Source organism: Lepeophtheirus salmonis, chromosome 10 (assembly GCF_016086655.4).
Source record: "Lepeophtheirus salmonis chromosome 10, UVic_Lsal_1.4, whole genome shotgun sequence".
NCBI classification, from domain to species: domain Eukaryota; kingdom Metazoa; phylum Arthropoda; class Copepoda; order Siphonostomatoida; family Caligidae; genus Lepeophtheirus; species Lepeophtheirus salmonis.
In genome coordinates, this window is record NC_052140.2 from 1,180,042 (window position 1) to 1,324,220 (window position 144,179).

General features: G+C 32.3%; 3 protein-coding genes, 1 long non-coding RNA gene and 2 other non-coding genes across 6 annotated transcripts; 2 read left to right on the forward strand and 4 right to left on the reverse strand.

The window, feature by feature from the left end:
• Positions 1-716: 716 nt before the first annotated feature.
• LOC121125680 (lachesin) lies at positions 717-62,101 on the forward strand. Its single transcript, XM_040720882.2, has 11 exons — positions 717-852; positions 15,568-16,129; positions 50,089-50,198; positions 50,258-50,462; positions 52,115-52,324; positions 52,383-52,511; positions 54,799-54,943; positions 55,007-55,167; positions 56,540-56,590; positions 57,547-57,720; positions 61,803-62,101. Exons 2-11 carry the CDS (start codon positions 16,045-16,047, stop codon positions 61,928-61,930), a joined length of 1,398 nt encoding a protein of 465 aa, XP_040576816.1. The 5' UTR covers positions 717-852; positions 15,568-16,044; the 3' UTR covers positions 61,931-62,101.
• Positions 62,102-65,087: 2,986 nt separating this feature from the next.
• Positions 65,088-71,211, reverse strand: LOC121125524 (uncharacterized). Its single transcript, XM_040720724.2, has 4 exons — positions 71,179-71,211; positions 69,809-71,110; positions 66,946-69,735; positions 65,088-66,187 (listed from the first exon to the last, which is right to left on the reverse strand). Exons 1-4 carry the CDS (start codon positions 71,209-71,211, stop codon positions 65,285-65,287), a joined length of 5,028 nt encoding a protein of 1,675 aa, XP_040576658.1. The 3' UTR covers positions 65,088-65,284.
• On the reverse strand, positions 70,596-85,729 carry LOC121125409 (uncharacterized). The gene is made up of 4 exons (XM_040720606.2): positions 85,549-85,729; positions 75,555-75,666; positions 74,565-75,265; positions 70,596-74,505 (listed from the first exon to the last, which is right to left on the reverse strand). The coding sequence occupies exon 4, from the start codon at positions 74,398-74,400 to the stop codon at positions 71,317-71,319; it is 3,084 nt and encodes a 1,027-aa protein (XP_040576540.1). The 5' UTR covers positions 74,401-74,505; positions 74,565-75,265; positions 75,555-75,666; positions 85,549-85,729; the 3' UTR covers positions 70,596-71,316.
• Positions 85,730-116,727: 30,998 nt separating this feature from the next.
• Positions 116,728-119,265, reverse strand: LOC139906488 (uncharacterized). The gene is made up of 3 exons (XR_011782044.1): positions 119,171-119,265; positions 117,143-118,639; positions 116,728-117,088 (listed from the first exon to the last, which is right to left on the reverse strand). It is a non-coding gene; the product is annotated as an uncharacterized lncRNA (long non-coding RNA).
• A 5,675-nt stretch (positions 119,266-124,940) lies between these two features.
• On the forward strand, positions 124,941-126,378 carry LOC121125244 (uncharacterized). The gene is made up of 4 exons (XR_011782073.1): positions 124,941-124,955; positions 125,022-125,786; positions 125,838-125,930; positions 126,006-126,378. It is a non-coding gene; the product is annotated as an uncharacterized protein (transcript).
• A 5,920-nt stretch (positions 126,379-132,298) lies between these two features.
• On the reverse strand, positions 132,299-133,033 carry LOC121125268 (uncharacterized). Its single transcript, XR_011782008.1, has 3 exons — positions 132,874-133,033; positions 132,729-132,821; positions 132,299-132,652 (listed from the first exon to the last, which is right to left on the reverse strand). It is a non-coding gene; the product is annotated as an uncharacterized protein (transcript).
• Positions 133,034-144,179: the final 11,146 nt, after the last annotated feature.

Here is a 144,179-nt window from a genome sequence, read left to right on the forward strand (position 1 = left end):
ATCTATCAGCTCTATAAATTCCTATAAAATATCTGTTTACAACCAAAGAAGTTGCTTCATTAATAATGAAGGAGTAAAAAAAAAAAAATATTGTAGGTAAAATTAAGTTTTCATAATGTAAATATTTCATAAATCTCCCATTTTCTTGCATTCTTTATTAATTCATTTACTAATTTATATGATTTCATTAAGGATAAAAATCTTTTGTTTATTCAAAGAAGTCCTTCCCCCCCCCCTCTTTTCTTTCTTTCCTTTTTCAGATTTAAGAAAGCAAAGTATGTGCATGGAAAACAAAAAAAACTGTCCAAATCCTAGCGCCCATATAATTTCCGCAAAGATTCCGCCAAATTTTGAGCGGCAATTGGAAAAAAAAGGGCCTTTAGATAAATCAAGGCATTGATTAGTAGGTGAGTGGTCAAGTAAGAGGCATTTCATTGCTCCTATGCTCTCCAAAAAAGAGAAAAAACCATTGCAATTATGAAGGCAAACATATGGAAATTCAATTTTATTTTTAGATATATTGTATAAATTTTATTATAAATAAAATGCGGGAAATGGGAGGGCGCTCGCCTTTTGAATAAGATAGAAAGGAAGAAAATCGTCGTGCAGACCGAAAAACTCTCCAGTTTCACTGCTTTTTCTTTTTTTTTTTGCGAGGAAGAGAAGAACGCAAGTAAAATAAAAATGCGTGGGTAACTGGGGGTAAAAAAAAAGGCAAAAGGACAACGAACGAGGAGTGAGAATTTAGTATATGTCGTCTTGTACGAATTAAAGAATAAATATTTATTTATACTATATTTTTTTCTGGAAAATGTATTAAGTAAGGATCAACAATCAAATTGCTTTTTTGGGGTAAGTGAGATTTGTTAATCCATAAGGTGGCTCTTTTTTACAAATGATCATTCCATTCCATTCTTAATTCTAATAGTACTTGACAAGCTGATCATTAACCTATAACTAGTTTTTTTTTGTATCAAATCTTTTTTATAGAATTTTTAATTTGGAATTTTTGAGTATTTTTACCTTAATTATAGGTTTGAGGCAACTTTTGAGTATGTAAAAAATCAGTACTCCATACAAAATGTAATTATTTTTTTGCGAAATTTTATGCAAAGTTCAAATATGTGCCAATATTTGATATGGAATCATCCAATCTTGAGATATTGCAATTTAAAGGTTAAAAAACCACCCTGTTTTAAGGTTTTTGTTTGTTATAACTCGGTTTTTCGACACTTTTTACGCCAAAGGAACTTAATTGACACGTAATTACTAAGGGTTTTATTTTGGAAGGAGTATTTGTGTTTAAAAGGTCTAGTTTACCACAAGCAATATTAATTTAATTTCAAGTGTATTTAGGAATAATCAATTATCAGAGGTTGATTACATCATATATACAACTCAATTCCTTACCTATTAATATTTATATATATTTGTTTATTTTTTATTACGATATAATTCATTATAACGGAATTTTAAAAATTTAAACTTAAATCAATATTGTAGCACTAATAAACATTCTATTAACCAAATACTCTTTTGTAAATCAAAACCTAAATATTTCCGCATCAAATAAGTCCTTTAGGCTTAAAATGAGTTGAAAAATCAAGTCATGATACTTTTTGAAACAAAACCTATGAAATATCATGTTTTTTTAACCTCTCAACCACATATTATAAAATTGATATTTGTATGTCAAATATAATCACATATTTGAATTCTGCATAAAATTTTAAAAGTTATTGAATTTTGTTCTTGCTTAAAAATTGGTTGAAACGTGTAAAAATCCTCAAAAAATTATATCAAAAACTCTTTAACACTGTATTTGATATGCAAAAACTAATTGTAGATTCGTAATCAACGGATCAAGGACCAATATAATTAAATATGAAATTAACTAGATTATTTTTTCTTTGACTCGTGTTAATAATATATTTAAAAAATGGTAATTAATTGACATTTTCCCCTAATAAGTGAAGGCAATTTCAATCATTGTCGAATATGATCTTATTTAAAAAAAAAAACCATAAGCAAATAACAGATAGCAAAACAAAAAGGCAATCCCTGAGGCAGTTTTTTTCTCCTTTCCTCCTAACTTTGAAAATATATGTAGATAAACATTCAAGCAATCCAGGGGTTTTGTGTGTGTGTTTGAATGGTTTCTGAATTACTATCAATATTTACAAGCAATATATTTTTTATGTTTTGTAAGCGATTTAAAAGTTAGGGAATTAAAGTGTTTTTTTTTTTTACTTTTTGACATTTCCATGAGGGACTGTCAAAACAAAGTTCATCATATTAAAAAAATGGATGCTTTCATCAGCTGATAAAAAATATAAAACATTTTATTATTAATCACACATGTAAGCTGCTAGAACGATTTCCCCTAAAGTTGTCTTGTTTAACAAATAGAACAGTAAACCAAATTCACTAAAATTTGACTTAAAATCTACGAAGCCATTATCCAGGTAAATAATGAATTGTATATAGTAAGATTTAGTGTTCCAAGAGCATATTTAAAAGTATTGATGATAAATGTAGATTTAAATGAATTAGAAGCATTTTCATCAATCTTGGGGTGTATAACATCCCAATTAACTAACAGAGGGGTAAAAGAGAATATATCAGGCCCAGTATAAGAATTTTAAATCAAATATAGGTTAAAAAATATAGCTAAAATAAAAAATCATATCAAATCTGGGGTTTGAGTATTTATTTCGTTAATATGGACTTGAATTGTTTTTATTTCGGGCTTAAATTTCTCAAGGTTAAGAGCTGAAATTTCTCAAATTCCTTGATATATTGTATAAACAAAGAAAATAATATTACATATCATAACCAAATATTAATGGATACACAGTGGAGTTTTATATATTAAGCTCACACCGTGATTCATTTCCACAGAGGAATGGATTTGACTTAATTTTTATATGTGGTATTATTGACGGAAAGGAAGTTTTGGAACGGTAACTCCATCCAACTTTGAGTTATGAGGCCTTAAATACCGTATAAATTAGCATTTGTATAAATATTTGACTAGTCACAAACCGATGCAAGGATATGCAAGTACAGGATTGATCATATCTAATGGGTACACATATATTATTTTCAATTATTCAAGAATAAAATTTAAGCAAAAGGTTTTGTGAGGATATTTTTTTGACAAAATCATCTTAAAATAGTGCTCCGCACAACTTTTATTCATTATGTGTGCCTTCAGCTCAAATTGCTTCAATACGAGGCCTAAATCCCTTACAGGCCTTGACTATGTAGTCAGCCTCGAGCTTGGTCCACTCCTTCTTCACTCTTGTGGTCTGCATCTAGATACAGCCACATATTAATGTCCCAAAAGTCTGGAAAGCCGTCTCTCAGGAAGGTTTGGGTCTTAGAGGTGCGATGATATGGAGCTTGAGCGAAAACTAAGTTGTCCACAAACTGTTCTCCTGCACTTTCTTATTCAGAAGTTCAATGTTAGCATTTGTATAGATCCGCTCCTTCCTCTATACAAAAATGAGGCGGCAGTCTTGACCTGTGCTGGCCAATGAATTTTTTGTTCTGAAGACATGTTTCACTGAAGCTGACATAAGCTCCTTGGATATGCCCATGGGGGGGGGCATGCCGCGTGAAGGGACCTTCAAAATTCCAATGTTTTGTTCGGTTTCTTTGTTTTTAATTGAGTCGAAACTTTAAAAATGAATCTTGATTAACAAAAATCTTTCTTTCACTGAGTTTGATGACAATCGACGAATAAATTTCCGATTTATTTACATTTAAATTAACTGTACCACTGGATTAGATCAACCCTGTATAATATTTCATTGAAAAGCAATCAGTTGGCTAAACAAAACTGATGTCATAAATTATATTTTATTCTTATTATGAAAAAAAAAGAAAAGTACAGCATGACCTTAGTTTTTGACATTAGATTGGTCATTGATTCTTAGACAGTTCAAGGTAGAACAATTATTATTTAAAAAAAAAAACAGCTGTATTGTAGAAAATTTATGGAATCAGGAATAATGGTGTGACTTATACCAAGTGACATTTTGATGGTTCTGAGTTATTGAAGGAAAAACATTTGAGAGTGCTTAAAGATGTCATTATCTTGTTAGGTGCTTTGAGTAAGTCTATTATTAATTTTATCTAGTAGAAGAATATAAGCAATTGGGTCCTTTTGTCATAATTTTTGTCATTGTCCATGGATTTGATTCCTGATGACATGCTACACAGTAAAACTACTTTTCAGCCAAAAATGTTAGTTGGGCTCTTTTGTCGGGGTGGGGTAGTATATAAATCAAAACGTCATTTATATACTCGTTGAATTTTTGTAAAGTAATTACATTTCCCCATAGAAATGTTTCTATGAAGCTATATTTTCTGATTTTACAATCTAAATAAAGTTGATTTATTTATGTAGATTATTCATTTTTTTACCAAGCCAAAAGTTGACTCTCATTTATAGAAAATAACTAAAAATACTCTAAAATTTCAATTCGAAAATTCTCATAATCCAAATTTGATACCAAAAAAACTAAATACAGATTCGTGATTAGTCTGTCAAGTACTCCCATAATTGAATATGGAATTTAAAAGAATTATTTTTCTTGACTTTTGTGATTAATTTGTTGGTCTGTTATAGATGCTTCATTTGGCATCAATATTTGTAATTGATGCATTGTTTATACTCTGTAGTATCTATCCTCAAAAACTTTATCTCAAGTGAATCTAAAAGAATATTTTTTCAACTTTGCATTTAATGAATTGAATAAAGGAATAAGCTTACATAATATATACTCGTGGACAATGACGAAATTGTTCAATTCATGATGTCTCAGACATTTCTTGTAGGTGTAAAAGCCGGATAAATACCGGGGAAATAAGATCCCAAGATCCTAGAAAAGCAACCCATAGTCTCTTTATCCCAATTTGGACGCATTATTAAGACTTAGGACGGGACAGGGGCTCATGAACTATCCTTGATTGTCAAGGAAATAATTTTGTGTTGGGAATGTCTGTTAGTTGTCAAATCTTGATAAATCCCGGGTAAACGAGATCCTGGGAAATAAATCCTTGTACCTACTCAGAGTGGTTCTGTATACATCTATATTAATAAAGAAAAGCTTATTTGATTGTCTCGAGAGAACTGGAACAATGTTTTTTATTTTCTACAGCTGTTGTTATCATTATTCTTTTATAACCGAGAAGAGACCATCTAAGTATTGAGTAGCTACGTGTGAGGATCCTCATAAAAAGAGAAAATGTTTTCTGGGGAAGTTATCTTTTATATTAATAAAGAAAATATATACACTAGCGTGGTCTGAAAAGTTTCCGACCTCAACATGAAGATGGCAGCATTTGTAAATAAAAACTAGTCACGTTCATCTAGTATCTGTTGTCAATTACTCACCAAAGTTTCGCGCATTTTGGACGCGCAGCTGTTATGTAAAAATGTCGTTTGAGTGAGTTGATGTGAGGGTTTTAGTGAAAATGTAAAAAATGTTGCTATGGCGAAAATCCCGGAATCGCTGGTTGAACGCCTTGACCATCCGCCTTACTCACCAAATATAGCCCCAAGTATATATTTTTGTCCCCTCATCTAAAAATTGACCTTGGAGGACTAAGATTCTTACTTTGCAACAATTATTTTGCAGAGTAAAGTCCTAAGTAATATTTGGAAGAGTTATAGAGATGGAAGCATCGCTGGAAGAATTCTACAAGGAGACTATATTGAAAAATCAGAAATGAAAAAAATATAATTTATCTTTGTTAGGTCGGAAACTTTTCAGACCACTCTCCTATATTTATATGTATAGAACCGTTTTCAGTAACGGCATTAATTTCACTATAATTGAAGGAAACACAATCTTGAGGGCTCAAAGTTGACATTTTCACTTCGATAATTGAACAAATTTCAAATAAATCCTGATAAAACTCAATCAAATGGCTGTAAGAATAAAAAAGACTAATTACCTTCATTGAATACTGCATGATGTCAATGATGCAGAGTGATATTATAATAAATCCAAGTAGTGTGTAGTGAAAAGCCTCAATTTTTGCATCCACATGTTCACTATTTTCCTAAATATTAATAAAAAATGGCTGTCCTTGCTATAAATCTTGGTTATTTATGGTCCCCAAATGAAAACGTTCTATTAACCCCATTCAATGCCGTGTACTATTTTGCAGTCAGCTGGCGATTTTTCTGCTTCTTTTCTTCAAATCAGTCTAACCAAGGTTGATTGGTTGAATTAGAATAACTTCCTTGTTAAGGATTGGCTAAATACGAATGGATTTAAGGGTTTTAATTCTTAAGCAAGGTTGTGTGATACAATAAAGGTAACAACGTGACATCTGGCATGAGTCTCCATGAACTAGACACACAAAACTAATGACTAATAGTTTTTATGTCTCATCCATTACTTACTTACTTAGAATGGATCCAATATCCCTTCTCATTTATCAATCTATTATTATTGGAGTTCAATATACGCACATAAATATCTATGTATGTACCTTGTATAAATAAAAACCGTCTTTGACAAAATATTATTACAATTATTGATTTATTCATGAAATGAATCTTTAACCCAGATTTTTTCCCTTCTATTTCGTCTTCTGATTTATTTATGTACGTATTTACTTTTTTCGACTTCATCATAAATAGTCAAAAGAGTTGTTTAGCTAGGGTTGCAAGTCCTAAGTATTTTTAGGTTGGGATTTTGGTCACCTGGACAGTGTTTTTTAAATTTTTAAAGCTGTTGTCATTATTAAGGAGAGATAATCTAATTATGGGGATATTCTGATAATTTGTTGGAGGAGTTATAAGTAGGGATGCCCAAATAATGCAGAAAAATGCAGAAAAAAACCACCGATAATGCAAAAATGCAAATAATTCCAATAAAATAGGGTTGATATTGGTTTTAAATACTTCTATCAAATTATAATTTTTAATTCCAGAAAGCCCTAATTCTACTGAATAATCATCTGTTTCCTCAGGTGGTCTTCCGTTTGCTTGTTCCCCTGATTGGTGAGAAGGTCCCTGAAAATGGATGTCATGGGGGCGCAGTTGAAGCCGGCTATGATGCAGGGATTCTCCTTCACGCCTATCACAATCTCCCGTGATAGCACTGCAAAAATATTATTCATATTCTCAAATGCTGGTTTCTTCTTCAGAATATCTTACAGCCTTTGTGCAAACTTGAGTATGGTCCGGCTCTCAAGTACCTTTTTAATGATAGACAAGTGGACATCTTTCCTCTAGCTGAGTGATGCTCTCCTTTAGGAAGTTTGACTTTATTAAGGGGAGGCAAAAGAGGCAAAATAATTGTAAAAACCTCAATAGATTTAGGGGTAGGCTTGATAGGATAAACGGGTTGAGGAACCTAAGAGATTTAATTATAAGTGTAAGTCCTTGTTGAGATCAGAGTAGAATTAAGGGTTGAAAACGTAGTGATTACTCCTTGCTTGATACGGAGGGGGCCTTGTTTTTTTTATTATCTCTTAGAGCTACTGTGGGTAGCTAATCTTATGGAACGTCATGACTAGAGTTGAGTAGTTTGTAATGAAAAAAAGAGCGCGAGGAGTAGGGTGTGGAATGCATATGGTGTAGCTGAATGAAGACCCTTGATAATATCAGTGTGCTGTTAAATGCTTTTGAGGAGAAAAAATGAATTAGTGCTATAAGACGGAGAACTTTCTAGATTTTAAATAGATTGAGTGCAGGGAAAATATTGTAATTGTATTTAAATTCAAATATGTTTATTTTATTCTGCATTTATAAATCAATTTATACGAAAGATGGGCAATAATTCTTACTTCAGAGGTAGAAGTCAACACCAGGACAACCCATTAAATAATGAACAAAAGAGAAAAACAGGTTCTTAATAACCTCGAAGGCCCAAAAAATATCAAAGGAACATGTTTGGTTATTTTATTGTGTTTATTTGCTAAATTTCAGACTGATCTGCTCTACTATTTTAGATTTTCTATGTGATAACACTAAAAACAGACTCATAAATACCTACAAATCAGGTTGGAGAAAAAGTGTTTTCCTATTTTTCGCTTTATTACAATGCTTTATATGAAAAGTTAGTAGTCATTTGATGCCGGTTCCGGACCGGAGCTTCTGGCGCCTCATCAAATATTTGTAAGGCCTGACGTTGTCTTGATAAAACATGATTCCCCTCCTATTCGAGTAAATTTTTGTATCTTGCCTTCTGCAAATGGTTCAAAACGGTTTTATGATCAATGTTCAGCTCCAGGGCGATACTACGACTACTAGCCTGACGGTCTATCTCGCTATTATCCATGATTTTATCCACATTTTCGACAACAGATCCGCCAGTGTGTCGTGTATCATTCACAACCACTACACCAGAACGAAATTACTCGTACCAATGTTGTGCAACTCAAAGCAAAAGTGAATCGGCCCTGTATACAATGAAAATTTTCCTGGTAGCTTTCGACGCGTTTTTACCTTTCAGGTAGTAAAAATGTAAAATATGGCAATTCTCCTTTGAGACCTCCGTACTCGACGCAAGATAATTAACGACTGAACTTGCAAAGCGCAATACTGTCACAAAAGCGTTTGTAGTATACACTCACACAACGCTTTATCACATGATCCGATGTGAACAATAATGAACAAGATATACTTAGTGCAAAGAAACAAGTAGGGGGGGGGAGAATACAAAATTGCTTTTTTCCCAACCTATTATAAGATATGATAAAAATTTAGGGAGGCTATAGACGCCACTGCGATACTAAACTAATTTTTTCAGCTGATACCTTTGCTCAATTATTGATGCAATCAAATCACCTCTATGTACTTATTTCTCTAAAGATATTTTCTACGCATTTCTCTGACCAGGAATTACTCAACTGCGTAAAATCTTACGATTTGAATATATTAATATAGCAACCTTATTTACAATTTTGAAATATGTAAAGTATTTAATATGTTGGAATTAGAGTGTTTTTTTTTGTGTGTGTGTGTGGGGTGAGAGACAGAGTGTGAAAAAGGACGAGTGACACATTTAACTATTTTTTTTTAAAGAAAAAGGCTTCTTCTTGACCACTACTCCTCTCATACAACACCATGATTTAAAATTCGGATTTCATTTTACTTTTGTTTATATCATATGATTTTGTTCTTCATTTCTTTGGTTTCTATGTGTCATACATATATTATACATACATTCATAAGTACAGTTGATTATTATAATTTAGAAATTACGAAATGATTAATTATTCTGAAATGTAAGAGAGTCCATCCATTAATAATCCCTTTGACTAGTAAGAAAACCTTTCTTAAAGCTAATTTGAAAGATATACTAAAAAACACGTTCTAACTTGATTATTTCATCTTTTCCTCAACAAAAGTAACATCCCTAATAAGGATATGTGAGGAAGTTATAAACTGTTTAAGTTCTGAATAGATTTGGAGTAGGATTGATCATCAACATAGGAGTATTGTTGTATCGGTCTTTATTAATCCTTCACGCAAGACACATTTACAACAGAGAGCACTAAACTAATAATACTCATATTCTCAAGCGCTGGGTTCTTCTTGAGAATCTCCTCCAGCTTGTGGGCAAACTTGTGGATGGCCAGACAATCTTTCCTCGAGCTGAGTGATGCTTCCATTTAGGACCGTGAAGTTTGTCATTATAATGGCGAGGTCTTGGGCAAGAAAGGGGCAAATGGATTGTAAAAACATCAATAGATTTGGCGGCAAGATGGATAGGATAAACAGGAGCTGGGAATCTAAGATACAGAGCTCTATTCTTTTGGAGGGAAATACTTAGAGAGAGAGAGTGTAATCAGGGATATTACTGTGGAACGATTGCACTAATACACATTTTCTGCTTAAAAATGCAAAATTGCAAAAAAATGCAAATCAAGGTCGAAAATGCAAATAAATCTTATTTAGATAGTTTGGACATCTTTAGTCATTCCAGCCTCTAAACAATTTTCAAATTGTCATATTTACCTTTTTTTTATTCATCCAAATGTTTCAGCTTTTTTTATTCAAAAAAAATATATTGAAATAGTATAACAAAAACAAACGATATCTAATTAATAGGACATAGGATAGCTTTAAATAATAAAAGAGGCGTTCACACTTCCGCGTTGGGATGATTCTGGACTTCGTCTGGAATTCTTTGAACCAAATTATTGGTCTTTTAAGAAGCTTTCTTAAATTGGGTTGTCAAGTAGGAACCATATCCCTTCATTAAAATATCCAATTGATATGAGTTAAAAATCCAGGCTACATTTCAGCGTCTCCAAGGGTCTCGTGCATCCATCCATTTTATTAATCATGATTGATTTTTTAAATGAAAACTAATAAATTTCTTGTTGCTATGGCCACCTCCCTGTCTCCTTCCATAGGCCCGAAAAGGAGAGTCCATGCCCTTTCCCTTCATTTTAATTTTGCAAGGATCTTGGATTCAAGATGCCTGAAGTATTTCGTCATTTCACACGACGTATAAAGTTGAAGTTGCGTGTCCATTTCACCACATTTAAAAACTCCTTGGTTTTTCGAATAAAACTGTTGCATTAAAGCGTCTTGAGTTTTTTTATGAGCTTGTAGGTTTCTACTTACTATGTCTTGAACACTTTTGCTTTCCGTCTTTCTCCTCCAGGCCTGTGCAGTGCATTCTAAATAACGAACATATTTCATAGTTACCTTGTCATGTTTTGTATTTTTTTTTTTTTTTTTGCATACTATAATAGGTCATATTTTCTACCAATCTAGGTATACAACATGCTTTTCAAGTCAGCTTAATATTCAATATTATTGTACATTTTTGGACTATAGCAAAATTTGAGTTTCAATCAATTTACTATGATGACGTCATTAAACTGTAAAATTGGTTGTACAATTTGAATGATCCCTTGTTAGGCAGAAAAATTCTCTACTACTCTCAAATTGGGAATGGTCTAATAGTTGGAAGAAAAGGTTGAGAGAGTGAATAAATATAACATCTGAACATGTTAATCCTTGCCTTCCTTGTTGACAAGCTTATTTTTGAATAGGGCGACAACCGTTGTTTCCATTCAATTTGCAAATATCTAATACATGATTCTACAACTAGTGCTGTGTCGGTCCTTATTGGGAACCGGTGACTACAGATCAGTCCAGTCCAACTTGTTGTTTCTTAAAGAATGTAAAATAGATCCCTCGTGACGTCCTTCTGACTTTTTTTAAATTATGCCGTTATAAAGTAGTTGACTTAGATATGCTCTGATTATATTGCATTATAATGATTTTTGCAAAAAATGTACAATGCTCTTAATACATATATATCTAATTTAGCTTAATAAACAATCGGCAGTCTTAGAAAAAATTCAAAAGACCGACAATTAAGCACTAAAAAATATTAACACCCAGATCAAAAAAGCTTACGTAACATAATTTTCATATACTTAGCAAAAAATCATTAATTATTTGCTTACAATTCACTGGCAAACATAAAAAAAATTGAGTGCAAATAAAAGTCAACTAATAGCTTCATAATACTGGTTTATAGTAGCAAAAAATCCCTTTACAAACTAAAGCTATAGATCAAGTGTCGAAACACATCTGTTAGTTTGAGTAGATTCCTACGCAAGATGGCCGTTTTTAATGATTCCAAAGATGACGTCACTTTATCATTTTTTGTAAACTTTCTCTTCACTTAGCAGAATTCACCTTGCTAATTCAGTGAAATGGTAAATTCGTGGAGATTACATAGTTAACTATAAAGTAATATTCGACATCAAAAAAGTTGTGACATAGGGAATTATATTTAGACATTTGCTTTAAAGCTTTGTTGCACACAGCGATGCCATCTACAGTGTGCGAGGTCAAATCGTGTACTTTACTTTAAATCAATCTGGACTACATAAGGATGAGTATGTTAAAATACTAGGATGTATTATGAAATGTAGTAATTACTTCGGTTACTAGTCAATAAAAACAAACAGTTTTCAGCATTGAGGCTAAAGGTAAAGAGTCTCTGATTTGCTGCAAGGCCAAGTGAGTGTGGAGGAGACATGATAGTCATAGGGTACTCCTGGAGTATTGTTTTTTACTAGATTAAAAGTATGGTGGCTTCAGGTCAGAGCCTTGTGAGGTCCCTTGGCAGCAGTAGACACCGAAAAATCGAGATCATGAAGGACGTGGACACTGCAGTCATCAGATGAGGCATCATGCCAAGGCTCTCCATGCCAGTGATTAGATCTATGAGGATGTATGTGAAGGATTATGTACCATTACGACATGGGCTACTGTTTTTAACAGCAACCAAGGCCAACTGGGTAACGAGAGGCCAGAAATCGTTGACTAAGTTAAATAATTTAGCCATCCTCCTTCCCAAACTGTTTCCCTTTGGACTATGTCATTTGGGATGTATTCGAGAAGAGAGCCTCTGCTACCCCTCAACGCAAATTGGATGACCTCAAGCCCTTTGTCGAGCATCAGTGGGTGGCCATGTCCGACGCCCTCATCAAAAAAGGTGTTGCAGCACGTTTAGGCCCAGGTTGAAGATCATGGTAGAGGACAAGGGGAAGTCATTTTGTAAAATAGAAGGATACATCTATGAAGAAGTCTCTGATAAAGCCTCTACTCCTTTTCTTAGTTGGTACAGTTTACCCCATTTTTTAATTATAGAAAGTCTATAATTTTACATCTCACACTATACTTGCAAATAAAGAATGTTTCTTTGGGATTCTTCTTAGGAATCCATATTATTTAGACCCTCCAACACATCCCAGCACGTACCTCTGTCTACAAAAGTCCTTTGAATATGTGCACACAACTTTTAGGGAAAGCCATGTGCATATGGGACTACATTGATGTTAAATCATCTTCCCTTTGCACCCTCCAAACCTGTCTGCAGTATATATGAATACTACAGACAGACATATATCAAAATCCACAAATAAACATAAAATTAAAGAGTGACAACCGATTTCCAAAAGGAAGGAAGACATTTCCTACTAAACCCCGAACACTTTTAATTCTACAATCCACTCAAATCTGTCAGGGGTTTTGATATGTACAATGTACATATCAAAACAGATTGTCCATTGCATTTTAAAACTTATCATATCTATGTAGACATCCACATAATCTTTAAATATGATACTTTTTAAAATTCAAGACAAAAAAAAATGCATGGGGAAAAGAAGTTCTTTTCAAATAAGATTTGCTGAAGAAACAAAAATATATGTACAATATTGTACAAACTTATTATTCGGTCAGGAATCTACATATACATATATCCCTCCCTCAACAGAAACCATTTTATATTAAAAGGATTGGGATTATTCTTAAGCCTAAAAATTTCATATTTTGGTAGACATAAATATAAATATGACTATATGTTTTCATATAGTCATATATATATGTTTTTTTTTAAATACATAACACCCAGTAGTATGTAGTGCTGTGTGGGGCCCTAGTTTCCTAGGTCAGTCTAGTCTAAAACGTTCCTTAAATATAACTGAATTATATATTGTCTTCGTAAGCTAATCATACCCACCCAAATTGAAGCTCCATAAATTCCATTATTACTTGCAATCGATGTTGGATTATTAAAAAAAAAAAAAACTCTTTCAAAAAGGATCAGCTTTAATACACAGATCTATTATCAATTGTGATACGTCAACAAACAATGGCATTGGAGTAAAAAAAAACAACGGATTGAATATCTTCTCTTAGGCCATCACTTTGTAAAGGGCTTCACGGACATTGTAAATTGTCCTGCGAGCTTGTCCGTAAGGTCATGAGTAGTGTTGTGTTGGGCTTTATTCATTTGGTCTGGTCCAGTCTTAGACCGGTCCTATCGGTCCTTAGGACCGTCAGCTCTTGGTACAGGTCCTTGTAATTTTTTATATAAATATCGATGGTTTATTAAGCCAAATAAGATATATGAAATATGTATTAAGATTATTGCGCATATCTTGCAAACAATATAATATTAAAAAGTACATACAACACGAACCTATCTAATTATTATTTAGTTATATAATTTATTATATTAATAAATAATGGAATAATAAAAAGAGGAAAAAACCCCTCATTGACGTCACGAGGGATCGATTTTACCTTCTTTAAGGACTGACAAGTAGGACTGGACTGGACCGCAGTCCTCGGTCCTAAATAAGAACCGACACAACACTAGGACTCATGAGGATCATTAACAGCGGTGAGAGGCTCTCCAAGAAGTGGAAGATACAACAAGATTGTCAATTAAGACTTCTTTGACTCAGTGTGGGGCCCAATGAGTACCAGGAAGAAGTTGTGAAGCCCTGATTTGATGCCAATTACCCATAAAGGGATTGCTGTTGACAACAAGAGAGAGTACAAAATCTTTGAGATGTTTTCCGAGTACGAATACCGTTCGGCCATCTTTGTGTGCCTCCAAGTACATACATAATTCCATTTATAATTATGATTGAGAGCTTAAATTGATTGATGTTAACATTTTCACTGTCATGCTACATACATACTATTTGTACGAATCGGTTAATTTGAACTGGATTCATTCTGAAAAACTCAACATTTTTAAGACCTTCAGATTTTGGTCAAAGAAAATATAGCCTCCTAATGTCCCAGATATGAGCCCCTCGGACAACTCTGTGTGTTGCATCTTGGTGAAAGAGTCCAATAAACATGCACATAGCACTGTTGACTTTCTAGATATTGGCCAACATGGACAAGGAGTTCCTCATCAAGGACAGATTAGAGGTGTTTGGTTTAAGTGATTGCTTTACAATTTGTAAATCCCTGATTTAATTTAGGAACATAAATTGTAATATACATTATCCTTCAATTTTCCCTACCCTGTATAAACATATTCATACTCGATGAAGGCCGACTTGTCTGAGCCTGCAGGGATCTGTTTCAGATTGTATGAGTTTATTTAACAGCTAACAAGAGAAACTCAGGAAAAGAATGATTACTTAACATGAATGCCATGAGGAAGATAGAGTCAAGAATAATGATCATAATTATTGAAGTAAATTTTTTAGTTGCCCCGTTTTTTTAAATTGATACTCTGAAGAATGAATTTTCTTTTCCTTAGCAGTGTCATTATTATTTAATTCCTGAGTAGTGAACTTCTTTTCCTAAATGTATTCAATTATATTCAAAAATAGTGTAAGGCCTGATTGGAATCAGAGTAGAATTGAGGATAGATATCGGAGACATTCTTGCCAATGTCTTTGTTTATTTCTCTCTCCCTTCCTCCCTCATCACAGCTGCTTGTAGCTTATTTAATGAAGCGTCATGACAGCTAAGCTGCTCTCCTCCAAAACTTTCTTTTAATTATCAGGAATAGTATTATAATTTTCAGTCTACTTTTCTTTTAACATGCCCAAAATATACACGATTTTCATCATGAATAATGATTAAAAAAGAAGTATTTCAAGCTCTGAATTGGCTGTATTGGTGGGCAAGGCTAAGCAATCAGTTCGAAATGTAGTCTTTTTGTTTGCATAACTTGCTAAATGATCCATTATTACTTTTTTATTCCCTATGATTTTTTGATATATATAAAATGCATTCTTTTTTTTTTTTAGGGTTCAAAAAGAAACCTTCAATCAACTCACGTAGACAAATTCTATCAAGAAAGTAAATAAAACTATTTTTACGTCATAGACATGCTCAATCATTCAAGAAATAAGGACTCACGTACCTTGATCTCCCTCTATCTGTCTTAATCATTATGAAAAACTACGAGGATAATTATTGATGAATTTCCTTCTTGGATAAAAATCAGACAGAACATATCACAAACGAAGGAGAGGGGGAAAAAAATACAATATGTGAATCATACACAAGGAATTGAAAAAAAAAAAAAATCAATTGCAAAAGTTTTCTTAATTGTTATTTGTTTGCTACCTTCATTACATCCAATTGAAGAAAAAACACATAGAAGGAAAGAAAGAGAGAGAGAAACAGAAAAAAAAGCAAGGGAAAAAACTTTTATTTTTAAAAAAAATAACCTCCCCCAAAAAACCAACTGATTAAAAATAACACAAAAAGACAAACAGAAAATGTTTTTAAGAAATTGGATCCCAATATCAATCCTCCTATTCTCCATCTTCAATTATTGCATTTCTTCAACAACCAGAATAAAAGGTACGTATCTTCTCATCCTAAAAGTTTGTCTGTGTGTATATTTGTATGTTTTCCGTAAAGCCATTTTTGAGTGTATCTTAGAGTGAAGCATAGACCCGGTATTTACAAATGAATAGCATCTGTCAGGCGTTTAAATAAGTAAGTGTGCTCATGAAAAACATATAGTTCAACATAAGATTTATTGAGGAGTCATCTTCCATATTGTTAAAGCAAAGTTTGACTTTTCGTCGACGCCGGATACTACTGCTAATCAGTATTAATAAAGTAAAGTTTGTCCTCCAGGATATTTGAAAATGCATCATTTTTTAGCGTTACTACTAGATCTAAGAAATGTCAATGTAGCAACGCGCGTGTGTAGCTATAGCTCAGCACGTAGCATAAAAAAAGAAGAAAAAATAGAGTATAAATTTAGGCTTACTAATTGCAAACATTTTTTAGTGGATGTTTTTTTTTGTTGGCAATCTAAACAGTGCTTTTTTACTTTCTCAAGCAACTATTACTATTTCATTCTTGAAAAGAGAGAATTTAAGTATTACGGCTGAGTTTGCAAATGAAAAAGGGAGAGTCATATTGAAAATTTGTCGGTGAATTATCTTGTATATTATAAAAAAAATGGTCTCTTCATCGACGCCTAATAACTCCAAACAATGCCGGATACTCCCGCCATTATATCTATAAAAAAAGGCCCCTAAATTGTCCGCACCAAGTTACTTAGAGTGAAGGTATGTGATTTGTTACCACAGTCATACATTTTGCGAGAGGGGGCTTTTTGTTCCAGCTCACACTGCAAATGAAATGCAGGAATGGGGAAAAAACAATTTTGAACACATTTGCCATAAAAAGTTTTGTAATGTATAGGCTAGAATTCAGTGTATTGATTAGAATAAGGGTAATTGTAGTTGATATATCGGATGGAAATCGTAAAACCGATATATGGAACAAAATATTCAATATCTGTATCGTATCGGTGTTGTAGAAAATTCTTTTTTAACGTGTCTGTTGGTCAAGTGGTCATTTGGGAATGTGTTTGTTCCACAAAGGGGTCAATCGACGCAGTCTCTGCGTACGGAATGAATGAATCTGTTATTACTTAATACTTATATATTTACTTCTAAAAAGAAGTGCAATATAAAGTGTCCCTCCCTGTTAGATACATTAGGCAAAAAATCCAAGGCTTATCAAGGCTCGTCAATTTTGTCTACCATAAAAATTGCATCTCTTTTTTTCACCGGTCATCTTGGTAACATTAATAAACGGGGTTTTAATATATATATATATATATAAAATAAATTTTTCAAATAAACCTTTTCGATAGTAAACATTACCCAGCAGAGCAAAAACAAAATGAAAAAGTACAATTTTCTTCAATCTAAGATCTTAAAAATGTGCTTTCTTTCTCTGAAAATCGCTCCCAAAACTTTTAAAGACTCTTTAAACTACACGGATATTTTAGTTAGATACAGCTCTGATACAAACCATAGTCTTTGAGTTTTAGGTATGGAAAACCCTGTATATATATATATCTTTAAAGAAAAAAAAAACTGTTTTAGAAAGCATCTATCTGATGATGATCCCCTACAATTTCTTGATTTCTTAGCCAATTATTTAATTAGTATGAAAACAAGTACCTAATATAAAGTTATGAGAGGTCTTTTGGGGTTTTTTGAGTATCATAATAATTACACTTTTCTTTTTAAAATTTGTCATCGTAATTCTTCATTTAACCACAAGAATTCTCTTGAAACTGTTCATTTCTTATAAATACATACATATGTATGTATATTAGAGAAAGCATGAATAAATATGAGTATTAGGCTGTTGTTTTTACAACCTTTGAATAAAGAAGAGAAGAAGAAGAAGAAAAAAAAGATGCCTCAGGGACTAATAAGGAGAGAGATTTCCACGGATGCCTTGAGTCCTACCTTGTAGACCGTACTACAGAGATCTATTAAATGAGACAATATTATATATTCATGGCAATTCTCTTTTCTTCCGACTCCTTTTCTTTTCCGTCTTCCTTCTTTTACAGGATATTATTATTTAAGGACACCCAAAGGGAAGTAAGTAACAGATACATATTTTATGTCTGGTGTGTCAACATAAAAAAAAATCTGTCACAAAAATCAGAAAAATAAGAAAATCCCAATCATGCGTTTTTTTAATTCATATATGTATTGCAACAGCCCAATATTTCATAGACATATTTGAATCAATTATAGGTTTATTATTCAAATTACGAGGATGAATTAAGATACCCAAGAATTAGGGCTAAAGTTCAATCTCTTTATTCGCTTTAAAATACTTTTTGATTGAAATGAACGAGTATAAGAATACAAATGTAAGTTTTGTATTCAAATTACGAGGATGGAGTTAGGAAATACCAAAGAATTAAAAGATCCGATTTGACCCCTTTCGAATTCAATAAACCCATAAGTTGATCATTCATATATTATGAGGATCCATTTTGTCTACTCTAAGTATCGCAATTAGCGGCACACCCACAGAGTCAACAAGAATAATTTGTTGATAGGAATGCAAAAGTAATGCACACTTAATTTTGAGAAAAATTATTCTAGCTTGGTTTTGTGTTGACTGGGGACCAATGTTCCAATATATGTGACCTGTCAACACAAAAACAATTTTGGGGGAGACTTTATTATTTAGAAAATAAGAAATTACAAATAATAACACTATTTAAAACAAAATATACTTAATAGCAATCGACAAGGACTTACATGGCCGTCCATAGGATTTTTGTTTGGGCTAGCTCGAAAATTGGCTGACTTTTTTTGACATTTCAGAAATTTGAGGAGTTACTTCATCTATAGGTAATTTATGTTGGTTACATAATGGTACTCCAAAAACTGGTTACCATTTTTAGACGCGTTTATATCCTTACATATAATTCCTTGTAAATACGACAAATTTTCAAACTTCTTTAATTTCCCTTTAATAAATATTTCTTTAAAAAAAAACCCTTAAAAACTATACCACCTGTCATGCAATTGTGACGCATTTCATGCGTCAATAAAACTTTTTCTAACATTCTTACATTTGTAGGTATATATGAATCTAAAAATAAAAGACACTTGTATTTGAATTTTGCTTTCATAGGAGTACATATTTTTGTACCCACATACTTTATGGACCCCCCCTCCCCTCTCCTAATGAATATTTTTTTATTGTTCAGTAGAAACGGGAGAACAATTTAAGAAAGAGAAATAAGAAGCAGGAAACAAGATTTATACTATTCATACCGCTATTTACGTGGTTGGTTAATAAAACACACTGGATTTATGCATTACTCACCACACCAAAATATTCTGTACTTTAGGGTGAAGCTGTTGTCTAACAAATTGTTAAATTTTGAATTTGTTATACGTGTTAATACATCTATCATAACAAAACAATCAATGAAGGCCCTTACTTGTTTTTAAATTGAATAATAAAATGAAAACTCGTTAATGAGCCTTCTGCAGGTACACTTAGGAATTTTACTTTCTCAAAGCGCTTCGGTTTGGGAGTCTTATTGAACTGCACTGAGAGGTTGCCATCCAGTGGTTCTATACAAATACTTCACTAAAATGTTCAATTAGTATGTAGTAGCGACGACAAAAGGTAGGGACGTAATCAACGTAAGCTTATGACTTACGCTTACTGGGAATAATTGCAAGCCCCAATCTTTACCACGAAGGGGTTCAACGGATTAACATACTGGCCCCTTCAGTGTAGCGCACGTGCAGCCACGAAAATCTAAGGGTATCACAGACCTGCCATTGCTTAATTAGGCTGACTAGACGTTGATACTATTTAGCAGGACAGAAGCCCTTTCTTAAATTTCAGCTTGGCAATCATAATTTCCTCGGAACCCAAAAAGCTTTGGTTTCCCGGAAGCTTCCCGCAGAGTCGTAAAAATAAACAACTGCGGATCGCTAGTTGACATCGTTCATGATTAGAACTAGGGCGGTATCTGATCCCATCTATGTGTATAGACAATGTATTATTAATAACTTTGCAAATTATAATCTTCCAAACCTCAACAACTACCCCTATCCAAATAAAGAGGTTCCGTCCTTTAAAATGTGCCTTGTTTGATGGAGAGAAATGCCGCGTTATTCATTTTCGTACTTCTAAAATTTAATTAGTCATGATATTTTCCCGCGTACACACAAAGCACATTAATCCGCCTTAAAGTGAGTTTCCACTTCTATCGTACACGTTTAGACAATTTATTTCCATGAACTTTGCTTTTTATGATCATTAAACCTCAACCACTCTTCCTTTCAAAATAAAATAACATTTTTTATTTATTCAACTTTCATTTGAAATTGGACGTTTAGTTTAGGTGAAAATGGGTTTAAAAATAAATCGTTTTGGTTGTCAAATAGAGGTCGCAGCCTATATACTATAATTGCGAGTTATTTTCCATTGATGACAATTTTATACTGAGGGCAATCTTCCTAAAACTGTACTAAAAAGAGGTTAAGCTTGTTGAAACAAAGTTGGGACATCATCCTCACCCTAACCAATATATTTATGTAGGCTGTTGATACATTCATACTTATATCTATATATAAATATTGCGTTGAATGTAAAAATGAAAAAAAAGCAGGAACAGAAGTTGATAGTATGTGTTTCTTTTGTGACAGGTTCTCAAAAATACATACTTACATACGTCAAGTATGTGATGATGTTTTTTTCTTCGCTTTTCCCCTTCATTTATTAACCCCCTTCCCCCTCCCCACATACCTTATCTAAGGGGGGGAGTGATGCCCGAAAAACTTCTAAATTTTGAGACGCTTAACCCTTTTCAGTTGGTACTACTTTGTATCAGAGGTCATATATAGTGATTAAAATCGTGTGTATAATGACATGTTGGAAAAATAAATCGAAATCGAAATGGTAATCCTAACAATTTGAAGAAGGTTTTGGAAGAGACCAACTACAATCAGCTGGGACAAGGGAGAAGAAAATAAACTAGGACATAGGCAAGAATGATTCCCATGTCAATCCCCAATTCACCTCTGATTCCTACAAGGATTTACAATTATAACTCCACAAAAAAAAAAACCATCAGTATTACTCTCCGTCTTTTATGAGCACACACGAAGGTTCAATCAGGTTTTGAATATAATTGAATCTACAGGGAACGGGGATCAAATTGTCGCCAAAATATTTTTCTACAAAAAACAACACAAAATAAACATTTTTGTAACTTTTTTATTGAAAATCAAAACTATGACGAGCATATAGGTATAGAGTAGCCATTCATTCGATATAATCACCGTTGGCATCAATAATGGCCTCAATACGGCCACTGAACCGGCCGCAGGCTCTTCTGACCATCTCATTGTCCATGTTGCCGAATACCTCCTTGATGGAGTCCATCAGGCTGGCCTTGGTGCTATGGGGATGTCTGTTGGTATGTCTCTCGACATAATCCTTTGGACTATTTTGTGTGGGGCTAAGGTCGGGAGAGTTAGGAGGCCACAAATCCTTGGTTACGACATCATAATAGTTCTCGGTTAACCACTGCATGGATATTTTGGACACATGGCAGGGTGCTGAGTCCTGTTACCACACCCAAGGCAGTCCAGATCCCTCACCATGGCCTTCATGGACCTGGTTGGGTCATCCTCAACCATCTTCTTCACCTTGTCGACAAAGTCGGTGTCCCTGACCTTCCTGTCGGCGCCCTCCTCCTTGGGTGCCCTCTTTATGGTGGTATCAACATCCCAGGTATTCTCTAGCTTCTTACAGATACGCTGAACAGTCCGTAAATTCACTCCTAAGATTGAAGCAATCGTTGAATTGGAGATTTCCCCTCCATTATTAACCAATGCCATGACTACGGCGGACCTCGAAAGCTCCTCGTTCCACTTTTAGCACTTTATTTCCTCATATGATGACGACAGGATGCTAACAGAACTATTTATCGTCAGCTGACGAGAATAGCTTTCCTATTTGGTAACTGGTTTTTTATTTGATAATGTCGTCTTCAAGTTATCAAGGCTTAAAGTAGGCGAAAATTTGATCCCCGCTCCCTGTATTTAGGAATGGATGTTCACTACTCAGGAATTAAATAATAATGACAACTGCTATGGAAAGAAAATTCCTTTTATATATTACCAATTATAAATTAACAGGCCTGCTAAAAAAACACACCAGATTTACGTCACTTACCATATATACAGCTATTCAAAATACACCCGGCCGGTATGTTAATAAAAATAAACGTAAAGAAATGTAGTTACCCTAAGTATTTGAATAATTTTTAAGAGGAGAGTAGCTTATCTGTCATGACGTTTCATTGGGTTAGTTGCAATCCGCCGTGAAAGGGAGGAAATAAAAACAAATCAAACTCCGTATCTATCTACATTATACTGCATTGGCTTATTCGTTAGACTCGCCAGTTGTACTGTCATATCGTTCGACCTACAAGTGTGCAAGTCTACATATTAATAGTGATGATAACCATGAGCATTTTAGGCATGTTTAAAAAGAGAAACCAGAAATCAACATGAATACCTTCACAACTTTGAAGAACCTTTAGAAGGAGGGAGCAGCTTAGGGGTTAAGACGTTTCATTAGTCCTCAATTCTACTCTTAGTCCCAAAAATACTTACAACTTATAAGATATATCTCTCCAACATATCTTCAGTGTAAAACTCTCTCATTCATGAGTACACGCACTAATGATTATTCAATACTCAGATGTTCTCTCTTTATGAAATATATGATAATGATAACAGCGTTGGAAAATAAGAACTACTCTTCAAATTTACAAGTATATAATTCCCTGTGGGATTTGTATTTAGTTCCTTCATTTCATAGCTGAACATCCACGACATGACAGCTATACTGCTCTTCTTCTAAACATTTTTTTCCAAATATCAGGGTGAACATGTTATTTTTAGATCATATTCATTTCAACTATGTTCATTAGATTGGCTACACGCATCAGCTATGAGTGAGAGGGGAGAATTAATCAAATCACAATCCGTATATAGCAAAAAATTAGGGAGGAATTATTAGGATGTTGATACTCAATACTTAGATATTTTCTCTTCAAGAATAAAAGAATAATGAAGGCATGCTACAAAAGAGGGAGTGTTCTAATCTTTTATCTCCCCCATTTATATTGTAATACTTGAACAGCTGATCGATAAGAAGGTTCGTGACGCATAAAGCGCCATAAATATGGTCATCTTTTAAGTCATAAATTTGATGACTTTTTCTTAAAGACATTACAAAAAATTTACCCTAACTTTGTTCTAGAGGGTTTAAACTATATTGGCATTGCCAAAATTAAAGAAAAAGTCACAATATACAGCTTTATTTAATAACTTAAAATGACCTCCGATTTGGCTACGCCTTTTTGGACCAATAATGACCCTTCTAATTACTAGTGAATCTTTTTTAAACTTAAGGAAGCTTGAACATTTTTCTATTCATAATTTGGTGAGATAATAGTAACAAACTCCCTGCGTTATATTCTATACACCAGTCTTAAGAAACCAGTTCTTAGTACGTGCAATTCAAGGAGAAGACTGAGTAAATTTTCGATCACGAATCCCCGGATTTCTCAGTGTATTATTGTCAATTGATTTTAATAATTGAGGTATTTATCGAAATCCATACACAACGTATAAGTCCCTTCTTAAATTCATATTTTGACTTTTTTCATTCTAAATAATGATGACAGCTCTGGAAAGTTTAAAAAACAGTGATCAAAAAGTCTCGCCCTCGTCCAAGGTCATATTTTTATAACTACACTATTCATATATTATTATACAATTATGGTTTTTTTCTTCTTCATTAATTTACCAACACCTTTCCCCCCTCCCACATACTTTGTCTAAGGGTCCAAAAATTCCTAAATTTCGACGAATGACGCTTACTTTTATTTTATATTTGGTACTCTTGTTGATTATCTTGAAGACAAATCACTTTGAAAAATAATTTATAGAACAGTCTCTTTAATAGTGGCTGAAGAACTAATCATATTTTAATCTCTGGTCTTGAAAGACATTTCTGTATTTGATTAATCATTCGTTTACTACAGTTATTCTAATATAAAGTTAACCGACGTCGATTAATAGAGATGGGATTATTCTCGAGTGCGAGTAAAAATGGGTAGTAAGACTTATGGTGTTACAAAATTAAGACTTTTGTTGCTGCCTTTTATATGATTTTAGGAGGATAAAAGGAATTACTCCTTTAATGAGAATATCCTTCTTCATACATTTAAAATAGCATTAGTTTAGGAAAATATATTTTAATACATATATATTTACTTGATTTTTCATTATCAAAACAATTTGCACCAAAGTTAGGCGATAATTTTTCGTGCAGAAGCAGATGTTAAAACCAGGACAATCCATTAAAAATGAACAAAAAAAAAAAAAAAAGCACACCACCAATCATTTTTCTAATTCAAATATCTCTAAAATGTATTTTTCTCTACAAAAATCCCATTATTAAATGCATTAAAGGCAATTTATTAAAAAAATGAAAATAAAATTAATGGTCAGTTATACGTTAGATGCTATAGTATACTAAAAATGAATAGGGGAGTCCATATATTCTATATTAATAAAGCAAAGTTTGTCTGTCTGTCGACGCCTAATAACTCATACTAGTTCAATATAAATCAAATTTTATGTAATATGTATTGGAACTATTAATAGTGTAATAATAAGCGGAGTATTGCGTGACATGTCACATAAGCGGGAAAACCATACATGTTTCTACAATTCTGGATATTTGAAAAAAAAAACAAAAAAAACCAACTGTCCAGTAATGTCAAATATGAGATAAATAGTGTTTGAATGAAAACGTATTACTTATTGAGAGGGAAAGAAAATAAGTTTGACAAATTCTGTCAAATAATTTTATTTTTGTTTGATCGTTAAATACGTTTTAAATGGAGTAGTTTCTTTGTACCTTTTTTTACACACTTGGACTTGACTTACAAGATTTTGTAGATATTTGAATCAGACTATTTAATCTAACAGTATGCTACATAGAGACGACAAAGGGATTTTTTTGATTGGCAGTGTGCCATAGTAAGACTATAAGTAGATTAAAATCTTCGGTCTGTAGAAATAAACTTCAGCAATGGCAATGGGTAGATACGAGTTGCTTCAGAGTTAGCGAACAAACGTGAGACCCACTTCAAAGTTAATTTTTTTAGTCATTTCTTTACGGATAAATTACTTTGACTTACGAACTCCGTTTGAATTAAACTCATATGCAAGGTATTATGATAAATTAATTATTTTATGTCTGGGTATAAAGGTAGTACTACTGTGTTGGTCCTGATTTAGGAATGAAGACTCAAGTTCCATCTGCGTTTTGCTAATTCATTTGTGGATCGTGGTGTGTCCTTATGTAATTCTTTCTCCATGGTCTTTAGATTAATGAGTGGTTTTCAGTTTCAAAAATTTAGAAAACTTGTTCATTTCTCAGAACTAAAAGGTTTTATGTTTTTTGGGAAAATTGGTCAAATTCAAGGGCTCCCAAGTTTTGAAATCAGTTTTACATAAGATTAGTAATCTCATTACGTGACGTCATTAGTTTAATTGTCTCACTTGATACGTCATGGCTATTTCATAGTTTATTCTTCTTGATAAATAACCCAGGTATTAATTAATCATTAAAGAAGGGATCTGTGTAAAGAAAAAACAGAGTTTACGGGTTAGAAAAGGAAAAGCAGTTAAATTGTTTGCTCTTTCTTCTTTGTTGTTCATTATGTAATTGGGAAGGTGGGGGGAGGGGTAGAGTTAACATCTCTCTCTGAAAGAAGAATTCTCGCCTATCTTTGTTATAAATATATTTAAAATTGTATAATAAATTACATATATATGAATTTTAAAATTTTTTATAATGTTTTCAGAGCACTATTTCTATTTTAAATGTAGAAAGTTCTCCTCTTTGTAGTAGTAGGTCATTTTCTGCGCCAAAAACAGCTGATATTAATGATAGTATTAATTCAGATTTATAAAATGTTTCTCTCACGCTCTCATACAAAAGTATTCTCTGTTTCCAAAAGGACTGGAATAATATTTTTGTTGGTTTCTCGTGGGTTACTCGTAAGTAAGTCTCGAATCCAAATCCACACCACTATCTTTTAGGCAATCTCTTTTTAGTATTCACATACTATTGTTGTGTTCGTCCTTATTTAGGACTGAAGACTGCAGTCCCGTCTAGTTCAGTCTTGGTCCGGTCCAGTTCAGTCTTGGCTCGGTCCAGTACAGTTCAGTCCTTCATATCAGTACTAAAATTTATGTAGTTCAGTCCTTCATGACGTCACTCAACTATATTTTTTAACCGTTCTTGTACTGACATCCCGAAGGATTGTCCCAAGGACTGGTAGGATCGGTCCTAAGACTGGCCTGGAAGGAATAAATAAGGAACGACACAACAATATGTACCACCTACGAGTTGGTTGTATATGAGAATTCAGGAAATCCAATCAAAAGCAAAGGATATTCTAATATTAAATGATTTATATCACATTAAATTTAATAATGGCTTATACTAAATCCATGTAGTAATGAAAAACTTTACAAACAAATACTTTACCTTCTAAGCAATGAATACCTACCTACCTACATAAATATGTAAGCCTAAATTAGGGGACTTTGTTATTTTTTGTATTAACCGCAAAATACTGCTTCCATGAAGTACACCATGGTTTTGAGGTTGTATTCATGTTAAATAGTTGACATCTTTGGAATCTATTTATGTATTATGTTTATAAAGGATTTTATTAAGGAGTAGTGTTGGATTCTATTCAAATTTTCAGAGTTCTATGGAATTCAAATTTATGATAATTTCCTTCTAAATGTATTATAATCTTTTTTTTTTTTCCTTTTTAAAACTTCATGTCTTCTTTTAATAAGAAAGTAGTAACGTTTGTAGGGTATTTTAATTATATTTAAAGAAATGCAATATACCCATGGTTGAATTATGTGAAAAAATATTTAAAAATGCCAAGTATGCAGTTAACAAGATATGGTTCTTTTTAAAATCTTCAACCAATAGGAGGCGCTCACATATTTAAAAACTTTAATAACTGATTTTAGTGGTCATACTTATGATAGAAGTTTGATTTTGGTATCAAATTATATGTTTTTTTTTGTGGAAGGAGCATGAATTTGATAGTATAATCAGTGTAAAACTAAGGAAAAACAATAATTTTTAATATTTATGTTAAAATATTACTTAAATTTACATGGTTGAATTAAAGTTGAAGGAAGTAACTAAATAAAATAATTTTTTAATGGAATATGGAACTCTTGACACAATCAAGAATATTTATTTTTTCTTTTCCTTCAGTTAAATTTTCATCGTGGTGGGTATAAAATTGTTTGAAAATTTGTTGAAATATAATGGAACTACCCTGTACGTTCTGATTTGAAAAAAAAATACAAAATTCCCCAAAACATATGTCAGGAGAGTTCATTTCCGAAAGAAATTGTTTTGAAATCCCAAGGAACCATTTTTTAAATGTTAGGACCCCGGGAAATTTCCGGAATCGATGGTAAATAATAAATACTGTTAGATTTAAATAATTTATTTTAAATTTTATAAAGAGAACAAAAATTATAACCAACATTATGAACAAGCTCTCAGTCAGCCACCAGAATGCCATGAGGACCAAAAAACAGGGTTATCTCTCGGGATCCCCTTTTCCTAGGATTTATGAAGGCTTTTATATCAATCATCTTGTCTGTAAATAACATGATCAACAGTGAATGTTCTTTTATCGCTGAAGAAAATGACACTGTTTCTATCATATCTAAGATCATTCAAGATGCCTTTACAACGCTGAAGACCATTGCTCTTTTAGACCTGACTAACTAAAGGTACCTTTTTGAAGCCTTAGGGACTTAGAACTAGTAACTAATAGGTCTTTTGACTTGTCTCAGTGATTTTCATTCTTGGATTGGCTTTAAAGACCTCACGGGCAGCTTCTGGAGTTATTTTGTTTGATCGACCACTTCTAAGTTTCTTTTAATATTATTTCAAGCTACAAGTCGTTTCCTGACTCTTCAGACCGTCTGATTGCTAACTGAGATCATGTTAATGATATTGTTTTGACGAGCACAGACTAGATAGCCACCTTCCTTCTCTTGGCTTCAATTTACCTCATAGGAGTATTTAATTTGACCTAAGCAGTTGACCTTGCTTATTAAACTATTGCATCAATAAGTTCGAACCAGAAAAAAAGAATGCGTACGAAACCTCTCAAATTTGCATTTTAATAACATTCCAAGACTTTTAGGTCAGTCAGTATTCGTAAAAGATACAAACTAATTAGATATTTTCTATATATGTACATAGAAGGTAAATCTATTATTAAATATGCATTTTTAAGTTTTGGGAAAATTGTTTTGTAAATGAACATATTTCATGACTTGCACCGTATCATAAATCGTTAAAATCTTTATCTCAAGTAAATCTACAATATACATTCAACCTTTCATTTGTTGAAATACTTAAAGAAAGCTGAAATTATGATATTACATTTATGGAAGGGTATTAAAACTCTAAAAGATCCCAAGAGAAAACCCCTTAGTAAAATGAGTAGTCAATCCTTCTTGCTCCTAAAAAATAATTTATAATCATTTCATGGCAATTACGAATTGATTGTTTAAAGTTATAAGAATCTGAATGGTTTTACATGAGGATCTAGAAAGTAAAATGTCATTTTGTAAGAGTGACTGAAGCAAGAAAGACAGATGCAAATAAAGATGTAGGACTAACTAGGGTAACATGGGACGCTTTTTCAAAATCACACCTCCACGAACCAAGTTGACTCGTGCGACACATCACTCATAAAAAGAAGATGAATATAAATACCCTCACTAAATATGATCATTACAGAGCTCGAATAGAAGAGTTACGACAACAGGGAAGCCGTCAGAGGTCTGGTAATTTGTCTGCTGTTCTTAATTGTGCCCCAAAACATTCACTACTTATAAAGTTTTTTTGTAATGAATGCTTACATATTCAAAATTATACAATTTTGAATAGGAACTCAATTACTATTCATATTATATGGAGGTGGAGATATTCGCGATTCAGAACCACTATCTAAAAAAAAAAATGATACGGAACCACACGAACGCTTGATACGAAGGTGCAGCCTACGGAATTTTTTAAATTCCGTATGCTGCTAATCTTTGAATAACAGTAAAAAAAAACAATCGGTATAGCAGAATCGGAAATAACACCTTCTATCAAATGTCAATTCCCAAAAAAAACCACCCGATGGACCAATTCCGATTGCCCCATCACTACTAAATACTATATCATTAGTAAAAATGATGCTTTTTGAGAGGGCATTTTCAAATTAGGAAAGATTTTCAAGGACTGATAACAGAGAGGAAATGAATTGTAAGTCCCACGGACTGAACATACAGGACGGGACTGCAGTCTTGAGTCCTAAAAAAGGGTCAACGCAACACTAACTCTACCCATAAATAAGAGACATCCCATGTGATTATACGCATTTTGAGTAAGGTCTAATCTGAATGTGTAGGCAACATTTTAAAACCTTTTATGTATGTTTTCCATTTACATTCTAAGAAATGTAGGGGGGAAAAGCATCAAGAAAAATAACAGACAAGGTTGTTTTTTTTCCTACCCCGGAATCAACAAACAAAACCAACATGATGATCAAATAAGAAGGAAGTACACATCAAGGTACACTCTGATTTACATACAAACATTACAAATCCATCAGAGTTTAGGGATTGACATTTTTTGTATTTGTTAAAGATTGAAGAAAATCATTCAATTTTTAATGTAGGATGTACAGAGGGAGAGAGAAAAAAACATGGAAGACACAGAATAAATAAATCTTAATAATTAATAACTTTACTTTTATCAAAAGAGATAGATGTGTATCTAATACGCTAATGTAAGTTTGCTTCCAACATACCTTCCCTCAACCCCAACTAAGTAAATAATGGTTGTCGACTTTCATCTGCATAATACTCTTTATACGAGCTGTATTCAAAAAGTAAGGTGACTTTTCAAATTTCGCGGGATTTTTGTTTCTTATTACACTCGCCACAAACATATATTTACTGTTTCAGCTATTGAAATATGTTTAGTTTGCTTGTGAGAGGCATAAAAGTCAGAAGTATCTTGTCTGTTTGTCGATTTTTACTATTCAAAACATGGATTAAAGAATTTGCATCAAATTTTGTGCAAAAAATGAAATTAAGTGCTCCAAAACACTTGAAATATTGACGGTGGCATACGATAAAATGTGATAGGATACATCAAATTGAAAATTCTAGTGATAGTGACGTCATTGTGGTTGGGTGTTTTGGTCAAAATCAGTCTTTCTTGCCCACCAGTTTGCACAATTTTAGGTTTCTATTTTTAGTATACGGAAGATGCTTAGAATTTACAGCCTTATGAATTGATGTATAAAAATAATCCAATTTAATTTAACTATAAATAATAATAGTCTTGATATCGATTCTACCTTTTTTCTAAAAAAATATATTGTCAAAACATGAACATATCAATAAATTATTAAGAAAGGATTTAATTTTAAATTTTTAAAAGACATGATATCCAATTACTCATGTATATATGTATATTGTAAATGTAATTTTATATTATGTATTTACATCTCAATGAATCGTACCTACTAATATCTACATTCTGGTTTCTTCATGTCCGAAGAAATTGGCCTTTAACAAGATCCTGGGAATTCCGGAATGAGATACTAAATTATGATTTTTGTGAATTTTATAACAAGAAAACACACATTTCAAACTAGACTTATCTAAAGAGACTCTAAGGCAGTGGTTCTCAAAACTGTGCGCCCACAGCTTCGTCTGCTGAGCTCTGTAGCAGGCCTCAAATATATATTCTCTCCAGTCCAGTAATGAAAAGCACGCAATTATGGGAAGTTGTATAGCGGCCTCTGACTCACACTTAAGTAACGTAAGTCATGGCCTAATAGCCAATGATCACAGATATAATGGTTTCCGTTTTGAATTAGGTCATTGCTAAAATCAGCTTTAAGATATTAAATTGCTGTTTTGTATACAGTGCGCCAGCAAGTATCTGTAGTAGAGTCAGTGCACTTAGACTGTTTGATGTTTGAGACATATCAATGGAGAAAAAAAAATCACCTAGAAGGGGTAAAATTTTCAAAGTTTGCGCAAAGTTCATCTTTTGACTCGTTTCTTTGTTAGGGATCGGATTTTTGTAAACAAACAGTGCAGTTTTATTATTTTCGCGCTCAACAAAATCTCATCCCTACACAATGTTTTCATAGAAGGTGTGTCAATGAGTGAACATAATTAACATACATTTTTTTCGTTTCATCATTCATTCAACTGTTTTGTCTCCTCTTTACATATAGTCTCTTTAGTCTTATCCAGGCATTTGGGAAAGATCCCAAGTTAGTTCATGATTCATAGGTTAGATGATGAAGTCTTGATTAAATATTCATTTGTTGGATTGTTATAAATGCTTCGTTGTAAATCATTTTTGCTGATCACATCCTCTGTGCTGTACGATATTTCCTGGAAATTTTTCATAGGTGTAAAATCCCATTTAATTTGAGAAAACGGGAGATAATTTCCTTTCCATTCGGGTTCAACGTTTTGTCCATTGAAGAGATTGAAATTATTTCATATTTCGATGTTCAAAAGCATAAACAATTAGTTGCAAAGCAAAACAAATCCCTGCTCTCTTTCATACATTTAATTTGAGAAAACGACAATTGAACGTGATCAACAAATTTCCATTCACGCATTCCAAGTAGTTAAGCGTCTTCAAGACCACTGCCTACGGCGTTTTCAAGTCCGAAACGTTAAAGAAAACAGCTCAGGCCAGTCCTTTCAAGTCCATGAGGTCCCATGTAAGAGATCTCGGGGTTTCACAACAGACTGTCAATAGAGCCTTAAAAAAAGTATTTAGAAAGAACCTTGTGAGGATGGAGAGACCACTTTTGTCGACACCAGAAATGAAAGAAACCCGTCTCCTCCATATTGTATAAAAGTTGTGCCAAGCACTATTGTCAGATGATTTTGTTAAATAAATGTCCTCACAAAACCTCATGTTTCAGTCTTTTACACTTGAGAGATCAAATGTGTATCCCCAGATAAGATCAACCCTGTAAAACGAACATATTGATGCTATCTTCTTACCGACAAATGGGACTCTACTGGACCGCGAACCTACATAAGGACCGACACAACACTACTTTCTGTCAATGGCCCATTCTTTTATTGTGACAATCAATTTTGGCTAGTGCTTTAATTGCAATTTGTGTATTCTTCAAAGAATATTAATGATCTCCAGACTCAATTTCGAAAAAAAATCATTCCTACTTGCTTTTGTGTTGACGGGCCACATATATCCTATTTTTTTCCATATGGGGGAGGGGAAGCCGTACAATTCATTACCATAAGTAAATGACTGTGAGAAAAGTAACGGAAATCCCTACAAAAATATCAAATAATGCCTCTTCCACCTCAACTCAGAACGGAATCTATAAACCCTTCTGATAATAGTGTAAATCAAATAAGACATAGAATGTCCATTTTTTTAATAATATTACAACTATTATTCTTCATCTTAAACCCTTCTTTTGTGTCTCATGAAGAAGAAAAGGGATCCATCTCTCTTTATTCTCATCAATAGCCCCGATACAACACAACGCAACGCCATTCCTCAACTGAATCCCCTCATTTCCATAAAACAACGATTATAATATATAATAAAAATGGATATAGATATCTTATTAGTGAGTAAACATTGTCGCTTTTCATACATATATACAAACACATGTAGGGAAGACGAGGGAAAGTTCCGACTGTCCCTTTTTTTAAACACCAATCAAGCAAGGGAGAATATCAAATTTACATCGCAATGGTATGACACATATAATTATAATGCAGATGATTACATAAAAAAATATTATTGTCAATCTTTCTTCAAAATATTTCAATGGGTTAAACAATGGTTCTCAAACTTTGCCAAAGGTTGATGATTCAACAGTTTCCTACACTTTTTATTCAATATGCACTCCTCCATTCTGAATGACGGCTTCAATACGGGGTGGAACAGAAGCACAGCTAGCCTTGATGAAGTCCAAGGACAAGTTGTTTCACTCCTCCGTGATCACGGCCTTCAGGAGATCGACGTTCGGTTCAGAAGTCTTATTTGTCTTGCCTTCCAAGATGCACCAAAACAGCAAAGTTCAGGGGGTTAACGTAGGGTGAGAAAGAAGGCCAGAAGTCTGCCGGCCAGAAAGCAACCACGTTCTTCCTACGGAAATGCTGCACCTTATTGGAAATGTACTCCGGGGCAGTCTTATTTAAACACATGGTTGTCCCTGGGGAACGTGCTTTTCAACTTTTGAAAGATATGGTACCTGAGGACCTTGTAGTAGATGTCCGTGTTGACTTTCTACTTGGCCTTGAAAAGTAGGGAGATGCCACGACGCCGATGACCATGATCTGAGTTGGATATTTGCCCATGAAGGTTCCCTCGAACTGAGCTCTTTCAAATGTCAAAATCCGCAGCTGTTCACCACAAATTTCAGTTTAAATGTAATTTTTTTTTGAAGAATTATAAAAATCTATAGCTATTCATAGAAAATTAAATTAAATTTCAAATATTACAGTTTTTAGCAAAAAGCAACAATTTCTTAATTATTATTAATTTTTTGAGGGGAGCTAGAGCCCTTTCAGCACCCCCCTGTGGACATCCTTGTTCTTTGGTGAAGAAATATGATACACCATAACTTTTAATACAAAGGGCATAGCTTCAAAAGGGTCTCCAATTTTCTTTGCATAATTTTATTTAATTACACTTCCCATTCAGCATGTTTTTTTTTTAGCCAAAACAGAGCTCTGAAAAGGTTTTTGGGAGTGCATTCCTCGAACCTATAATAACGATCAGTGATTCCTAATGTAAATCTTATTACTATTTTAATCTACTATAAATTGAAATTTAATAATTAAACATCATGAAAAGTCTATTTATTTATTTATTCATCAAAAATATTATTAGAAATTAACTTTTTAAATTTCCGACTCAAATTCGATATTGCAACTGTTCTTTGTTACGGAGAAGACAGATGCAACAATTCAGGAGTAACATTCAAATGTCATTTGTGGGAAAAGTATTGATTGGTATAAACTTTATATAGATTCAAACAATAGTAAACATAAGTGTCTCGTCAACAAAAAATCAATCTAGAATGATTTTTTTTCAAAATAGAGTAAGGATTTGTATTCTTCGACGAATGATCATCAATTTATAGCAACAAATTATTCGTATGAACCTTTGGAGGTACCGCAAATTGCACTTATGAATGATAAATTGATACATTTTATGGTTGAAAGGACCCATATTTGGGTCAATATAGGTCTCTTATAGGTATAAAATAAAGGGTTACAACTATAGCTAAAATCCTCGATAACTTAACTCAGCCCACAAGTTTTACTACAATGCCATTAATTTGTCTATGAAATATTGGACTATATGTATAGGGACTAACGGTAGAGATGACGTCATTTTATTATTGTATGTCACTTCTCTTCATGACGTATGTAACTTTTTCTTCCCTTTGCAGAATTGACCTTGTCAGTGTTTCTAGTTTAGCTGATTTCCAGCTAGATTGAGCTGAAGTTTTACTTGTCTAGGTGGAAAAAATATCATCTAGTTGATGTCTGGAATTCTACCTAATTTTTGCAATATTTTAACCGATTTTCGGTCTACAAATAACCAAAAGAAGACGTTCCTGCATTAATGCATATTCGCTCTGTATGTCATTCAGTACAGCTGACTACTTCGCACACAAGTTCTGATACAATGACCAGGAATGTGGAATTCCTGGTGAGCAAACCTATTACTGGTTTGCTAGATCTTCCCAAAGAAAGCAGGGCCAAAATTAATTTATAGCTAGCCAGACAAGATGGCCACCTATAGCTTCTTTTTAGAATGAATGTGTGACCAATGGTTGGAGGTAAAAACTCATTTTAGTAATACCAACTCTATTGAAAGGTGTAACACATCGGAAATGCTCCACTGGTTCCGACTGTGATAACTACCATCACGGTTATTTGTTATTTTTGAAATCTGCGCTGAATGATTTTCAAAGAGTCAACAAGATTGTCACATCATAGTGATCCTATCAAATTGCTTGAAGACTTTACTCTTTTGGTTGAAAATTTGGTAAATAAAGTTATACTTCCTACCAATCAGCATCGGGTTGATCTTTTCACCTGTAATCTGGAAGAATACCTTGTTTCTAAAATGTCCTTGGGATATGAAGCTTAAAATTTCCTCTCTATTATGACCCATCAGTTGTAGGAGGATCGAGATAAGAACCTCAAAGATCGATGTTCTCAATTTTTGATGAAGTTTATTAAAGAACTTAGAAATAGGCTTTCCGACAATGTGAAAGTATCAAAAACAATGCCCATGTTTAGTGTTGGAAATACTTTGTGTCTGTTGAAAAAGTCCAGAGTACCCTTAGTAAAATAATTGGATTTTCAGACTTCAGAGGACATAAGAAAAATAGAAATTCCATGGTCTCATATAACCCTTATCAAATGGATAGAAACAAAAGACACAGTAACATTTGGGTCGTCTAATCTATTTTATTTTGCTCACTTTAAGTCTGTTGCTTTAACGATACTGAATTTGCCTACTTCCAATGTTGTAGTTGAAAGGGTATTCAGGCAAATGAATGGAATAAAAACCAATTTAAGGAATAAAATAGATCCTGAAACAGTACTTCAAATGCACTACTTCCAGTTATAAGATATGATTTTTCAGCTGTTTTTATTATTATTGAAACCAGCTGATTTTTAGCCAATTGACAATTACATCTAGCTGATTTTGCTTAAATCCACTCGGCAACACTGCACCTTGTATATTCAGTTAAAAGGGTGACTTTATTAAGGTTGTACAATGTATGTACATATAGCTATTTATGGAGTAATATTCAAGTACAATATGAGTCATATTTAAGTTTAAATTGAAAATTGTCTTTCATACTCTATTTCAATCTAGCTCGTGAAGACAGTAAGAACAAAATTAAGTTGATTAAATTATAACTGAAATCTCTCTCAGCCTCAATGATAGTCTCCTCCACCCTCTTCCTGAAGGCCTCATAAACCTTAGTAGTCTTCGGACAATTATAACGCATGCCGCCTTAATCGTGAATCCAACAAAGATCTCACTGACGAGTTGAAGGCAACTTCTTTGACCCTTGTCTAGATGGAATAATGCAAAGGATCAGGTGTGAGGTTGGAGGCGACATCTTCTTGGATAAATTAAAAAGAAGCTTGCCTCTAGACAATCTCTTCCCCTTTGTGGCCATCGTAATGAGATGTTTCTTCCTTCATACTCTTTATTTTGCTCCCAAGTCATCTTTAACGAGCGTAACCTCGCTCACATTCATCTTCTTTGCCATACTGCGAATTTTTCTCACAGGATTTCTAGCAAGGCGGTTTTTGACACACCTAACCATGGCCTTTGCTCTTACTGTTCGTTTCCAGCAATCTTGGAATGGGTCTTTTGGCGTTCGATCATTTCCAGCACAAGAATTCTTTTTCTTCCATTTTGTCGTCTTTGAAGTTACAGACAATAGTTAAAATAAAAATAATTGCAAATGATTATTTAAATATAACGCAACCTCACTTTTGTAGAAATTCCTATCAAAACTTGAGCTGTGAGCATTTAAGTTTTTATAAGTAAACTTAAATATGGCTCATGGACGTATACTCGATGCGCCTTGTGGTTAAAAAATAGTATTGCTTGGAGCACTGCTTTGTACAAATATTGATCACGTGGTCTTTGTTTTAAAACTATGAGTGATTAAGTCAAAAACAAAAAGTGTTGCAACTTCCCGTGTCTCCCTTACATATTCTACATAATATATGTGATGTGACAAGTCATCCTTATCCTCTCTCTGTACTGTCATCAATTAAAAAGCCCTTTTTGATGTACACAATAGCTGAAAGAACATAATGGAAACATTTTGATTATACAAATATATATTTATGTACATAAATAATTTCATTCTTTAGGGAGATACTTTATATTGTATTAAATTAAATTCCTTTTCAACAGGTAAAAGAAATAATAGTAGAAGGGACAGAGAAGGCTATAAAAATAATATAATAAATAATTTTCTTTACTTTGAAAAGATTTAAAAAAATATATTAAATATTTTTTGAGAATCCCTTATTATGAAAAAGCAATAAAATAATATCCAGACACCACTTACAGAGTGCAGCAACTTACATCATGTCGTTATCTTTATTTTATTCCACCATCTTTCATACGAAAATAAACAAAAAAGGGCCCAAAATCCGTTGTGTTTGGGCCTCCCTATGAGTTGGAAAATGGACACATACATTAATAGCTAAAATACAGGATTCCTGGTCTATGATCCGACTCAAGTTCCACCAATTTTGAAGTTCTAGAATTCGGGGGGGGGGGACTCATGGTTTTGGAGCTGTGGTCATTGATGGCTTCATCAAGCCACCACATTTGATGAAGGTAGGATTTAAGATCAACACAACTGCGTACCTTAAGATCAAGTAGGAATTTTGACCTGAACAATGTGGTATATGTGCAAGACTCTGCCCTGTGCTATCTATCCAAGGCAACTCAGGCATTCCTATGTGAAAGAGGTGGAGGATTAAATCTGTCCTAGCAATAATCCAGCTTTGGATATTCTCGATGATCCCAGCTGATAACATAATCAAGGCTGCAACACGATTCAGGCCAAGGATAATAAGGGTTATTGAAGTTGGATGAGGTCACATTAAACTAATCAAAACACAAGATCACTAGCAACAACTTCACATATTTTCATGAGCCTTCTCTGGGGGGAATAAATAATGATAAAAAGTTTACACTGCAGTTACAAATATCCACAGATTGTATTAAATATATAATGCCATGCAGGAACTGTGAAAAAATCAATAATAACAGACTTCATTTGTTCATGGACCGCCCTGCCATCTACAGCCTTATATATTTTCTATCCAAGTGTATGTACATTATCCTTTACGTAATTTTTGTTTATATTTTATAGCCGAAAAAGTATCGAAATATCGATGCTAATTTGGGTACCGGAAACTATTAGTAATTAAACAACCCTAGGACCAAGGTTTTCCAAGACCAGCTATTGTGCGGTGTTGTCCCAGCAGCCTAATCTATACCGCCTTGGCAGTATTTGCTTTTTTGACCGGCACACTGGTCGGCACTCTAAAAATAATAAGGGGAAAAAAAAGGAAGAGAGAAGAAGATTAAACATTAAAAGTTTGAGATGTAATTAAAATGGTCAAGGTCACCGTTAAAAACTCTTAATTGATCATAATTTTAGAACACATTGGAATAAATAGCTCATAAAAGTGTCATTTTGTAGGTATAATGAAGGCACTAAATGCTTATTTTAAAAGACACTGGATCAATGTCATACTATTGACATATTGCAGAAATGAATGCTAGTTTTGAGGGAAAGGTGTGAGTTCTCTACTCAGGGCTCATTCTAGTTATTTGAGGCTTTCTAAAAATATTCAATAAATAAGAAATTAGTAATATAAATAAATCATTTATAAAAAAACTTTTAAAATGGTGTTTTGTGCTTTGAATTTATAATCATTTATTTGTGGTTTTTTATTATTTTTTTTTGGATGTGCAATTCTTTTCTATTCTTATTGCAAATGTTCTTAAAAGTGGTGCATTAATGGAGAAGAAGATAAGAATAGAAAGCTGTCCAGTACTAGTTGTGTATTTTGCATCAAGATTTAATATAAAATACCCTCCTTCAAGTAGTAACATATCTGATATCTCTTCTAGGATTTCCTCTACTTCATATCTGGTTACAATAATGATTTTAATTTATTAATATACATAATGTATTATGATGATATATTCATATCATTACCAAACAAACAAACAAAAACAACAACACAGTCCCATAGTTTTTTTTCAGTTAAAAGAAAGCAAGGAAATACAAGCCCTTACAAATAAAATGCAACAATATTTTAAATTGTGCGTCCTTACTTTATGGAGAAGGGGGAATTTTTCACTCCAGGTTATTTTCCGTGAACAGTTTTCCCTCTTGGAGATTTTGTTACATTACAAACTCGTCCACATTTTGTGTATTTGTTAGTAGACGACCATTAAAAATAGGATCACTAAATAAATACAAAATCAAACAAAAATCCTTGATGTCCATATTTTTTTAATTGATCTTCTAAGCTATGATATTTCTTATCATTATGGATGATGAAAAATTTATAAGTAGAGTTAGGATTTTGGAGCAATTTTTGGGGAAAAATGAGACAAAAAAGATCACTAAAATTTCTAAAAATCTGCACACAAAATATTAAAATTGAGCAACTGGATTTGAAGAAAAATAGAGTTTTATAAGAATAATTTAAAGTAATTAGAGTTGCTTTATATTTATTAATATATTTTGTTTATTATATCGATCAATCCCGATTTCGCTATTTGATGTAAATGTATCTCTCCTTTGTTACAAAATACAAGAGGGATTATTCAACAGTCAGAATCAGGTTCCCTCGCATACCTTATAATTTAATCATAACCTTGAATGCATCATATACATAGTTTTACGCAAAAAAAAAAAAAAAAATAAGCCTAATGAATGAAATTTTTCCCAGCTGAATTTCTCCTCGAAAAAAATTATCCGAGAATCATCAAAAGCTATTGTGTTATTTAACTAAAATCCAAAAAAAAATCTATTTATTTCATACCAACTTAGAAAAATGAGCAATTTTCACACAAAAAAGTTGTTAATGAAAACAATTTGATGAGCGATTGAGCAATCACTGATAAATTCCAAGTCTAGTTATAAGGGTCTAAGGGAGAGTCTCGTTTTTCAGCTTAAAAAAGAAATATCTTGAGTTCAGAACAAGATACAGAATCAATAAAAACACTATTATAATCATAAAAAACCTTGTACATTATTTTTTATTAACGTACTTATAATTTGGTGATTTATTTTGACAAACCAGCGTTTATACTTTATTCAAATCTTAACATATATGCACCTTTTCAACAAACGGTTCACTTGCACAAACCATCGACTAGGGTGTATTATAGGATATTGAAAGGGGTCCTTGATGCTCAAGAAAGCGGTGGCGATAGATTTTGATCAGCCTGCGAAACCTGATGACCGACTTATATTTTGCACATTGCCCACTCTGACGGGCATTTTGCAAAATACACGATTTTCCACATTGCCTGTAAAATATATACACACAAAAAAAATTGTATTTTTTGAAAATAGATATGTCAAAAAATAATCAAACCTTCGGTTTTCCCTAATTTAAAAAGCAATTTACATAGTTTTTATATTTAAAAAAGTAAATAACTAACTGATTTTCGCCTCCAGATATAAATGAATATACATTATACATGTTATAATAGAACTACAGGATATTTGCAATATTTTAATTTAAGAAATGTCTTATTCCTTGCAAAGAAGAAAAAGAAGTAATCAGACTGTGAATAATGTAGGTATATATAATTATAAATGTATAAATCTCACCCTTTTTTTATAAAAGGTATAGGGAGGGGGTTACCAACCAACGAACCATTCCCCCTCTTTCATATAGGTATATGTATTTTTGAGTAAAGATGAATTGGAACAAGGTATTTCAAATATGCGTTTATAATACATTCATAAATTATGATGTGTAAATAAGCTTACTGTTTTTACGTACATTTTTTTACACGAGGGGGCTTGTTCGATATTTAACTATTAGGGGTCTGACTCAGTACAAGAGTGTTTTTTTTTCGGTTCGGTCTGAAGGGATTTTGTCTGTACCGATTTAGACACAATTTTTGGTCTGTAATGCAATCTCAGATTGAAGTACGTCTATTGTTTTTATATCCTGGACCAATGTTTTCGGTCTCAAAAAAAAAACAAAAAAAAAAACGTGGACTCAAGAACATAAAATATTCCCCGTGGAACCATTGTTCTCGATCCATGTGAGAACTTTCTTGCACCTCTCAAGGCCTTCACAGATTCTGTCAGAAGGTGGAAGGGACTCCTCTTGTATGAAGAACATCCCAATTTGTCCATCGTGGCCCTCCTGATGGTACCCTTAGCCATAGAGAACTCGCAGGAGAGGTGAATAATGGATTTCCTGGGGTCTTCTTGTTTTTAGTAAGGATCGGAGTCACTTTTTTTTTTTTTTTTTTTTTTGACTTTGCTACAACTATATTTCCACTTATTATTTTATAAAAGTATTAATTTTTGATCTTATTAAATACAATATTCTGTAATATTATAATCAAATCCTTAGGCAAAAGTGTTCTTGTGCACCTAAATTCATAAATCATAAATTGTACTTTCTCTTCCAATATTTTACCATATAAACTACTCAAAGTTAGGAAGCTGGTGACCACTCTATACTCTTCACCCAAGATAAGGAAGAGACTACCATCCTATAAAGCCCACTGACTATTTGGCCAACTGGTGCTTTAAAGTCAACCCTATCTTTCTTCTTCTTTATCTGATCTAAAAAATGATTTCATTTTGATTTACCCACTAAAAGTGTTCTCAGTCATTTGTTACCATCATTTTAATACAATTTAAAAAACTATCCCAAGGGTAATTTTTATTTTATTTTTGCATTCTTTTATAAATGATAATTTTGTTTGAGATTGTAGGGAGTCAGAAATAAGAGGGGTTAACTAAGGAACGGAAAAATCTCGACTGTCATAAGGGAAAAATAGAGAAAATATATGGTATCTATTCTTCTGCATTTTCATTGTTGACAACTGTTATTTATTATTTAGAGAACTTTTATATATGTACATTGAATTGATAATTTTATCAAAATAAATATATCAATGACAAAGTATGAAATGACCCGAATTCTATACGAGGGCCTTTGATTGAAATTATTTATATAAAAGTCTAAATCTGAAATAAAAATACACTACATCAGTGTTTATTTCAAAAAGACAGCCCCAGTAACTAGTCTTGTGTTATTCTTCATTTATTAAGTCAATTCCAGTCTTAGGACCGATCTTATCAGTCCTTTGGACAATCAGTACTAGAACTGATTATAAAAAGAAGGAATAAAGTTGGGTGACGTCATCAAGGACTGCATTTTATAAGTTTTTAGGATTAATATCCAGGACTAAACTGGATCGGACTGAACTGCAGTCTTCAGTCCTAAATAAGGACTGACATAACAACAGTGGTACCCTGCCTTTAGGGTGGAGGTGGATTTGGTTTAAGCCGGAATCCGAAAGCCCACCGTTCAAACCTCATTTTCCAAGCCCGTAGCTTGAACCTTCCCGCTCGATATTTATTTATAATGTAAAATAATTCCCTTACCACTAATCAATGACGTCATCCTCGAATTGACACCTTATGAAAAATAAATTGAGGATGACTTTATTGGTTATTTATAAGTATTTTACTAACAAATTGGAAGAGATTAATATTTTGGTTATTTCAACCATCATTGACCCAAGGTTTAATGACAGAGAATTCTGGGAGTGAGTGAGCTAACGAAGAGCTATGGAAAAATTAGGATCATAATGGATCAAACTGTATGAAAATGAAGATACAAGAGTCCAAATTACAAATTAAATCCATGCTTAAAATACTTTACATGAATTTTTGAGTTTTTGTGCTATTTTTGATAGAGAAATAGACTCCACGGAGAGAGAGCTTATTTTTAGAATCCTCTTATACCAGAATTGATACCAAAAATTCCTTCTATACTCCACTGCAGTGAAACCTCTACGAAGGGTCAACAAGATTTCCTATTATCTTTCGACTTGCTACAAAATATTTGTCAATATCAGCAACGTTTCTCCCCTCAAAAAGGTTTTTTTTTTTTCAGCTGCATCATATTTTTATAATTGATTTCGATCCGGCATACATTAAACATCTAAAATGTCTACTCAACCAAACTCCAATATTAGAAATTGAAAAAATAGACACCTATTTTTTAGAAATAGAAATTGGAAATTTAATCAAGATGTAATGCTTCAAAATGAATGTAGTTTTATTAAAGTGATTGTGGGGTATTTGACTTCATGAATTAGTGATTGGATGCTGATGTTTCAAATATATTTACTTCTCATGAGTATATATTGAATTATCTTTATTGTATAGATTCTCATATTTTGGCCAGAAAGCTCACGGATTAGCCGAAACGCGATATCTTGTTGCACGACTAAGCCCGAAGCCCTATATTTTCTTCCCTGATTTACCTCTACTTTAGGGGGAAAAAATGAAGAAGATCCAAGGGAAAGTAAAGTTCGATTTCGGACCCGAGTATCACCTCTAATAGTTATATTTATATACATATATTTGCGTATATTGTATAAAACAATAACAAAATTCCAACCACGAAGGATTTTTTTGATCGATGACAAAAGGCTTTCATAATTGTATATTCTATTAAGTAACAATATGTGTTTTATGTAGTGTTGTTAAAGAGATCGTTATTTTTGTATTTAATGTTTGTAGCATATTATCTGCAAGGGTATTATGGATATACATACACCGTATGGAGGAACAAGTCATTGAAATTCACACTTCATATGACGGCCTCCTAGCTGGAATCCCTTCATCTATATTACATATTTATAAAAACATCACACGATTGCATTGCTTTCACTCAATGATGTAATATTTTTTTCTTCTTTTTTGAGGCAAGGATCATCATTCTCCATGTATTAATTATTATGCAGTGTTCATCCCTCACAATTAGACAAGATCTTTCCCATCGATAATTTATACTGTTCTTCTTTCTCCATCTTCTGGAAACACATGTCTCAGTTCCATAAAATAAATATGTATAAGCCTTTAAAGGGATGTTTTAATCATCAATAATCGATGATACGTCATCCACAAGGGACATAACTTCCTTTTTAAATCTATGTAGCCATCTATCTATGTTAGAGTGATCACAATTTTTGAAATGAAATAGTACACACACATTGTCTATATAATCCAAATGAACCACTTTAAAAAGAATATATATATTGTTAATAACTGAGTCAAAATGACCCACAAGACAATCATTGTAACAAAGTCATTTTTTAGGAAATATTATTTGATAGTCCATGCACATTGGCCAGTGAAATTAAAATATGGAGAAACTATATTAGACGAACCATCCACACATTTGCTGAGTGCCCCTGACCAAAAAAACTTCGACTATTTGTATCTCTAAATATGAAAGGTCTCATAAATACAAAGTCAAGTTACTTATTGGCCATTATTCTTTTTTAATTACGTGTGAGAAAGAATTCCCCTCCAAAAACCGAGGCACCTTACTATGTATTTTTAAATTCCAAGGCCTATATTGTCAAAAAACTCACTTTGAGAGGGTCAATCAGAGTAGAAGATCTTAGAGCCATTTTAATAGATGCCACAGGAGAGTTGCTTTTAGTATCAAAATACCGAGAGTCTACGCACAGTAGACAGGACTTTGCCTTTGACATACTGAGGTTCATACCCTCTGAATCAGAACGTCATCTAATGATATTTGAATATATGTTAGGTCATATGTACTAAAAATCCATAAAAATGGGTATATTTGAAATCTAAAACGTATTGTACACACATTATTACATTTTTATTTAAAATGTCCTTTTTACATAAACAAACTATACTAATCATTCAGTGATTTTATCATCATAAACGAGCAACAAACAAAAAGGCATCAGATCTCAGATCTGTTGGAGTTGATGCGATGAAGATTACTGACCTTGTTAAGTTTTCTAGGAGCCTGGTTTTAAAGTTAGTCAAGATGAATAAAAATTAAAATAGAGAAGACCTCTTCAGGATATCAGGAAGTGGAGGGCATAATTCAAAGAGGGATACGCAGTTCTTTTGAAGAATATAAAGAAAGATACACATTAGTCGATGAATCGCCTCGCCAACGACTTCTCTGTGGCTCCTAGGACCATCAAGAGGGCTATAAAGCACAACTTGGGATTAGTTTCTTTCACAAGGTCCTCACACCACCTTCTGACAGAGGGCATGAAAGCCAGGAGGCTGGAGAGGTGCAAGAAAATCCTCACAATGGAGCAAGGCAAATGGGTCAATTGTGATCAAAAGTTGATCAATTCCAAAACCTCTGGAACGACCAGTGGCCTTCAGAAACAAAAAAAGATGTCCAAGGAGTTTACGACACCAAATATCCTACACAAACAGTGGTCCTCGGCGTTGTGGCCTCTGATGGAAAGAAGATGTCTCCGTTCTTTTTCAAGGCTGGACAGAAAATCGGCCAGGAGGCCTACTATGAGGTGCTTAGGAACACCATCTTGCCATAACTGCATACAATTTACACGGAGTGTGGCCTCAGGACGGCACCCCTCTCACACGTCCGCCAAGTGACAAAAGTTCTGTGCAGATAACATGGTTCGATTCTAGTCCAAAGAGATATGGTCCCCTTCCTTACCAGATTTGAACCCACTGTACTTTTCTAAATGGGGTACTTTGAAAATGGAAATCAACAGAACCTCACACCCAAATATAGACTTACTATAATAATAAAGTAATTAGTAATAAATTACTCCATAATGAGGTGGTAGTTATCTTATTCTTTCCAACCATCGAATTATTATTCAATAATTATTGGTAAGTGTTTATAGCGAGCCCTGTACTTTTGCTATAAACCATTTTGCCTAAAGAAATTTTACTTCAAGGATATTTTACCTTAATATATAATACATGAGGTTTATACGTCGTTGTTGTTTTTTTTGGTTGAAATAGATGTTCCTTTTGAATTTTTTAATCAAAATATGTTATTTGTATTTCTATAAAACGCATTAATTGGTTTTCTTCTGTTTGAATAATGAAGGAATTATGATCCTGCCTCATATTATGATTGTTCGTCAATCCATGAGTATTTTCCAATATAAATAATCCATCATGTCTAATGATAATTGATAATAAAAAAGGGATCTGCACTTTTTCCATCCTTGCCGTGTTTGTTTATTTTCTTATTATACTAATTTCAATACGTAATTTGTCCCTGGATCGAGCTCATTAGATAGTGAAATTTCAATAGTAGTTATGATTGAACATTTTGGGGCACAATGCCATAATTATTCCGACAGAAAACAAACATTTAAATGATTTAAAAAGTAAATAACATAACATATTTTGATAAAAAAATCAAAAGGAACCTCAATTAGAAACTAGTGATGGGACAATTAAAAAAAAACCCAATACCGATGCGATTCTAGTAAAAATTCCAAATTCCTATTCTGATTCCAATTTTTTACTATTGTAAATAATAGTTATAAAAAATACAATTTTGCTATCTGGGCGTCCACAGAATTATATATATATATATATTTTTAAAATTTGAAATACAAAATTTGATATTTAAAAATTTTTTGAAATCCACAGCTATCGGCAAAAAATTTATTTTTTTTGCACAAAATTTACAAAAACTACAGATATTCAGGAAAAAATAATTGTTTTGAACAAAAATTTACAAAAACCACAGATGATCACAAAAAAAATAAAAATTTTAGGAAAAAATGTCGCAAATCCTTAGATGTTCTCAAAAAATTTCAAAAATTAAATTTTAATATAAAACTTTTTGAGAAAAATAAAATAAAACACATATCTAACAGTTATTGAAAGAAAAATAATTTTTTTTGGAAAAAATTGGAAAAATTAAATTAAATTAATATTATTATTTTTTTTTTTTTGGGAAGGGGGGGGTTATTTTTTTTTCTTCATAGCTTACAAAAGTAATAAATAAGAATTGGAATCGTAAATTAAACATAATTTTCCTAATGCCGATTCCAGATAAAAACACCCGATTTATCGATTCCGATTAATCGTCCCATCACAAGCAGAAAAATTGACTACTGAGAATAAAACTGTTTTTTTTTGGGGGGGGGGAATAAGAAAAAATTTATATTACATTCACACATTTTAAAAAGGATTTTTTATGATTCATTAAATATCTTCTTTCCACTTCATTGATAGCTGTTTAAAGTATTTTATGTATTTAAATAGTGCTCTTCTATATATATATATATAATGTTCATGTATATTGATTCAAGAGCCTCGTTTGTTTCCTTGCTCTTTCCCCAACGATTCTAAAGACTCCTTGAAAATCTCCTTCCTACCTTCTTCCCTTCAACGCATAAATTATTCATGTCTTAGAAAGATGATGAACCTACTACCTTCATAAATACAAACGTAACCAACAGCAAACATATATGTACTATATGTGTGTAATATTTTGAGAACTTTTTGACTGATGACTCTGTTGTGACAGGCTTCTCGTATTTTTTATTTTTTGTTGTATTTTATCATGGTTCGTAATTGATTTACACCATGATGGGGATAAATACAAAACATATGAATGGACATGTAAATCATATGACCTGCCAGTAATTAAAAAATAAAGATATCCAAAATTGCCTGACAATTTAAAGATTGTTGGGGATGAGAGGAGCCTAGTTGCCATTTAAACAAAATCTTCTTCGTATACGTAGATATAGCAATGACATATGTAGGCCGTAAATACACCAATGCCGAGTCTAACCAGGGCGACCACTTATACCTCTCCAGATAATAATTAGTAGAGTTGTAAAACTAGGACCTGCAGGGATGTAAAAACAAAGATACCAAAAAAAGAACATGAAAGTCATGATAATTGATGATTGTTGGATTTGAGAGCCGTGGATACATTGCATAAGTTTGCCTGCACGTTCTACTTTCCCTTTCTATCTTAAAATTGGAGTTAGCCACAGCGGATAGTTGAAATTCAAATATCACAAACCTTTTAATAAGAAGGAAATACATTTAGAATGCAAAGAATATATTAAATAGGAATAGGAGGAGATAGATCTCGAATTTTTTTGAGATATTGGGACAATTGGACCTGTGGAGGACCATGAAAGTCTATAGAAGATCTCACTATGCGGATGCCGTTGTGAGTTTGTCTCTTATGATGTATTCTCGAGGAAAAGGGAGAGACTGAGAGTCGATCCGTGGACAGAGGGATGAGGCCAGAGGTGTGCACATCTCCTTAAGTAAAGTACTCCGACTTTTTCTTGTATCTACTATGAACCATTACAGTATAATTATAGGATGAACGTGTAAGTATCATGGAGAGGAACTTCTATAACATCATGAAACATTAACTACTGAAACAGAAAATTACTATAAACACAATTAAATAGAAACATACTGTACATGCTCAAATAATATTTTAATCCTACGTGGATCATTTTCGAGCAATTGTGATCGATTCTGTCGAGATCTCTTTCCTCCTATTTGCAAAGTTTTTCCCTTATAATTAAAAGATTGCAATAATTGAATTCCAACATTCCACCATCTCCAATTTCGAAATAGAAAGAGAAAGTATGACATGGGGGTCACACTTATAAAATAGTACCTGAGAGTAGCTTAGCTATCAGTACGTTTTAATAGATTCCTTTCTAGTATAAATGAGAGTAAAAACATAAAAACAAATCTTTTTCCGTGTCCAATAAGTACATATTTGGGCAGGAAACACTCGAATGTAGATCCTAAGTTCTAATACGAGTCTAATAAAATTTGACACTACCAAACCAATATTTAGTAGAGTTGTAAAAATAGGACCTACTCTAGGTTAACAACCGAACCCGAAAATTGTCATAGTAACCCTAACAATTTGAAGGTTGTTGAGGATGAAAGTAGCTTAGCTGTCATGACGTTTAATTAGATTAGCTGAAATCAGCCGTGAGAGTAAGTAAATAAGCCTTCATCCCACTCCTTATCCAGCAAGGATATATGAAGGAATGTTTCTTTAATTCTACTCTCAGTCAAACAAGTACTTATTATTATAACTCCAAAACAAATCGACACTGTAACTATTTTCCATTCATGTGCAAAAACACAGTTTGTACTTAAAAGTTCTCTCCTCAAGAATGAAAGCATAATGATAGCAGCCTTGGGAAATTAAAAAAAAAACACTCTTGAGATGTCCAACCCCAAAATGTGCACCCTAGTTTAAAGGTCATATTTTTTAAAAGTCTAGTTCATGAATATGCTCATGATTGGTAATATTTAAAATTCCGTCTTGATGACGTTATGTGCATTTTCAAATTGTGGATGGAGTGTTTCATATGGTGACAACTCGTATTTGTCCAAAGACTGAGATCCAAAAATAAGGATACACGATTTGAAAACGGTTATATTCATACGGTATTTATTTTTATACGGTCTAAATCAGGGGGTCCCAACGTTTATCCTACCATGTATCCCTTTACCATTTCGTTTTAAATTTTCAAAGCTAAAAAAAAGCCAAGTAAAATAACAAAAATCCAATCAATTTAAATTTTGTTTTTGGGAATTATAACCATACATTCGGTTTTTACCGAATGTAAATCATTTTTCTCCATAATAAACATAACGAGTGGCTTCATGATATTGCTTACTCAATCTTGGTGGTAATCACTTTAGATTTGATGAAAAAAAACCTATGATATATACTATTTCGCCATCACCAAGAGTAGGGAAAAAACCTTGCAGTTCGTCTGCCAATTTTTTCAGGTAGTTTATTATTAATGTTTTAGATGTAACAAATTATATGACTGTGCTGAGCAGTGCACCCCTGAGATAGGAAAATGCACTCCCAATTTTATATGTACCCCAGGTTGGGAAACAATGGTCTAGATTTAAATATAAGTTCAAATCGGTCTAGTAAAAATAACTTAAGACCCAATCGAAAAAAAAAAAAAAAACCCAACTTCCAACAATTTATTCAAATTATATTTTAGAACATCTAATTATTTTCCATTTATGAGCTTTAATTTTTTCTCAGACCTCTACTCAAGGTTTTTATATCTATTACTTGCAGAGATGCATATTTGTATTAATCATAATTATGAAGAATCAAAATACCTCATTATTTCTCTTGTAGATGAAGAAAAGACTCCAGTACTCATTGGAGATGCCCTCCAAAACTTTACAGCTCGCGTGGGGAATGATGTTACCTTTGGATGTTCAGTCAAACATTTAGGATCATATCGGGTATGCAGTTTATTTTTATGAATAATAAAAATGTCAATTCATTATTTTTTTTTAAATAGGTGGCTTGGCTCCATTCTGTGAAGGGCACACTTGCCGTTCATCCTCACGTCATTACTCATAATAATCGCATATCTGTGAGTCATGACAATCGTGAAACATATTTCCTCCAATTGAAGAACGTCAAGGAGTCGGATGCTGGAAATTACATTTGTCAATTAAACACTGGGCCGCCCATATCGATTCGGGGAGCTTTACACGTCGTAGGTATGGTGTAAAATTAATTGTACCTGTAGAGGTGATACCTTGACCCACTCATAGGACTATCATAACTATGTACTCTAAGGTTATTACACTTAAATTGCTTTCATTTTGATAGCTTGTCACTCTACTTGCCAAATTGTTGAAGAATTTGATTTTGATCTACTTGCAGTACAATACGTACAGGTCGTTTAATTCAGTATACATTTTAATTTAGAACTGATACATATTATCATATATAGATGAAAATGATATTATCTGTCGGTGTGTAAAAAAAAAAAAAAAATGAAACCTTAAATTAATGTTGACACTCTCGCAGTTAGATTTTTTTTTGGAGGACAACAGCATAGCTGTAATGAAGTTTCATTAAATTAACTGCGATCAGCTTCAAGAATAAGGAAATAAGCACAAATCGAACTCTGTATCTAGCAATGATAAATGAAGGAATTATTTCATTGTCGATCCTCAATTCTACTTCAAGCTCAACAATGACTTGGGCTTATAACTCAAAACAAATTATCCGTGTTACTTTTTGTCTTTTACGCAGTACTGAACACTTTATACTACTTATGTGGTCTTCCTATAAAAATAACGATAACAGTTTTGGAAATCGGTAGCATTTTTAAAACCACCGGTTTTTTTTTTGGTTTTTTTTTAGTTGACAAACTAAAGTTTTTATTCTTTTATTCAATTTTTATCTCATTCTTGAGGACTGAACTGCCTTTTTTGCTACGTACAACTATATTAAAAAACTGAATTCAACTTATAAAAGACCTGAGTTGTGGAGTTGTAATTGTAAATCTTTGTTGGACTCGGATTACAATTGAGGATCGACATTTTTGCTTATATCTTTATTCATTTCCTTCTTCCGTCCCTCCTCGTCACAAATAATTTTAGCTGACGGTGTGATTAGAGTTTTTGGCCGTCCTTTACGTGTGTCATCCTCTAGGGAGGTACGACCACGTTTAAATTCAGCTGTTCACTTTTTAAAAGTTGACATGGAAGGAGGAGAGTCCCCGTAAACTTTTGACAAATTTGAATGAATTTCCTTAGGGGTTAATCCATCTAAAACGAAGAATGTTATAACAGTACGATATTAAATTGTATCAATTTTAACAAAAAACAACAACACCGATATGGGTTTACTGAAACAGTTTGTGTAAACAAACTATTTATGGAAACCATTTGAATGTAGTCATAAAAAGCTATGTCCCTTGTACCTAAAAGGAAGCATTATACTTTGCCGATTTCAGCACCATCTATGTGTCAGAAAGGTAACTTTTCACCTTACCCTTGTATAGGGAATAGTTTTGAATTATACAACATATGCATAGATTTAGGCACTACAATCGTTTGAAGATAACAGGGTCAGTTAAGAAATACAAGTATGCTGCCGTACAATAACTACTTACATTGTCATGATAATTCAAAAATTGTAGCAATCATCATTCTAGGAACACATTTTCCGCACGAATGATTTCTTAATAAATATCCACTGCTTCGCCCTATGTATGATTACCATGCTATGTTTTAATACGTTCTTCTTAAAAAAAGGAACTACATTAATTTTTATTTACTTGACTACCCATAAGTCAAAAAGACTTGATTTCCCCTCCCTCATGACCCTGATTAACAATCTCTTGATATATCCTCCACAGTTCCACCAGACATTGTAGACGATGAATCCAGCTCTGAGATCATTGCAACAGAGGGAACACGCGTGGAACTCATTTGCAAGGCAAAGGGTAATCCAGCTCCACTCATTTCATGGAAGCGAGAGGACCAAAAGAAAATCATTCTCTGCAATGATAAGCTCTTTCTGGGAGAGCAAAGGCGGAACCTGAACTGGAATAAAAAGTGTCGGGAAAGTAAGTTGACTCAATATATATCATATTCTATCATAAACCATTTGGGATTCTTTTTCAGTTGATTTTTACAAGGGATCCACTCTAGTTTTGCCAGAGGTGAGTCGCTTTGACTCAGGGAATTACTTGTGCCTTGCCTCAAATGGAGTTCCACCCATTGTCAGCAAACGAGTCAAAGTCCATGTGGAATGTACGTATTATATCATATACATCTTAATAAAAATCCTTTACACTTGCTTGCTTGCGTTCGTGGTAAGATAAGGGATCTTGCGGTTCCTATGTACAAGAAACGAATATATATATTCAGAATCGAATTACATTTCCTTATTTTTTTGATAAATCTTTTCCCTATTTTCAAATATATATTTGCTTGATTGTATGTATGTATGTAGAATATGTAGGAACGTTTCGGCTCTTCTTAGTAAATAGGACTCTTTCAAATAACGCTTAATTACTCCTAAAGAAAATAAAGACCTTTCCGTGAAGGAGAAAGGAATTGGAATAAGAAAAAAATAAAAAAAAAAAAAGCAAACGAAGAAAAACTTGATTAACTTCTTGTAAATAATAGAACTAAAAAAGTTAAATAAGTGTAAATAATCCCAAAGTTTGACCAAAAATGTTTGTCTTCTACTACATCAAGGTTTTTTTTAATTAAGTAGAGTAGTGGATGTACGTACCGTCTACCAACTATTTATTAGTGTTGGATCGGTCCCAGGACCGTGCTTCTAATCAGTCTTTTCTCTCACCCACTTTTCAGTATTTATTTCTAGTATGTTCAATCTTTTTCTCAAATTCAACCGTCATAGGACCAATTAGTCGATACTTTGGCCCTTGTTAGCACGGAAGTCTTACCCGACTAACACAAAAATATACAATCAATTTTGTTGTCAACTGTGGATGTGTCTCCTTATTTTCGCCTAATCAGTATTTTGAACGTTGATTGGTTGAAATGAAATAAGTTTTTTTATGCTGTGAGCACTTCTTAACAAGTATTGAATTGCACATAATTGGTCAACTACCAACTGATTTTGTCCTTTACCAGGTTTTTTTTCTTCCTGTGAATGGTTGCGTGACACAATAAAGATTACAACTTGCTAGATCCTTTCATACTAGAGTATTATGTGGCTAAATAGACGAAATTAATTCAAGAACTTTTTATAAATCAATATCCTGCAGGCCTGTGACTACCATAGGGAGGGTATATGGAAGGTTGCTAGACACTAGACTAAAATCTTGTGAACAAGTTTTGTCAAAAAGGTAACGTGTATACTGTCAAAGTTTCAAATTATCACTATTCATTGCTTTCATTTTTCTTTAAGTGTGTCTTTTTAAAAAAAAATATTATGTCAAAGTTTAGTCAAAATTACCCTCCCCCCTCAAAGAGAAAGTCTAGTTAGGACCCCTGTCTTTGTTATTTAGTTATCACAGTTATTGAGGAAATTTAAACAGCTGAAATGTCTGAAATACCGATAAAGATACCTTCTAGTACCTATAAGTTAATCAGGACTGGACTGTAGTCTTCATAGTTTTTTTTAATGACTAACACTACTAATTATTTAAATGAAGAACACTGCCTTTTCCTAGCTGTAGATGTTATAATAGTGAATAGTTGGCTCTTTACCAACTGAATTTGGGCCTTTTTTCTGATTTCTTTTTGCAAGAAAAGATACGTGACACAATAATGGTAACCACGTGACAATCATTTGAAAATTTCCTTATTAAAAAATTGGCGTAAGGGATAAAAACTGTTTTTGTGGTAAGATAATTTCAATTAATATAATGAATTCAGTACAAAATCAGACTCACATGGCCGTGATTACATGGAGGATTACAAGATCATATCTTTATATATATTTTTTTTGTAGATGACATTTTTGTTTATTTTTATTTTTCTATGAAAAATTATGAATGAAATTTTTTGGTTTTAGATTAAATTAAATTTGACACTTTTTTATAAAATGTATATTTGTCTTTTTTTATTTGTCAAAATTTTGTTAAGTTATTCTGGATGCCTGAATATAGTTTTGAATTTTTTAAGCCTCTCAACCTCATACAACTTTGTCAACAGGTACAAACTGGTTCTAGGCCTTTTCTTATTATTCTTTTGGAAAACGGATAGGGTGAGTGATACCAGGTGTGTCGTTAGCCTCTCAAGCCCTCCCAAAAAAAAAAAAAAAAAAAAGATCATATATATAATAAACCAATTTACATAAGCGATTGTGTTAAGGTTTTGATATTTATTGAAGTTTAGCAATACCCCTGAGTGATAAAATTAAAATGGCTCTAGTCTTCATTTCTTATTTCTTCCTCCTTCAATATTTAAATAAATATTTAGATTCCCTCAAATGGAGCCTTTCCCATAAAAGAGTCAAGTGTCATTTACTTAGTTAAATTGATGTCTTTTTTTGGAAGGAGATCACATCCTGATAACGAATAAGGGAATCAATATTATCTTTTTTATTTATTTATTCCTATAGTTCCTCCAAATATGTGGATAAGTCATCAACTTATTGGTGTAGAAGTGGGTGGAACGGCAGTTTTAGAGTGCCTCACGGCCGCACATCCCAGTTCTATCAACTACTGGAAAAAAGAGTCTGCCGAAGGGAAGGACTTTATAGCAAAGTATGTCATTAAATATATTGTTTGTCCGCCTAACAAATGAAGGAAACTCTTTTTAACATATAGTAAGGATCGCTACGTGTTGCAAAATGTGGAGGGGAAGCCCTCTTACTACAATGTTCAAATGAAAATGATGATTTTCAATGTGACAAAAAAGGACTTTGGAAACTACACGTGTCATGCAAGAAACCCACAAGGAGAAACGAGTGGTAAAATAGTTCTTTATGGTAAGGGTACATTCCTATGTGGAGTGAGGGTTGAGAGTCTTTTATTATTATTATGCATATCTAAAATATTCAAGCGGTTAAACCCTTTTCAATCAAATGGTTGTTATTTTTTCTTTTTCCTCATGACAAATTAAGGATAGAGTCCCCTTTCTCTTCCTTTTGCTCCGTTTTTCTCCCTCCTTTTGCATAGACTGAGGGATAAGGAATGGTTATAACATTAATTTCATATTTTACAAGAAGATTTTCTCCACTTAGAATACAGGGAGCATACATTCGTTTGTATGTATGTATCTGAGGGAATTCAATTAAATGATCACCCCCTCCTTTCCTTCCTTCCCAAGTGACTTCTATTCATGTGTAGGAACGGATAAATGATTTGGGATCCATTTAACAAAAACAGAACAATATTGCCTCATAGCCAATCCAACCTTTTCCCTAAGTTATTTACTTTAAAAAAAAAAAAATTGTCCAGATGTAATTAGATTTGCCGTAAAGTCATTTGTTAGTATATTCACTGCCTGACAATTTGATCTAAGAAATAACAACGAAAAAATGAAGGATATCTCATTTTTTACTGGGTGGTCCATTGAAATTTGAACAACAACTACTTCAATAAATAATGAAGATACGTTACAAAACAAAACAAATCTGAGCTCTTTAGCTTATGATCTAGTCCAAAAAATGACACTTGAACAGGATCGACGAATTTTCATTCTTCAAGCAGTTGGGTGTCTTCAGGACCACTGACTACGCCGTCAATTTAGTCCTATACGTTATAAAGGATGAAGAGTTCTCTCAAAAAAGCTAAACTTGACCGGAGGAGTTAAAAAAGAGCCCAGACCAATCCCCTCAAGTCCAAGAGGGTCATGCAAGAGATCTTGGGGTTTAGTGTAAGACTCTCCAGAGAGCTATTTGCTACACAGAAAAATAATTAATAAGAATATATTTATGATAGAAATTGACGAATATTCGTTCAATTTGTAGAAACATCATTCTAGCTTGCTTATGTGTTGACAGGCCACATATATCAAATATCAATTGATAGACAAACTGTAAAATTAATTGTGGAATTAAACGTCATTTATAATCTTTTTGGATGTATACTTTCAAAATCCGCCAAAGTATGTAATTATTATAAAAAGTTGGGGTACTTTAATTTCAACTTTCTGTGTTCGCTCTTTCCAATTTAAAGATAGAAAAAAAAATTAAAGTGTGGGCAAAAGGATAAACCATACCCATCTAGTCTCCTCTTATGTCGATACAATTTACATATATCAAATACTCTAAATCATGGGTGATTCCTCAACTCTTTTTATCGCTACACATTCCAAATTATTGGTTGTAAACTATTTATATTTTTTTTGTATTCCAGAGATTCAATCGACGACTGTGCCAACAACGACGTTATATAGTTCGGCTCAAGGTATGCATGTACAATACATTTTTCTTCAAAAAATTTAATATTTGAAATTAAATTATTAAATTTTTTTTTCAAAAATTTAGCTATAAATTTTTGAAATTTTTCTCGAAAAAATTATTATTTTAAAAAAGAAATTTTGAATTTTTTTCCATTTTTTTTGAACAAGTGTGGATTTTTGATTTTTTTTATTAAATTTAATTTTTTGTGAATAACTATTTTCCAAAAATATGATATTTGAAATGTAATTTTAAAAAAAAATTTCACCATAAGTTTAACCCCCTCTCTCCCTTAAAAAAAAAGTTATATATATATAATCCATCAGACGCCCCTGATACCTTAAAAAAAAGTATAAACAACTATAAACGTAAATTTAAGAACTTCTTCATTGATATTACGTTACTAGATAGTGCCATCTATGTTCATTTTGTGAAAATATTGAAAATAATTATTTAATGCCTTTTAAAAAATGGGGATTTTACTTTGTATTTGAGGTATTATATGGTTCGTAAAGTCCACGGCTTAACGCAGAAAACATGTTTTTTTTTCGTTCAAAACTCTTGTTTTTTTAAACTATTTTTATTATTATTTTTTAATTCACCTTATGGAGCGGAGCCCCCATAATCCTTTTCAAGGCATTGATTAGTTTAAATGGTATTTTTCCCATTAAGGAGCAGTGTAACAGTAAAACACAAAACCTCTTTTTGATCCATTCTAAATAATAGAAGTAGCATCAGACATAGCAGAATAATTCAAAAACTAAATGACAAACTATCCTGAAATTTTGACAGCTGTCTTTTCAACGTTGATACTAATTGAAAATGAGCTGAATTAAAAAAACACCGCCATCTATGTGTAAAGTCCGGGACTTCTAAACCCAATGTGTTATTTAAGACTTTATCCCTGAGATGAACAGATGGTCCTATTTAAAATATTTATATATGTATTTATGACTTTTTCAGGACTTGATGCCTCCATGAACTATGAAGATCAATCAGTAGACTATATCAGTAATTTAGAGATACCTGAAATGAGGAAAAACGGAAAAGATTCGAGACGCAAGGAGGGACTATCCGGAGAGGAACGAAATGAGAGGATATCAGAGTACAATTTTAATACTATTCATAATAAAAATGGTAAGTTGTAATTCTAAAGATAAGTTTCCACATCTATCCTACGTGTAGTCTACACGTAAACAACGTGTTTGGAATTGAGCAACTTATACCTATGGACTTTATGAATTATAATCTTAAAACCTCAAAAATAAATTATTTCTGTGATTTTAAATCTTGATTGTTTGTAAATATGGCAGACAAATTTCCATTTTTTTTTTTACTGTAAGACTCTCAAAAAATTTCCCGCTCAAAATAAAGAGGTTCTGTGATTAAAAAGATTTCTTGTTTGAAGGAGAAAAAATGCCACACCATTAAACATGATTAAATTTTGGATGTACATTATTTTGTGACTTTTCCTCTATCCAAAGTCATTTGTCATTGTTAGGGGTTGGATTATCGTAGAGAAAAATTACAGTTTTATTATCCACGTACTCTACAAAATTTGCATCCCTCGTCTTTTTTATTTTAACGAGGGATTGTGAATGTTGGGGGCATACTTTTTTATTTTATTATTATTTCACCCACCTTCCACGTCGAGCTTTTTTGTTCACTTGCAACTTCGACTATAAGCAAAATTGGAAAAAAAAAACAGCAAAAAAAAACAAACATAACGTGCGGTTAGTGCAAAAATGTTTTTTTAATGTGTATTGAATCAGTTTTGACGGCTGTTGTTTTATTCTCATGAGCCTCAACATCTGGGAATGAATAGTTTCCCTAACACAAAAATTCAAAATGCTAATTAATTTGGAAAACAATTAATTATGACGTTTTTACACAGTACATTTTATCGTTAGATACTGATACGTCGATTTTGTACGTACTTTTTCTATTTTATGGGTTTTGCAATATAGCTGGTGCAAAATTGACCGAGCTGTCAATTTTGCAATGGCAATTTTTGAGGCACTGACCGTTAAGTCACTGTGCACTGTTAGAATCAACCTTAAAACATGGCACTCATAAAATTGTATTTATAAAAATTTGTTTTGTATGACTTATAAGATCAGAAAAAACTATAAAATAAAAAAATATGGTTTGGATATTTACGTCACTTTTTGGCAACAATTAATTATTGCGAGTTGATTTATTGTTTACATATTGCCATAAAGAAAGAAATATTACTTTATCAATGGATATTGTATACAGAATACATTCAAGTGAAGTATGTGATTAATAAAAATTAATATTATCTTTAGAAGTTCATATTACGTAGAGTCAGCTGCTCTAAATAATACAAGAGGTAACTTATCAATTTATGGGAAAGAATAAAACATAGGATGTTTGTTTATCTAAAAATAAACCTAGCCGTTTTCTTTAGAGTTTCTTTTATCATAAGACAATATTAAACCGCATAACCTCTTCGTTTTGAAAGAGAAAGTTGCTGAGATTTGAAACCCATTCTATCATGCGTAAATACACAATTTATTTCCAAGAACTTTGCATATTATAATCTTCAAGCCTCCCCAACTCTCCCTTTCTAAAGGAAAAAGTTATGTGATCTATACATAGAGACAAAAAAAGAAGTTGACGCTATCCTAGTTGACCAAAACATTCAAATTGTTGTAGTAATAAATATATTTATTGACAATATAGAGGGCGCTTTATATATATGCTTGCATAATTTTATATTTAATTGTATTTTGTTAATGGAACTCTTCAGGAATCAATCAATATATGATTGATTGATTCCATACAAGATCTAGAGTGATTGAAGTGTAAATAACTATATTTTCCATTGTTTTGGTCAACAAACTTTCGGCTTCAAATATAATCTCTTACTTTTGCACAGGGTACAGTGGCAACCACAGTATTCTGTTTAGGGAAGGACTTGGTTTTTGCAATTTTTTTCGAAGAAAAATAAAAAAATTAAATTTTTTGGAAAGAAAATTTCAAAAACCACAAAAAATTTAATTTTTAGAAAAGGAATTTCAAAAATCCATAGCTAATGACAGAAAATTTAATTTTTAGAAAAGGAATTTCAAAAATCCATAGCTAATGACAGAAATTTAAATTTTTGGGAAAAAAATTTGAAAAAATAATTTTTTGAGATGTTTTCTATTAGAGGGCAAAAATTCCTTAATTTGGAAGGAGGCTATAGCCCCTCTAGTCCATCCTCTTTAGACGTCCCTGGAGTAAGCACTCTATGTATTTTAACTCCATCAATCTAAACCGTTTCTATTTTTTTTTTTTTGGGGGAAATCTCATGTTAGTAATTTTCGTACTTCTAGGATTGAATTTACCATGGCATTGTCTCTCCCCCAAACAAAGCATATTTTAAATCACAGAACCTCTTTATTTGCTGAGTAATTTGGAGGTAAACACATGATAGATGTGATAACTTGCCTTAAAGGTGAGTTTCTACTTCCATCGTAATATAACACATTGATCAATAAGTTCCTGGCCTAGATACCTTATGACGCCACTAACAAAATATTTTTCGGAAGTACAAACATTAAAAAGGTTACTGTCAAAATTTCGTGCCGTTTGGTTTATTATTTATCGAGTTACAGTGGTTTAAGTGACGCTATTTTTGTGATTCTTAAAAATGATGGATTCAAAGCAATTTCCTGTGTTGATTTATCATTGCTTTTTGATGGGAAAAACACCGTTCACGCCCAAGCTTGGCTTGAAAAATGTTATCCGGACTCTGCTCCATCGAAAACAACGATGGTTTGCCGATTTCAAACGTGGTTATACGGACACAGATGATGCTGAATGCCCTGGTCGTTCAAATGAGGCGGTTCTTCCGGAAAACATTGGGGAAGAAACCGTTGAAAATCATCATGGGCAATCGCAAAGTGAAGTTGCCAGAAATAGCTAACACTCTGAAGTTATCAAAAGGTAGTGTTCACACCATCATACACGAAAATTTGTGTATGAAAAGCTGTTTTCCAAATGGATGCCGCGTTTGCTCACACCAGAGCAAAAACCACAACGAGAAGATGATTCAATGAGCTGTTTGGAGATGTTCACACGAAATAAGAAGGATTTTTTGCGTCGATACATCCCAATGGATGAAACATTGACTCGCCACTTCACTCCAGAATCAAAACGGCAGTCTTCTGAGGGGTGTGCAAACGGAGAAAGCCGTCCAAAGACTCAAACATTGGCTGGGAAGTCCATGGCCTCTGTATTTTGGGATTCAGATGGAATTTTATTCATTGACTACTTGGAGCATGGAAAAACAATCAATAGCGACTATTATATCGGTTTGTTGGATCGTTTAAAGACCCAAATTACCCAGAAAAAACCTCATTTGAAGAAGAAAAAGGTCCTCTTTCACCAAGACACTAGACCGTGTCAACAGTCAATAAAAACAGCAACAAAATTGATCGAATTGCTACTGCACTCACCATATTCTCCAGATCTGGCCGTACAGCGACTATTGGCTCTTCGCAGAACTCAAAGAGATGCTCCGATGAGGAAGTGATTGTCGAAACTGAATCATATTTTGAAGGTATCGATAAATCGTTCAATCAAAAAGCTAGAGAAACGTTGGAATGATTGTATTGTTCTAAAAGAAGATCATATTGATGCATAAAAATGAATAATTTTGGTAAAAAAAAGTTGTTTTCCTATCTAGGGCCGGGACTTATTGACCAATGTGTTATATTAGAATCTTCAAGCCTCAAAATTCTCCTTATCAAAATGTAGACGTTTGGTGGTTACGAAAAATGTTATTTTCATGTGTGTGTCAATTTTTTTCAAAAAAAAGCTTATTTAGGGGAGAGAAAAGGCCACTTAAGTAATTTTCATGTTTCCAAAACTAGAAACAAATATTTTAAATCATAGAACCTCGCTATTTTGACAAGGAGAGTTGTGTATTATAATTTATTTGTATTAATTTTGCATTTATGCAACAATTCTCCCTTTCAAAATAAAAGAGTTCCGTGATTAGAAATACGTTTATTTTGGGGGATAGAAAATCCCCTGAAGGGCGAAACTAAACAATGTTGAATTTCCTCCCCATCCAAAAACAACAACCATAAAATCACGGAACCTCTTTACTTTGAAAAGGAAAAATTGTAGAGTTTTGAAGATAGAAGTGGAAACTTATATTTACTCCCTATTTTTAGTATATATATATATCTCTCTCTTCATTCTAGATCACAAACTTTATTCATCCGCGTCATCCGACGTTCTTTTTGGTGATAGGACTTTTTCAATGGTTATAGTTCATATGAATGCATTTTTCATTACGTGTAGAAGTTATCAGTTAATAGGCCTTGGATAGGAGACAGAAAATCTCCTTCCCTATTTCGAATACATACATATTTTTTCCTCTCCTTTTGTTATGTTCTTTATATTGCTGTATTCCATACTTTCTTTAAGAACGTCATGTTCAATACACTTTGAATCTTTTTACATTATGAGATAGTTGAAGAAATATACAATAATTTACTAACAGTCTGATTTATTTCCGGATTTATTCATACCAAGGATGAGTACTGGGCAAGAAAAACAGATCTTCCTTGTATTTCCAAATGACCTTGGTCTCGACGACTGGGTGAACTTAGGAGTGGGCTGTCTGAGGCAAAATTTTATTTTAATTGAGGATGTTTTTTTTTAGATTTCAAATATTTTATATAGACATATTGTGAAAAATATTATGTAATTGCCTCATAACCAAGGTGAGTAAGACCCTTTTATGCGGCCTTTTTTTATTCGTGATACAATATTATCTACATATATTCCCTCTACTATAATGGATAGATACACTATCTACAAACTCTGGTAAAAATATAATTTTATAGCTGATGCGTCCATTATTTTGGCAGATTCTAGAAAAATTAGAATAGTATATTCAATGAACATAATTTTTTGATAAATTCGATCTACTTTTAGAGGAGAAAACGATTCACAAGTCGTTCAGCCTCTACATAGAAAAGCAATTCACTTAACTTGGTTACTAGTCTAATATGTATATGGACTGCCTTTCATATTTCAAAGATCTCTTAGCGAAGTCACCTCTTTCATATTCAAGATTGCAATGCCATTTCTTAACTGTGTTGAAATTTCAAATAAGTAAGTACTGTGTAAAAAGTTTTTAGATAGTTTAGCTACCGATTATACAAGTTGAGATATAGATGATATTGTCTCACGAGTAACAAAGGGATGCAGTCGCATAAAATAGGCTTTCTCACCTTGGTTATGAGGCCCATGCTATTTTTTGTTTTTTTGTCATCATATTTGGAAGCTTAAAAAAAAAATGCCAAAATTACAATCTATAAAATGACCCTTTATACTCGTAAAATATACAAAAAAGTATATATGTACATATAGTGATGAAAATCCTGTGAACATGTGGAATTTTAAAAAAGAAAAAGAAAATTAAGATGGTATCCCTGACAATTTGAAGAATGTTTTGAAGGAGAGCACCTTAGTTGTCACGACCTTTCATTATATCTGCCTTAATTAGCTATGACAAGGGATGAATGAGAGAAGGAAATAAACCAGGACATTGGCAAGAATTACTCCGATGTCGATCTTCCACTCTACTCTGAGTCTAACAAGTACTTACAATTATAACTCTGCAACAAATCCTCAGGGTTACACTCTGTCTTTTATGAGGAAACACGAACGTTCAATCAGGTTTTGAATATAATTAAATATATTTAGAAGCTGATGTTCATTACTCAGGAATTAAATAACAATGACCACTGCTAAGGAACAGAAAATTCATACTTGGGATTACCAATTCCAAAAACATGGGCTAACTAAAAAATTCACAGGATTTATATAACTGATAATGATCAGAATCCAGTTTTGGATTAAATGAATACAACACACCTTGAATTTAAAAATAAAAATAAAAATCTACAAAGAAGCTTCACTTTTTATTCATATAGTCAAACCTCGAACTAAGAGAAAAATGTATGTAATATTATTCGACATTTTTAGTCATGGGGGGTTCTTGTATCAATGAGCGCTTAGTTGATTGACCTTTTTTGACTGGAAAACTAACTTTCAGTTCCAGATAGCTCTCATCTTCAATTCCTACAAAATAATAGGGGCTAAAAACCATATTTTTATAGTAATTTCAATACAAAATAATTTGTACTTTTACAATTTTCATTTTTTTATTTTTTTTTATTTTTTCAATACCTATTTGTCTTTTATGAAAAAAATGTTATTTGTTTAAATTACTCTAATAATTTTCAAAAAAGTTTTTTTCCTTAAATTTGGAATTTCTAAAATAATTTTTTTTTGTCCATATCGTCAAAAAAAAAGAAGCCATCATTCATCATTATATAACTTACCCCCAGCTAATACATTCTGTCGACAGTGCTAATTATCCAAAATGATCTTTAAATTACTTATTAACTAAAGCTCCCATAAACTGAACACATAAAGGGGGTTTTGTATAAGTTAATTGAGTTTTAGTTGCACATAAGTTTAATGAAAATGCTTCACCATACTTAAAGCTTATAGCTTTAAACTCGAATTCAAAGACTCAAAAACTGATTTGGAGATATAAAAAATGACTTATCAGCAGGGCAGAGATTGAGATTTTACTTGCTGCTCGGGTCAGACTGGGATTTTCTTAGATGGTGACTAATGTTGTATTTGGGTCTCAAGATTCAAGACCTTTATCAATTTTAGTGGAACGAACTAATGCGGTTCTTTAATGTTGTACTACTACCTTGACTGTTCTTTGAAGAAAAATTCGGTCCAAATTGGTCCCCGAACTAAAAATCAGTTTATCTCAGTCTTAAAGAAATTGATCATATTGAAAACTCGGTATAGACAAACTATATAAATGAATTATTGATGACGTCATACGTGTTTTAAAATTGTAAAAAACGCGACAGTAACGTCATATTAAGTTTAATGTGTTAAACAAATCAGAATGAAAATCTTTCTATCGATGTAAACCGAAAAAAATTGGTTCACAATTTGAAAAGGATTTCATTTTAGTCTAGGGTCTAATTGATCTATAAAAAAACTTATACAAGACCAAACTGTAACAAAAAATCGGTTATTCACCGAGTATCAAACCGAATTGTTACTTCAGACTCGAATTAAACTTGAAGTGATCAGACTCAAGATTTGACTCGGATTCGTAAAAAATATTCGTCAACAGTTCTACTTAAAAACTTACTGTAGGAAAAACCGAATGAACATTACGAACATATATTTATGTACAAATGGCTTATTAGACCTATGTTATAATTAATGATGTTGTCATTTTATGATATTATATGACTTTGAATCCTCAATAGCGTTACAAGTTAATTATCCTTAACTTGTAATTTTGGAGCGTATAAAATTATAAATTCATTAAAGTAATATAATTTTTGAATTTTCAAACCAAAATAAATTTGAAATTATGCAATTTATATATAATGCACTTACATATTTGTAGAGGGAAAAAAATATTAACTGTCAAATGTCAGAGCCTGTCGTTTATTTAAGTCGAAAAATAAAATTATATTTGACAAATATATGAATGTTATTTTTTTCAATTTGTAACATCGCATTCAGCCGCAATTTATTCAGACTCAATTAAAATTATAGTTTAATCTAACCTATGAATAATTATAACTAATTAAAAATATAATATACATATTTCACTATTCTTGAAAATCTAGGATTCAGAGGGATCAAAAGGCCTCCACCCATCGTCGGATGCTTGTAGATCTAATGTCTTATCATTAATATGACTCTTATTAAGGTTTTTGAATAGAAGAGAGGCTGAGTTTTCCAAAACTGGAGTCCATTCCGGATCCTCTTGGCTACTATTACTTGCCAGATAAAATTGATTTATAGGTTTTTGATGTGGAAATGTGTCTTTTTGAAGAGGAGGTGGACCTCCAATCATTTTTGGCGATCTTTCCTCCTCTGGTAAATATTCAGAATGGGATACATTTATACTAAAATTTGAGGGCGGAGGTTTAACTTTGACCTCTGAGGATGAGGATGCAGAAGCAAAAGGAAAAAGAATGGAGTCATTCAGCTCTCCACATAGTCCTAGTAGTTCGCAAAGGTCTAATTCTGCCCCACTATCGGCACCTTTAGGTCTTTTCCCAGTGTTTTTTCGTTTTTGTTGACCTTTGTTACGTCTATGCTGTTTCTTCCGACGTCTCTGGTTTTTCCGAGGTCTTTTTAGTGCTCCCCGTTTCTTACCAGATTTATTTGCATTCCGGATCTCATTACTAAGTTCTTCTAGATCAGCAAATCCGTTCAAGCTCAAAAGTTCGTCCATTAGACTTTCAATCCCATCGTCCCCCTTCTTATCATTCGATGAGGATAAAAATTTATTGAGGGCATTGAGTTGAAGGGGGTCCACAGGGGGTGGAACATCCGGGAGGTCTGCTTTGCTCTTCCCCTCTAATAAAAGCAGATCTAGATTTAAGTCATAGAACTCTGTTGAATCCTCGCATTTCACGTTATACCACCAATCACAGACTCGATGCTTTTGATTAAATATAGTTCCTTTCGGGCAAAGGAAGGATGACTGTCGTCTTCCGGATTCACACACATGAAACACCTAGGAGATAAAAGAACAAATTGATTGTCAATTAGGTATTTTTAAAACATCAAAAACGAAGAAGATTTTCAAGATTTCAAGAAAACAGATATCTTTTTTAAAAAAAAGTTACAAGTTCTGTTCTGGTCGTGTGGTATTCTAACCCAGAGCAAAACTATGAAACAAGTAGCAAAACACGCCTGTTAGCTTAAGGAAACTCACAGTCTAAGTTCAATCTTTTTTTTTTTCTTGCAAGATGTTGAATTCATTGAGTTTTATATTGTGTCCGTCATTATTTATTGGCTCCAGTCTAATTTAGTCTTAGGAACAGTCCTTCGGAATGTCTGTACTAGAGCTGATAAAAGAAAAAAGACATAAAGTGGAGTTGCGTCATCAAGGACGGAACGTTATATGTTTTTAGGACTAACATTCAGGACTGAACTGGACCGGTCCGAGAGGGAACTGAACAGGACTCCAGTTTTCAGTTCCTAATAAGGATCAGCAAAACAGAAATTGAGGTTAAATTGTTTGTTATAGATTTATATTCAAATTTACTCCACGTCACTTTTGCCAGCTATATTTGTGCAAATATTGATTATCGTTTCGCCACTTGCCTTAAAGTTTTGCCCTACCCTAAGTTATAAGCTTTTTTCATAACTTGATGATTATGGGTGCTGTTTAAAAAAATAATTTCATTTTTTTCCCTATAGGCCGAGTAATTTAATCTCATTAATTAATAAGGGACTAAAAGAAATATAATCTTAAACAATATGATTTACCTGACAAGATGTAAAAGTGTCTGCATAGAAGCCTTCTAATACGAAATTTTGACACGAAAAGTCCGTATTTGGAATGGTTTTAAAATCGGGATAATCCCTACCAGCCTCTCCCGGAATTTTCTTAGTACTTTTTCTTTTTCCATTCCTAGGTCCTGTAACTTCCTCGTTTAATTCTCGTAGTACATCAGGGCTAAGATTTTTGAGAAGGGGTAGGAAGGAATCTGGCTGGGGTGGCAAGGTTGGTATTGGTGGTAAAATTGGTGCTACTGAGCCATTTTCTGATTCTAACAAATTTGTTTCTAAGAGTGTTAACCTCTCTGACTTTTGACCGTCTTTGTCTTCTTCAGCCTCAATTGTCGTTAAACGCAAACGAGGCTCTTCATCAGCTTGATCATCATCCTTACTACTTTTCTCTGGTAGCGTCACTTCTTCAATATCCTTTTTCGGGTTTTTAGCCTCTTCCTTTTCATCCTCATCTTCATCCATGGATGATTCGACCTCAGATACATCATTTGGACTTAAATAATTCTTTGGTAACTCATAGTCTTTTTTGGGTGGAATATATATGTCTTCACTCTTGGTTGGTGCTTCGAGTTGATTATTAACGACTATTCTTGGAGGAGGATCCACGTATTCCATTTTTTTATCCATATATTGTGGTCCTCTTGAGGGTGCTGCGACGTATTTGGGTAATATTGTTGATCCAACAGCTGAAGGGGAGATAAATTTGGATGAAACTGATTGAGATTGATATGATGGTAGGAAAGGATTCCTAGGACTTGAGGAATATTGATCCAAGTCGTCATCTGAATTATCCGGAGGTAAATAGCCATCCTTGTGTGGATTAGTGGAAATATAATCACCCTGAGGTGGGAGGTAGCCATTATGATTTTGTCTTTGTGATTTAAAATCATCTTGAGGTGGTAGGTAGGCATTATGATTTGATCTTTGAGAGTTATAATCATTTTGAGGGGGCAGGTATCCATTAGGATTCGGCCTTGAATGCTTATTATTGTATGAGGAGATAAATGGATTTCCTTTTTCATCATATGGAGGTAAGTACCCATCCTTTGATGGAATAAATGAATTACTGGAGGATGAAGAGTATGATTCATCCCGTGGAGGTAAATATCCATTCTTTGCTGCTTTAGAATGTTTAGTGTTCGGGGACAAATATCCCCCAATTGGAGGACTCAGACCAGCCTTGTTATCCTTGAAGAAACTATTTTCCACATCTATGTTTTTTTGTTTTTCATAACCATAATTTGGCGGTAAGTATCCATCCGATGATTCCGTATATTTTGGACTTCCGTGGTTTGACGATTCGCGATGAGGAAGTTTATAATTTCCAGGATTTTGAGATGGATAATTATAAGACTCTTTGGGTACCTTGAGACCACTATCATAGTTGGGAGACAAATAACCCTTATCTGGAGGCGAAATACCTTCTGTAAATTGAGGGCTTAAGTAACCAGAGACTGGAAGTTTTAATCCTTTTTTATACGTTGGTTCTCCATATTCTTGATTTGGAGGATGAATTCCTTTTTTATAATGGGGTCCTTCATATTCTTTTCCTGGTGGACGAATTCCTTTTTCGTACTGTGGGGCACCATACTCTTCACTAGGTAGATGAGTTCCTTCTTCATAATGTGGTGCCCCATATTCTTTCCCTGGTGGAAGGATACCTTTTTTAAAGTGTGGAGCTTCGAAACCTTCATGAGGAGGATGAATTCCTTGTTCATAATGAGGTGCTCCGTACTCTTTGATAGGCGGATGAATTCCCTTTTCATAGTGGGGCGCTCCATATTCCTGATTAGGTGGGTGAATTCCTTTTTCATAGTGAGGACCATCATATTCCTCATTCGGCAGGTGGATTCCCTTTTCATAGTGTGGTACTCCATATTCTTTATTAGGGGGATGAATTCCCCTTTCATAATGAGGAGCACCATATTCCTCACTTGGGAGAGGAATTCCTTTTTGATGATTAGGAGCACCATATTCTTCACTCGGTGGTCTGATTCCCTTTCCATAGTGTGGTGCTCCATATCCTTCGTTAGGGGGGTGAATTCCCTTTTCATAATGAGGAGCATCAAACTCCTCACTTGGTAAATTAATTCCTTTTTGATGGTTAGGAGGACCATATTCCTCGTTCGGTGGGTGAATTCCCTTTCCAAAGTTTGGAGCACCATATTCCTCACTTGGTGGACGAATTCCCTTTTTATAGTGAGGAGTACCATATTCCTCACTTGGGAGATGAATTCCCTTCTCATATTGAGGAGCAACATATTCCCCACTTGGGAGATGAATTCCTTTCTGATAATTTGGAGCACCATATTCCTCATTCGGAGGATGGATTCCCTTTCCAAAGTTTGGAGCACCATATTCCTCACTTGGTGGACGAATTCCCTTTTTATAGTGAGGAGTACCATATTCCTCACTTGGGAGATGAATTCCCTTCTCATATTGAGGAGCAACATATTCCCCACTTGGGAGATGAATTCCTTTCTGATAATTTGGAGCACCATATTCCACATTCGGAGGATGGATTCCCTTTCCAAAGTTTGGAGCGCCATATTCCTGACTTGGTGGACGAATTCCCTTTTCATATTGAGGAGCACCATATTCCTCATTCGGTGGACGGATTCCGTTTTTATAGTGAGGAGTACCATATTCCTCACTCGGTGGGTGGATTCCCTTCTCATATTGAGGAGCAACATATTCCCCACTTGGGAGATGAATTCCTTTCTGATAATTTGGAGCACCATATTCCTCATTCGGCGGATGGATTCCCTTTCCAAAGTTTGGAGCGCCATATTCCTGACTCGGGGGGCGAATTCCCTTTTCATTGAGGATTGAGGGGCACCATAGCACCCTCATTCGGCGGGCGGATTCCGTTTTTATAGTTAGGAGCACCATATTCTTCACTTGGTGGACGAATTCCCTTTTCATAATTTGGAGCTCCATACTCTTTATTTGGTACTTTATAACCAGATTTAAAATTGGGAGAGTTATAATCCTTTGTTGGAGGAACATATCCTTTTTTGTAATTTGGTGAATCATAGTCCTTTGCTGGAGGCACATATCCATTTTTTATACTAGGAGATCTATAGTCAGAACTTGGCGTCTCATAACCTTTCTTGTAATGAGGAGAGTCATAGCCCTTTGATGGAAGTTTATACCCTTGTATAAAATCTGGAGAATTGTAATCTTTGTTCGGTGTGGCATACCCCTTTTCATAGTGTGGAGGTAAGTATTCTTTGTTTGGAATCCCGAAACCCGATTTGTAGTTTGGAGAATTATAACCTTCAGTTGGAGCTTTAAATCCCTTTGAGTACTTTGGTGGTAAATAATCCTTCAAGGGTAAATTAATTTTTGCCCTATCCTTAGGAGGTAGATAGTCTTTATTTGGAAGATTAAAGCCTTTATTATAATTGGGAACGCCATATTCTTCTTTAGGTGGATTATATCCGGTCTCATAGGCAGGAGGCAAATACTTTTTATCCGGAGGTTCAAATCCTTCACTAAACTTGGGAGGAAGATACTCTTCATTTGGTAGATCATATCCTCTTCCATATTCTGGTTTGGCATAATTCTTAGTTGGTGTTTTATAACCGTTTCCATATTTTGGAGGGAGGTAGTCTTTATTGGGTGGATTGTATCCTTTTCCGTATTGAGGGGGAAGATATTCTTTATCTGGAGTTGTTAATCCTTTATCGTATTTTGGAGGAAGATATTGACTACTTGGAAGGTTGTATCCAGACTCATACTTTGGTGGTATATAGTCCTCTTTTGGCAATTCGTAGCCCTTGTCATATTTTGGAGGCAAGTAATCTTTCGTTGGAGTTTCAAATCCAGACTCAAACTCAGGAGGTAAATACTCCCTTTCTGGAGGTTTCATGGTGTCACCATATTCTTCGGACGAGTAGGGGTATTCTTTCTCCGATGCTCCATAACCTTTAGGAGGTAAATACTCAGAGCTAGGAGGTTTTATCCCACTTGAGTACCCCGGGGGGAAATAATCTTTCGATGGAAGGCCAATACCAGCGTTGTATTTTGGCCCTTGATATTCTTTATCAGGTGTCCCATAGCCATGTTTATGGCTTGGAAGTAAATACTCGGAATTGGGTGGTTTAATATTATCTTTTAAAATAGGTGAATCATACTCCTGATTTGGAGGTCGGATTCCTTTTTTATAATTGGGTGATGCATAATCATTTTCAGGAAGTTTGTAGCCCAATTCATTTCTTGGAGGCAAATATTCTCCATCAGGTACACTCAATCCTTTTTCATATTTTGGCGGAAGGTAATTCTTATCAGGTGCCGTATTTAACTTAGTATACTTTGCTAGGAGATATTTGTTACCTGGGAGTTTTATACCTCCAGATGAGTTATCTTCCTGAGGTAGCGAGAATTTCTCCATTGGATCTTTAGAAGGATTATCATGTAACAAATTAGGAGGAACTTTTTATTTCTTTCATGTGGAGGAAGGTAATTTGGAAATGATTTCTGAGTTTCATTGGATGAACCATATTTATTTAATGAGGGGCTCTCAAGAGTTGAAATTAAACGAGGTACTTTCAATTCTTTGACCAAAGGAGGCTTTAGTCTCGAAACTACGGGATCTAAATGTAAAGGAATTTTTGACTCCGTTGGATCAGAGATGTGACTTTCAATATTATGAGCGTGGAGATTTCTTTTAGGCCCTCTATCATAAGTTACAGGTGGATATTCACCCTTGTAGTCTTCATCTTTTTGTTTTATCGGTAACAAATGGGGTCTATAGACAATGGCCCTGGATGTTGGAAACATGTCTCCAATTTTTCTCTTTACATGAAACTTTTCATCTCCATTGAGTAAGTTGATTTCATCATTGCTCGGAATGTTGATTTCAATATTAATTGAATGAGGGGAATGCTTTAGTTCATTGGTTTTTTCATTGCCTGATGACACAATCGTAACTTTATGTTGTTCCTTATCATTATTAGAATTAACTTTAATGTTGAGTGAGCTATCATTTACTTGCTGACCAGATTTACTTGGCACTTTGTAATATTTCTGATCTTTAAGATGCAAGATATTACTAGGATTACTTTTGTTGAGTGCTGCCGTATCCTGGGTGGGATAGACTAATCGTTTCATATTCTTGGGAGGAGGTAAATAGCCATGCTCTTTGGAAGGAACAGTGTACGAACGGAATTTAGCCATATCTTCTTTAGTAGGAAGTATAAATTTTGCATGGGGATGTGATTCCGTTCTGGGAGGAGGAGGTAAATATTTAATGGATGGGGTTTTGTCAATTCTAGACGAAGCTGGATGAATATATTCAATATGAGGAGGGAGATAGCTTTGCATCATGTCGATTTCATTTTGTTCCATCTCTTCATCATCGATGAGAAGTAAGTTTCGATCCATTTTGGAGTTGAAGAACTCGTGAGAAAATGAACGATCAACATGGAAAGGAGGGATGTATTGAGTATCTGGAGGATGCTCATGATCCCCTTTAATTATTACAGATCCTTTTCCAGGGCCGTTCGAAATAGGGGATTTATAACCATCGATTGGAAGCCTTACATTATGATAGTCATCATTTAAATATTCATCATGAGCTGAAGATTCGTACTCAGGATTGTCCTTGTAATGAAATTTTTTGTGAGAAGGAGGATGTAATGAAGGCCTATACTCTGTATCAGGAGGATATTCTGATCCTCTATTTCCTGCTGGAATCCGCCCTTTGGGAACTCTTTTAGGAGGATCTTGAAACAACTGTCTTTCTCGTTGTTGTTTTTGTTTTTTAAAACGATCATTACTCAAGGGCATGAAATGCTGAAACGTAGATTTGAAGTCGGTGGAAAACCCCAAGAGGGAAAAGAGATTTTGATAGGCAGTAATTAATTCTGTTTGAGTGGAGCCATCCATTTGTTTATCTCTTTCATCTTTCGGAGAACTATGCTCCACATACTTGTCATAGATATTATTAATCTTTTTAAGATATTTATAGCCTTGAGTTATTGGAGATTCGATTCCTTGTGGTATCCTTGTTGTTTTGTGCCCATAATTCTCAGGGTGTTGAGTTGATGAGCGATACTCTTGGTAGCTCTTGGTAACTGCAGAAACAGGGTGTAAATATTCTTTTGTTGGAGTTTTCATCGTAGTGGATAAGACATTTCTCAGCACTTGTGGAGAATGAGAATCATATTGTGGTAGTTTATATTCACTGGTAGTTGACTCAATAGAAAAGCTTGATGGTGTAAATGAAATTGTAGGTGGTTTCATGGTTGTATATTTGGGTGACGGAGGGTTTGGAGTAGTTGAATGAACTCCACTCAAAAATTGTAAACTCTTTGGAAAATAATTATCTCTAGGATCGGGAAGAGAAATAATTTCTGATTTTTCTGGTGAAGAAACTCCATAGCTTTTAACAGTAGTTCCTGTGTGTGGTACATTTTTGGGCGTGACTGCAATGGCTAACTCCCCAAAATCTTTAAATTTTAAACTGGGCTCTTTATAATTATAACTTGGCATGGGATATTGTGTTCCTGATGTCGGATGATCGACATGGCTGTCAAAGAGTTTTTTGGACTTTTTCTCTTGGTTAGAGCGATAAGAGTTGGAAGAGACATACTTGGGCATTGTAGCTTTCTTTTTGTCGTAGCTTGTTTTTGGCTTTTTTGTTGGATCAAAATTTGAGGGCGTTATAGGGTAGTATAAAGTTGTTGGAATTTTGGTTGTCTGTGGAGGCGTGTGATGCATTTGAGAAGGAAAAGATGGTGGATTGATTCTCATCGGAGGAACATATGGTGGCATAGGAGGAGAATGTACTGCTTCTTGCCTTACATATGGCCTCGCCGATGGAAAGTGATATGGGGGAAGTTCTTTGGTGTCTGGAAAAGGATCAGAGGATATAAGTGGTGCTGGTTTTTGAAGGGGCAATTCCTTTGTAATAGGATTTTCATCAAATCCTACTGTATGAACCTTTGGACCTGGTGTGTGCTGATACAAGGGTAAAGACCTTACATTTGATTTGCTCATAGTTCTAGGCCAAGGTGAAGTCTGATATCGATCAATGAGCGGAAGACTTCTATAAGCAACTGCTCTAGGATTAACTTTGTCTTGAATGGGTTTTATTTGTTTTTTTAAATTCATAGAGGGCCTATGAACAATGGATGTTTGTGGTCTTTTATGGGTCAGCTTTGGATGTAGTCTTGGAGCTTGTCTTTTGGAGGCATGTGGAGGTGGAATGGGATCTTCGAGTCGCTTATTGTTGCTTAACTTTAACTCCGATTCTAATATATCTTCAAGATCAACTCTGTGAATCCCTGAATTCAAGTTCCGGAGCTTTGATCCTAAAATATTTTCAAAGGTTCTTCTTTGTGCAGAGTAGGATGAAGATTCATTTAAATCATTCTTCCCAGAGTTTTCTAACTTTGCTCGCAGATTCTCAATCATTACCTTCATTTTTTTTTTATCTTTTCTTTTTCTTCACTGTTAGAGTCGGAGGAGGAGATACTCTCCTCGTGGAAAGAATTATCGTCCAGTCTCTTCTTGTACTTGTCTGATAGCCTTTAATATGTGTAAAAGAAATTATTTCAATTCAAAATTAAGTATAGGGTGAGACTTACCTATTTAACATGTTTTTCATAGTGTTCTCCCGTTGTTCAAATATATTGTCTTTTGGGTAATCAGTTGAGCTTCCTTCCTCCTCAGTACTCTCGAATCCATCTTTAAGAAACTTTTGATAAGGTTTCAGACTTTCTCGAATATTTGAAACCCCTTGGTCGATTTCTTGGGAGGAAGGTCTCACGTTTTTTGACTCCTCTTGAGTCTCTAATAGAACATTATTCTCTTTCAGCTCCTCAACAACATCCTCTCCGACCAAACTGGACAAAAACGACACTTCTTCTGGAGTAAATATATTGAAGAGCATAACAGTCGTTCCCCTCACTCATTAGATCGTCCTCCTCTAATAAATGAGAAGGCAAATGATCTTCAATGTCATCAACACTTCCAAATGACTCAGTTTGAGAGTCAATCACAGCAAAGTCTGAGGACTTTACAAGACTCTCCATTTCAGCGTCGTTCCCTTGACTTAAATTATCCTCTTCAAAGGATGCAAATTTTTTGGCATATTTTGGAAAAACTTTCTCTAATTCGGGAGATATTTTATTATCATTGTTTATTTCTATCGTAGAGCTGTTTATATTAGTCTCTATGGCACTAAAGTCTATTAAGGGATTGGTGTAAGGTGTAAATTCTTGTCCATTGCTAGTCTGGGTACAGCTTCCAAGCAACGTGGATAAAACTAGGCCGGGAATGATCCATCCTGAAAAAAAAAAAAACACAAGGCCTTGATTTTAAGAGTATATTATGTATGTATAAGGATTGTATCCTATTTATTTATTTATTAAGGCAAGGAAAAGAGGGATTCTACTCTGAGGGAAGGAATTATGGAAAGTAAAAGGTTTTTTAATACATGCGTTAGTTTGATATTACTAAGACATCAGTCCAGTCATTATACTGCATATAATTAAAATAAGACATGAAAGAAAACTGTCTGTAAACGTGACAATACGATAAATGACATAGGGTTGAAGATTATTTACAGATCTTACCTCTGAAAGGACTATTCTGGATACATCTTTTTCTTTTGGTCATTATGGTTGTGATATGGATTGAAAGAAAAAGTTCCCTTAGTGATGCGAATCGTCTTTTGTTTATCTATAACTAAAAGAAATAGCAAATATTAGACCAATCAATAATCAAATTTATTTTACTTTTAATATTATAAATAGTTAACTAATAGCATGAAATTATGAGACACCATTTGATTTAATAAATGAATGGCTTTGATACTATAAGCCACTTCGCGATTTCGCTTCTTAAACTTCTAGAACCCGGACTGACAACCTTGAACCAATATATTGCTTATTGCCTTGGGTTCAATGAGCTGCGAGATTCCCATTTTGAGATGCAATCTTAAATGTACACGTATTAATCAATTATGACGTATACTAGCGGCTGTATTCAAGCCATGTCATTTGTTACATTGGTATTCTTCTTTGCTGTAACGGCAGGCTCCACTCAAAGTTTTTGGTAGTGAGGAGGCAAATAAATATAATTTTAAAAATAGCACATTTTTTTCTGCTTCATCAATTACTCCTATATATATTTTTGTAAGCTGTTAATTTTTTTACTCATACTCCTTATGAATAATCTCAACGTTCATTTGTCGAGTTATTATTAAGCTGTGAACTATCTTCCAGAACCAAATAGAGGTTGCCCGTCAAGACAAAAGAAAGTTAGAATGGTTTTAGAATTACATTTGTATTCTTCTATGAATTATCATCAATTTATAACAAAAAATTATTCTTTTTGACCCTTTGGGTGTGTCAGATATTGCGCTTAAAGTAAAAATTGATTGTCACAATAAAGAATGAGAAATTGATATATTTCAGGGTTAGGAAACCATCTCAAAGACAACATAAGTCTCTGAAATGAATTAAAAGATCGAAACTATAGCTAAAATTCTTGGGTATCTTAACTTATACGACAAATTTGAATATCAAGCCTATAATTGACTTAAATATTGCTATGAAATATTGGAATGTAGTAAAACACTAAATTCGAGAAAAACAATTCTAGGTTGGATTTGTGTTGAGAGCCACATCTCCTATAAATTAAAATGTATAGCTATTAACCACACCCGAATATTTGTACGATATAATATTAATATGTATGCTAATCTTTAAGTAACAAAGCACTGAAAGATATCGAATGACGTCTACGATTAATTAACTAATTACAGCTTTGGAACATTTAAAATAATGTTCAAGCTGCAACAGCAAAAATTCTTGCACGCGTTCTAAGTTATATTTTATACAACTTTACGTATATATGTACATCCTTAAGAATAGTTTTAGATAATTTATTCAAATATTTGGCATTATGATACTTCCACACATACATAAATCCTCATATTTTGATTCAAAAACCATGACTTGTCCAATAAGAGACGTTCATGACCTCAAACCTCAGATAAAAATCCTTCATTTCTTGGCAAGGAGATGCCAAGGAAGACATTTGTATAAAAAATTAAAAATAGCTACATCATTTAGTGATGTATAAAGGTTGTGAAATATGTCATTTTAGATATATGGTGCAAGTTTTTTTTGTAACTTCATTTTTCATTCAAAGCCAAAAAAATAAAACATTATTGGTTGACCACAAAAAAGGAAGAAAAAAAAAGGAGGGATATCCGCGTTTTCCCTTCCATTGCATATTGATTTTCCACGACCACCTGTTAGTTGTACATACTTATTTTGAGAACTATGTACTAATGACTATAGTTGTTCAAAATATAACGTGCCGGTATGTTAAAAAAAAATAAACCGAAGATGTACCCTGAACAAATCCCATTCTCTATCTACCAAGGATCTAAACAAAGTTGATGTAGCAAGGACTTACCTCATCCATGTTACTCTCAATTATCCATGAGTCAACTGCTCAATCATTTTATACTTAAAAGTGTGGCGTGTCAACACAAAAGTAAGCTAGAATGATTTTTCACAAAATTAAGTCTCGTATTCTTGTACGAAAGATGTTCAATTTATATCAACAAATTATTCTTATTTCCCCTTTGATTGAGTCGCATATTGCACTTAAAGTATCGTAGATTGATTGTCAAAATAAAATAATGAGAAATTGATATATTTCATGCATTTAAAAGGCCATATCATGGCCAATATAAGCCTTTTAAATCAAATAAAGGATCTAAATTATTGCTAAAAAATTGAGATACCTTCACTGATTCTGTATATTTGACTATAAGCCTGTAATTGACACAAATATGTCATTAAAATATGTTTTTGTGTGTATATATAAAGTAACTAAATCAATTGGGATTTTTTCTTTTTATTCATTTTTGGTTTAAAATTGTTTTTATGGTGACACGCTATGAATTCTTTTTATTTTCCCCTTAAAGTAAGATTTGACGAAGCCTTATCAAGTTTTGAGTTAAGATATGAGGATTTGTGTGAACAAAATCATGAGCAGATCAGGTCATATATGCAGAGGCTTGTATATGTGTACATTCATAGAGTTGTGTTCTATTGACTCTTGGAAGGAGGTAAGGATGAAACCATCTGTCATTGTTCCCACAGATTGTAATTACAACAACTACATAATATATGTACTAAATTGTAACTCACAGATTTGAAACTATTATGAAATTTCTTGATTATATTAATTATACTGCAACGTTAGGAGATAGTGAAGGATATTTATATTTATTAGGGATATATCCGTCACAAAATGACTATATCCCACATCATAATTGAACGCAAAATGACGTCATAATTGAATATTCTCCCATTTGTAAATGAATCTAGTAAATACCATAGGTAACTAGGGAAAAGTCTGCAAGTCAATGTCGAGTCGCAAGACTTTGCTAATAGCGCAATATCGAACCCAAGTCCTTTATCGAGTCCAGCTCAAGTCTTTAGAATATAAAAGATACATTAAAGACTACAGGATGAAGACTCAAAACTTGTAATGGCATTTCATAATGACATGAAACATTTCAAATCACAGAAGCTCTTAATTTTACCGGTATAATTGTTGAGGTTTGAATATTATAATATACAAAGTTAATTGAAATAAATGATAAGTGCACACGTGATAGATGAGATAACACACCTTAAGTCAAGTTTCGAGTCTTTGATTGTGTAATTAATTTGAGTCGCAAGTCGTTAGTCCAAGTACTAACGGCAGGGAACCATTTGCCCTTAGGGATCTTGCAGTACTAGCACTTGAACCGGAACCGACAAATTCGAACCAAGACCACAATATACTGCCTATCGGTCTCGGTTCTTGTACTTTGTTCCTACCTCAAGGAAATAAAATATATATTTAAAAAAAAATAGATTAGCTTTAATCAATAAGCCGCTTTCCAATGATTTTTTTTACGTAACCAGGGTGATCCAGTTGTATCTAAGTTCCAAATAGCTAAGGGCTTCTTATGGATCTGGAAAAGGGGTTTTAGAAACAAGGGAGTGTAAATACAAGAGGGAAGGGATGAGGTAGATTATGGATCCAGCTTGTCGGGGCCCTATAATACGATAACTATAATATTTCTTAAGCCCGGATTTCCCGAACTTTACTATTTCAAGCTCCCTCCACATTAATACATTTTAAACTGAGGCTCCCTTTATATAAGTTTTCAGGGCCCTGTTGGAGCTTTGGGTACTACGGCCTCTGTGTATAAGGTAGAGAGATAAGTGCCTGTTGCTAAGCTGATCAATTATTAAAAAGAACTGAGACCAAAGACCGGAACCAACAGCATTAAAGCTGAACTGATACCGAAACCGTTGAAATGGAAGAACCTTGTAGGGATGTCATTATCCTCCAATCTTTAATTAGGTATAAGTTATTGTTTTTAATAGCAACTATTCTTGAGTTTGAAAAACACTTAAAGTATTACAAACTTATAATGAAGTGGATAAACTGAGGTACTTTACTAGTATAATATAAGTCAAAATGAGACCTTGTAAAGGGTTTTGTTGGAACGAGAACTAGGACGGCATAGGAGTGATTTTTAGTTCCATATTAAGGGGCTAATATTTATGCTAAAAATCATTTGTAAGGAAAATAATTATTTTTACACTCCAAAATCTTACTTTGTTTGGAAAAAGAAAAAGTGTTCAAAGTACTTTTTTAATTACTTGTATTGTCCATATTGCCTTTTTTCTTCTTTTTCTTTTCTTTATTAGCCTAGCTACTTATTTTTATGATTGAATGACAGATGACGTCTTATAATATATGTAAATTAATAATACTGATGAGGGTATTCCACTAGTAATTATCTATGTAAAAGTGAAAAGAGACTATGGAGAAATACATACTAAAACTTTTTCTGTCTTTGTAAAAAAAATAAAAATAGAAATTCCTTATGGACTTAAGAAACTTTATCCATGCAGAATAAGTGCTATCAATGATAGAGATTGACCCTGTAATTACCTTGATATTACGTTATTTGATCAAATTTATCCACGTATTAAAAATATATATTCATCAAAAAAGATAACTGTTATATGATAGATAAAAAATCTACATAGAATCTCTCAACCTTTCTTTCGAAAAGAGAGGGGAAAATAAATCCTCAAAACTATACATATATATGGCAAATCGTCAATATAAAAACAATTTTTAACAAAATTCCAATAAATATAAAATACCAATTAATTTTTTTACTTCACATATACATATAGGCCAATATTTCAACTACATATTTGACTGAATCATAGGCACATTATTCAAATTACTGGGATGAGTTGAGATTCTTAAGAAATTTAGCCATAGTTTAAAACCTTTATTTGATTTAAGGTACGTATATTGGCACCGATATAGCCTTTCAAAAAAGTTATAACAATTTCTAATTTTTATACTTAAAATGCAATTTTTGGTGCCTTTTTGAAGGGTTAATCAAAATAATTTTTTGATTGACAATCATACAATTTTTGAGAAAAATTATTCAAACTTGATTTTGTGTTGACGGGGCACTTCTATATCATAACTTAACAATAAATCAAATGGGCATACTGTCAACTGTTGTTCAGCTTTTTGGCTTCACACGAAGAAAGTTTGAGAGATACAATAAAGTTCAGATGTTGTTAAATGTATTTCGTTATTTCACCCGTCTATGTTTGTTTCTTCCATTTTGATTTCTTCAAATAGGAGCCATGAACTTGAAATAAATCATCATCAATGACATTTCATTTTTTTTCTCTCTCATCTTCTTCTTCAAATGAGAGTGTTATTTACAGAATGTTTACTCCAAAATATCGATGTTAAATCAATGACAAGTCAAATTTAATTTAATTGATAGAGCTGATTAACATTTTATTAAGAGATACAAAGGGAGGTATATAGGAAATGTATTTTGGATATGCCCACAGGAAAACTGCAGTAATTATATGTTCATCTAACTATCCGTTTCATCTTCAGATGGATCTGACCCATCTAAGAATCCATTGATAGATGGGAGATAATCAAATATCCTTCCTATTTCCACCAAATTGCACCCCAGGCACACAGGATATCTGTAGGATAAACATGGAACATCGAAACAAGTTAGAAACTACCACCTCCGCGTCAAAGAGCCCCTATAGAATTGCTCCAGTTCAACTGTTTGTGCAGTATACATTTGGGGCTTTAAGGCAGATAAAAAAACATCCATCCCTGCTTCAAGAACCATAAAGATCTATGTTCAATGGTTTGTTTGCAGATGGGAAAACTATCTACGCATTCTTAAATGAATCAGTCCCATCTGTTGATGGTACACTTAGGTACACCAAAACTTGGAGTAGTGAAAAACGTCATGGAATCAACAAAAGACAAATAAAGAAAAATTGTTATATGTTTATTACGATATTTAAGTATATTTTAAATTCAATATATCCTTTTTCTAATGCCATAACAGCCTCGATACAGCAGCAAATAGATTGGCAATTATTACGATGAAGGCATACTACTCTATCATGATGGGAGCTCTGAGCAAATCCAAATTTGGGTGAGAAGTGTGGCAGACATTCGTTTCTTTAGCTACAAAGTCTAGTCGGTTGGGATCAAGGCTGGAGAAGGGTCACATAGGGGTAGGAGAGAATTCAGCCATCTTGTTGCTTACATAAGTGTAAGATAATTAGATTCAAAATACAAATAACATTCACTGATGGAGATGCCAACGGTTTTTTGTCACATTTTCGTACATGCGTTATCTTTTTTGTTATTACTTCGACATTTTTACACTTAGAGACATGGGATAAAGTCAAAACTTGTTTACTTTTGTTTCAGGTATTGTTTGGTTGCGTAATACAACTTAGTAATGAAAAATAAGGGGTATAAGAGCGTAATTATACACTCTATAATTGGGGGGAATTCTTCTCAGATGGCAATATTTCGCCAGGCAAGGTTTTTAGAACCGCTTAGAACACTAGTAGGTTCTACCTAAGAGTTATTAGCTAACTTTTAATATAGTAATTTGATAAAATGACTATATTATATGCTTAACCAAATGTTTATTTATATAATCTCTGACAGAGCCCTTGACGATTCACTAGGGGGGACACGGGCTTCAAGGAGCCCTGCTCTCGAACAACTAGACTAGTATTGTGTCTGATCCTATTAATGACTGAAAACTGCAGTGCCTTCTAGCTCAGTACAATCCGTTCCAGTTAACTCCTTCTTAACCGTCCTGGAAACTTATGAAGTTCTATCCTTGATGACGTTACTCTAATTTGTTTAATCAGTTCTAGTGCTGACATTCCTAAGGATAGGCAGTCTTAAGGATCAGTTCTAATACTGGATTGAACTGGAGCGAATAAATAAGGAAGGTCACAACACGACACAGGACTAATTACTGAGTTTTCCATCTATTTTTTGTAGTTGAAGAAGGCCCATTAAAAAGTTTACAATCACGATTCCTACCTCGAAGATGCTTCATTGGTTAACATCAGATACTTAATAATGATTATGAGATTTTGTCACTTTATGAGTACCTTTAATGAATTCACATCTCCATTAGAACGATCACTTTCCACGATCTACTTTTGTTTAAAATGTATGTATTAATTATTCAATATGGCGACATATAACATTTTGTTGTACACACTAGCAAGGAAAAAAGCCTTGACGAGGGAAACAAATCATTATCTAATCCTTGACTTATCATGATTATAAATATCAATTGAATTTCGAAGCAAATTGTGTAAAATGTACATAAAATACATCATCAATGGTTCAAACTTTCAAGTCAATTATTGCAGTTTATATTATTATGTGGTGCTGCAGAACAAAACCATTCCTTCACAAAATTCAAGATAAGTCTATATTAGGTGAGAGACGTCATCAAAGACCGAACTTAATAAGTTTTACGACTGGTTAGAGTCCCTACAGTCTTTTATCTTACATAAAAACTGACACAATACTAATCATAGGCTTAGTATTCACTTTTGTAAGATGATTGAAGGTATTGAAAAATTTGGACTATAGCTTAAGAACCCTTTATTTGATTTAAGAGACTTATATATTGGCATTTTTTCAGAATTACAAAAAAAACTTATAGCATAAGTTGCTTTTAACAGACTAATAGCTTTACAATGATATATTTTACTTGCCTATCCTTGCTTTGGTTTACGTCACATCACTAATCAAAAAATTATCAAAATGCTAACTTATTTATCTTTGAGACCTCAGAACATAGAATTGTATTGAGCTAAAGATACATTATTTAATTTTGGAGTGGGTTAATTTGAATGATACAACATACCAAACTTGAGATAAATCCGTTTTCTAGTGGAATTACCTATATGCCATAAAATTATTGCTATAATAGTATTGGTCGTTCAAACAAATCTAATGTGTTATTAGTGAAGTAATGTTTCAAATACTTTCAACACTTGGTATCAATAGTCTTTGGATCAAGTCTTTAAAAGTCTTATTGGAAACTAGGACAAAACGTTGAAAGACGAAACATAGAATGGACAAAACGTAAACAGACAAAACATTTTAGATTGCACTTTTTTAGGAAACAAAATATTTTAAGGAAATTTTAGAAAAACGAATCTCTTAGTTTTTTTACAAGTGATCTTTTTTTAATAGAAAAACGCATTTATAATTTTTTTCTTATTATTTTTAAATTCAATTATTCATAATTCTAAATGCCAAATAGTTATGACGTCAGAGACAGTCTCGCCAGTGTATCAAAAAGGGCTCTAGGACACCAAAAAGATTATATTAGAGCACAAGAATATATTATTGTGATCCCCTTGTTTGATTTTAATGGACTGATAAACTTGTAATATGCAACCAATGGCAAAACAGTTAAAACTAACTATTATATTGGAGTCTTGGCAAAATTATTAAAAGCTCTTAAGATCTGGAAGCACCTCAAAGGGACTAATAAGTGGGCCTTGCATATGGATAATGCAAGGCCCTCACACTGCAAATTGGACTAGCAACCTCATTAAAGTCAAGAAAACTAATTTAATTTAATTTAATTCTAATTTTGAATAACTATCCAACGCTTTGTACCTTCGATGTTTTGTCCGTTCTTTTGATGTTATTTCCAAGCACCGTCTTATTGATAAATAATGTTTATAAATATCTTTTATTTCAGTATTTTGATATATAAACTGTTCACAGAGATTTCTTAACATTTGTCGTGAGTCAACACAAAAACAATACGGATAAGAAATTAAAAGAGAAAACCCCAATTTATTTATTTTTCATCATTTGTAAATACAGTCCAATATTTCATAGACATATTTAGATCACTTACAGGCTTTGTATTCAATTGAAATGAGATACCCATGAGTGTTAACTGCTGTAAAAAACTTTTATTTGATTCATGAGACCTTATTTGACCCTGATATAATCTTTCAAATTGAATTTATCAATTTATAATTTTTGTTATTGCGACGATAAATTTTTGATACTTTAAGTGCATTTTTACTGCACCTCCAAAGGATTAATCAAAAATTAACAAATGTTTGTCGAAAAATACAAATATAATAATGCCAACTCAATTTTGAGAATAGTCCTTTTAAGCTAGATTTTGGATTGACGACCATATGTTTGTATATAAATTAACCAAAAAACCATCTTCAAATTATATTTGATTTTTCTTCTCTCTTGTTATCAAATTTATGGTAATAATTTGGATTAAGAACATCCTGTGCGTTATTGCAGTTCACTAAGTCATTTTTTGACTGAGATCTTGCATAAATCTTACATACTAAAATTTTATAGCAATTATCTAGTCAGAGACTACAAGTGACTTAATTAACGTAAGTAGTTTGTAACACAAGACATTATTCATTATCCAAATTGAGGAGGGTTAGTCCCAAAATAATGCAATCCGAGTACTTATTACGGACTAGTACTGTGTCAGTCTTATTTTTGACTAAAAACTACAGATCCGTCTAGTTCAGCTTACGTCCGGTTCAGCTCAGTCCTGCATATAATTCCTAAAACTTATGAAGTTTGGTCCTGGATGACGTGACACAACTTTATTTACTTTTTTTAATCAGTTCTAGTACTGACAGTTTTGAAGGATCAACAGTCTTAAGGACCATTCACAAGGACTGATATGACCAGTTCTAAGACTGGACTGGTCCGTATAAATAAAGACTGACACAACACGACTATAGACCAATTCAACAATATTCAAATATCACTATATGAATCCTTATTTAGTAAGGATTTGATATAACATACATTCAAAATGCTAGGATAAACTAGTCAAACAATAAATAAAAAACATAGTTACTGCAAACTACTATAAAAATACTATACAGTATTATCCGGACAAACGAGTTTAATCCGTTCCTGGACCGAGCTCGTAAGTCAAATTAAGTCATTCATAAGAAATAATTGTGCATCGAATGTGGTTGTTTCGTACCATTGAGGTTAACTCTGGACCAGCTAATCTGGATATGCATTATTATGGAAATGCATTCCATTCATATCTCAAAAAACGCGTATGTTAGGGCGAATGGTATAGTTTAGCAACCTTTACTAAAATATAAAACTTAAAAAATATACAAATCTTACTTGAACAAAATTCCCTATTTGAGTCCGCGATATCGAGCCATATTGCGTATGTAACTAAATTTTGATATATTAAAGTAAACAAATCTTCTATCACATTTTGTTAAATTGTTTTATTTGTAAGTCAAAAATGGATGAAAACAGAGTAATTCAAAGTTCTTTCTAAAGCCAACTGATAACCAATGGTGTGCATTAGTTATTTCTAATTTTTCTTTTCTTTATGTGAAAGAGGGGCCGTTTAACCATGTACGTATTTATGTAATTTTTTAAAGTGAAATATTCAATATCTCACATACTACGTTTCATGGATCATTTTATAACATATAGATTATAATGATTCTATCAGGACTTTTTTTTTTTTAGAAAGAAAAGAAATTATTACCAACTAATGCATATTTTTTTTTAAATACAGGGTTGATCATAAATTTTGAACACCTTTAATTAACATTAACTCAGTGACAGGTTGATCATAGAGTAAAACCTCAAAGTAAATATACCAGGTAATTTATTGATCTGTAATCGAAGTATAGAAAATTGTTGAATAACTAACTTTTGCATCAAAACATTGCCATAAAAATGGCACAAAATAAAAATTTGTGAAAGTGAAAAAGGCTACATAAATTTCTAATTTTTGAGTCATCCTGTATATTGATAACTGCTTTACTTAAAAGTTTTTCAATGTCAGGACTAAGGCTTACAACTACAGCTACAAAATTAATAGATTGTACCTACTATTTGATGTAATAAACGCAACTTTTTCAAAAACTGATGTGTACTAATTTGTTTATTCTCGATGTCTTCATATTCATACAAGTATTTATAGAGATTTAATAGAGTCGATGATTGATTATATACATGTCCGATTAATCGATCCATTCAAATAGAAATATGATTTATTTATGTTACATCTACAAAACATTACACACTACCTTGTAGCAAAGTTAATAGAAATACCCGGTTAAACCATCATGTAATCAGGCTTGCTAGAATTTTCAATCTGATGTATTGTACCGACTGCTGGGCAAGACAGGCAGATTTTGACGAAACACGCATCGACTCATAGTCTATGATATCCCTATTGCTAGAATTGTCAATTTAATGTATCATAGCGACTGTTGGGCAAGAAAAACAGATTTTGACAAAACACGCAACCACTCATTTCCTATGACGTCAATATTAAAAGCGTGGTGGAGGTCAAACATCCGTCCTACATACTTTATGGTACAACCTTGTATTTCTATTAACCTATCAAAATTATGAAGAGACAAAAAAGTTCCAATACAAGGCCCCCCATAATATATATATATATATTGTTTTTTTGACTGAGAGTAAAATATAAGCTCCATTAAATTATATATAATTCATTAAATCAAACGGTAAATACGTATTGAAGAATAACTCGGTTTAAAAGGTTTTAGGTTTAATAATTTAGAAACGATGCAGTATATCCATTGAAAAAAAAATATATGCCCACGGAAGTAGCAAAATGTTTTGATCGATGAAATTTTAACTAGAACAATTTTGTATGTTCCGTCTCATTTTTTTCCTTATACCCATATAAACAGCAAGATATATTCAAGAAATACACGTTTGATACTTAAAAAACTCACGGTTTAAGGTAGAATGTTTCACAAACTCCAACTACAGCCAAATTTTAGCTCGTTCATCATTTATTATATAAGTCGAATACGATTACCACTAAACATGGGCTGATATCAAACATTTCCAATATTTTCACAAATGATTAGATGTACTCCTATCCCTAATAGCACGGTTGTGTCCGGTTCAGGTTCAGTGGTTCTACCAGTCTCGACTCAGCTTTATCAGTCTCTGTTCTCTTTTATACAGGCTCAGTTTAGTAACAGGGACTTAAAATAAGGAGCGTCGCTCGAAAATTCGGGCCCAGGAAATAATATTAAATACAAACGGAACTGCAGCTACTTTATACGCAAAAACTAAGATTACTTAATACAATGGTTTTCAAAGTTGGGCCGTAAATGAAGGCTTGGGGGTGGGGGGGGGGTCGTACAAAGGGCCCTCACTTAAAAATGTATTTAGTGTAGAGGGGCCAAATCATAGTAAAGTTTGGGAAGGCCTGGCTTAAGAAATATTACATGGATCCATAATCTACCTCACCCATTCCCTCTTTTGTTTACACCGTCTGATGCCTAAAACCACGTTTCCAGATCCATAAGAAACAACTGTATCAACCTGGCGAAGTAAAAAATATTGGAAAACACTGCAATTGCAGGAAAAAAAACAACTCAGAAAATTGACTTATTGATTAAAGCTAATTTATTTTTTATCTATTTGTTATATATTCATTATCATACATGTAAATCCGGTGTATTTTTTAGCTGGTCCGTTAATTTGTAGTTGGTAGTATAAAGAACGATTTTTTTTTCCCTTAGAAGTTGTTATTAATATTTAATTCCTGAGTAGTGAACAACATGCTTTCCAAAATAGATTCAATTATATTCAAAACCTGTTTGAACGTTCGTGTGTGGTCATAAAAGACGGAGCGTAACACTGAGGATTTGTTGCGGAGTTTTAATTGTCAGTCCTTGTTGAGAATTTGGGATCGACATTTGAGTAATTCTAGAAAATGTCCTTGTTTATGTCCTTTTTTTCCTTCCTCTCTTGTCACAGCTGATTGTAGCTGATGTAATAAAACGTCAGAAGCATCATTTTTTCTCTCCTTAAAAACATTCTTCAAATTGTCAGGGTTAACATGTTAATTTTTGGTTTCTTTTTTTGAACATGCCAATTCTACACTAGATGTTCAATTGAAACCTGGTTTCAGTATATGTTTGGGCACAACCTTGTTTAATAGTATTACTTTTGTTATGTCACCAAGTGTTTCAAAACTACTGGATCTTACCATTCTAAATGATTATATTTAACAAGTTGTTCGTAGGGATAAATGTATCTATGATTAAATTATTCTTAGAAATTAAACGTGTGTACATTTAGGATATAGAATTCGGGGGAGGGGGGTGGGATAGAAAATAGGTCCATAGATTGAGACCAAAAAAACGTTCCTCGATTTGAAAATGATTAAATTTCTGTATATGGTGTGAGATCGCGGCTGGACCGAAATATGGTCGAAATACGTCTAATCAAACTGGGGGAAAAAAATGGGTCTTGGACCGAGTCTTAACTTTAGTTCCTACGGATTTAAATGATTATGTAACAAGTTATTCGTATGGATATATTTATCTATGTTTCATTTATTCTAAGAACTTAAACGTATGTTCGTTTAAGATTTATTTGTGAACGGAGTAAATCCCATATATAAATAAATATGAAATCTTCAAACAATAACTTATCGTATATACATAGATATATGCTTGATTAGCATCCTGTGAGATACTTTCTTTTTTGTTTTCTTTATGGATGTAAAATAAAAGTGAAATTTAAAATGCAAATTGATTTTCTTAGAGCACTATAATAGGAATATCTATGTACAAAATATACAAAAAGAAAAATCCAAATGAAAGTGAGAGTTAACCATCACTTTTATTCAAGAGATATAAATTAAAATAACGTGATGTATGGACAATAAGAAATTGGTTCTTCCTTCTAAGATGATGGGTGTCTGCAGATTGATAATTTATATATCCGTTGCGTGATATTCCCAAAAAAATATTATGAGCCCAGACGGGCGTGTTTGGATATTTTTCGTTATCGTCATATAGAATTTTTGTTCTGTCTAAAAAATACATTATTTGCCAGATGTTTCATGATAATTATTTGTCAAATATTGTCTTTTGTTACAATTTTATTTACCAACTTTTGGTATTTATAAAAATAATAGCAACTACGCAACCTTCATAAATTCAGATAGTGAATTCTACAAAGAGAAGAAAAATAGCATGGGTCACGAGAAAAAAGGATAAAGGTGCGTCCCCTCTGGTACCTCAAAAAATTATTGACAGAAAAAGTCTGAACGGGTCCATCCCTGTTTGTACCGAAATTGCTGAATATACCGGCTCACAGCTCGGACTCAAGTTTAATTAAGCTTCAACTTCAGATTAATCTCGGATTCCACTCTTCAAAATCAGCACAAAAATGGCATTTGATGAACTTAATAGTTTGATCCCTTGATTCCACCCCTTATTATTTCTCTATTAGGCGTATGGCCATCAGAAAACCCCAATAAAGTTTTTGTTACATTTAAAATGCAAAACTTTTTTTAAGTGCTCTCTGTTGAAGATGTGGATAAATTATGTGTAAATATTTCAAAGACTAATGTTAAAAGATTCCAAACCTCATTTCAAAATGTATCTATCATGTCTATTATGCGAGTCATCCTTGTTTAAATTAGAAAATGGGTACTATTTATTCAAAGGCTCATGGGTTTAAGAAGAGTATATTCAGAAAGTTTAAAAATATATCATTTGCTAGTTGAAAGTTTAAACTTTAGTTTATAAGAAAGACCCTTCACAAAAACCTTCTATATCGTTGTAAATTTGAAATAAGGTCACTACAATATTTGAAGGATAAAACTCATTTTTGAATTGATCTTATAAGAAAAGTCCATATATTTGCAAGCCATAGATAGGAAGAAAAGAGGAATTCACATAATGTATCCCTCTTTTCAACACCAAGCACTTAAAAAAGCTATGCCTGTTAAATATAACAAAAACTCTATGCCCATTTTCCGAATGACATTAGGCTAATAGAAAGATCAATAAGGGTCAAATTTGGAATCAAGAGATCAAATTCTACTTGTTTGTTATTTTTCTTAGTGAAAAGATACAAAATGCTACCTTAAATACTCGAAACATGGCTTTGACTCGTAAGAAATGAATTGTGAATAGTTATTTACTTAATCTGGATTGGTAAGACATAAAGATTGTGAATAAGTAGATTCACATATTTTGTTACTAGCAACCAATAGTTTAAAATCTCGTCTGCTGTTTCATATCAATGTCATTTTAGACATTATAAAGTTTCCCTTCGTGAAAAAATATATAATACATAATCTTTAAATTTTCAAGGTTGATGATTAATTAATTATCAAGCACACATGTTGTTGAATAAAGTGAGACATAAGAACGATCACTTTAAAAAAAAAAAGCTATAAAATTAATTTTATTTTAGTATTTAGCTCATTATCTGTAATTATGAGAAAAACAGCTGATAAGTACATATAGAAAAATCGTCGACATCATTATTCAAACAGTATCAGTAATTAAATAATATCTAGGTTGTATTGGTCCTTAACTGATTCGATCTCTGTTATCAATCATTGAAAAAGTCCAAAATTGTAAAGGACCCTCTATAAAAGGCATCATTTTCACGAAGGTGTTATAGTAAAGTATCTGAGTGAATCATTTGAATCAGTTTTTGTAAAACTAAGACTAATTTATGATGACGTCACTGGTATATATATGATGACGTATTGATTGAACATATTTTTATAGACGAGAATAGATTATCTTTATTCGTTGTTTAGGCCAGTTCAATGATTTCATTATTCTAATGAAATCAGTGACACGTCGTTACATTTATTGCATCTCCCAACCTTTTCTTCTAAAAGAAACCGGAAGGGAAATACTCACAATCACTTGATAGATGACCCAACTCCTACCCAACTATAGAATATTTAATAGTAATTGCTGGGAATTATTCACAGCTTAACAGAAACTAGCTCAAATTCCATTAATCAACATTTAGAGCAATGATTAGTGGAGAGGAAACATTAACAATGTACGTTTTTGTATAAGTGAGGTAACGTCGTATTGATGATTGAGATTTATTTATGATGATGTCACTAACTTATATATATACCATGTACTCCATTGAAATCTGAATACTTAATAATTAAATAATTAATGAAGGTTGTCTTATTGAAATTAATAGATATTTCGATATATTAAAGCATAAACAATTAATTACAAGACAAAAGAATCCTGAGCTCTCTATTTCCATTCGTGCACCCTCCAAGCAGTTGGGTATCTCCAGGACCACCGTCTACGCCGTCAACAAGTCCGAAACGTTGGAGAGAAAGAAGGGATCTATCAAAAAGGCCAAACTGGACCGTAGGAGTTAAAGAAACAGCCCAGGCCAATCCCCTCGAGTTCTTGAGGGTCCATAGAAAAGATCTCGGGATTTCACAACAGACTATCCAAAAAGCTACCAAAAAAGTGGGCGGAGAGGCCCCTTTGGACACAAGCAATGAAAGAAATCCATCTCTTCCGTTGCAAGACTTTATGAATGAGTTTTGAATATTAGTCTTTTGAGTTTTCGAACTCTTCTACGACACTTTTGGTCCACCTACAGCCCTGATACCGATCCCCTCGTCTACCTCTTTTGGGTGTATGTCGAAAGGAAGACCCACAGTGTCCTTCATCCAAACACCAAGGCCCTCAAACCTACTGTCACCCAGCATTGGGATGCCAAAACAGAGGACTACATCCGCAGCGGGTGTCATGCCCTCTGCCACCTTCTGGAACCCATCATTTCGAGTTAGGGCGGCTACATTCATGATTAAGAAAGCTCAGACACACATCCCTTTATAGTATTAATTAAGTTTAAATTCAATTTTTAACTAATAAATGATATATCTTTTTGAAGTTTAAGATTCAAAGTGTTCAGATTTTAATGGACCATTCTGTATAAATTAGTGTTGAAAATCGCCATAAAAAAGTAGTCGTTTAGGTTGTTGTATTTAGGTGTCTTAGAGCCGAAAAAATAGAAATAAAACCTTTGCATGCAATTAAAGGAAGAATTCATTGAGGTTGCGTCCTTATTTATCCTCAGCGCCTCATAATGGACAAAATTTATTCTCGTTGACAACTAAATCTGAGAAAAACTTAATCATGTGGCATTGCTTTCACCACTTGGTTTATAGCTTTGGTTAACATTAGCTACTTATAGCTAACTATAGGTAGGGTTGGGATTTTTGTAGAGTGGGAGGAGAAGGCGGGTACGATACTTATAGTATTACAGAATTAATATCTATGTTAATATCATCTGCCTCTTGTATGATTTTCTGGTGGAAAAAATTATTACTGCTATAAATTGGAGAACTCTCTACAGTTACAATAGCGCTAGTGCTCTGAATATATTATAATTATATTAAAATTCCTATATAAAAGTATTATGATGCCTTTTTTAAAGCAATTTACACCATAGATAGGCAATAATGATTATTTCAAAGGGATATGTTACACCAAGACAACTTATAAAATAATGAACAAAAAAACGAGAAAAAATCAGCAGTACTCTAATTAAGCTGTCTCCAATTTTGAGATGGAAAAGGAATAAAAAGACATGCAGACAAAATTGTTAGCCATGTCCTTAATCAATTCGAATGTAATATGTATTATGTTTATATATTTCAAGGATTTTTATAAAAGAGATTTTACTGAGTGAGTCTAAAAGAGGTAAATCATGGGAAAAGGTACGATCTACATATTTGCAATAAAAATATATTTCCAAAGAAATCTGGATTTAAAAAATAGTTTCATAATAGTTTATGGTTATTGCAGAAGGCCATAACTTCCTTTCAGGTTAATTAATTTATATGGGAATGTCATGAGCCAGAAGCCAATATATAAATTCAAGGTGGTCGGGAAGGAGAAATCTAAATATGTTTGAGCCGCCTTTCGACTAATCTAATTTGAAAATTTAAAAGAAATTCCATAAAGGATATGAAATATTTTCTAAAGCATCAAAACTACTCTTTTTTTTTTTTTTTTTTTTTTTTAATAGCTAATTTATTAAGGCCTTTTTCCTTTCATACTTCATTTTATCATTGTACCTGATTCAATGAGTAGTGATGAAAATCGCTTGTGTTTTAGGGCATGTTAAAAAAAAAACACAAATTCAAAAAAATATTATTTTCTTCAAAATAATGGATATTCCAGCAAATTATCCATCAGAACAAAAAATTTATTTTTTTGTCAGTAGCTACTGATTTTTGAATTTTTTCCCCTACAAATTTAAAATTTAATGTTTGAAATTTTCCAAAAAATATAATTTTTTGTGTATAACTATTCATTTTTGTAAATTTTTTCCTACAAATTTAAAATTTAACTTGTGAAATTTTTTTGTGAATAAATATTCATTTTTATAAATTTTTTCCTAAATTTAAAATTTAATTTGGATTTTTTTGTGAATAGCCATTTTAAAATTTTTTTTCTTAAAAATTGAACTTTTAATTTTTGATATTTTTTAAAAATTTATAATTTAATTTTTGAAATTTTTTTGTGAATAACTTTTTTTTGAAATTTTTTCCAAAAAATTTTTTTGTCAATAACTTTTGATTTTTGAAATTTTTTCCCTAAAATATTTAAAATTTAATTTTTGAAATTTTTCTAAAAATTTTTTTTTTTTGTGAACAGCTAAGATTTGTAGGATTTTTATCCAAAAAATTCCAAAAACACAGTTCCCCATAATATAATCCAGCGGACGCCCCTGGTTACCATAACAATTTGAAGAAAGTTTTGGATGAGAGCAGCTTAGCTGCCATGATTTTTTATTAAATCAGCTGCAAGCAACCGTGAGAGAAAGAAAATAAACACGAATCCCACTACGTATCTAGTAAACCAATATACACTAGACTACGTTGTCGATCCACAATTTTACTACAAGTCCAATATGGACGAACATTTATAACTCATGAGGAGCAAACCCTCATTGTTACTCTCTGTCTTTTATGACCACATGTACTAGTTATTACTTTATACTTGGATGTTTCCTTCTCAAATAAATAATGCTATAAAATAATAAATAATGCATATTTTGTACATCTCTGCTTGATCCATATTTTTTTAGTTCTTCTCTATATGATCGATTTATAGTAGTATGGGAACTCTTCCATTCAATATGCATTTTTTTAAATCTTTGATTTATGACCTGGGTATGAATTCCCGGGGCTTTATTGACCCCAAAATAAGTGTATCAAAATAATGAATATAATTTATATATTTTTTTTTATTTCATTTTTTGAGGGTAAGCAAGCCAAGATTACACAACTTTTATTACGATTAATTATATCAAAACCATAACATTTGATATAAAATCCTGTCTTGAAGATATCATTATTTATAAATAACAATAGACAAGGGAATGTTTTAATTTAATTGAATCTACATAACATATGTATAACTTTACTAAAGGACATCATATAGTCCGACATAGCAAGCGTAATTAAATTTCTGAGGTTGTATCACTTGAAATCTGTTTTATTTTCTTTAAGTTAACCACGAATAAAATATTTCGTATAACCCCCCCCCCTCCTTAATTCGTGTTCCTCTATTCCAATGAATCCTTTAATGAAAATCTTAAATGAAATAAGCTTGTATAACTACAAGGGGATTATAAGGGGCCTTGCCCGCCCAAAAATGTACTTGTCCCCCCCCCCAACTGAATTTATATTTGATTTAAACTGCAAATTGTGACATCATTCGAAATTTTTGTGATTTCCAGATCTTTCACTACTTGGAGGTGGTTTATATTAATAACATAATTGTTAAATAAATTGTCCATCTTAAAAAAACAGGAATAATGTAAAATTTAAAGTATAAAAAAAGGCATCTCAAGCTAGTGAACCGGCAAATACAAATCATAGTCACGCCACCCAGCCCTCCTGGAATTTGGAGTTTCCTTTTTTGAAAAAAAAGGTCTGGTGATTGGATAACATAAAGTTTCGATTTGAAAATCTTGGACTGGTTATGAATTCTGTCTCCATGAAAAATTTGTTGAGATATGTCCCATAAAAAAAATCCGGTCTGTATCAGACATATCGATGATCAACATATAGATGAGTTGTTGATGATGTCAGTAGTGTTTCAAAATTTTGAACATCGTCACATGAACGTCATATAAAGTGTTTCATCAATTATATTTGTACAACTCCGAAAAATCTATCCACGAGTTGATAAGACTTTAATTTCGGTCTAGGGTCTGACCCAAAATATTGGAGGAAATCGGTATAGAAAAATCACTTAAGACCGAACCGGGAAAAAATCGGTATTGGACCAAATCTCAACAATATTAAGTATCGTATTATACCACATCAATTGCAAGTTAGATTATTTAGCAACTTTTGAGACCGGATACATCCAGGGATGGATTCCTTTTATACACAAATAACAAAGAGGAACATTTAGGGGGATGATCAAATTAATCTTTTAGGACAAAATCCAAAACTGATCTCAGTGTTTCTATCAGTTATCTGAATTTTGAAATATCTGGGATTATAGTCATTCTGAAATATTATCGTTTAGAGTTTTTTCTTTTAGCCTTAAAACAATCACCAAATACAAATTAGGATAAATAAAACTTATATAAAAGTGTTTTTATGATTACATAGCAAGGAAAACTACCCAACCTCATACGGGAGATGAGTGAACTCCTTCCTTGGGAAGGAGATACCAGGAGCGAAACAATAAAGTAATCCCTTTGCGATGAATACAGAATTTTGATACTTCAAAAATGGGATCAGCTTAAAAAATACAAAGTGGAACACAAATCCTTGGAGATGTATATTTTTCAATTAGATCTTTTTCTATTTTTTTTGTAATTAGCCATTGAATATTTTTCGATAATATAAGAATATTCATTACCACTATGTAAAAGCTAAAAGAATATGTTAGTTCAAACATTATTCTTTCTAATATATATTACTGAACGAATTAAAAACAGCTAAATGAGTAATAAACTCTTAAAGCTTTAGATAAACAAAGTTTGAAGATATAATTAATATAATTAAACGAAAATAATGAATTATTAGTGCATGTATAAATCCCAACATGTCGACCTTTTGATGCAACACATCTCTAATATAACCTCAATATCCCAAGATCTTGGGAAAAATCCCAAGGAGTTGCATCTATAAAAATAGTTAATATATAGGTGTACATGCATAATATATTTGGTAATCAACCTTCAGTGCTTAGATCTGTAGGCTCTACAGACATCCCATCCCCTCTTACATTTTTTCTAAAGACCATCACAGAAATGTTAACTAAAATTGACCCAATATCGAAAATATTATACTTTAACTTTAAGGATATTTTTTTGGACATTTTGATGAAAATAACAGGTTTAAAAATATGATAAATATAATTGGAATGTTATATGCATCTAGTAAGGATATTTCCTCTATTAAAAACGAATATGGAATGAATCTATGGGTATATTTGTATTAAAAAAAGTCAGAAAATCAACAAATAAGTATTCAATATGTAGGCTGTAAATACTGCCATTTCCAGTTTGCTACCCACAAAAAGAAACAATTTCAAAATTAAAACCCTTTTTTCAAATAAATATATTATTGAGGATCCATGAATGAAATTTGATTTTAAACTTCCAGTTTTAATCAATGGAAAAAAGCTATAAAATGTACATAGTATTAAGATAGAAAACTAGTAATTGAAGCTTTAGATATTTACTTTCTAATTAAAATATTTCACTACATTCTCATGTAACTCTCGAGAATGAATTTATATATTTGAAAATACTTTATTTCATTGTCAGCTGCTGATCTTTCCAAGCCTGCCCTATTTTCTTTAGATAATATTTATTCAAGAATGAAAGATGATGTATCAATTTTATTTTTTCTAAATTTTTGTTTTATTATCGAGAATGGATTAGTCGATGAGAAAATATACAGTCAAGTCAAATTTTGCTTCTATACAGTCATCACGGATCAAGTTCTGGACTTAACATAACATTAAAATAGAAAACAGGCTATACTTTTATGACTTAACCAAACTACCTTCTCAAATAGGTCCATATTTGACATTACATTAATTATTAAGAAACCAATAGGTGCATGCATATATGACAATTCAATATAAATTGGAGTTAAGGTAAAGGATTTAAAAAAGATTGACTAGTACCTAATGTATTTGTCGAAGTTACTTTATATTATAAAAAATTCAATTACGCACATTTGTATCTTCAGAACTGCTCAATGTTCTTAAACATCTTAATTTATGCATCATGAATTGTGAAAGTTCCTAATTTATTAGTTTATATTCAGAATATATTATGTAAGAGTTCTCTAAAAGTTGGATATTGTATCGAAATGACCATTTCATCTAAATAATATTACTACTAGAGATCTTTTTAGAAACAACAATGACTTCAAATCCTATGTACACTAAATATACATTTATAAATACCAGTATGTACATTATTAGTTTTAAGAGTGACAAGTATATTTTTGCGTATAAATTTTCTAAGTTTTTTAAATTTGATATTCTTATTGAAAAGTTTAATTTGGAGCCCTATAGATGTCTTCATCTCTTATAAGATTAAAACATAAAAACGAAGAGATAACTTCTGGAGCCGAAGCACATTCATAAGAATGTTTGCCTTCGAATGAGAACACACAAAGTAATAGGTTTTTTGAATCAAAAAGGCAACTTTCTGAAATTGTGAACCGCAGGCACTATGGAAAATCCTTTCAGTGCTTTATTATATTATTTTTTTTCCTATTAAAAAGGCATGTCTCACTCTCCAGATCCAAATCTTTGAATGGAAAGGCCAAGGAACAATAAACTTCATACAATAAACTAAATTAACCAAAAATTAAGCAAGGAAATTCCTTGCTTAACTTGCAAAGTGGAGTAACGGAAAGCCCCGTAAAAATCTTATGAATTGAATATGAGTCTATTTAGATACCTTTCTAAAGAGGGCACCTGATGAATAAATATTCAGAAACACACGCTCAATTAAGAAAAAAAAGAGATCCAAAGAGCTTGACTGCCTCTAAACAACTGACGATAATTAAAAATTGAATATTTGTTTCATCTCATCTTTTACAAATAATAATTTTTATATTTTTTACTGACAAGATGTTATATTATAATATTGTATACTGAAATACCCATATGATTAATGTGATATCTTTTGTTGTAATTGACAATTTGAACAGGGATTTTAATTATCCAAAACTGATTAAGTATTTTTTCATTCTTGAGTAGAGAACATCTAAGTTTAAAGCGTTCGAATGATCATGAACGACAGAAAGTAACGCTGACTATTTATAGGTGTAAGTCCTTTTTGGGCTCAGAGGATAAAATAGGCTGTCATTCCTACCCATGTCCTTGCTAAATCCAAAGTAGGATCTATGTTCATTGCTTATTTTATTTCTTGTGCTCTCAACTGATGAAAATCAGGTGTATTTTTAAGCCCGCCCATTTTTTGTAATTGGTAGTATAATGAAAAAAATTTTATCATTTAATTCGTGAGGGGTCAAAATCCTTTCCTCAATGGATTCAATTATATTCAAAACCTGTTTGAACGTTCGTGTGTGCTGAGGATTTGTTGTGGAGTTATAATTGTAAGTCCTTGTTGGACTCAGAGTATAATTAGGAATCAACATCAGAGGAATTCTTGCCAATGTATTTGTTCTTTTCCTTCTCTCCCTCGTCACAACTGATAGTAGCTGATCTAAATGAAATGGCATGACAGCTAAGCTGCTCTCATCTCAAATATTCTTCAAACTGTGCGGGTTACCATTTTGATTTTTGGTGGATTTTTTTAGCATCCCCAAAATACACACCACTTTCATCACTACTCATAACTACTTTCAGCTAGTTTAATAAAATGTCATGACAGCTAAGCGTCTCTTCCTCCAAACATTCTTCAAATGGTCAGGGAGAACACGTTAATATTCAGTTTCTTTTTTGTTGGCGTAGCGGCAATTTATATTATTTACAACTCAAGTATAATGAATTTCAAAATAATGACGACATGATTTGCACTTATGGTTGTGAACATTCCCAAGTACTAAGTTAATTAAAGTCACCTTCAGCCAATAATAAAATATGTACAATAAATTAAACATATGTTTTAAATTGTCAAATATTTAGTTCAATTCAAAAAGAATGATTCCTTGTAATTTGTACTTCAATTCATTTCTAAGTGTTCAATATTTAATGCACTATACTGGTAGCATAATTACTTGCATATATCGCAAGATGTTTAGCATATGCTATGATATTAATCAAAATAATTAACTATCATTTCTTTGCAAATCCATCTATACCTTACTTTTTATTGCTAAAATATATATTTGCATATATTTCAAAGAAAATGTACCCTCTAAGCTTTTTTCAACATCCACTGCTATTTGCAAATAATATCTAAAAAATACACGACAAAAAAAAGCCAAAAGAGCGTTTTCACATAAGTCATAAATTACATCATAATTGAAGGCGACGCCGCCATCTTGGGAGCTCATAGTTGGTATTTTTACTACATAAAATAGAAAAATATTCAATAAATCTGTAATGAAACTTTATCAAGAATCTTTAAGAATATAAAAAGACTTAACAACTGCTTCGAAGAATCTACTTGAAGCTAGGACAAGTGCAGGTCATGGAATCGGATCCAAAGTAGATGTGTACGGTATAAGTAAACTTGTATTATCCCGAAAGATCTGTACCTAACCCGGGCTTAGGTACTCGAACTTTTTATGGATCTTAAAAAGCTTATAGTATTGCTTAATTCAAGTTTAAAAAAAGATATTATCTATATTAAACGTGGTATCTCTATTTACCTTCCATAATGATTGGAGCAACATCTACATAAGCAATTGCATTGCGAATACCATTACTTGTATTGTATCACCAAACCTTTCATACGAAAATATACGTAAAGAAGGCCTGAAATCAGTTAGTAATTAGATAATTCTTGCCAACTATAGAATTATTATTTTATAGTTATTCATAATTGTTAGCAGCTTAAAAGGAGCTAATTCTAATTCAACCAATCAACTTTCAGTGCAACAAAATGTATTTGCAAATGGAGTCCGAATTATATAATGATGATGTTATTAGAGGCAACAATATATTTGTAGTGATCTAAACAAGCGATTTTTAGCACACCCGTTTTTATGGAATTGGTAACCTGAAGTATGAATTTTCTTTTCCTTTGCAGTTGTCATTATTATTTAATTCCTGAGTAGTGAACCACCTCCTTTTCTAAATAGATTCAATTATATACAAAACCTGATTGAACATTTGTCTGTACTATTAAAAGGCGAATAATAACCTCGAGGATTTGTTGCGGTGTTATGATTGTATGTCCTTGTTGGACTCAGAGTAGAATTGAGGATCGATATCGAAGTAATTCTTGCCAATGTCCTTGTTTATTTCCTTCTCTCTCTTTGCTTCAAAACATTCTTCAAATTGTAGGGGTTGATTTTCGATTTCTTTTTTTTTTTTAACATGCCCATTATACACAAGATTTTCATCACTAATGATTTGTGGGAGGGGCGTGAATATGATTTTTATTTCTGTGAAAGGAGGTGGAGGGGGAGCTTTTTTGACAATTTTGACAGAATGTTTTTCTTATATGTAAATACCCAGTCAGACTTTTTTTTTTAGAACAGGCAAAAAAAAATTTGAAAACATCTTTGACTTAAATTTTTGGAAAGATATTAAAATTTGAACGAACAATAATTTATTCGAATACTATTTTTTTCTTCCTGATAACTATAAGAAATTTAATATAGCGGGGATTAGGAGATTTAAACATTATTTACTTAAACAAGAATAATTTTTCATAATCTTAATCCATAATGATTATTTCACGTGATAAAAATATTGCTACATTTGTATGTAAATTATTTCATCATAAAATTCATTAATTTCTTATATATACCTGGAATTTACTCGATAAGTCAATTAATACTAATTCATTTTTTCAGTCGTAGTTGAAGAGCAATTCATTTAGACGTTCTTGGAATATGTTTATGAATAAATGTTTACATATTTGGTGCGCCAAGATAAAAACAATTTTGAATAGAAGTGAGGAAAAGGAGAAAATCTTAAAATAATTTGTATACTTCATATACATCCCTATATTTCAAACATATTTGGGTCAATTAAAGGCTTGTATTCAAACTTGAAATATGGGTTAAGATACACAACAGTTTCAGCCTTTATTATACTTTAGATAGATCCTGATATGCCCCATTCAAAGGCATAAAATTTATGATTTTTTTATTAGTTTACCGAATGGTTCATTAAAATCTAAACTATTTAAATTTTAAACTTTAACAAGATCAATTTATTATTTAACAATGTAATTTCGACGTAACTAATACTATAAATATATGTGTGTCTGAGCTTTCTTAATCATCAAATGTAGTCGCCATTAGTGGCAACCCTGTGGGAGAAGTACTATGTCATGTCGCCCAGTGCTAGCTGATAGTGGCTTTTAGTGCCTCGTTGTTTGGATGACAGACACTGCAGGCCTTCCCCTCGACCTGCACCTAAAAGGTGTAGTCAATAGGGTTGGCATCAGGGATGTAGGGGCCCATAATCTCTCAACCTCCATTAATTATTGAATTAGTAAGTGTTTAGATTTTAATGGACCACCCGGTATGGTGATGATTAATTTTGGCTACTTTAAGGGAACTGTAACGTGTTTCGTTAAAATTATAATTACTATAGAGGCCATTTACTTACACACACTTGTGAGGAATTTTTATTTTACGAGTAATCACAATAAAAGAATTCGTATTACCTAAATAATTTTCAATGTCTCAATTTCCAAAAATTGATCCTTTTTTTATGTCTTAAATTAGGCAATTATAAAGAAAAAACATTCTGTCAAAATTATTTTAAAAAAACTCCTAAAAAGTAGTGACGTCACTACCACCTAATTTTGCATTTTCCACTTGCAAATACATTCAGGGTAGGGCGTTCAGCTGGTCAAATTAACTTCCATAACAGCAATGCACAACGCAATAATTTCAGGTTTCCTAAGATGATATTCCACATATATCTGGCATGGACACGCCACGAAATGGACAGATGATATCTAAGAACTCGAGCATACTGTTATAGTCTTCAAGCTTCAACAATTCTCATTTTTAAAATCAAGAATATGAACAGTTTGAACTGTTTCTTGTTTGTGGGAAAGAAAATGCATCATAAAGATCAATTTATTACCTCACATAAATTACTTAATATTTTGTTTTCAGCTACTTGAGATATAAATAGCTGTTGGTATAATTGATTTATTTGGCTAACTACCATATGATTTTGGGCCCTTTTTCTGTTTCTTTTCGGGGGAAAGTTTGCGTGATAAAATAAAGTTAACAACGTGTGAAACCACATTAATTTTTGGTTAACAGAATGGTGTTTCATATTATTTTCAACTATGATCATCCATAAAAATTAATCAATAATCCTAGTAATAATCTATGATTTATGTAGTGTATTTCTATACAAATTATCTTTAACACTCCGGTATTTAGATCTATTATGCAAAAGTCAATTATTTTATTTATTATTTAACGGATTATGAGCCCAACTACTACGAAAATTAAGAAATTCCTTGTTATTTTTTTATCATGATTATTTATATTCATAAATACGCAACTATTTCTAATAAACTTCTCAACCTCGATTAAAATATTTGACTCAATAATCTAGTAGGAAAATTATATAGATTAAATACAATTTTGTAGAATATTTAAAGGGTTTAGTGATTTTGTATGTAATATTAAAATGTAATTATGATATGACAAATATAGTTAATTTTTATTAGGGTTTATAATTTATGGGGAAATTGTCTTTGAGCGGTATTTTGAGCAACAAATTTTTAACACGTGAAAAGTATTGTAATCTCTTTGATAAATAATAAAAACTGAGAAATTATAAGAATTTATTATAATTTATAAAGTAATATTATATATTAGATTAGTTTTAAACATAACATTCTGATTTTCTTTATTTTATCATATTATCAGTGATGTCAATCCGGGGAATTTCATAGCTGTCCCGTATTTTTGAATGGGTAATTTGAAGAGTATTTTGTTTTTTTTCCTTAATATTTGTCATTATTCTTTAATTCCTGAGTAGTGAACTTCGTTCCCTAAATAGATGCAACTATATTTTATATAAAATAAACTTTTTCTTCGCTTTTTTGCTATCGATTTCATATGAATTATTCATTCTCATGAATAATTCCATTGTGGATTTTTCCTTCTTATATGTAAAAATCGTGACCTGGAGACAAAAAAATTTTTACTGTCTATTTAAAAAACAAAAAATATTTTTCTGACAGATAAATTATAAGTCCTCAGTGGTCCGTCAAAAAACAGGATCTAGTCAAAGACTGTTTGCCTCCAAATAGGAGTTTTAAAATGACTTATTTATTGAATTATTGTGGCTTTTCCTATTTTTTGGGTATAGGAAAAATTTAGATATTGTCAACTTTTCATCTGAAAAATAGTAGTTTCCTTTATTCAGATTTGACTTTATTACATTTAAATTACACCCTTGTAAAAACTTGATTTTGTTTTTTTTAAATTGTCCCCAAAACTATCAAAAGACTGTTTAATATCAATTGATTGATTTTGAGAGCTTCAAGAAAATTGATTGGCCCGTTTTTAAGGTTATCAATGTTTTATATGAAATTATTTTCAATTTTTCTATATACTAAAAAAAAGCTATAATAAGTCCACGACAGCTCAATGTTTGAGGAATATTTTATGAGGTTTTTTTTTTGTATTTTATACATAAAATTAGTAACTTTTGTTAAAAATGTTTTTTATTAATTACATTGGAATCAAATAGACGTTTTGATAACATAAGTTTTGTAGAACCACACATAATCTATCATATATGTATGTTATCTCTCAAAAATGTATCTTTCCTATTTAAAAAAAAAAAAAGGATGATAGCTATGTAGACGCTCTCTGCGTACCGCGTATAGCTCGCACCGATCTCAAGACTTTCTATGTAAATATAATCTATTTCTACTAATAAAGCAATCTAACATTTCACCTTTCAGAGCAGTTAATATATTGTATTAAAAGGGTGCTAGGTACTATGAGATACTTTATTTCCAAATTTCCAGAGAGACAATTTCCCGATAAATGAGAACCTTAAATATACATAGATATCCTAATCAAACATAATTATATTTACTATTGAAAAGGATTCATTTCATTATTTTCATAATCCGATTATTTTTAATAAATAAAACAAATCGATCGCTTGTTTTCATTCCAATAAGTAAGAAGAATTGATAAGATTGACTTCTTAGAATTAATTTAAAAACAAACAATTGATATTTTATTGAATTTTTATGACTCTATGTATGTTAGTGTTCAATATGTTACTTACTGAAAATTTCTTTTAAATAATCTTGAATTAAATGGACAATCTACTTGTACACACTACACATCAATTGTTTTGCATTGATAACAAATGCATTTTTTAGCAAGAATGAACAGTCATTAATTGATAGACAGAGGTCACGTTTTGAAGTTTAATTCTCACAGAATTGCATGCACTCGGGAATAAGGATATAAGAAATCTGAGGTGGGGACTTGCAATTCGATTTGGACTTGAATCCATATTTTGATGACTTGCAACTAGTGTTGTCAAAAAACCAATATTTGTATATAACGATTCTGGTAACAACATAGGTACTGATATTTTTGTACTTTTCGATACTTTTCCATATAAAAGAATAAAATAACTAAAATATGTACTCAGTAGTGTGTAAACCTCCAATTAAAATCATTTTCTCAAAGAATTTACATACATTTGAGTTTCGTACCTCAATTTTTTCAAAAGCTATGGTAGATTATTCGCTTTTAACGTTTTGTGTGAGCTTGACCTCTCAAAATTTAATACTGGGTTACCAAAAAGTTTTGGAACATGACTTTAATTTCGTTTTGAGAAGTTTTGGTGAATTTTAGCCAAAATTTGCTTCTAAAAAAAAGAAAAGCTGATGGTTTACCTTTAGAACACCTCATTTATCAAGTCTTTAAGATAAATATTAAAGAAAATGGAGCAAAAAGGCAAGAAGTGGGTCGTTTAGTCCGTGCAGGATTTAGCTGATATTGTAAAGACCCCTAATGTCTGCAGAACTACCGTATGGAGGATCGGGGATAAGGTAAACAACAATGATAAAATATCAGTAATCGTCATAGATTAAATTAAAGCCTGAAACGGCAAAAAAAAACTTTTTTGAAAAATCCGAAGATGACGATGACGGACTTGGTGAAGAAGTGGTTGGTGAGCCATTCTACGGAGTCCAATGCTGTAAAAAAAGATAGTGGCAAGTCTTTACGACATATTGAATGACATTTGTTCACTTAACAACAATTACGATTTTATCGGTGCAAAAAACTTTAAAATTACCTGAGGTATCATGGCCATCATATTTTGTTCAAATCGGGCGAGAAGACATGTAAAGTGGATACCGAGTACAATAAGTAAAATGATTGGGTCGTTTGTTTTGGAGAAGTCATCCGGAACCTCTGTGAAGTGTCTACCGCCAAACATCCTGCCTCAGTAATGATACTCGACATTGTTTCATCTGAAAGAATTAAAATGAAGGCAATTACGTTCCCCGTTGGATACAGATTGACTGTCAAGGATCATTTTATGATTTTATAAGCAAAAGTGCATCCCTAGGTTCTCAAGATCACAAAAAAAAATCGAAGAAAGCCGATTAATGTTTTAAACAGGACGGGGCTCCTGCACATACCGCAAAAATCGTGTAGTATTAGATGTGCAAAAAAATGAAGTTCTAGCCTAAGGAATTCTGCTATTGCAGACCCCTTACTTGTATTCCCTTTATTACAACATCTGGTGTTGAATTGAAAGCAATGCTCATAGACAACGTCACAGCAGTATTGAGTCTCTAAAGGAATCGGTGGAGAAAGAGTGTCGAATAGTTGTGAATAAATATTCAACATTCATTATGTTTCAAGGCTTTCTGACGGCCCGGTATGACTATCAATTTTTTCAAAAGTTATGGTCAATTTTGCGGGTTTTTTGTTTGTTTTACTAATGATCCTTTAATTGGTAAGATGGAGTTGCACCGATTAAGTATAAGTTCTTAATCGACCTAGTATTACCTTTACTCCATCAGACCTAGCAACTGTGTTTGAAGTCCATATACATAATGTACATTTCCTTCTTTCATAAGCGATTGTGAATAAAAGCCTAGTAGATAGAGTTCAAGAGCATTCGTTTTTGCGAGTGCGTTGTTTACTGAGCTACGTTGCTCCATTCCTGCTGTAATTATTTGTGTGACATTGGCCCTCAAAATGATATAGCCTCTTACTATTAACATGTATAAGAGGGTAGTCTGACATGTTACCGTCCTCAGCGTGAAGATGGCAAGCACTCGTAAATAAAAACATGTTTCATCTATCCCGCAATCTTTTGACCGTAACTCACCAAAGTTTCAGCCATTTTAAACGTGCAGCTGTTATCTAACAGTCGTTTGAGTGAGTTATTGAGAAATTGTACAAAATCGAGTATTAAGCTGTCATTTAATATTTGTTTTCGAGAGTATAATCTTTAAATAGATTCAAACAATAACAGACATATCAAGGCTCATTAAGTTAAAATTTGAGGCGTTCAAGCCAATTCAACTCGGAGTAATTGAGCCAAAAACAAAAAGTGGCTCGTGAACAATTATTTTGAAGAGAAAAACGCCGAGTACTATTTGGACAGGTTACAATCAGATGGGAACATCGCTGGGAGAAGTCTGTAGAGTTCCAAGGCGACTATGTTAAAAATAAAATAAAAAATCAGAAAAAATCTTTGTTAAGTCGGAAACAGACCTTTACAAAATCGGTCCGTAACTTCTTCTGTAATTCTAGTTACAAAAAACAAAGCTTCGTTAAGAGGAATGCACTTACAGTTACGTTTGTAGAAATTGGCTTCTGGTAGGGGTAGATAAGAGGTTTTTTTTTATATAAGGCAATTTTTATCGTTGCTGTTTTATTTTACAAAGTTTGTGTTATTAGCGTTCCAATTTTTTAATACGTAATACTAATTTACTATTGGTATTTTTGGAATCTACCAATAATATTATATCACTTTTGTACCGTAATACCAAACAACCGTTCTTGCAACACTACTTAATCTTACAATCAAAGACTCGATACTTGACATGGACTCAATAGCTAAGACTCGCGTCTTGACTTGGAACCGTAAGCCAGTGTTTACTGAGCTCTTGCAGTGTGTCTTTTACAATTATATAACTCCCCAGCTGTACCAAAAATGAGCTCTTTCATCACTTATTATTTATATTTTTTAAATATTGCGGATCGGATCGGGTTATGGAAGTAAAAAAGCTGATAAAATGAAGAGTCATATTAGCTTAAGGTAATATTTTCTTCGTATAATATATAAGGAAATACTTAAATGTCAGTATATTTATTATTTACTGGGCGTGATATCCGACATTGCCATGAGTTATTAGGCTCAACGAACATACAAATTTTGCTTTAATAATGTTTGCACTGTTAATTTCCGTTTCTCATGAGTACACACACAAACAGCTACTCACTCAATACTTAGACTTTTCCTACTAAAGAAAAACAATAAAAGCTTGACAATTTTTAATATAATTTGATGAGACAGGGAGTACTTTAGCTCGTTGCTAAACTTGGTCCATATAATACTAAAAACCTGTAAGCGAAGGCACCTGCTACAAATGGGGTAGAAAAACTGAGGAATTATCACATAACGTAAGTTCACAAGGCCATTTGTCGACCATTTGTCATATTTTTATGGGAAAAAAGTATTTATTAGATTTAAATAATCGAAAATATACCGATATTAAAAAACTAATACTTGCATAATTCATAACCTACATTTTTTATGAAATCACTTAATTCCAATATCAAGCTTATCACGGGCCTCATTTTTGGATATAAGTATACGTTCGACTATTTGAATCTAATAAATGAGTGTTTATTGCCCTAAGATATAACAAATACTCAATTCTCCCCCCCATTTGTAGCGGGCGCACTTGAGCCTTCGTTTTCTTGTTTCTTCTACTATTATATACCTCATTTAAAGTTTATTTATATATATAGTAATTTTACGGGGTTTTTTTTTTGGGGGGTATTTTTTGCTTTTTAATATGAGCTGAACTAAACGACTGGAATATTGAATTCATTTTATACAGTGCTCCATATACTCCATTTTTTATCGATATACAGTATTGATGGATGATATACAAAAGGGAGCTCTATCTACAGTGCAATTTGGTGACTGCTTTTCGTATATTCAAACATACATACATACTTTGCTTTATTAATATAGACTAACGGGATCCTGCAATTTAAAAATAATTCCCAGAATCCTGCTTAAATACAATTTCCCATGAAATGAGAAGCCTTAAGAGTAAGGAGGGGTCAGAAACCCCTTTCAATGGTATAATACAATGAATTCTGACTTATTTAGCCTATAAGGTACTTTTGTTTTAAAAGAAGCCATTTTTATTATAAGCTTCCTTAAATCGCTCAATATTATCAATTTAATAATAAAATATAACACTTCCGCCATGATTCGGAATGATTGATAGATTGATGCCAGTTGATTTTTATTCATCTTTCAATCTCCAGGAGAAAGATAATAACATCACACAAAAGTTACCATTTCATTATAGTTTCAACTTCGTGTGGTGATCACCATCAAAGAGCTTAAGAAATTGTATTTATTGATGCTCTCAATACTTTGTCTATAAAATTATTTGATACATTTGATCAATCTTCTGATTATATTAAAAACCATCAAATCCAAAGACATATGTCCTCCGTCGATAGTTTGAGAAGAGCATTTACTTTTACTATTAGGATTCAATAAATTGAAAGGCTGACCGGCCGGTAAATATTTAGGAATTCTCAAGGATATATTGTTTTCAAAATTAAGATAAATTTCGTTCGTTTTAAGTACTAATTTATTTAATCAAACATTTGTAGATGTTGCTAATCGTAGGAAATATTATATACGTATAATAATAATTGTCACTATTCGATAAAAATTAAAGAAAATCGACTCCTGTAAGCAAAACTTTCTGGATCACACCTATAGTTTGAGTAAAATGATCAACTATAAAGATAAAGGTACATAATTACGGCACAAGGCTAATTAACCCCTCCCCCAATAAATTCTGTTCAAATTCATATGAATTGATTCCATGATTTATAGTTCAAATCAGCACTAAAATATTGGTGATAGTATAGGTAAACTTTTTTTGCCTGGTATAGTGTTATCATTAATGTATTATATCTTTCTTTCTTTTTTTGACCATATGTCCAAGCCCAAATAAAATAATGCATTACTATTAGCTGTTTTCAAAAATCTTACCTTTACACCTCATGGACCACTGCTGGGGTGGACCATACAGTATAAATTACGTATTGATTCATCGAATATATATAATTTATCGTCGACAATATAAATAATTGATAAATATGTCCAAAAAAAAGAAAAGAAAGCTACAATCAAATTTGATTGAATGAGCATTTATAAGAAAAGTCATTTTTGGGCCGTAAAATAAAAATTATTTTTCTAGAGTGATTAAAAGTATGCCTCAAATTAAACTTGATTTTAACACCCCACCACCTACTAGCCAACCAATACATACATCCTATCATATCAAACACAATTAACTTTTTCATAAACTAACTCTATAACCTATGAACAAATATGGAATTTTTTTATATCTAATGAAACTAAATTCCAGGTATCTTATCAAGCCTTGTCCTTTTCTGCATACATCTTCCTAGTGTTGAGATTAATTTTTTGTAAGACCGATTTTTCCTTTGGGCTGGATCTAGACGAAAAAATTTCTACAAATCCGGTCCAGACATAAATGCTTTAAAGGGTTGAATTATTTCTGTCCACTAAAAATCCGCAGTCTCAGATCGATCTAGGATTTTATGACCCAAACTCAACAGCCAACACTAATAATTACATAATAACAATTCGAGGCTGTTGAACCTTACATTGTTGCATTTAATTTTAAATCAGTCATTATAACTTTACATATTTAACTGATAAGTAAATCCATTATCAAAAGGAACAAGCTTAAGTTTATGTGCAAGCTTTTTCAAAAAATTGACTTGAAGAAAGTGTTTGACGTGGAAGTAAGAAAAAAGTACATCGCAATGGAATACTAGACCAATATTTATGGACTACATTTAGCAGTCTAGTAATCGAGTCCAGACTACAGCCTTGCTATATTTCTTTATAGAGTCCACCTATCGGCAATCAAACGGAGCTTCTCAAACACTTCACCCTCCTATCAACTGTTTGCTCATATTTGAAGAAGGATTCCTAGACACAAATATCAAAAAAGGTCTTCTTATTACTAGGGGGGTATTATATAGCCGGTGTATATTTTGTACCAAACTTTGTATTTAAGTTTAATATATTTAGCAATAACTTATTTGTACAGGAAATAAATTAATAAAGAGTATGGAAAAAATTGAAAAATTATATTTATTTTTTTAAATTACTATTACGCTGTATCAAACCGCGTACTGTGAAGGGAGTTTGTACCAAACTGTGGGTTTAGCACAACCAAGGACACCTTTTACTACTAGGATGTTTATTAGAAAAATTATTTTTATGTATGTATTATTATATTTGAAATATAGTTTTATTTAAATTAAGAGGCTCAAAAATATTATTTTCTTTGCAAAGAGAGCGAAATGGCTCACTGTTTGTTCTTCTTTGAAAAATCCCTTGACAATCTCAAATCAAAAAGCTACATATATCTACTAATTATATTGTTCAATTGGGACCAAATAATTAGAAAATAAAAATATCCCAGGATTTTTAAAATTAAATTATCTTATTCATTTTGACTCGTTTTGAAGTCATAATCTAAATATGTACTTAATATTAATCCTTGATTTTGACCTCATGGAATAAAGTAGATTCATTTTAACAGGAACTCATATTGTAACCCTGTATTTCATCTTCAACAGTTCTAACTAATACTTTTTTTTTAAATCTTGTCCTATTTCGACTAGTCGTTTTTATGACGAACAAAGGATATAGATATGTAATTTCATTCACATAAAATAAAATTATATAAACACGGATTGTTTTTAAACCTCATATAATTAACTCCGCAACAAAATTGTTAGTCACCAGGATTACTCCAAAAGTTACAAATCAATTTTGATCAAATTTGTTAAGTGGTTTTAGTAGTTTACTATACAGGTTATTGGATCGTTCTAAACATAACAGTAAGAAGATTGTATATGGTCACAGTTAGAGACCATTAAATTTTGAGAGGTCAAGGTAACACAAAACGTAAAAAAGGCATGATTCATGCCTTTAACTTTGGGAAGAAATTGAGATACAGCACTCAATTTGATTTTAAGCAAAGGTTTTGCACTTTATTGAATGCCCATGCTAATTTATATAAATTCATATAAAGGGTTATTCATTAAGCACGCTTCAACTTTTTTTTATAAATAAAACACAAACGGATAAAGATTATGCCAAATCTATTTTTCCAGTACAAATTATAAAGATAGACATTAGACATGTATGAAAATCGATTTCTCTGGCTATACCCCCACGAGCACGTCTAGAGAATTCTAAATACTGAGCACTATTAAAGTCAACACCAAAAAGTAATTTTATTCGGTACGCATTGATGTCTCGTGAAGCTCTTGTGGATTGCCTCCTGACCAATTACGCATATTTGCTTATTAACAAAGCCATTGAGCCAAAAATGAGATTCATCAACAAAGATGACTTTGTGATAAAAATTAATTTTTGCAATGGAACTGTTATATTAATAATAAATTTGGATAATTTGCAATCCCTGATCAAGTGTATATCGCTCCATGATAAAATGTATATTAATGGAGTTACTATGTATCAAAAGAAGAAAAGAAGTATGGCGTCGTTTTTTCCTTAACGAAAGAAACAACTCCCTAATATAACGCCCCTAATGAAAAGCTCTTTATATTTATTTTTTATGCATTTTTAAAACAACTTAGAGCATAGATAGGCGAGAATGCTTACTTCCGAGAGAGAAGTTAATAGCACGACGACCAATTAAATAATAAAGGGCACATGCAACAACCGTTTTTCCTTTTTCATCACATAACTGTGATTTTTCTTCACACAGATCCCTTCTTTAACTATAAGTATTGATCCTGCCCTCTCCTTGCACTCATTGTTTATTAACAAAAATGATTCTTATCCATGGTACAATATGATTTAATTTTAAAGCACATCATTAAATAAATTTCCTTATCACTAGTACGTAGGTCTTACATATTCCAGGAAAATTCTTTTGGATTTACATATATTTGTATGTAATTTATGACGCCTTTAGAGCATATATTTATCATGAGACATGTTATCAATGTCAATATTAGAACAATTTGCGTCAAACATGATTAAGCATTCACATTGTTTAATTTAAGTAAGGAACAATAAAGATTGAAGTCTGCAAACATAATTATTTTTTACTCTCTTAATGATAAAAAAAGGGATTTGAAATCCTAAGAAACATTAAACAGTTGCATAATCCCAATTTCAAGACAGGAAATGTATTAATTCAGGAGTTGGGGGCTGGTGTATTCTCGAGTCCGACTTAGGTCTCATTGAACTGAGACTTAAGGATCAATTCAGACTCGAAAGTAACAGAGTTGCAACTCGACTTGGACTAGTTGAAAATGATTATTAAACAAACAGCACTGTTATCAAGGACACAATTTCTATCAATTTAATATAATGCAAATTATTCAAATCAGAGTGTAAATTCATTTTTTTTCTAGGAAATATTAAGCCATCCCTAATTGGAGATTATACATTATCTACATGTATCACTATGGACACTTTTATTCAAATTTACAAAAAAAGTTTACTCTCCTCAACTTGTATAATGTGGTGCGTGGACAAAACGTCGACCGACAAAATGTCCACCAGATAAAACGTCGACTGACAGAAAGTCGACCGTAGAATATAAAATAAAGGGCTACTCCAAATGGTGTTGCGATATATCCCATTCAGGCATTCCCCACCTGAAACATAACCCAGTAGCAACATTTATATATAAACTACCAGTAAGGGCCCCTTCCAACCCCTCTTATACATATTAGTCTGTTTTCAGTCACCGCAGTGTCCCAAAATGGGATGAAACCTACCTCTACTATTTAAGCAACCACTAAGAGCCCCTCACAACTCATATTTACCCCCAAATATTTAAGCTGTTTTCGGGAAAGGTCTGGCCCCAAAATGGAATTAAACCTATATCAATTTATCCCACCTCCATTTAAAAAAAGGGCCTCTGCAATTTGAGACTGTTTTGTATTTTATCTCATTTAGAGTCCCGGCGGTACCCGAAATAGCACCTAATTTTGGGGGATAAATTGAGGTTTGTGAGGTTTCCTTACTTTTAGTTTATATAAGGGTGGTGGGGTAAATATCTCGTGCTGGAAATGTTTGGAGTGAAATGTCATAGAAACAGTTTTTCATATTTTGAAATGTAATTTTTTCCAGTTGACGTTTTGTAAGGGTTACGTTCGATTAGTCGACGTTTTATCCATTCGATGTTTTGTCCATTCGACATTTTGTCTGTCGACGTTATGACCTACTACCACTTTTGTAGCTGGTCCGTTTTTTTTTGTTTTTTTCATTGGTAATTTGAAGATTTTTTTTGTGATTTCTTTGTAGTAAACTTCCTTACATATATAGATGCAATTAGAGGGAGCGGGGATCAAGTTGTCGCCTACTCTAAACCTTGATAACTTAAAGACGACATTATCAAATAAAAAAACGGTTACCAAATAGGAAAGCTATTCTCGTCAGCTGACGATACGTAGTTCAGTTAGCATCATGCCGTCATCATATGAGGAGATAAAGAGCTATAAGTGGAACGAGGAGCTTTTGAGGTCCGCCGTAGTCATGGCATTGGTTAATAATGGAGGTGAAATCTCCAATTCAACAATTGCTTCCACCTTAGGAGTGAATTTAAGGACTGTTCAGCGTATCTGTAAGAAGCTAGAGGACACCTGGGATGTTGATGCTACCATAAAGAGGGCGTCCAAGGAGGAGGGCGCCGACAGGAAGGTCAGGCACACCGACTTTGTCGACAAGGTGAAGAAGATGGTTGAGGATGACCCTACCAGGTCCATGAAGGCTGGAGACAGGCCCTGGGTGTAGCAACAGGACTCAGCATCCTGCCATGTGTCCAAAATCTCCATGCAGTGGTTAACCGAGAACAGTTATGACGTCGTAACCAAGGATTTGTGGCCTCCTAACTCTCCCGACCTTAATTCTTTGGACTATTTTGTGTTGGGCTATGTCGAGAGACATACCAACAGACATCCCCATAGCACCAAGGCCAGCCTGATGGACTCCATCAAGGAGGTATTCGGCAACATGGACAACGAGATGGTCAGAAGAGCCTGCGGCCGGTTCAGAGGCCGTATTGAGGCCGTTATTGATGCCAACGGTGATTATATCGAATGAATGGCTACTTTATACCTATATGCTTGTCATAGTTTAGATTTTTAATAAAAAAGTTAAAAAATGTATATTTTGTGTTGTTTTTTGTAGAAAAATATTTTGGCGACAATTTGATCCCCGCTCCCTTTATATTCAAAAGCTGATTGAACATTCGTTTGTGGTCATAAAAGACGGAGTGTAACCTTGAGGATTTGTTGCGGATCTATAATTGTAAGTCCTTGTTGGACTCAAAGTAGAATTGGAGATTTACCTCAGAGTAATTCTTACTCATACCCTTGTTTATTTTTTTCTCCTCCCTTGTCACAGCTGCTATTCTATCAAACATTCTTCAAATGTGAAAATGAATTTTATTTGTTGTTGTTTTTGTGAGCACTCTTAAGACTAAAATACTCATCAGTTTTCCCAACCTATTTTTTTTTCTTAAACTTTTATTTATATTCTTTCATTCTTGAGGAGGAAACACGTCATATGATTTGATATAAGTGCTACTGATTTAAGTTGTTACGTGTGAGTGTGCTCATGAAAAACTGAGAGTAAATTTGGGCTCCCCGAAGTGCTTACGCACAATTTAGCACGCATTTCGTCTTCCTTTTTATCAATATTATTATCCTTATGTCGTAACTTTAATATTAAAAGAATTATGAAGTAAAGTGCAATAATAATTAAAAAAAGGTAGACATTATGCATGCTAATGGACTTCAGTGAACCCACTTTAACACTGAAGATTAATGAGTTATTTTTTATATTTTTAAAGAAAAACTTGTTTCTTAGCCCACGCCTTATTAGTCAAGAAAATGCGGGTTACTAGAGCTGTAATAATACGTGTACTTTATCATGATACGGTATTTAGGTATTGAATGATATTATTATGATATATCAATTATTCACAGACCTACAATTCGTAAATATATTGAAAAAGATTGTAGAATCATTCAATACGCTGGCCCAACAATTTCTTAGCGTAAGAATTTTATTATTGTCTATAGGATTATATCTGATTGTAGATTGATATTGAATAAATATCATTAGATGTGACGTCATAATTATTAGCTGGGGAAGTATTGATTCAAATTGTTGGGATTCATCCAATGGGAAGAGTTTGAATTGTGTGTCAAGACATTTAATTTATGAGGATTTGCATGGATCTTTCCAAGGGAGCATTTGGATATATGGATATCCGTCCCAGTTTGAACACGACTTCTCATCTCAGATCTTCTCTTCAACTTCAGATTACACTCAGTCAATGGATCTCGCCTCTTTGTGCCTCACTCACTAGATCTCATCTCCTTAAATACAAGGATCGTTCATTATGCAGATGTCCCATAGCATCAAAGTATCTCATAGTTACTTCTCACCTCTCAAATCATCCCATACTTTTACGGGAGTTTCATAAAACGACATAATAATCGGATCAAAGGCCCAATAAGGAGTGAAAAGATTTCTCATACTCCATCAACACCTTGTTTATTGGAATTTTCGGGTCCATCCCTTCTTAAGTCAACTCTACTTCATCTCCAACTCTAAGATAAATATTTAATTGATAAGAGTCCTTCAGTGTCCTTGATGCATATAACACAAACGACACGAATCACTAGTCTCCATCACAATCTTTTCAATTTCAATTATACATTCTGAATACTTCCAAGTGTCACTCCTGATTTCATCATACTGCAAATCATATTTTGTTCTACTGTTATGTGCATAAATAGTTTTCGGGAAATGTTAGGGCATTATATGATTAAAAAATTAACTTCTTTACACTTCTACAGGAATATCTGAATGTCATAGCAATTCTAAAACTTATTGTGTCGGAAATTATTTTCTAAATAAATAAATTACTTGTCACCATATTATAATATTACACTAATGAAGATCTTGTATCTCCAAACAAATTATTTAAATTACAGATGATAAATAAATGTTTTCCATAAGATTTCATTAATATAAGTTGTTTTATTTAAGAAAATAGTCAAAATGTAACAAAATAATAATACATTTTTTCAGTATTGAATAAACATTAGATTCCATTAGATTTATAAGTTCTCCGTTGAATTACTATTTCATCCTTTGGATTCATTCGACTATATTTAAAAAATATACTAAATAAAGTCAATTCTGCTGCAAAAGGTGCAGAATGTTTCATGATGTGAGACGCTTATAAGGTTTTTATTGAGTCCGATTTATCATGCTTCTGATTCCAATCCCTATTACTATTCTTTGCGATGTGAGTTTTTATTTTACCGATTCCGAGTAACCATGCTGGCAAACCAATATTTAACAGGAACATATCCACCCTGATAAAATGTAGAACGAAGGGTCAACTGTAACATTGATTTGATATAATTTACACTTGATATATGTATAATGAGTAGAAAGACTGGTAATGATGAGATGCGTCACTTTTTCCCTTTCTTATTCATCAGCATTCCTGGAGATGAATTAAAATTTCTGGAAATGAATAGTTTGTCTCATATTGGAGAACTCTCATTCCATAAAAAATATTCTTCTTTCTTAATCCATTCAGCTTTTATCACGGATATAACGTTATCCAGTACACATAGTTGAAGGGATTTACAATTTGTCTCTTAGTACTTAAAAATGAATATGTACAAATAATTAATTAAGTTACATGTGTATTTATCAAGACACCGATAAAAAATACGGCCTCCTGTTTTTAAATGAGCTGAGAAATTCCAACAAAATATAAAATTGGCCCATGGAACTTTTAATAGTTAATATTGCAATGAAAATAGGTTATTCCATGACCCCATAACATGGAATCATCAAATAACTCATTTCTTCTTGGGGCATTTCATAAATATTGGTTCTTCGCTGTTTACATCTGGTCAAGTTTGAGTTTTTCTTTTGGATCTTTAATACCAGTCAATGGAGGAGCGTCCATAGAATTTCCATCACGGGGAATGTCATCAGGAATATAAAAAACAAAAGATAGATCATAAGTAAAATGAATAATTATTAATTACTCTATTTGGAAGCTATGGCTTCCTTAGACACACGATTTGTAAACACTAAACTCACTTAGGATACAGGTGTGCGCGTCTATAACTGAAAACTCCTTTAAATTTGACGCCATGCACATATTCGTAATTTTATTGAGTTGAAACCGGTTTATACTTCAAGGCAAGGGTCTTGACTAGTTATAAACAAAACTCCAGCAAAATCTAAATAGCAACAGTGAGACAACAGCCGATAGTATGGAGAGACGTCGAATCGAAATTTTGGAACTTTCCGCGCGGGGAAAAACTCCCACTGAAATTGCCAAGGTTCTGAACTGCAGCCGCACCACCGTTTACAGCGTGGTAGCCAAAGGGACTCCTAAGGCGACCACAAGATCTAAGTCAAGGCCTCGAAGGTTGGCGAAATGGTTGCTGCCGTGAAAAGTATGTCGAGGACAAGAGAGATAAGATCACCGTCAGCGGCCTCTCCAGGGAATTCAACGTCAGCGGAAGGACCATGAACAGGCCATTTAAGAAAGATTTTGGCCTTAAGGTCTACAAGAGAACTCTTCGTCAAGCTCTCAAGCCTGTAGACAAGGAAAAACGCCTACCAAGGTCGAAGATTCTTCTAAACAAGCTTAAGAAAAAACCAGCCAATGTCGTCGTTTTGTTCAGTGATGAGACGCCTAGGCGAGATTGTGACCAACGACACCGGATTTTTATCTGGTGGAGTCTTTCGTACCAGGGATGATGACGAGGTGCATGGGGTAAGGAACGGCACTTTGCCAGCCTCCAGGTCCTGGTTGTTGTTGCGTCCGACGGTCAGAAATGGGATCTCATCTTCTTGGAGGACCACTAGAGGCTTAACTCCGAGACGTACTGCCAATACTTGAAGGACAAAGTGTTCCCTTGGGCCAGGGCTACTTACGGGGACAGGTGGTGGTGGCTGCCACACAAGCAACTTTGCCCAAGAGTTCCTTCAGACCGAGACTCCAGCCTTCTTCGATCGGCCGCCTCACTCGCCTGATTGTTCGCCGCTTGACTTCGCAGTGTTTGGGTGTTTTAAGGGGATGCTGTTGGGAGTTCAATACAAGTCCAAGGACCAGCTGAAGTCAAGAATGCCTGACCAATCTCGACCAGAGCGTCATCGCCAAGTCATGCTGCAAGTTCCGGTCCAGGCTGACGTTGGTAGTGGAGAATATCGGCGGCCATATTGAATAGACATGTGTCTAAGACTCTCATCTTTCATGTTAAATAAATTAATTTATCGACGACTTTAAAAATTATAGAATTATTTAACTATTTTTAAAAATTTCAGAGTGTTCAGCGCACACATGTATCATTAACGTAAATAATTAGTGATAAAATTTTCGATAATAAAAACAATCGGAGTCTATTTTCATTCATTGTTGATATTACTAATTTGTAATTAGTGTCCTCAGAGTTAGCACATAAATAATTGCGTTACATCAAAATGTCCATGTCGTCACTTATTTTCAATAATTCCTTGTAATAACCGGTTTTAATCTGTATCAATATTCTCAATTAATATCAATAACTATATCTATTGATATGTATCGCAATATCTTATGATATCAATATTTTTTGACTTTTTATTATATATATCTAATAAACCTATTGATTTAAGTAATTATATTGCGGTGTTGCTAAGCCCTCAAATGATGAAAACTAGTCACGCCCCTAGTACATAGTTATAAATCAAAAAGTGACTCCTGTCTCAAAAAAACAACTATACGAATAAGAATATTTTCTAAATTTATTCAAAATCAAAAAAGTTATGGGCAAAAAAATTGGTGGCAATTGTAGTTTCATTTTTTTTTTTTTTTTTCTAGGTGAAAAAAAATGTATTTTCAATATAATACTGGATTCGTAGATAAAATAAAGTTTGTAGAAATTTGTAGGAAGATTCGTTTGGATATAAATATGACATATAAAAATTGATATTTATTTGTTACCTTCTGAACATTTTGTCATTTTTTTCTCTCTTTTTTTTTCATCAAACGTCAATTTTTATGAAGGAATACCCCAAAACGATGCATACTGGAGATAAAATTGATAATATCTTACTGAGTTTAATGAAGTATTTTCATTTTCCGGAATATTTTATTTCATAAATTTTCCAATATTTGCAAAAATGAACCACTTATCAATATGTTTTTTTTTTTTTTGTTTTGTTAACGACATGATTTCTTTTTTACGAAAAAAATCTTGGAAGGTTTTGTTTCTTTTACAATGACAATAAATGACATTTACGGGGTTTTTTTTTGTAAAATTAGTACAAAACAGTTTTTTTACAATTTTCTTCTCTAATTTCGATTTAGCATTTTTTTGACAAATTTAAAAGATGGACTTATCATTTAGAAAAATAATTTTTCATAGTTATATGTTTGAATGCTATTAAATGCACCCACGTACTGAATTGCTCGTTAGATACACTTATTTAATTTAACTCTTTGTTTTTTACGTTTCGAAACATATATTATTAGAAAATAAATTGCTGAATAAAATGTGATATATGAAATAAAGTGATAATTTATCGTTGTAAAAAAGGTGGAACTAAATGAAGGAGTTTTAATTGGCTAGGCTTAACAAAAATACAATTAGCTTATTTCGGCTAATCGTACTTTTAGTGTGTGGCCACGTTATAATTTCTTTATAAAGAAAGCTTAAAAGCGTATTTTAAAGTGTGTTAAATTAATTTTGATTTCTAAAGAGTTAAAAGATAAGATCAAATAAATAAAGAAAATCGATTATTGTTTTTGTAATCAGAAAATAAATTATGGATCTCGTTTTTCTGTAGAATACATTTGGATTCCTGTTTATTTTTTGTCATCCCTTCAAATATTCATCGTAAGAGAGAGGGGCATGCCCACGTCATCATACATTTTGCACTTGATATAAATATTGAAATAAACAATCATCTTAAGCCAATTTTACTATTTTCATGTACCAGTAGCGTAGTTGCGGTATCAAATTGTGAAGCCAGGAACAACCAATATTCCTTTGGAATATGTTTAATCAGTAAGGATTAAATGATATTAATGAACCGACAATGGCTGTATAGCCTTTATCTTATCAATCACAGTTTCTTTTCTAATTAGTATTATTCCAAGTGCTGCATAATGGGTATGAGTCAATATGAGCAGAAGAAAAACACATTATGAGTCCCTTATCAGTGTTTATGCAAAATAAAGTAGACAAATATCAAAAGATATTGATTATTATAGTATATTATTATCAATTTTTAAGGTTTTAACACAGTATAAATTACAATATTATGGGGTGAAGCAAGGGAAACAGAAAAATATCATGGATTTTGAAATTTTTTTCCAAACAATTTTATATTTTATTCTTTAAATTTTTCCAAAAAATTTAATTTTTGGAAAAAAAAAATTCCGTAAAAAGCTATGGATTGTTATAAATATAATTTTTTAAATTTTTTCCCAAAAAAAATTAATTTTCTGTATAAAGCTAATTATTTTTGAAATTTTTTGTCCAAAAATTTAATTCTTGAAATTTAATTCCTAAAATTTTTTTTCAAAAAAATTTAATTTTTCAAAAAAATAAAGTTTATGTGAATAGCTATGGACTTTTGAAACTTTTTGTGAATAGCTATGGACTTTTAAAACTTTTTGTGCATAGCTATAGATTTTTTTATTTTACGAAGAAAAAATTTTTTTTCTATTGTAATGGTTTCTATACTGTCTCATGCTCAAGCTTAAAGTTTCGAATTATCGGGCAGAGAATGATGGATTTGTAGTAAAGTCCCAATTTGTTCTGTGCCTTTGTGGAATTTTGATGTAAAACATTGAATATTCATTATTTCTGGAATATTGTACGGCTTGATAAGCTTTTATTTTGTGTGTTTATGTGCCACATAAGCTTTGGTACTGGTGATTACTGATGACAACATTCAATGACTTTTCTTCTTTAGTATTATTTACCTTACTAAAAGTTATGCCAAAATACATTGCACCTTTTAAAACATTGGTCTGCGTTTTCTTCAAATTTAACCTTATAACTTATTGACTATACATAGAACGGGACTGGGGAAAAATGCATAGAGTGTACATTTTCCAACAGTCTTTCCATGGTTTAAAATGACTAATGTGATCATTCGATATCCGTAATTCAAAAGTAAATTTCCTCCTTTCTTGGAACAAAATATTTCGATGAAATAGTCGTGTCGATTATAATTTCAATTCGATTCGGAGTTGAATATGAAGTTGAAGTTTCATGAGTTTTCATGAGTTTCCAATTATTAAAATGTATTAAAAGGAAAATGTTCCTTTTATTATTTTTTCTTCCAAAAAGGAAGATAGCTGTGTGATCTTTGCATACCACCAACGTTTCTCCGACATCCCCGAAATAAAATCAATTGGCAACCTGTTTATTCCAGAGAAATATAATTATTTATTTTTTCTTATTCGATCTTCCTGTTAAATCATTGCTCAAATTACAACCAATAAGAAAACGAAAATATCTTTATGGGCAAAGCAGTGAGCGCTTAAAGTACTTAGGAGAGGCCCATATCTAGAAACATAGACATTACTCATTCGAAATGAATTCAAAGAAACAAAGATTGAAAGAAGAAGAGATGAGGAAAGAGGCAGAGAGAAGGAGAGATATAGAAAGAAGGAAGGGAGAATTAATTTTGCTCAAATCAGCCCCTAAATTACTTCAAAGGCCAAAAAAATATCATAAGAACATGTTTTGTTATTTTATACGTCTATTTGTTAAATTTCTGCCTGATTTGTTTGAAATGGCGGCAAATATGTCATGCAGCAAAATTTTCATCCGGCCAATTCACCAGAGGAAAAAAGGTTCGCGGCAAAATTACCTTAAATCCTTTTTACGATTGCAACGTAATTTTTTCGATGTTTTGTGTTTACTTCGTATTAATTTTGAATGCGTCATAATACAATTTACAAAAGGTAAATAAAGTGTAGTATCATGAATATATTGACTTATTTACATATACGTGTGTGCGCGTCTAAAACTGAAGACTCTGAAATTTTTAAAAATAGTTAAATAATTCTGTAATTTTTAAAGTCGTCGACGAATTAATTTATTTAACATGAAAGATGAGAGTCTTAGACACATGTCCATTCAATATGGCCATCATGTTCCGTTTTAGACGCGCACACCTGTATAGGTATGTTTTAATTCTTTTAAATACAATTAAGATGTGATTATATTGATACACAGATATATTGTATAGGAGACACAAATCTTTTTAATGACACAAATACTTACGGAGTTTGTGTCAATATTGCTCAAACATTTTTTTAAGCAACAATAACTTTTTTATCCATTCATTTATTTACAATAACAAATTTGAAGATGTTTTGTTGACTCAAGACCCTTAATACAATTTGCTCTAATGATTATTATTCTATGTCAATAAACATCAAAGTTATTTTAAAATATATCAGCTATGGAAGAAAGTGAATGCGCAGATTATTTAGGGCTTATAACCATTTCGGTTTGTCAAGAACGCCCGGTACATCACCAGGGATCACGAAGAGTGTTAGATGTATGTAAAGGCCAAAGTATCCTCAATCGGCCATGATGTTGGAAGTAATTGAAAATGATCGAAAAGTCTTCCCTTCAGTCCGAGCAAATTCATTTTGGATAGCATTCAATACAAAAGTGTTTGGCCTACAATGTGTTTCCTGTTCTTAACAGCTCCTAATGGATTGGGAATTGATTATGGACTCAAGATGTAACCCATGCAATATACATAAAAGGTCAATCAATCCTTTTTTTACAAGGAACTTTTTCCTTACTCATTAACAAACCTGAATCCCCTTGACTACAATGTGTGAAGCGCCATTGAGATAAAGGACTAAAAAGGAAAAAGGCGACAAGATGGTTGAAATAAAAAGTGAACAAAAACTATTTATGAATTATGTTCAGGATTCACGTAACCTCGATCAAAAAAATATAGAGCATAAATTTATTAGGCTTATGTATTTTTGTTTTAAAATAACTTTTATAATTTCTTAGATTACATTAATTAATTATTGTCTCTGACTCTATAATCCTCAAAATGGGTTTGCCATTGGGCGAGAAACTTAGACTACACAAGTCCCTGCAAAAAACAATACGAAAAATATTCCCTCAAATAATTTAAACATTGACAATGGGCAACAAAATACAATATATTTTTGTGTTAGAGAGTTAATTCTGTGATTCATTGTGCGATTGTCATGGGTTTGGTATTTTTTTGGAATCATAATTACATTGTATTAATTCATTAGAAAAATAATTAATATGTTATTGCAAAACGGAAGAACTCAAAATATTTTTCTTAAAGAAGTCCTTTAGTATCTCTATTTTCAATTTCTTAGAATTTCCTGATAAATAATTATAATTTTTAAATGGATTATTAAATTTAAACTTGAGCATAATAGTTCATAAATATTGTACAATTGAATTTTTTCAAATTGATTACACGATGAATGGGGTAAGAAAGGCGTTTAAAAACCTTGAGTTATAGTTTAACAAATTACTCTTAGGAATGTTAGTTGTCTTAATCATGGAATTCTAAACATATGGAGTAATCTTGGTGAAAATTCTTAGAAATGGGATATTTTTCATGATGCAATCAGAAATTTGGAAGGATGAAAATTAAATTATTGTTCATTTTTTTGTAGCCATAATTCACACTTTTTGAAGTAATGACGAGACAAATTTTCCAGTCCTGCTAACAGTACATTTAACAATAGATAAAAAGATCAAACATACGATGTATTCTTATGTTACCAAGTCTTATCAAGTTTGTCTCCTATAAAAATCCATCTTTTTTTAACAGTCATATTGGTAACGTTACTAAAACGGGAATCATTGATGAATCCGTGCTTTACAACTCTTGTGAGTCAGCCTATTTTGAACAAATAAGATATTAACCATGGAATGCTCATTTGACAACAAGCTCGGAAGAAATTATTCTCTTGAACGCAATCCGCGTAGGTTCGATATTTGTTCATTCCTAGAGAATGAAATATACTTAATATAGTTGCACTTCAAACACAATTCCTAGGGCAGATGGATTAATAGTAATACTAATATGTTTACTTATACTTAATCAGTAGCCGTAGGATTTTTTGCCATAAATGACAAAAAAAGAAGACTGAAACGTAAAAAAAATGAGCACCCAAATATCAAAATGAATCAATTTGTAATTTAAAAAAATAAAGTTTGATAAGAATAATTTAAAGTAATTAGTGTTGTTTTATATTTAAAGACAACACGGTCCACATTAGTAGTCTGTGTAAATTTGAAACTGGCAAGATCTTCTGGATTCTTGTTAGATGAAAGAATCTCATCATCACCACCACTGGTTATACATTTTGCATAAATAGAAGATCAGGATTTGGCAAGTTGGCACTAAAGTATTTATTTTTTCTTTTGTTGCAAGATTCAATAGTCAATTTTGAACCCAATTTCCCTCACATTTCTGATACTATATTCATAATGCTGATTGCATCATAACCATATTGAGTTTTACCTCCAAAAAGAGAGCCTAACAACGGAAGGTTTTTCCCTGAAAAAATATAATCACAGAATCCTCAAAAGATGTTGTGTAATCAAACTAGAATCTAAATTTTCTATATGAATTCCATACCAGTTAAAAAAATGTACAATTTTCAGACAAAAAAGGCAAAATGAACAGTTTTTCCAAAAAAAAAAGTTAAAGTGAACAATTTTGTGTCCCATTGAGCGATCGCTTATTAAGATAAAGTAATAACAGAATGCGTAAGTATGTATTGAAGCAATTAATCAGTTTACACAAGGAGATAAGACGTGTGGCTAGAGTATAAATATCTTAGTTATTCATATTTTTTAATCATTCTTCAAAGTGGATTATTACTTACACGTAACATTAAAGCCATACACCATGAAAATAGTATTTTTACTTTGTTTGACATTGTATATGTTAGTCATTTGCTCTCCAGTTCAAAGTCGAAAAATGGACAGACAAGATGATTGCTTACCCCCTGGTCTCATGGTATTATTTTACCTTGACATTTTTAAAAAATTATTTATGTATTTTACATAGTGTATATCAAATGTGGATTGTTGTTCGGACAAATGTAGCAACTCTGGGACATCCAAAAGCCTTGGATCATGCTGTATTCCCTCTGGACAAAAGGTAAGGGACTCCCACTTGACTCCACCTTCGTTTTTGTTAATTGGCATAATTTATCTATTATATTTTATATTTTAGTGCTTAAACTCGAGTAACAAAAAGTGTTGCAGTAAATCTTGCAATGCCTCTACAAAAACTTGTGATTAGAGAAAGGGATCGTTCTACAAACAGACAGTTCTTGGTAATAAAGAAGAAGTCATAGAATGAGAACGCTTGCGTAGATTAAATTTTGTATCAAAACTTTTATGGAATGAAGATATCGGTACATCTCCACTGATGATGAATTTAAAAAAAAAACGACTCTCAAATATATTTTTGTTGCTTTTAAAACATTTAATTTTTGTACAAAGTTATACAGGAATACCAATAGCTTATTGCTATAAATATATTCTATATATATTTATATATTCTCTCAATAACTTTCCCAATATGGAATACAAAGATTCTAAAATTCAAAGAATTTCATTTGAGCGAAATATTCTGCAATTTTCAATGTGGTCAATTATGCCGCTATCTATTATAAAAATGATGTATATTCGATCTATTTCAAATATTGATGTAGGAGCTCATTGTCTTCAGAAGTCATATGCAAATATGAGGCCCATCAACATAAAAGCAAGCGAGGATATTTTTTCTAAACATACCTTTGTATTTCTCGGTTTATGTCCACAATTTTACTAGATGTGTCATGATTCATTCACTGAATTCATCCCATCTAAGGATCCGTTGATAGTTTTTCCATCTGCAGAAAAACCGTTTAACATAGATAGCGGCCATCGAAGTTTCCATTGTAAAAAAGTATTTGAAAATATGTAGGGGTCACTTATGGTTCTTGAAGCTGTGGTTTTGGTTTTGAATCTGCCTTGAGGCCGTAAGGTTAAATTACACAGCCTATTGACCTGAAAAAACTTTTATGATAATTTTACTGCAGAGATTGTCTGCGTTGTTGGGCTGAAAAGAGGAGAATGGAAATAAAAATTGAAGGTAGAAAAGAAGAGAAGAGAAAACTCTTAATGACCTTGGTGGCCCAAAAATATCATACAAACATGCTTTAATATTTTATACGTCTACTTGCTAAATTTCATACAGATATGTTCGACCATTTTAGATTCAATGTGGGATAACATGGGATAATTTTAGGGGGTAATCCCCGCCAAAAATGATGTAAGCTAGAAACGCCTCCGGTTGACACCGTAATTAAACAACTTTTCATAGATGTTGTTTATCAAAAGGGAATGGCCAATGACTCATTATCCTTCACTCATGTTCTAGTACCAATGCACACTACAATATCAAAGATAAAAGTACCAGTCCTTCCGCCTCTCCCTGGAAGCCATCATTGATTAGGACTTACTCAACAGATAGGAACAGGAGAGTCATGCCCGTAACTAAAGGGGCTATGCGTCACCCCACCCCTTGACTAAAATGTTGATGTTGAATTTGTCGAAGATACAAAATGTTCTATGAAAATTTGTCAAAGTTTTGTCAAAAAAAGCCCCTCCCCCCTTTTTGAAAAACAATAACAATAAAACATTGCTAGATTATTTTGCCATTAACACACACATTTTTTTTAGTGGTCCCTAGGTACACAACTAAAACTCCCAAAAGAAATATTAAAAACTAATTACTTGTCTAATAGTTGATGTGAACGACATATCAATGAATTGAGAAATTAACTCCTGGACATATAAGTCGATTCTACTCAGCCGAAATATGTATATACAAATAATGATTTCCTCAGATTTTCCCTTCAAAATCAATCCTATTTGATTTTATGATCCTTTTATAAATATTTTATTATTAAGATTATACCTCATCCCTTTTGATAAAATTGGGACGATTTAATTGCCTTTGTTTTCCCAATTAATTATATTTTTATCTTTTTTCAATAATAAAAATGTCCGTTAACAGTCTGCATAAATCCTTCAATCAGACGTAGAGCTTTTTTATTCACTTGCAACCTTGACTGAATAAAATGAAAGGAAAGTTTAAAAAAAAAACATATGTTAGCTGACCTTCTCTGTTTTTCTTGTTGGCTGAGGTAGACTGACAACTGTTCTCTTATTCCCGAACATTTTCTTTTCACATCCAGTCTAAAGTGTTAGGGTACCTTTGTATACATTTATGATGTGTCTTGTTTTTTGTTGATTTAGTCTCTTCGTCATTGAAATGTGATTTTTTTCAACCTCAATATTTTTTTTTTAATGCTGGGAACATCATTAATATCCTCTTCAAAGTGTTTTAAGAATAAATCCAACTTTTTGTTGTTGCAAAAAAAAACCTAGGAATCTTCTTTCAAGTACATATACATTTATATTATGCATATTTCCTTCTCTAGGAAGGACCTGGGCGCAAACCTATGTACATTGAGTTCAAGAGAATAAATTCTCCCGAGCGCGTTGAGCAACGTCGAGTTTTTTTGCCTTTGCAATTTTAGTCCAGGTTTGGTGAATTTGATTGATTTGTTCTTTTGCAATATCCATTTCCCTTTCTTCCAGAGTAAGATAAGTAATCAAAGTTAATGAGTACATTTTTAGTACCAAAGGTTCTTTAAAAGTAATTAATATTATATAGAAGTTATAATATTTCAACTACAACTATCACAAATTATATCTTGTAGATGGCAAATTTAATGTTGTGTTGTCAACTGTGTATCAAAAATACAATTCGCTTAATATTCCGGTTAACATTTAACCCAAGTTCGTTAACTACCTCATAAAAAAATGTTCACTAACGGAGGTTTAAAACAGAAAGTCCAGTGACAAATAAGGAAAGATCAAAATAAAAAATTATATTTCATAAAACACAAACTTTAAAATAAACATGAATCAAAAATATTTATATTTGAGTTATTCTAAAATAAACAATAGCAATAAACGTTCAAAATCTTCCTCATTATCAATGTCAACCTGTCTTAAACCGTCTGGAATTGAGGCAATGTACCTAGATCTTATTTACTGCTGTGATAACGGTATTAATTGATTTTTGAAGTCTACCACTAAGATTGTTATGCTACTAGACACTGCCTATGGATTACACAAAGCACTGAAAGTAAACCAAGTATAGATTTTCAAGAAACTGATGAAACAACGTTGACTATCTATTATGGATTGTGAATCATCTATTACACTGCACGAATATTAGCAAGTGGATGATTTTCTCTTGGAAAAAATTATCAATGATTTCAAATACAGACTCTCCTTTAGTATTTATTATAAGATTTCTTACAAATACCATTTCTTGAACCAACTTTTCATCTTTGATAAATACAAACATAAGCGGGAAGCACATATTCATTTCCTAGTAAAATGGACTCATCTCACAGCAAGCTAAATTATGTTGCACAATTTATTTTCTATGTCTTCAGGTATTTCATCTATTCTTCCTTGAATTGAGTTATTAGTGATAGGTTTAGACTTCATAATTTAGTCTGATGACTTTTATACAACCGTGTGCATAATATTTCTTACTACCCAGTCGTGTACGCCTTACCAGATCTAGCAATCTGTAAAGATATGTTGTAGGAAGCACGCAATCTGTTATTAGATTGTTGTGAAGTGATCAAAGCCATATTTTCTTTAGTTTTTGTACCTTGAACTTATCTAAAAACTGCAAAAAAAAAAACAGGTTTTATGCCTCTCAAGGCCCTTATTTTAAATAGTTGAAGGAATAAAGGGTTATTGATGCAAAAAAAATTATATATGTAATACTGTTATATAATTACATAACGTCCTTTAAGTACTTGCTTGAAGTTTTAGAATGCAGAATTTGGGTCTTACGTATTTATTCTATGTGAGTCTATTTGCCTTTGAAAGAAATATTGTACTGAGTATGTAATAAAATATAAAGGCACCCATAATGAAGTACATTAATATAATCTCGATATTACGTACTTATATCCTATAAACTGAATAATATTCAGCATATTAATTGCTGCTATCTTGTAGTTTTGTTTTGTTTGTTTTGTCTATCCGTTTGTTTTGTTTGTTTTTGCTCTTCCCCTCCCCCCCCAAATCGTCTCTTTTCGCTTCACAGCCCCCTTGATCAAAGCAAAGCCCCAAGGGTGCGGTATGAAGAAACAATGACTTTGAGAAACTCTGATTTAAAGAATTAGATGGAATACAAAAATAAAATACATATTAATTTAATCGATTCTCTTTTTGAAACATCGATGAATTCATGATCAGGTTCTTTAAGGATAGAAGAAAAAAACATATATTTTATCATCTCTTATACTAATTAAAATCTAACTTTAAAATAAAAAATTAAGTATTTTTCGAAAGAATCAATATTTGTGTAATGAATGTAAATGTGGGGTTTGTTCATCGTTTTTTCTGTTACTGATATCATTTAAATTATTAATTATTGTAAGGTAAAAGACTCACTCATTGAAGATAAGCTTGAGATATTGTAAAGATTCAATCAAAGGGAACCTTTTTCCTTGTATTCTTTTTTCTTCGCTTTTTTTTCAATTAACGAATTTATTCATATTATTCTATGAAAAATTCTGTACTTTAATGTGGGCACTGGCCATTGACATATATTATCAGAGATGATAATATTTGCTATCCACCGGTATAAAAAAAAAAACGAATATGAACGTGTTAACCCTGGTAGTTTAAAGAAGAGCTACGTTTTATTAGAATATCTGTGAGAAGCCCTGAGATGGTTGGTAAGGTAGTAAACACAAACCCTACGGCGTATCTACGGAAAACATGGGCAATAATTACTTTTAAGCTCGATCCTAATCTCTAGTCATAATTTCCCAACCAATATTGTACAGGGAGCAGGGATCAGATTGTCGCCTACTTTAAACCTTGATAACTTGAAGACGACATTATCAAATAAAAAAAACGGTTACCAAATTGGAAAGCTATTCTTGTAAGCTGACGATACGTAGTTCAGTTAGCATCATGCCGTCATCATATGAGGAGATAAAGATCTATAAGTAGAACGAGGAGCTTTCGAGGTCCGCCGTTAGTCATGGCTTATTGATGCCAACAGTGATTATATCGAATGAATTTGGCAAGAATCGAATTAAATAATGTGTGGGAAATCAAAGAACGATTCCATCATCATCATCAAGATCAAAAAAAAAAAAAAACCAAATTGTTTAAATTTATAATTGTGATGGATATTACGAATGTTTGATTAAAAATTATATAAAAATGATGTGCAATTTAAAAATAAAAATTCATGTTAATTTAAGACTTGTAGTTTTCCTTAATGTAAGATTTAAAAAAAATATATACTTTTATTTATATAAAATAGTTTAATTTTTTTAAGTGTAGTTATTGTAATACTCAATCATATTGTACTTAAAATTCCAATATTACTCATTCTAACATATTTTAAATAAAATATTATGCATTTAACAAGAAAAAATAAAAATAACAATTATGTGTCATTTTTTTAAAATAAATTTCATTATACAATTGAATTATAAAAATATTAATTTAAAATACTTTTTCGCCGACAATGAAGGAAAAAAGTCTAGATTTTTGTCATGTGGCCATTGTGGTTTTAGGATCCAAGCCTTTCGAAAACTCAAACTTCAACAACATGATGATTTGAAGCTAAATTCATGGAATATAATTCAATCAAGTCCTGATGCTTCTAATTTTATGTCGGATATAAACAAGATGCATGGTTAGATCTCCTAAAGTGTTAAATTTAATTAAGAGTCTTCATCTGATTCATTAGACTTTATTACCTGCAATTTTACAAAATTTATAGCGATTCATCCATTTATCTGTAACAAATACAGATGGGTCTAAGCCATTTAAGAATTCGTTTATAGTTTTAGTATCTGCGACAATAAAATAACGCTTCCAATTTCCCGAGTTACACCCCAGGCACACGGGATTTGTGTAGGATGACCGTGGAGCAATCAGATAGGTTCAAACCCCTCGCTGCTACTTGAAAGAACACCCTATAAACTATTTATGTTGTATATCCTTAGGGCCTCAAGGCAGATTAAAAACCACAACCACCGCTTCAAGAACTATAAATACTACTTTTTTTACAATGGCAGCTTCGATGGTCACAATCTATGTTCAACGGCTCTTCTGCAGATGGAAAAACTATCAACGGATCCTTAAATGGGACAGATCATAGATGAATCATTACATATACAGTATAATTATGGACAATTTTTATAGAACCGAGAAATACAAATGTATGTTTTAAAAAAATATCCTGGCTTGTTTTTGTGTTGATGGGCCTAATATTTGCATATGACTTCTGAAGACAATGAGCTCCTACATCAATATTTGAAATAGATCGAATGTACATCATTTTTATAATAGATGGCGGCATAATTGACCACATTGAAAATTGCAGAATAATTCGCTTAAATGAAATTCTTGGAATTTTAGAATCTTTGTATTCCATATTGGGAAATGTATTTAGAGAATAAATAATTAGTTTATACTTTTGTAACTTTGAACAAAAATAAAATGTTTTAAAATCTACAAAAATATATTTGAGTGTCGTTTTTTTTTTTTTGTTTTTTTATGTTAATCTTCATTGGAGATGTACCGATATCTTCATTCCATAATAGTTTTGATACAAAAATTTAATCTGCACAAGCGTTCTCATTCTATGACTTCTTCTTTATTACCAAGAAATGTGTGCTTGTAAAACAATCCCTTTCTCTAATCACAAGTTTTTGTAGAGGCATTGCAAGATTTACTGCAACACTTTTTGTTACTCGAGTTTAAGCACTGAAATATAAAATATAATAGATAAATTATGCCAATTAACACAAACAAAGGTGGAGTCAAGGGGGGGGGGTCTTACCTTTTGTCCAGAGGGAATACAGCATAATCCAAGGGGTCTGGATGTCCCAGAGTTGCTACATTTGCCCGAACAGCAATCCTCATTTGATACACACTATGTAAAATACATAAATAATTTTTTTTTAAATGTCAAGGTAAAATAATACCATGAGACCAGGGGGTAAGCAATCATCTTGTCTGTCCATTTTTCGACTTTGAACTGGAGAGCAAATGACTAACATAGACAACGTCAAACAAAGTAAAAATACTATTTTCATGGTGTATGGCTTTAATGTTACGTGTAGGTAATAATCCACTTTGAAGAATGATTAACAAATATGGATAACTAAGATATTTATACTCTATCCACACGTCTATCTCCTTATGTCAACAGATCAAACAGATTAATTGCTTAAATACATACTTACGCATTCTGTTATTATATTTATATGTTACATATATATATATATATTTTTTTTTTTTTTTTGAGAAATTTATTAGGAAATTTGTTTGAAGTGAGTAAAACATTTGTTCTTTTGCAAAAAATCTTTCTATTTATCGTGAAAAAGTATTTCAAAAGTAAGATTGATTCAACTTAAGAACTTTTTTGATCTAAGAAATAGCAATGTCATCATAATAATGAAATCCTGCAGACGTTTTGCTTGTAGCATCGAGTGTGCACTTTATAATATACAAAAAAAGGAGATAAGGACTTATAAAAATAGGACATAGGAAAATAAAAAATAATCAAATTTGACTTTACATAGATGAGGTTTAGCAGCTAAAGCTCAGCTAAGTAGCTCTCTAGAGACTAAAGATCTCCCTGCCTCATCATTAGTGATGGAAATTGTGTGTCTTTTTTAGTTGCCTGAATTATATTCAACCCCTGATTGAACATTCGTGTGTACTCATAAAAGACGTAGAGTAACCTTGGGGATTAGTTGTGGAGTTATAATTGTAAGTCCTTGTTGGAATCAGAGTAGAATTGAGTTCGACATAAGAGTAATTCGCGCCAATTTCCTTGTTTATTTCCTTCTCCGCCTCCTCCCTTGTAACAGCTGATTCTAACGGATCTAATGAAACGTCATGAGAGCTAAGCTACTCCCCTCAAAAATATTCATATAATTGTAAGGGTTACCATGCTGTTCTTTGGGTTTTTTTACATGCTCAAAATGTACAAGATTTTCATCTTTTTTTTTTTTTTTTTCCAACTACTATTATTATTCTTTCCTTCTTGAGGAGAGAATATCCAAGTATGGAGCAAGTATGATTGAGTGTGCTCATAAAAAACAGAGAGTTTGCACAATCATATCAGATACGTGACTTCCCCCATTGTACAAACAGTAAATAAATCAAATTCGGTATTTTAATATCAGAGGTGAAGGACTATCCTGGGAGTCTATGGCTAGGTGGAGTTACGCATCAGGTGGATGGGAGGTAATTTTTTCATTTTTTTGTTTCTCTTTAAATAAATTTTCATATAAAGGTTTTAAAGTGATAATTATTTTATACAGGAGGATGCTATACATTTTGTTGTATAGTTGAAGAAGATTAGTTGATTAGGTAATTAGTTATGGGCGATTCCAAAAAGGACTTTAATATACTGGTTTTCCCGGAATACATCTGTAATCATATATATAATATCAATAATTCTTGTTTAACCCTAGATCTCTTGACACCAACTAGTATAATTATCCGTGGAATTATTTCCCCTTTAAAGAACTTTGTAAATTTCAAATTATGAAGATTCCTTTCCATAATCGTTTTTCTATATTAGAAATATAAACATTTAACTGATTGTCCTAAATCACACCAAGAATAACTTTAAGAGCTAAATTAGAATCAGTTAAATCTTATAAAATATTATTTCAAACTACTTTTTGCAATATTTATTTCCGACGGTAAATGAACGTTTCCCACTTCTTCAATACATGATGACAACTGATTGTATTAAAAAAAATACAAGTTTAGAATATTGTCCCAAGAATTAAACCACGCCCACCTTTTCAATACTACTACAGCTTGGTTGTGACACATTATAAATAATGAAGTTATTTTTCTGTAACCTTTATTGCTTGTTTGTTTTAATTGGTTTAATTCATTTTTATGTTGTTTTAGCTCTTGTTGGTTAATATATTTTTTTAGTGTTCCTTTGATTCGACAGAAGGTTTTTATGCTGATTAATAGACTTAGAATTTGTAAGCAATCGCTCAATTGCTCTTTTTGCATTTTTATTGTCTGAAAATCGTACATTTTTTTAACTGGTATGGAATTCATATAGAAAATTTAGATTCTAGTTTGATTACAAAACAGCATTTGATGATTCTGAGATTATATTCTTGATATATATTTGATTATATTCCGTCGTTAGCCTCTCTTTGTGGAGGTAAAACTCAATATGGTTATGGTACAATCAGCATTACGAATATAGTATCAGAAATGTGAGGGAAATTGGGTTCAAAATTGACTTTTGAATCTTGCAACAAAAGAAAAAATAAATCCTGATCTTCTATTTATGCAAAATGTATAACCAGTGGTGGTGATGATGAGATTCCTTCATCTAACAAGAATCCTGAAGATCTCTCCAACTTCAAATTTGCTCAGACTACTAATGTGGACCTTGAACGGTCTTTAAATATAAAACAACACAGATTACTTTAAATTATTCTTATCAAACTTTTTTTTTTTTAATTACAAATTGATTCATTTTGATATTTGGGTGCTCATTTTTTTACGTTTCAGTCTTCTTTTTTTGCTCATTTATGACAAAAAATCCTACTGCTACTGATTAAGTACAATTAAACATATTAGTATTACTATTAATCCATCTGATCTAGGATTTGTCTTTGAAGTGCATATATATTAAGTATATTTCATTCCCTAGGAATGAACAAATATCAAACCTACTCTCATTGCGTTCAAGAGAATAATTTCTTCATAGCTTGTTGTAAAATGAGCATTCCATGGTTAATATCTCACTTGTTCAAAATAGGCTGACTCACAAGAGTTGTAAAGCACGGATTCATCAATGATTCCCGTTTTAGTAACGTTAGCAATATGACTGTATAAAAAAAAGATGGATTTTTATAGGAGACAAACTTGATAAGACTTGGCAACATAAGAATACATCTTATGTTTGATCTTTTTATCTATTGTTAAATGTACTGTTACCAGGACTGGAAAATTTGTGTCGTTATTACTTCTAAAAAGTGTGAATTTTGCCTACAAAAAAATGAACAATAATTTAATTTTCATCCCTCCAAATTTCTGATTGCATCATGAAAGATGTTTAGAATTCCATGATTAAGACAACTAACATTCCTAAGAGTAATTTGTTAATCTATAGCACAAGGTTTTTCAACGCCTTTGTTCCCCATTCATCGTGTAGTCAATTTGAAAAAATTCAATTGTACAATATTTATGAACTATTATGCTCAAGTTTAAATTTAATAGTCCATTTATAAATTATAATTATTTATCAGGAAATTCTAAGAAATTGAAAATAGAGATACTAAAGGACTTCTTTAAGAAAAATATTTGGTGTTCTTCCATTTTGCGATAACATATATAATCCCTTTTCACTATTAATTATTTTTCTAATGAATTAATACAATGTAATTATGATTCCAAAAAATACCAAACCCATGACAATCGCACAATGAATCACAGAGTTATCTCTCTAACACATAAATATATTGTATTTTGTTGCCCATTGTCAATGTTTAAATTACTTGAGTGAATATTTTTCGTATTGTTTTTTGCATGGACTATTGCCCCCTGTGTAGTATAAGTTTCTGGCCTAATGGCAAAACCATTTTAAGGATTATAGAGTCAGAGACAATAATTAATTAATGTACACTTAATTATGCAATTTGTGGGAAATAATTAAACATTTTTTTATCTTTTAAAATTGTTAAAAAATCAATTTACTACAGAAAGTCTAAATATTTCTCGTACATTTTTATTATGTTAAAAAATATGTCAACCACTTTTTTTAAAATAGTACAAATTCATTTACTATTTAATGAGGTCATACAGTTTGAATTATCTGTCTATTAAGCATTCCTTGCTTACAAAAAATGAACAATAATTTATTTTCCATTCCCTCCTTTTTTTTCTGATTGCATCATGAAAAATACTGGAGAAAATATCAAATTTCTAAGAATTTTCTCCATGATTATTCCATATGTCTATAATTCCATGATTAGATAACTAACATTCCTAAAAGTAATTTGTTAAACTATAACACAAAGTTTTTCAACGCCATTATTCCTATGTTATAGTCAATTTGAAAAAATTCCCTTTTACTGTATTTTTAATTTATCCTACATAGTATTCAAACAATTTATATTTGTCTCAGATGTTCGTCCCGCTGCTTAGAAAAACAATGATAAAAATACATTTATCTCAAAACCACAAGAAACAAATACATACTTTAGACATTAAATTAGGATAATCCTAACTATTTTAATTTGGTTTTTTTTTGTCAAAATAAAGGGAAAAAACTCTCAATACTTATTACTTGACCTACTATATTCTGCATTTTTTATATTCCAGGACGATATAACGATCTGGCATTCTCAAAAAATTAAAATCTAATGTTTAATAGATTTTAAAAATCATATACTTACTCCCTTTAATGAACCTTTTATCGATAAGCTCTTATATATTAAGCGATACACAATAGTTATAGAATATAATAATTAATAACGTTATGACAAATAATATATACCACGAAGAAAAATATTTTGTATTAGGATGTCGTCCATGAGCATTATAGATCGGATAAATTTACTCTCACAAGCCTCTTAAGGCCCTGCTCTGGTTTGGTTTTTTTAAAATACTTGACGTAAATTGTAATAATATAAAAATATTCAAAAGAACAAACAATAAATTATATTATCTCAGGTCCCCATATAATGAACTGATGAATAATGACTATAGTTTCTAAATTTATATCCATTCCTTTCAAAAGGTTAAATTTTCCTCTTGCTAAAGTAATATTTATTTGTTTGATTGATTAACCTTTAGATTATGATTTTGGGATCGCAAGACAACTTCATGAGGGAGTGTTGAATCATTTTTATAATTGATTGTTCTTATTGATCAATTAAGATCGAAATGATTTTTATAGACAAAGAAAAGGAGCAAATTGAACAATACTTTTCCACAATCGACATTGAACCCCACTTTTGCCTCAACTATCAAGTAATAATTAATTTATTACTGAGCTTATCCATGAGATATCGGTCATTTTGGGACATAAAAAACCAAGTTTTATAAGAATAAATACACTTTTTTCATTGATTCTGAGGAAAATGTCAAGATGGACCAATCAATAGAAGGACTTTATCCTCTTATGCCTAGTTTTATTGTATATCTGAGCTTAATAAGTATGTATTATAAATATGTTATTATATCGTGATACAATCTTATTTCCATATTGTAGAAAATAAATTAACAATTACAATGGAAAGAATAAGATATTTTTGTATAATTATCCAAAGATTTCTCGTTCCTAATCGATTAAAAATAATAATAATTGTACTGATCTAGCCATTTTATTATGGACTTTCAGTACAATATTGCTGTTTATCATAGGCATCAAGTATTATTCAAAGTCATTTAATGAAGTTTCATCAAGATTTACTGGGAATTTGTTCATTTTATATAGTAAAAGTCCCTCCATGAGCCTTTAAGAATGTGACACCTTCAATTATGATGTAATTTATAATATCAGTAAATACGCTGTATATAAACCTGAATCAATGGGATAGGATGTAAGAATAATTCATTTTTTATAGTATACGAATATAATTTCCTTCATTATTTAAATTAAACAACTCAAAAAAATAATGTGCACAAGCTTCAATTTAGTTGCATTGGTATTTCCTCATCTAAAAATCATTTTCCATTTGAATGAACAATAATACAATGTCCACCTTATTGCCTTATCTAATGGTGTTCAAACTTTTAACAGTATGAAAGAAAGTATCAAGATCTCCATGTACCACCAATGAATATACAATAGCCGTGGGCTTAACCGATTTAAGACCTTTCATCATGTACCACCATTGATTCGCTCACTTCAGTTTAAGAACCACAGGACTAATCCATGAAGACCAACATCCAGATGGGAACTATAAAATATAAATAAAAAACTATAATTGACTCAGTATTTGACACAAATGAAAAATAATTTAAGCCCGTAACGCCAAGTAAGTTAATGTGAGGTCAGGATTTTCTGATTTTTTGAAATTAGAATCCTTGTCCATTTATTAGAAGAATTAGAAGATTTTTGCTCCCTTTGAAAATACTTTTGATTTTTTTGTATTCTGTTAAAAATTGTCACATTTTCTTATTATAAGTAACTAACCGACTTCTCTTCTTAATGGAATGATTTTCTCTATTTAAGACTTTTAAAATTATATTTGAAATTGTTCAAAAAAAAAAAAACCATGTGATTTAAGTACTTTTTCGATGGAGCAATATTTGCCACATTCTTTTTTCTGTTTAATGATCAACTGATAAAATATTTGCAAATAGATCCATGAAGTTTTAAGCTATAAAAAAAAAGGTAAAACTGCTCAAATCAAGGATTAAAAATCTCATATAGCAAGTATAATACGTATGGCGTTATAGGTTTAATTAGAAAAGATACACGAATTACTTTAAAGCTATCCTTGGATCAAGTACATGCGTCGTTCCACGAGGAAGAATAAACCCCAAACAAGACACCTCCATCTTCATTGGTATCAAACACTCTTCTAAAATATTGAGTTGCTCCTTTTTAGGGGCAAGGTCCAAAACGAGATCCAAATCAATTAGCCAACGGAAATCCAGCCTGTAATAGAAAATTTTAGAATAAGTATAATTTATATAAACTGAAACATTAGTAGTAAACATAACATGGGGGGGGGGGCATGATATCAAATATAATTGTCAATAATAGTCAAGAATTTAATCATTAAAAAAATGGATAGATAAAATTTGTATCCATTGGTAGTCTATATAAATAAAGCAAAGTTGATCTGGATGGATGGATGGATGCCGTAAAGTCATTTTTGATCTAAGAAATAACAATAAATGTGGCGTGTCGGTCCTTATTTAGGAATAAATTCTACAGTCCTGTAGAGTTCAATGTCTGTCTGCTCTAGTTCAGCCCTACATACCAGTCCCAAAACTAATAAAATTTGGTCCTTGATGACGTGACTCAACTTTATTTCTTCTTTTTTAAATACTTCTAGTAATGATAGTCCGAAGGACCGTTCCTAATACTAGACTGGACTTAAACCAATAAATAAAGACAGACACATCATTAATAAAAATGCAAAAAAGCTCAAGACGTCATATTAAAAAAGAAAATAGGAGTATATATCTATGTTATTAGAGCAAAGTTCATTGATGCCTAATAAGTCCAAACAAACAATGTCTGGTACTCCCGCTAGTATAAAATATATTCTTTCTATTGCTTTGTTTCGACTAGAACTGGGTGGTTAAGGATCAGCTCTATATTATATATTACTGAAGACAGTTATTATCAGCTCCGCAGTGCATTGTCTAGGGCTCCATGAAATGTCTTCTCTTTTTTTTAAAAGTAAACAAAAATCCCAAATAAATTGTCCTTTCTTCAAAAAATATGATTAAAAACAAAGAAGTTTAAAATAAAAAAGAAACTAGACCCAGATATTATGCCAAAGTGAGATGCTAAAGTTGGATATATTTCCTGTGGGATCATCCAATTTTGTGAAAATGAAATTCACAAGGCATGAACTCATAACTTTTGAAAGGTTTTTGTTTTGAAAGGAATAACGCATTAGGGCAAAGGGTCTATATATTTGGAGAATAAATATTTCGTTTTTCATTTAATAAAGAGCATCTGATTTTAAAAGGTATAGTTCAGCTACAATATTGATTTGACTTTAATTTGATTGAAGCAGAAGTTACTCAAAGTTAATTAGTGACATTTTTATAATATAGTCCCGTTATTTAAAAAACACCAAAAATTAATCTGCCCACAAAAATGGGCCATTTCTTGAAAAGCCGCATACCCATAAGGTCAGTTCATACTTTATTTGAAATAACTTAAATATATCCTTCAAATAAAGCCTCATTAGCTGGTATCAGCCTTCTGGTGGACCTTTGAAATCAGGATGAAGTTGATTTAGTATTTTTAACAGATATAAAACTCAATTACATGCTGTGCCCATATACTAGGATCGATCCGGCTGAAACTTTACTCAAGAGTAAAAGCTACTAATTGTACCATTATTGGCTCCTGGGAAACACGTTTAAAACGCAATATAAAAAAGGTTGCGTTGAATATTACTTTTTGATCCTGGTAGATCAAAAAGTATAATAAGGAAGGCTTTCAAACGTTGAACCCGCAGTTTCCTGAACTAAGTTACGTGCAAAAATAGAAATATAACGTGGGTGCGATGCAGTTCTCTTGGCCAATGGACATAAAGTCGGCCACATTTGTAAGGTTGAAGGCGTGTGTACTTTCTATTATTATTTTTATCAATACAGTTATATTCAATGCAACCTTTCATTAATCTCATGGGTAGGTTATTTTTTTAAACGAACTGCAGTATTAAAAAAAAAGTTAATAAATATGTGAACAATGGAGTTATATATCTATATTATTACATCAACATTGTGCCATTTTTGCTGAAACAAATCTTATCCGCATTTAAAAGTGAACAAAATCCCAGGTGTTAAACAAGGATTTTAACACATATTCAATTACACTTTGGAACTATTTATATATCTTCTGATAGTGTTGCTTGAATGAAAAAAGAAAAACGGAGCCCGTGTATTTAGCTTCAAAACAAGACTTTAAACTTTTTTTTTCCCTCAATGAAAAAACAAAATGGAGGTAACAAGTTGTTACTTTGATCCATGCTGATAAAACCGCTCCGGACATCATCAGCCAGCTGAAGATCAACCGCTTAACAATTTACAATGTCCGTAAACGCTTATAAAAGAGAAAATGCATTAAGGATCATCATTACTCAAAATGCCCGTTCAAATTTATATCCTGAGACGACAAAAAAAGTATTTAAAGAAAATCCAGGAACGCTTATGGCTGAATTTACCCAAAAGAAGTCCGTGTACCCCACTACCATGTGGGGGTTTGGTACTAAATCCTCGAGATATTTGGTGAACCCCTTCATATCTCAAACGTACAGAACACTCCACTACGAATGACATCAGTGCTAATTGAATTTCATTTAGCATCATAGAAATCTAAGATGTGAAGGCATTCGATATTGATCCGGTAATCGGGTCAAGGGTAGCCCTAAGTAAATAATCCACACATACAGAACGAAATATCCCACATTATTGTTATAGTACAAAAAGGCGTCAATCTGTTTTGATAAAGAATGCTGAATAACAGCGGCAGACTACTTGGTGATCTTGGAGAAAAGGATCACTCATAGATCTACATACAAAATCACAAAGAAATTTTGAAAGTATAGTATGGTATTGCAATACTACTCATACTGCAAATATTGTTTAAGGGTGAATAGCAAAACTACAAGCGTTTGATTGAAAATACTTTGTCGTACAGAGCCCCGATATCAATCCATTGGACTACTCCCTATTGTGACAAATATAGTGCGGGAAGCTGTCAAATACACGATAGTAATATTGACGTCAACAAAGAATGGAGAAAATTGGCATGGACTACACTTATAAAGTTTGTCTGACTTTCCAGCATTGTCTCTAGGACATTATAGGGCCCAATTTAGGTATATTAGACTGTTTTACATAAGTCGAATATATTTATTAACAAGCAAAACTGTTTTAGCTTCATCAAGCTGAATGAGAGTTAAAAAATTAATCTGATAGTGAAATGTCAAATTATTAATGGTTTTTAAGGTATATTGCGACCTCCAGAAAACCCATATGAGTTGGGCTCTAATTTATTTATTTATTTAAATGTTATATGGTCTAACTAAACGAGAAAACAAGTTAGCCAGTAGAATTGTATATAATCACCAATGCTCTTTCACACTTTAAAAATGCCTGAATTATTATTCAATAAACATTTTATATTGTTCTAGTCCGACAAAAAGAATACCTTTGAATATTATCTTTATTATATACGCACAAAAACAGAATTATTTCATATTTGGTAACATTGATTGCCCTCCACCTGTTGGTATATTTTTATAGTTATCATAATAATACAAAGTTTATCTTGACCAAAAAATGTATAATTTTGGAAAAAATGATTATTCGTTCAAATTTAACCTCTCCTGAAAAAAATTTAACTTTAAAATTTAAAAAACAAAGTTTTTAATCAAATTTGGCATTTATATGGAAAAAACTTATTCAAAATTGTCAACAAAGTAAAAAACCAGAAAAAATCCCAGTCACAACTCATATACCAAAGTCACGCCATGAACTCTAGTCCTCCATAGTTATGATGAACTCATAAAATATAATTTCAAATGGCTCTAAAAATAAAAGACTTAGCACAAGTTATATTGAGTACTCCTTGATATAGATATATATAAAACAGTACTAAAAATCCATATCAAATGGTTAGTTTCGTACAAATGATTTTTTTAGTAGAATAATTTGAGAAGAATATTTGATCCTTTTGATAGTTAATTTATTGTCTATAATATAGAAATAAGAATGTATGACATATTTTTAATATAAATCAGAGTCTGGTATATAATATAATTAGGACATAAAAGATATAATTTTGATAGGCAGTAAAAGTTCTTTATTTGTCAGTACCATTTTGATATCCAAATACACGGGAGTAGTTCACCATTTTCCTTAATCTGATGTAAATGAAAAAATGATTTTTATTCTAACTAAATGTCCTTGTGTAGGCTACCAAGATGGCCCAACATCAACAATGCTCTATTAGTCGATACTTTTCTAATATTTCCTCTAAATAATGTCAAAATTCAGCCTCAAAATATACACTTCACCCAACAAGGACCAACAGAAAATGATGTACAAAATTTATATATAGTTGGGATGGGTCCAGGTAATAACCATACTCGGAACTTGCATGGAAAAAACCCGCCGTAAATTACCCGCAAAAACGGGATCCCAGTGAGTAATTACTAGTCCAGGTATGAAACTTTAAAAAAAAATTCGGATCTCTGTTTATTGGTGGGTACCCGCTTTTACTCAGATATTTATCATCTATCACTATTAAAGGTACATTTTGAATGTTTTCCTTTTTGTATGAGAAGGGCTTATGTAGAGGATTGAGGATGGCAGAGCAAACAAAGTAGTTCATAGTTTTTGGGACGTCATGATTTGTCTTTAAAACTGCTCAACATTACGTAACCAGTACAAAAATGAGGAGCTGTTTCATAAATATAACGTCATAATATTAATAGAAAGATAATCCAACAACTTTTCCTTGTTAAAGTCCTTCAAAATGTGAGGGGCTAATGCTTTCTCCCTGTTATGGTGCTCAGCTCATCACTTATTAATA

Coding starts and splice junctions, on each gene's coding strand:
- LOC121125524 (XM_040720724.2), bottom strand. CDS start 71,211: ATGGAGAATATTTGCCTCCAAGAAATGAATTGG. Junction 71,111..71,178: donor GCCTCCAAGAAATGAATTGG/GCTACAAACTTC, acceptor CCTCCAAATCAG/GAGTATGATTCACCTATTTT. Junction 66,188..66,945: donor ACACTTTTACATCTTGTCAG/GTAAATCATATT, acceptor TTTATCTCCTAG/GTGTTTCATGTGTGTGAATC.
- LOC121125409 (XM_040720606.2), bottom strand. CDS start 74,400: ATGAAGGTAATGATTGAGAATCTGCGAGCAAAGTTAGAAAACTCTGGG.
- LOC121125680 (XM_040720882.2), top strand. CDS start 16,045: ATGTTTTTAAGAAATTGGATCCCAATATCAATCCTCCTATTCTCCATC. Junction 16,130..50,088: donor TTCAACAACCAGAATAAAAG/GTACGTATCTTC, acceptor TTTCTCTTGTAG/ATGAAGAAAAGACTCCAGTA. Junction 57,721..61,802: donor TACTATTCATAATAAAAATG/GTAAGTTGTAAT, acceptor TCTTCATTCTAG/ATCACAAACTTTATTCATCC.